General features: G+C 42.6%; 5 protein-coding genes across 6 annotated transcripts in view; 2 read left to right on the top strand and 3 right to left on the bottom strand.

Annotated features, from left to right (window-relative positions):
- RNF212B (ring finger protein 212B) overlaps positions 1-21,627 on the top strand; it is a 75,941-nt gene extending 54,314 nt beyond the window's left edge. The window contains exons 9-13 of the mRNA XM_063457152.1: positions 9,195-9,228; positions 9,808-9,911; positions 11,184-11,233; positions 20,514-20,561; positions 21,572-21,627. Of these exons, the coding sequence (XP_063313222.1) occupies positions 9,195-9,228; positions 9,808-9,911; positions 11,184-11,233; positions 20,514-20,561 (236 nt within the window). The 3' untranslated portion in view covers positions 21,572-21,627. The remainder of the gene's footprint in view (positions 1-9,194; positions 9,229-9,807; positions 9,912-11,183; positions 11,234-20,513; positions 20,562-21,571) is intronic.
- Positions 21,628-30,527: 8,900 nt separating this feature from the next.
- HOMEZ (homeobox and leucine zipper encoding) lies at positions 30,528-41,049 on the bottom strand. Of its 2 annotated transcripts, XM_063457150.1 has the most exons (3): positions 40,782-41,049; positions 38,393-38,458; positions 30,528-32,789 (listed from the first exon to the last, which is right to left on the bottom strand). In XM_063457150.1, exon 3 carries the CDS (start codon positions 32,655-32,657, stop codon positions 30,894-30,896), a length of 1,764 nt encoding a protein of 587 aa, XP_063313220.1. In that variant the 5' UTR covers positions 32,658-32,789; positions 38,393-38,458; positions 40,782-41,049; the 3' UTR covers positions 30,528-30,893. The 2 variants fall into 2 exon arrangements, with proteins under 2 accessions (XP_063313220.1, XP_063313221.1); XM_063457151.1 differs by lacking the exons at positions 38,393-38,458; positions 40,782-41,049 and adding an exon at positions 34,659-34,679.
- Positions 41,050-47,841: 6,792 nt separating this feature from the next.
- Positions 47,842-91,824, bottom strand: LOC134611238 (twisted gastrulation protein homolog 1-A-like). The gene is made up of 5 exons (XM_063454898.1): positions 91,588-91,824; positions 86,836-86,997; positions 53,481-53,580; positions 49,499-49,711; positions 47,842-48,929 (listed from the first exon to the last, which is right to left on the bottom strand). Exons 1-5 carry the CDS (start codon positions 91,594-91,596, stop codon positions 48,718-48,720), a joined length of 696 nt encoding a protein of 231 aa, XP_063310968.1. The 5' UTR covers positions 91,597-91,824; the 3' UTR covers positions 47,842-48,717.
- Positions 91,825-99,268: 7,444 nt separating this feature from the next.
- On the bottom strand, positions 99,269-101,481 carry PPP1R3E (protein phosphatase 1 regulatory subunit 3E). The gene is made up of 2 exons (XM_063457149.1): positions 100,811-101,481; positions 99,269-100,074 (listed from the first exon to the last, which is right to left on the bottom strand). The coding sequence occupies exons 1-2, from the start codon at positions 101,210-101,212 to the stop codon at positions 99,577-99,579; spliced, it is 900 nt and encodes a 299-aa protein (XP_063313219.1). The 5' UTR covers positions 101,213-101,481; the 3' UTR covers positions 99,269-99,576.
- A 29,099-nt stretch (positions 101,482-130,580) lies between these two features.
- Positions 130,581-133,011, top strand: BCL2L2 (BCL2 like 2). The gene is made up of 3 exons (XM_063454897.1): positions 130,581-130,694; positions 131,888-132,315; positions 132,494-133,011. The coding sequence occupies exons 2-3, from the start codon at positions 131,899-131,901 to the stop codon at positions 132,641-132,643; spliced, it is 567 nt and encodes a 188-aa protein (XP_063310967.1). The 5' UTR covers positions 130,581-130,694; positions 131,888-131,898; the 3' UTR covers positions 132,644-133,011.
- The last annotated feature ends 11,168 nt before the right edge of the window (positions 133,012-144,179 follow it).

Raw genomic sequence — 144,179 nt, 5'->3', positions numbered from 1 at the left:
ATGGACACAGGTTTCTTCAGGAAGGAAGAGATTCTTTATTGGATCACCGATCGGGACTCAGAGGGACTAGCGTCACCAAAATACCACAAGTTCTGAGCCCCGGACAATAGTGCAGGCTCCTTATATAGGCATATAACTCCTCCCATATTAAGCTCCACCCGCACATTCTCTTAACCAATCAACACAAATAAGAATTAACTTCCTGTTTGACCGCATGGCTTGTCCAGCACAATGGAGGAGGGGAATACTATATCCTGTATTCTTGCACATGCTCCGTACACTACTGATCGTATCTTGCCTCGTGCAACCAACTGATCGATACGTCAGCATATGCACGTACACATGCCACGTGGTAATCTCGGCCTACTAAATTTATTTTTACCGAGATTCCACCACATTGGTACATTAGCACTACACCGGTGTAGCTGATCTAGCACTGTTTAGCAACAATTATTTTTATTTTATTAACCAAGCCTGTATCGTTATGTTTACATGTCTTTTTGAAAAAATAACAAAAAATATGGCAGTCTTTCTTAAGAGTGTATTGCACACCATCTTGCTATCATTAACTTGTGTTACCCCGCAATGCCTCTTCTTTCTATTCTGTACCCCATAACGCATATGCCATAATAAAAGAAAGATTGACAAAAAAAAAAAAAATTATCTAAAACACTAAAAATGTCTCAAAAGAATCATTTAGACCGAAATATGAATTCTGACTAAAGAAGCCCTCCTAAATCAATATCCTGGTTGAGGCCTGTGTTTAGAGTTTTTAATGTATGAATCCAAAAAGCTTCTTTTTTAGCTAAGTCATTAATTTTACTTCCTCCTCTCCAATTTTTAGTGACCTGATCTATTCCAATGGCGATAAACGTCGACCATTGAAACATACTACAAGAGTTACAATGCTGGGGGACACTGTGTTCCACCTTATGTGTCCTGATGTTATTAAAATGTTCACGAAGCTGAGTATGTAGAGTTCTGGTAGTCCGTCCTACATACTGGGCACCACATCCACATTGCAAAAGATAAATTACATATGTGGATGTGCAGTGTACACATTTCTTTATATTATGTTTGATTAGTGTAAGATCCTGTAAAAGATGATGTCCTTCTTTTTTGGTGGGTACATGTGGAACATGCCACACACTTATGAAAACCTGGAGTTTTTTGTGACTGAAGAAAATTTAAAGGAACACTATAGTCACCTAAATTACTTTAGCTAAATAAAGCAGTTTTAGTGTATAGATCATTCCCCTGCAATTTCACTGCTCAATTTTCTGCCATTTAGAAGTTAAATCACTTTGTTTATGTTTATGCAGCCCTAGCCACACCTCCCCTGGCTATGATTGACAGAGCATGCATGAAAAAAAAACTGGTTTCACTTTCAAACAGATGTAATTTACCTTAAATAATTGTATCTCAATCTCTAAATTGAACTTTCATCACATACAGGAGGCTCTTGCAGGGTCTAGCAAGCTATTAACATAGCAGGGGATAAGAAAATCTTAATTAAACAGAACTTGCAATAAAAAAGCCTAAATAGGGTTCTCTTTACAGGAAGTGTTTATGGAAGGCTGTGCAAGTCACATGCAGGGAGGTGTGACTAGGGTTCATAAACAAAGGGATTTAACTCCTAAATGGCAGAGGATTGAGAAGTGAGGCTGCAGGGGCATGTTCTATACACCAAAACTGCTTCATTAAGCTAAAGTTGTTCAGGTGACTATAGTGTCCCTTTAATGTTGGGCTTTTTGGCAATTCTGGTAAAAGGCTAGGTGCCAATTTATTTTTTAGGTTATCTGCTTTTCTGTATATGACTACAGGTTTTTCTGGAATCTTATCTCCCAAGATATCATCTTTTTTCAAAATGGCCCAATGTCTTTTTATGATTTTTTTCTATTTTCTTGGCCTCAGAACTGTACTTTGTGATAAAGGCAAACTCCATATGTCCACCAGTAGTTTGCTTTTTACATCCCATATTTTTATTTTTGTTTTTATTTTTATCTTTATCTTTATCCGTTAGGAATTCTGTACGTTCTCTATTTCTTATTTTTATAATATCTTTTTCTATTTGTTCCGCATTATAACCTTTTATAACCTTGTTTTGTCATTGGGGCCTGGCACATCAGACTGTTGCAGCTGCTGGTCGGATGTTGGTTAGTAAGGTTGGATCGCCATCTTGGGGACTGTAACCCTCGTTTAGCTTGTGGGGGCCGGAGGATCAACTGAGAGGTAGGAGGTTTAGCTTGGTCAGTGTGGCGGGGACCGGGATATCCCCCACCGGTCCAGGGGGGGGGGAGGAGAGTATTGGTTGCATGCCGCTTGGAGTAGCGAGCAGAAAGCGGCCGTCCTCCCGCTTCGCCAACTCCGGTAGGCCCCAACCTGCAGTAGCGGTTCCCGGGTGCTCCGGGTGTCCGTTTTGGTATCCCCAGGTAGGTGCTGGTTTCCCCAGTCTGCCGGGCTCCTTCTAGAAAGCTTTCCGGCTCTCCTACCCGAGTTATCGTCGAGTGTATCGGCCGCGCCACAGGAGCTCCTGCAATGCACGTCCTGCTTAGGTGCTGGTCAGGCTCCACCCCCATATCCTATACTTTTAAGCTATGTCCATGTACCAAGTGTTGTAGGTTTCAATATCATGCACAGTGATTATATTCAGGAGCATTATATGATGAATAATTGCATTGACAGTGATTCTTCTCCGCCCCCCCAATAGATTATGGGACAGAATAGAAAGGATGCTAAATAGGGCCTGCCTTTCTAGATGTAGAAGGTTTGATGTAGGTCTGCTAAGCAAGATCATAAACCTGCTTTCAAGCTTATAAGTCTCAGGATGAAGGCAAAGCACTGGGACGTCCCTAAACTGAACTTTCTGATGAGGTTATTTGTTTACGTGGACTGATTTCTTTTTTTTTTTTTTTTAAATCTGTTTATTTAAGATAGGGAAAGAGAGAGGTTTACAGGAAGGATCGGCTCGCAGGCCATCGAAGAATACAATTACACCACGATGGTGCCGAGGAAGCGTGGTTCAAGATTGGTTGTATCAAGAGTAACATTGCATCTATTAGAGTTGAATTACAGTACAACTTTTCATGTTTACATTTAACTTTAGGTAGAAGCATAGTAAGATTTAAATAGGTTTCTGAATACGCTGATCGAGGGGTGTCAAGCACCTGGACCTACATATTCCTTGGTGGTTACAAAACAACACTGTACATTGTGCCAGTACCAGGCTGGGCGGCAGTTTGGGTATAATGATGAGGCGTTGCACATGTGCCGAAGGGAGTATTAAGTGGGTAGGTAAGTGTGTATGCCTACGTTCTCGGTTGGGACAATATAGCCGGTTATCCCTTGAGCGAGTACCCATGTCTCTCGGCTCAAGGTGTCCGAAGTGATGTTGCTATCCTGTGTTCCCATTACATTATTTTGTTGTCGATTATTTCAGTACGATTATGTATTGTGAGATAGGAAAGTAGAAGGGTAGAGATAGGGTGAGTTAGGGTGGCCATCGTAGTGGGCCCTCCCCCCAGCTCCCCGGAGCGCACCCCGCGCCCATGTCGGCGCCATGGACTCGGTAAAAGTGAGGGACCTTTGAATGGGTATTGTGTTCTAAGCCCCATGGGGTGTGTGCGTGTGGGTCAGGTCGTCGGTACAATGTTGATTCTGCCAGTCCTGGACGGTGCCCCTATTGCTGTGGAGGTCCTGTCACCCATATAGTCAGTGGTGTGGAGTGTTAATTGTCGTTTGGGTCACAGTCTTCCCCCTCTTACAGGAGGTCTATCGCCTAGTAGCTTGGTATGCGAACCACGGCCGCCACCTTTCCGCGTGCCTGGTTCCCCTACCCGCCAGGGACGCCTGTAGTGCCTCCGCCAGTTGTATGTCTCCGATCCTGTGTAGCCATTCCTCAACCGTGGGGACCTCAGTCCGCTTCCAGTACGCAGGTATGAGGGCTTTAGCTGCGTTCAGTAGGTGACGTAGGATGGACTTCTTATAGCCAGAGATAGACCGAGTGGTGATATGTAGGAGGGCCAGTTCCCTGGACCATTCCGTGTCGTCTCCCAGCATCGTTTTGATTTCAGATTTGATACTGGTCCAATATGGGGTGATGAGTCGACAGTCCCACCAGATGTGCACGATCGTGCCCCTCTCCTCTTGACATCTCCAGCATGTGGGGGGTGTCGTCGGGAATATCCTGTGTAATGCTACTGGTGTTCTATACCACATGGATATTAACTTATAGTTGACTTCCTGATAATGGGAGCTGGAGGAACTCTTGTATTGCCAGAGGAGTGCCGTGTCCCACTGTGGTTGCGAGATCGGGCTCTCCAGTTGTTGTTCCCATAGTCTCCTGAACGTGTTATTTGATGTGGTGCTTCCTACCAGCAGGTGTTGATAGAGTAGTGATACTGCCTTGCCAAGCGTGTCTCCCCGGTGACATAGGTCTTCAAACCACGTAAGATCCCTGTGAAGGCGTTCCTTATGCGGGAGAGACCCATAATAGTGTGTCAGTTGTAAATAGCGAAGAGATGCCATAGGCGAATTAGGTCTATCGGCCAGTAATGTGCGGAGGGGCCGGACAGTGCCCCCATGGAGGACCGTTCTAATCGGGACGTAGTCTTGTTCTTCCAGGAATATCCAGGCCTTGGCTGGGATGCCACCAGCTAGGTTTGAGTTGGGAACTATTGGGAGAAGGGGACTAGGGATCGGGGACACGTGCGTAGTTTTGCGCAGCGAGTCCCACGCCTTCAAAGTCTGTGTCGTCGGAGTCTCTATTCCTTCCCCAGTGCGACTACCTGTTCCTCCTTGCCATACTGTTGCTTTAAGTGTGGCAGGTGATTCCCCATTGTTCAGAGTAACCCATTGTTTCGGAGAGTCAGCTACATGCCACTCTAGAATTCGTTGCAGAGTGGCGGCTTGATGATAGCGTTTGAAGTCCGGGAGTGCCAGGCCACCTCTAAGTCTAGGTAGGCAGAGAGTGTCGTAGCGAATTCTAGATCTCTCCCCTCTCCAGACGTACCGGATAACTGTGGATTTTAAGGTGGAAAAGAAATTATTCGGTGGCGTCAGGGGTATTGTCTGGAACAGGTAGAGAAGTCTCGGGAGCACATTCATCTTTAGCACTGCGACTCTTCCGTGCCAGGTGACGTGTGGGTACGCCCATTTGTCCAAATCTGAGATAACCCTTCGCAGGATAGTGGCAAAATTGTGGCGATAAAGCTCCTGGGGGTTCGTGGTGATCCATATGCCAAGATATTTCATCCTCTCCGTGCACCAACGAAATGGGAAGATAGTTCCCAGTTCCTCGTATTCTTCCGGTCGAAAAGTCAGATTAAGCACTTCACATTTGGAAAGGTTAAGTTTGAAACCCGAGATCTTCCCAAATTTTTCGAATTCTAGAAGTAAGCAGGGCAACGTGACTCGTGGACGAGAGACAAAAAAAAGAAGGTCATCCGCATATGCGGCCACCTTATGTTCTGTCCCCATCCAGGTATATCCCGAGATGTCCGGGTGGTGGCGGATCGCGTGCAGCAGTGGTTCCAGGGTCATTGCAAATAGGAGCGGTGACAGGGGGCATCCCTGTCTAGTCCCGTTCCGAATTTCGAAGCTGGAAGTTAGGGCCCCGTTCACTCGGACAGCAGCATGCGGTTTATCGTATATGGCTGTGATCCACGCCATCATATTGTGTCCCAATCCCATGGCCCGTAGGGTTTCCATCATGTACGACCAGTTGACACGGTCGAAAGCCTTTTCGGCGTCCGTGGAAAGAAGTAGGATTTTATCCCGTGTCTCCCGTGCTGGACGGAGAATAGGCGCAGCGTACTATCTCGTGCCTCCCTCCCCGGGATAAATCCCGTCTGGTCTGCGTGGATCAGGTTCGGCAGTACCCGTTGCAATCTAGTGGCCAAGATCTTTGTAAGCAGTTTTGTATCCACATTCAGCAGGGATATAGGTCGATAGCTGCCACATTGCTCTGGGTCTTTTCCCGGTTTGAGGAGGACCGTGATAGTAGCAGCCAGAGATTCCGCTCCAAAGCGTCTCCCATCCGTGACGGTGTTAACAGCAGTAGTCAGCCGAGGCAGGAGTATTGAGGAGAAGAGCTTGTAATACCCTACAGAAAATCCGTCGGGGCCCGGTGCTTTGCCTGTTTTGGTGGTCTTCAGGGCTGCGGCCATTTCTTCGGTGCTAATTGGTTTGTCCAGCATATTCGCCGCTTCTGGAGACACTCGTCTGTCTACGTTGTCGTGTAGGTAGTCTTGAATGAGCGTGGTGGGTTGGCCTCCCAATGTTGTGTTGTCAGGGCCCGGGATGTTGTAGAGGGCGCCATAGTAACGTCGGAATTCGTTGGCTATGTCCTCGGGGAATTGGGACATTTTTCCGGACTGTAAACGGATTTTATGTATCCGTGTGCGAGGGGTGTCTCCTTTCAGGATGCGGGCGAGATATTTGCCGCCTTTGTTGGCGTGGATGTAGAAGAAATTCTTGGAATGTTGTAGCGAGCGGTGGTATCGTTTCGTAAGGAGCTCCTTCAGGCGGCGTCGGGCTTCCGTCAGGTCCTGTCGAATCGAGGCTAGTGGAGTTTGTTTATGTTGAAGTTCTAGCCTCGAGATGGTTTTATATACATCCGTCATTTCCTGCATGGTCGCCTTGCGTCGGCGGGAGGCTATTTTTATAAGGATGCCACGTATGGTACTCTTGTGTGCCTCCCAAAGTGTGATTGAGAGGTATCCGTCACGTCGTTTTCCTGGAAGTAAAGGTCAAGGGCCTGTTTGATCTCAGTTTCCACCGCAGGGTCCTGGAGTAAGGTTTCATTCAAACGCCAGGTCCACTGTGCCGGTTTGAACAGCGGGGAGTCCAGCTCCACCGTAACCAGGCCGTGGTCTGACCATGTGGCGGGGACGATCTCGGCCGACCTCAGTCGTGGCAATCCTTCCTGTTGAAGCAGGATGTAATCGATCCGCGCATAGCGACTGTGGAGCGCAGAGTAGTGGGTGTAGTCCTTGACATCTGGGTTGAGTGCTCTCACGTGGACTGATTTCTAAACACATTTTTTTGTTTAAATACAGATTACTATGATTAATATTGCTGTTGAGCTCAATAATTCTGAGCTTTCTCCAAAAAGGGGCATTAGGATAGAAAAGAGGGACAGGGATTTTAGCTCAAAACTGTCTTTTATAAATAGGAAGACTTGGGAGGTATGTACATAGGTTCTAGTCACAGTATGAAGAGTATCTCTTTTCAGGAAAAATTGCCTTTATTAGGGTGATCAGACACAGGTATACGATTGGGTAGAAGGGAATGGTTCTATACAGATGCAGTTATGTTTTTGGTTCCCTGTAGTCTGTTTGGTAGGCAGGAGTAAATATTTAATATAGAGAGACCACATAATAAAGACAGACACACTTGTTAATCGTTTTAATGGGCTTGGCCGTGATGTTTATTTAAAGTTAAGCTGCATACTAATCATATCGTTTTCAATAACCAGTTCACCAATATAACATTATAACATCGTTGTAATAACGTTAGCTTAATGAAGCAGTTTTTGTGTATAGATTATGCCCCTGAAATTTCACTGCTCAATTCTCTGCCATTTAGGAGTTAAATCACTTTTGTTTCTGTTTATGCAGCCATTTCCGCACCTCGCTTGGCTGTGACTGACACAGCCTGCATGGACACAAATGATTTCATGATTTCTCTTGCGCTGTAAATTGAACTTTCATTACATACAGGATGCTGCTGCAGGGTCTACCAAGCTATAAATAGAGCTGGCGATAAGAAATTCTAAAATCAACAATATTTGCAATAAAGGAAGTGTAAACAGATAACTCTGTTTGAATATATAGGGCGTGATGCCCTGTCATACTAGACTCTTTTGAAGATTTCAGTGTGTTTTGCAAATATTTCCTTTTCTTCTTGAAGATAACAGTATTGTTGCGAGTTAAATTTAAGAGTGTGTGTTTGTGGCGAAACCAACCTCGCCACTGTGCACTGGAGAAGCCTGCTTGCCCGCCTCTTGCCTTCTGACTATGGCCCGGGAAGATGTGGCCCTTTAATTACAAGTTTTGGGCATAATGGATTTTTGGTGTGCTGCTGCTGGCCCTTTAACTCCCAGAGAAAGGGTTTGTACTTTGGAATGCCGTCGAAGTGCCGAAGTAGTCGAAGTGGCCGCCATTCGAAAAACGAATACGTGGCAGCGGCCATCTTGGTTCCTTCCATGCGGTCAGCGGTATGTGTAGCCAAATTCATGGAACTGAAATAGACTACACAGTTCCGCGAACACCGCTAAGCCTTACCTTCTCCCACGGTGATTTTGCAGCCGCAGAGACTAAGTCCCGTTCGAAGATTCGAACGCTCGTTCGAATGGGACTTAGTCATTTTTCAGCCTGAAATAGACCGACCGCACAGCCCAAATCTATGGAACTGTTTTGGGCATGAAAATGTGCTTGCGGTCGGTCCTAAAGGACTTCCATATAACTTTTTAACCCCTGAACCGATTGCCCTGATTTTTGAGTATGTGTTTATTTCCCGAATGCTGATTATGAAAATGTATGTTTTATGTTTGTGACATGTATATTTTAGAAGTTATAAATATTGTGTAAAAACTGTATTCCTCTGCCTGTGATAATGAGATAACCCATTGTGTTCAGTAATCATATCACAGGCAGAGGGGAGGATTTTGTGTGGGAGTGTCTGTGTGTATTGTACGGATTGATTGGTTGTTCTGTAATACCCTGTGGGCTGTACTGTGGTTGTGGATTGGGAATAAAAGAGACTGTATGTGCCAGGACAGTCAGATTCTGCTTAACCCTCAAAACGAAGTGTCGTCTCGTTATTGGGGGAATTGGATTGTATGCTGACTGCCAGGAGTGTAAACCTTTCGTATGGTTTTTCCTGTTCAGCTGTTTCCAGGATTCGTGTAGTTTGCAGTTCGGGAGATTGGTGCTTACAGTAGCTGCCTGTGCATCTGGAAAGGGGAAATGGTTTTTAACCTCTTATGTGGAAAACTAGTCCGTGTTATTCTACCAGAAAATTCTGAACAGTCAGAATACTTTCTGAATGCACTGTATTTATTCATACGTAAATTTGTTTAACACAACAGCACAACACAGAATTAATATAGTATACTTTTAAAAGGCTGGAATGCCATTAGTAAGTTGTACAGTCACATACACTCATTCTTATTTATCACATTTGTTTCATAGAATCTCCAATGTCTGTACAGAGTGTGCACTATTGGTAAGTAAAATGTGATCCAATAGGAAGAAAGTTTTGTGTACATTATTTTGCAGGAATACTCCTAACCCCAAAATCACTACTGCTCACAAGTTGCCAGCAGAACCCAGGTAAGATGTGTTTGACAAAATACTCTAGGACTCTCTGCTTTTAGTAATGGGGGAGTTGAGCAGCATCCAACAGCCCACAGTTCAGAAGTCAAAACCTTCAAAACAGTTTTACTACTTACATTGGGGGATGCCATAGCACTCTTTGCAGCATAACCACTACAGCGAACTGCAGCTATTATGTTCCTTTAAACATTGGGTGAATTTATCAATATAATAATCTAAAAAGTGACCAGCATCAAAAGTTTATAATTTTGGGTAAATAGTTATTTGAGATGTGTATCAATCCAATGATCCAGATCTTGGCCGCTGTTTCATGTATGCTGCTGTCTGACTAACAGCACAGCGGTCACAGTGCCAGGCAACTATTCTAGGCCTGAAGTATCACAGGAGTGCAGTAACATGTTGGCAAGGATTTGGGAAATCCCAATAGCTGTAAAAATATCAGTCTGAAATTTACCTCCTCTTTCCACAGTGCACCTTCTACAGTGAATTATCCTTTCTTGGGAGAAGAGCCAAATGTGTCTAGAGAACAAATGCAAACTTCGTCTAACAGTAATACTCCCCGAATATATTCAGGTAAAATAATATATTCAGGAAATAAATATTGTAACGGATCACCTGGCACCCCGACTGAGTACCTCCGTTAAAGGATGCTCCTAGCGCTTCCTGAGGACTCCAAGCACTCTGGCAGACACCACAATCACCGTATCGGAGAAGCATATGAATCTTCTCAAGCCTCTGAATGCTGTAGACAGTTGAATAGGAACCATACGAATAGGTTTGCACTCCTAGCAGTCAAACTGGAACAGCATACAATAAATCCTCCCCCAATAATGAGACGACACTTCACTTTGAGGGTTAAACAGGAACTTTGGACTGGCTCATCCAGCCTGGCTTTTATTTCCATCTCACACATACAGGCCACACCCAGGGGGAGGCATAAAATGACCAATAGTGTCACGGGTGCAACCCACACATCCCCTCCCCTTAGTGTGACACATAATCCCATTATGCATACAGTTTAAAATATACTTTTTACACAACTTTCATAAATCTAAAACCATACATCACATTCACATAAAAATACATATCCACAATCAATCCATTCAGGGGAACAACATAAAAATGGCATGGATCAGACCAGGGGTTCAAAAGTTAGTAAAGTATCTTTTAAAACCCCTAGCTTTCCAGCTCAGACCGGTTTTTACAGAGCCTTCTCTGTGCTGGAGAAGTAATCCAATTATCTCCAACACAGAGACAGACTCCATTAACCACATGGTTACAGAAAGACATAAAACACTTTAAAATACAGAAAGTTACTTTTTATCCATAACACACAGACATTTCACATATCCCCAGATAGCTGGGATCTGAGCGCACAAAACTACCGAATAGCGCGCAGATCCTATTCACACAGTACAATTGCCATGGAGCTAAAGTCTTTCCCATAGTCTTTCATTATATGAATAGGCTCCATGGTATAGCTATCTGGGTTAACACATTCACATAAAGTCTGGTCCATAGTCCAAAGGCAAGAGGCGGGCAAGCAGCCCCCTCCAAGGACACGTGGCGAGGTCGGTTTCGCCACAAATATAAATATGCCCTTGAATGCATGTGAAAAACATGCCCTTTACATAGCAGATGCAGAGGAAGACTTTACAAACTTCCAAAGGCTTGGCACCAGAAGAAAAAAATAAAAAATCATACTCCTAGTGTAGGCGGGCCATACATGGTTGAAAGCATCTGGTTGTACAAATGAAAAGGAAGTTAATTGACTTGTGTTAAGACTGAATTACCATGCAAAATTGCATTGGGAGCGTCAATGTTACTTAATTTATTGTCTTGCAGAATCCAACAACACTCCAGCTAGCAATGCTGGCCGCCTCAGGTCTCTCCAGGTATGTAGTGCTTACTAGCTGCATAAGTAGGTAGACAGGGCATTAGATTAGATGGCATTGTTACAGGTATTTACAGGTGAGATGTTCCATATTTTAAAGGTGAGGTGGTTGAATACAATTTGATGTGTGCTATCAATCTGCAATAATGACGTTTCTCTTCTGATGTACAATTTTCACGGGTGGCGGTACGGAGACTGGAACCCCTGAGTGCCTGATGATGATGGGAGTCTCAGCGTGGAAACGGACCATCAGGGCCTGGTGCAGGGTAACCACACGCCCCCTGGTGTTGAGCACGAGCGTTTGTGCGACCACATACCAAGGCCCTGATGCAGCTTCTGCGGATCCCAAGAGCCAGGAGCTTGATGATATGCAGACCTCCCAGGAACTGGGTAGGGAGGCTCTGCAGCAGATATGTATCCAGTACAGAAACAAGGCAAGATTAGGACAGGCACCTAACAAGAAAACAAGACAAGACTAGAAGAACCCAGAATCGGAGCAGGTCAGAAAGCAGAACCCAGAACATGCACACAAGACATGAGGGAAACAAGGGCAGGACAGGACTGTACATGAACTGGGAATACAAGACAAAAAAAAAGACCAGAGATGCAAGGCAAAACAAGAGGAGACATAACTAAGTACTATATATGAAAAACATTGGAGATTTAGACATACATAAAAGGCCAAGATGTATGCAGCCCACCATTGCGGCAAAGTACTCCAATTACGGTGGGTTCCTATCTGCCTAGAAATGCATGACTAAATAAACAATAATAAAACACACACAGCACTTACCTACAAGAAAGGGCAGAGGACTTGGAACAACTGCCTGCAGGAACCAACTGAAACAAAAGGGATTAATGGAAAAGGAAAGGATCTGGCAACATAAAACAAACATTGAAAGGAATCCAAGAGACTGGAAATTCCAGGAACGGAATACAGCAATGAACCCAGAAAATCCAGCATAAAGAACACCAGACATAAAATAGAAAACCAGAAAAACCAAGAAAACTAAACAAGATTTGTAAAAAGAGTACTGGATACCAGAAGCCAAAGCCAGACATCTCAGCAGAACAGGATGTGACAAAAATAAGCCACATATTATGCAAAATAGTTGCATTGGGCAGAAATATATCAACTATTTCACTTTGTTTTAATAAGTGTCTTCAAAATGTATTAGCAAAATTTATTTGAGATTGAATATGGAATCACGTACATAAGACATTTCTTATATGTGAATGATAAGCTAGCATTTTTTTTGCTCTGCAAAAAAAATAAACATGCCCAGAATGCCACATATCATATACTGAAGAAAAAATAAATAAAAGTATGCAAAAAATATATTATTGGACAAAAAGCCCCTTTAAGACACTAGGAATAGGCTGACAGGCCCAGACTCCAAGCCCGCTGCTTAGCTACTACCAGGGCTCGAGTCCTGCAGGAACGCGTGGGAGCGGCATTCCTGCACTTTTTCCACAGCAGGAACGCCGTTCCCATTACTAGTCCCAGGGCTGGCACAAGCGGCTGCCAGAGCAGGGGGAGCACAAATCAGAATCCCCTGCCTCTGACTGGGGACTCGGATTTTTAAACTCACCTCTCTCCCTGCAGTCAGTGGAGTCGTCCGGCCTCTCCTGATAATGTCAGTAGGAGGGGGCGTGACTTTCTCTGCTCTTCTCACAGGACCACTGGGGAGCAGAGGAAGTCACGCCCCCTCCTCCTGACATCATCAGGAGAGGCCGGTTTACTCCACTGACTGCAGGCTGCAGGTTCCAGATCCTGTCCCACCCCTCCTGGCCCAAGGTAAGCCTCAGGGAGTGGGGAAGGCACTTTAGTTTTTTTTGTTTGTTTTTTTATCCCTTTCCTGAGTCCCTGTCCCCCTCCTCAGTCCCTGTCCCCCTATTTAAGGCCCTGTCCCCCCTCCTCAGTTCCTGCCCCCCTCCTCAGTCCCTGTCTCCCTCCTTAGTCCCTTCCCCCAGTCCCTGTCCCCCTCCTCAGTACCTGTCTCCCTCCTCAGTCCCTGTCTCCCTCCTCAGTCCCTGTCTCCCTCCTCAGTTCCTGTCTCCCTCCTTAGTCCCTGTCCCTTTCCCCAGTCCCTGTCCCCCTCCTCAAGCCCTGTTTCCTTACTCAGTCCCTGTCCCCCTCCTCAGTCCCTGCCCCCATACTCTCGCAACAGACACAACCCAGTGCCAAATGAGTTAATCAGCTACCTGTGCATACTTTTATTTTATTCCATCACTATATCTCTTTTATACTCCTTCCAGTTAGTAAATAATTGCTTAGTTTTACCCCAGCACGGCTACACATACACTGACATTTTCATTAGACAGAATGTGATTTACTCGACAACCACAAAAATGTATGCACGAAACATCAAAGCCATGCCAGTGATTTAACATGTCTGAAAATGCAATGTTTGCTCCTCTGTCGTGGCGAGGAAAGCCTGTTTGTATAAACTATGCGCAACAAAAATAGAGAATTTAAAAAAAATATATATATATATTATTATTTCCATTTATATAGCGCCAACAGATTCTGTAGCGCTTTACAATATTATCAGAGGGGGGATTTAACTATAAATAGGACAATTACAAGAAAACTTACAGGAACGATAGGTTGAAGAGTCTATAGGAAGTGGGGTAAAAAACACAATAGTACAGGAAATAGCACTCAAATAAGGTGGGAGTGAAGCAGAGCTGGAAGAGAGAGTAAAGTGCTGCCTTTTAGGAGAGAGCAAGGGACAGGTATGTGAGGTAGAGGTTACTCTGGTAGGCCATAAGCTTTCCTAAAGAGATGGGTTTTAAGGCACTTCTTAAATGATTGAAGACTAGGGGAGAGTCTGATGGCGGTAGACAGGCTATTCCATAAGAAGGGAGCCGCCCGCAAGAAGTCCTGCAAGCGTGAGTTGGCCGTCACGGGCAGAGCGTCGAGACCGAGAAGGAGCATACCTATGGATCTGTGAGAAGATATGAGGGGCTAGAATTGTTCAGTGCTTTATAGGTATGGGTTAGCACTTTGAATTGACTCCTATAGGATACAGGACTGAAAGAGGGGTGAGAACTGAAAGAGGGGTGAGAGGACCGACTAGAGCTGAAAATTAGTCTGGTGGCAGCATTCGTTACAGACTGTAGCGGGGCAATACGGCTTTTGGGAAGACCAACTAGGAGAGGGTTGCAATAATCCATGCGGGAAATTACTAGATCATGGACAAGCTCCTTGGTAGCTATGTAATTTGTATAATTTGTAAATGATGAAAGATACAGAGGGTTTTTATAGACAAATTGTAAATGTGCATTTTTAGAAGTAATAAAGTAAATGTGCTTGTAGCAAATTAATGATAAAATTCTGCGCTGCATAACAGCTGTTTCCCCACACTGTAATAACAGTTAATTTTCAGTTTTCCCCTAACCACTGGAAAATGTAACCCTGGTAAGTGTATCATAAAATTGCTGATCTTCTGTGTTGTTTGCAGCAGCTTATTGTAATAGTGGCTGCATGGGTGATGTATGTGACCATCAGGAGTGGAGGTACACAATAAGGTACAACTTAAAGCCTGCAAACAAACTGACATATAGTGAAGGAAGATCACAAGTATGCTTCTTTCTCTGCCTCTTACATAAAGATATGCAGGGACACTTAGGTCAAGGTTGAATGTTGAATTGGTTCATTCGTATTAACTTTTACCTCCTTCCGGACAAATTGTTAGAAAAATCCTATAATTTGTTGACAGTCCTGGCATTTCATCTGACGTAGGGTTTAAATCATGGGCTCTAGGATAACATCTTTGTCTACCCTTTGTGTCAACCAAATCACTTGTAAATATGTGTAACGGCACCCCCAGGCATAAAAGGGGTTAACAGCCGTTCCAGAGACACAGGCACAGCTACTGTAGACACCAATACACCGAACCGGAGAAGCACATGAATGCCATAAACAGCTGAACCGCAACCATTCGAATGCTGTAAACAGTCGAATAGGAAAAACCATATGAATAGGTTTACACTCCTTGCAGTCAAACTGGAACAGCATACAGTAAATACCCCCAACGACGAGACAGAGCTCCGTGTTGAGGGTCAAGCAGTGAACAGACAGAGCTGAGGGTTTATTGTTCTTATATACACATTAGTACCACCCACAGGGTTTTGGAAAACAACCAATAAACACGTACAATACACTCAGACACTCCCACACAAAATCCTCCCCTCTGCCTGTGATACAATTACCTTACACAATGGGTAATGTAATTATCACAGACAGAGAAATACAGTTTTTCCACATTATTCATAACTTTAAAAGTATGCATCACATTCACGTACATTTTCAGAATCAGCATACTCCAAATAAAAACATAGGTCAAAATCATACAAATTGGTCCAGTGGTTCAAAAGATAGATCGTAGTCCTTTGTGACCAAATGAAGCATGGCTTTTCTGCCCAAAACCAGTTCCACAGAGTCTTCTATCCTGGAGATAATTGGGAAGTAATCCAATTATCTCCAAGGACAGAGGCAAAACTCCATTAAGCACATGGCAGTAAAAAAGACAGTAAAATACACAAGGTTACATTTATTACATAAAATACAGACATGCAACATATCCCCAGATAGCTTAGGTCTGAGCACACATTATTACTGAATGGCGCTCAGACCACACACATACAATTCAATGGAGCCAAAGTCTTTCCCATAGTCTTTCATTATATGAATGGGCTCCATGGCATAGCTATCTGGGGTATCACCGCTCAAACAGGGCAAGCACCGAATGACCCGGCTTTTATGTCTTTGCAGGGGAAAATTAAGCGTTTCAACATGGGGCCATAGTCTAAAGGCAGCAGGCGGGCAACCAGGCTCCTCCAATGCACAGTGGCGAGATTGGACTCGTCACATCTCTCCCCTTTTCCAAACAGACTAACAGGGTATCTGACCTCCTGCCGGTCAGTGCCCTGGTAAGTCCAGCACAACATCCAGCCCACCCACAATAACTGGTTACTAAACCTGGGTAGAGGAGAAACTTGTCCATGTCCAGGTGCCTCACCATGGCTGTGCTGGGTACTGGTAAGCTGCCTTGGTGGGTTGCTGAGTGGGCAGAGACCAGCGGTACTCTGCCCTGGTGCCAGCGCTACCACGGAAGTAGCCTGGTCGGAGCCTGGTTGTTGGAGGGGGAGACCGACTGTCTCCCCTTTGGATACACAGCTCTGCTGCTGGAGGGGGAGACCAACTGTCTCCCCTTTAGATACACAGCTCTGCTGCTGGAGGGGGAGACCAACTCTCTCCCCCTTGGATACACTGCTCTGCTGCTGAAGGGGGAGACCGACTGTCTCCCCTTTGGCTAAACAGCCCTGTTGCTGGAGGACAGGACCGACAGTCTCTGCCCCTGGTAGCTCAGCCTGCCGCTGTGGAATGGAGACTGGGCTCCCAATTCCCTGCATATCACACTGCTGCTAGGGAATGGAGACTGGGCTCCCATTTCCCTGCATATCACACTGCCACTGGGGAATGGAGACTGGGCTCCCAATTCCCTGCATATCACACTGCCGCTGGGGATCTGAGCCGACCGCCCAGCATCCCTGTAGCTCACCCTGCCGCTGGGAAGGGAGGACCCTGCTCTCCTCTCCCTGCACTTCACACTGCCGCTGGGGAAAGGAGACTGCCTACCTCTCTATTCCCTGCAAATCAATCTGCCGCTGGGGATCTGGGCTGACCGCCCAGCATCCCTGTAGGGCCGGTGGAGAGACCTCAGTCCCATCTCCACCTGCCGCCTGGAGTTCCTCCCAGTAAAGCTCTACGATATCTTCCCAGCTGAAGGGGTCTGGATCTGGGTCTGTCACCTTGCTGTCCTGCTGAGCCTTCCCAATGGAGTGGAAGAGATCTTAGTAGTCCTGCTCCAGTTCCCACTCCAGGGTTGCTAGGTGAGCCAGGTCTTGCTCTACCTCATGGTGGTCATCCCAGTCATGCCTAGCCTCCCTCTCGTAGAAAATGTCCTGAAGTCTGGTCTGCGCAGGGCTCCCGAAGTCAGGCTCTGCAAAGGACTCCCATAACAAGCCAGGACCATCAAACTCCTCTCCTTCTGGCTTGTCATGCTCGGCTGTCCAGGGTATATACTGTGCCATATACCACCAGATTGCCTGGTAGGCATCCTCCAGCCATAGCTCCTGCCATACCCGGTGCTCTAGTTCCTTCACCCATTCCTCCAGGGGCTGCTCTCCCAGGAAGGGCATCCGCAGGGCCACTTGCTTCTGCAACCGCTGCTCTTCACTGGGGAGACTCTCACCCTGCTGGTATTGTACATTATCCAGGGCCTGGTACCAGATGCCTTTCCTTAATGCATCCCGGCCATCCAGGTCCTCCTCATATAACACTGCTGGTTCCATTCTGTTGCTTTTAGGGTCGCTGTACTGGGACATGCGTTGCCCCAAACTTGTAAATCCACGGAATGGTGTCTCCTGTAGCTATCCTTCTGGCTGTGGGAACGATCCCACCGCTGCCACCAATTGTAACGGCACCCCCAGGCATAAAAGGGGTTAACAGCCGTTTAGTAGATCTTCCTTTCCAGAGACACAGGCACAGCTACTGTAGACACCAATACACCGAACCGGAGAAGCACATGAATGCCATAAACAGCTGAACCGCAACCATTCGAATGCTGTAAACAGTCGAATAGGAAAAACCATATGAATAGGTTTACACTCCTAGCAGTCAAACTTGAACAGCATACAGTAAATCCCCCAAAGACGAGACAGAGCTCCGTGTTGAGGGTCAAGCAATGAACAGACAGAGCTGTGGGTTTACTGTTCTTATATACACATTAGTACCACCCACAGGGTTTTGGAAAACAGCCAATTAACACGTACAATACACTCAGACACTCCCACACAAAATCCTCCCCTCACAGACACAGAAATACAGTTTTTCCACATTATTCATAACTTTAAAAGTATGCATCACATAGTACGCTCAAACAGGGCAAGCACCGAATGACCCGGCTTTCATGTCTTTGCAGGGGAAAATTAAGCCCAAGTTTCAACATGGGGCCATAGTCTAAAGGCAGCAGGCGGGCAACCAGGCTCCTCCAATGCACAGTGGCGAGATTGGTCTCGTCACATCGTGTAACTGAAAAGCTATTCCGATTTTGATTATTTTGTTCTTCTGATTTAAAGGGCCACTATAGTCACCCAGACCACTTCATCTCATTGATGTGGACTGGGTGCAGTGTCCCAACCCCACTTAGTCGTGCAATGTAAATCATTGCTGTTTTCGAGAAACACTATAACTGCCTTAATGGCTGTCAGTCAGACAGCCAATAGAGTCACTCTCTGGTAGCTAAACGACTTTTGGTAGCCTGACTGACGCTGGATGTCCCCATTCTCTGCATTAGGACATCCAGCGTCAATAAAATCCCAAAAGGAAATCATTGAGGCAATACTTTCCTATGGGTAGGGCCTAAAGCGCTGAAGTAGAAGGAGGTGGAGCGTTGACCCAGCACCAAGGGACATTGGTGCTCGAATCAGGTGTGTGACTAAAGTTTTTTTTTAACCCTTTATGAGCAGGGGGGAGGGGTGTGCGGAAGGGGGGACCAGAGGGCTGTATAGTGTAAGGTATACAACTTTGTATTCCTTACACTATAGAATCTCTTTAATATCCTTTGCTGCTATGTCACAGCCGTAGCAGTACAGACTACAAAATTAAGTCCACAGTGTGTTGACAAGGTATGCTGCATTGTCTAACACTCACATGCTTGGAATTATTGGAGGCTGCATATATAATTTAGAGACATGGTGGCTGCACGTGTTGCCACCTTGTCCGTTTCTAAAGTACCATAGTAGAAGGCAATTTAAAGTATTGAGTAAATTTGAGGCATGACTAGTGGTATAGGACATGAAACAAGATCAAAGCAGATGTATTCAGCAATGCAGGGCTTTCAGGAGGAGATAATAGAGTCAAGCCCCGAAACCAACAAAGTCTTTTCAAGTCAAAACTTCTTATAGCTTGCGATTTTGCACCAATAAAACACTAAAACATATTGCACTGTTTTTTGTTTTTTTTAAACTTTTGGTTGCACTTTTGCTGTTATCCTTAATTCTGCATAGTAATTTTTTTTAAAAAATAAGCTGATAAATTTGAATTGTAGTGATTTAGATATTTATCTGCCATATCAAATCAGACTTTGCTAAGCAATGTAAATTCATGGACCGAATCAGTGATTTCAGTTTGTCATCCTTTTAAGTATTACACTAAATGCTAGACTATGAAAATGCATCAGTATATCATGCACATAGTGGAGACACTACATAGATTAAGAAAAATAAAAAAGGAGAGATTCCAACTCTATACCAAAGCTAGGACGCCAGGAATAATAAAAACAAAAGTGCCTCAAAAAAGCCCTTTTGCTCAGGTAAATGTTATGTTAAGTGAAACAGGCATAAGATCTCACTATGTGAACTACAGGAGTACAACTAATCCATTCAGTGCCGCAGCATAGAGCAACGCAACGGTCTGTTCTCCTGTGGCAGTGAATGTTAATGGAGTTCTGCATGCTCTGCATGTAGTTTACATGCTCAGCATTTCATAAAAGAGTACTAATGGGGCCTCTTACTGATAAGATATAATTTATTTTAAAGTGTGGCCCCCCCCACACCCAAAAGAAGAGTCCAGCGAGTGGCCTCACCTCTTTCTCCACTCCATGGTTGGCAGGGTAGAGAATAATATAAAAGGAATTCCGGACAGATCCTAACTGTCAGAGAATTAAGCAGTGAGGCCGCATTAAAACGGTTTCATTACATTGTTTTGCTGCCTATAGTACTCCTTTTAATCCAGGAGACTGGAAATTTGTGGGCTCTTCACAAGACCATTTAATAAAGGCTTTGCAGCTATAACCAACATATTTACACTTGCTATTTCCCCAACATTGTGCTTTTTTAGCACTTACTTAGGGAAATAAATCCACTGGCTGATCTTATTTACACCCTGAAGCCAGCCTGCGACACTTGTAGTAAATATGGTTCTTTAAACTGACTTACAAACGTAACTGAATTCAGGAACAGTTCAGCTTTTAGTAATTCCGGCAGAAGGAATTTTGGAAGAACCATAAAAGAGTTATGAAATTATGACTTGAATACTTTTTGTTCCAGGGAGGTAGAGACAAACAAGGTTGCACAAAGAGAAGTTTTTTGTAAAATATTTGGACAATTGGTACAATGTCATCTTACCCAAAAGAGTCTTTTGTTGCTTATTTTAAAAAATATGTGATGTTGTCACTGTATTTAGAAAAGTGTACTTATTCGTTTTACAGCTCGTATTCACCCCAAGGACTCCACGCACTTATCAATCCGCAGTGTAAGTATGTATAATTCCTTGATTTTGTTTTTATCCTTTCTAAAAGATTTATTGATAGATATAAGCACCACAAACATGAAATAAAGCAGCTTAAGCATTGGTAATACAATGGGACACAAAAAGGCAGAACAAAGAACCGGTGACCTCTGCAAAAATTACTGTTAAAGGAATATTTGCAAACAGTTTGACAACTTACCTTGGGTCTGCTGGGCACTGCCAACTTCCTCCATTAAGAGCTGGAAGCTCCTGAACTGAGCTTCTGTCAGCTCCTCTAAGCTAAGTCCCACCATGCTCCACTGGGCTAGCTAAAAATCAGAATGCTTCTGGCTGTCAATGGAAAGGTGTCTGGACTCCAGGTAAGTTGTTGCAGATGGTTTGACTACTTACATTGAGAGCTACCTAACATCATAACCACTAGGGAGTGTGCAAGTGCATGTGTATATCAGGTGAAAAAACATCATATTGTCTTTTAGGACTATAATGGATTCTCGGCCATGCAAACTTTGAATAATATCCCAACCCATAGTTTGAAAGGTTCTTATCACCGTAATTATGGCAAGAATTTACCTCCATACCCACACAAATAAACCTACAGGAATGTTTTTCGATTATTTTATCAATGTCATCCTAAAAAAGGTTAAATAGATGACATGGTTGCTACTTTATTTTTTGATTTGACTAATGCCAAAATACTTAAAGGGATACACCAAGCACCATAACAACTTCATTGGAATGGAGTTGATAAGGTGTCAGGAAGTCCCTGGCGCTAGGCTACCTTCAAAGGTTAAAATGTTAGCAAATGAATTAACCCTAAAGTCTTCAGTCCAGCGCTGATCAGCTCTGCACCTGAACCTCTGTTTGAGTCTGAGGCTTCAATCATGAAGTAACAGACAGGGTGCCGCAGATAGGCTGAAAGTCTCAGCTGATAATCTCTGCCTATTAGCAAATCAGAATAAAAGGTGGGGTTCAAAGGAATGGAACATTTCTAATTGATCATTTATTTATTTTGGACAGGTGATGAAATAACAGTGTTTTTACATGTTTTGAAGACACTTCAATCAAATACATCAAAATGTGGTGACAATATATGAAAACTAAAAAATGTAAATAGCTTCACATTTTCAAAATATTCTGATTTTTCCTGTATGAAAGTTAGTGATTGTATCTCAATTAAAAAAGCGTTTTAGATACAGTTTCTAACTCTGAACACACACACATATATATATATATATATATATATAGGTTTATAAACGATTGTAATATTAAATTTTATAGAGTCGAAATGTCTGTTGTCTGTTCACTCAATTGGGCAATGCAGTTGCTTTTCTCAGCCAGTCTCATTATGTGAAATGCAGTTAGACGGTTTACTCCTTTATTTTTAGTGGATTAAAATATATGCAAAAAGTAGTACACAAAAAATAATATAACCTATAGATCGTCACATTAGAAGTTTCTGCATGTTATAATTGCAACTTTCAGTTGTATTATTGAAGCAAACAAATTCAGCATAAAAAAATTATTTTAAAAAGTCCAGTATAACTAACTGTAAACTAACCCAATTTAGTCTTCAAGGCATACCAACTGTACAGGATGTAGGCATTTCCTAATTCTGTTCTAGTCAAGTTACTGAAAAAACCTGGCCCACTGGTATATCCCGAGGACTGGATGAGGAACCTCTGTAAATTCTTCCAAAACCTGTAAAATTTATGTATGGTATACATTGTGAAAAAATTATAAATTTAATGTAAAATTTGGCAGAAATTGGTAAAGAAACGGCCTGGTAAAAAGACTAAAAATGCCCCACATTAAAGTGAACCTGAAATCACTCCCGTATACATTGAATACACCGTAGATTACAAATGTACATGGTGTATTCAATGTAAAATATAGATTTACTCACTTTTCCTCTTTTCCAATGCCACCATATTCATGCTTCATGTGTATTACTCTGCATGTAACACCTACCTCCGGACCGTCCTCCACTCCGCCTGCGCTCCTCCCGAAGTCTTCTTTGTTTTGAATATTTTTTATTGTTTTCACAATATAAACGCATATATCAAACTGATTTGTGGTAAAGCAAGTAGTTGCCCGCGCAGGGGCATAAGCATCGGTAAATAAAGGTGCAAACATTTTGTCGCTTACGCAGAAGCGGATTTGTCATAGCCTGTATAACATAACATATTGGTTCGTATTGTCAACTGATCTATGCAATTAAATTGGATTACGGCTATATGTTTTAATAACTTAATCGTCTTTTCAGTATCTAGTGCCCATCACTCAGTGTTTTCTTGTATGAACTCTGCAAGGAAGCATGCAAGACATGTAACTGAATATGTGTACAGGCAAATGTTCTTCCAGAACAAAATAGTCCTCTCATAATGCGCGGTCTGATGTAGGCTGATGCTAACGATGCGGTCCTGGTAAAAGTGTATGCATACTACCACATTGTTTAACAGGCTGCGCTCAGTATAGTTAACTGTGTAAAGCGTAAGACTGTGAAGTGAGAACTTTAAAGCTTTTGTGGCTGAAGCGGTGCATTTGTCTGGCATTGTAGTAGTAGGCATTGCTGTAGTGCATCATAGCTATTAGCATTATGTCAATGTCATTAATTGCACGATAGGCATGCTATGGATTAGGTGTACAAATAGTAAAAATAATGACTTTTAAACTTTTAGCACATGGAGTACATTTGGTGTTAAGCTGCTGTGCAAGAATATATAATGGAGCTATCTGGTTATCCCATTGGGGAAATGTGACCGAACAACATGGCCGTTTTTATACTGAAGTAATAAACGTAAATACATCAATTTCGGCATGGGCTATGGTTCGCCATTCTCAACAGCTATATATCTATTCCGTGTGTGCATGCTGCGTTAAAGCCTTATATTTCTATAATGCGTTAAGTAAAGAAAAGCATATTCATGTCACTATAAACCATAAATACATCAACTTCCACCTGGGCAATGGCAGGCTATGCTCAACTTCTGGGTAACTATTCTGTGTGTGCTTGCTGCAAAAGTTAGGACCGTATAATTATATGTAAATGCTAAGGAAGCGGCTACATTAAAAGCTTAATGTGCGGGCAATTGATAGGGTACTGCGGTCCCTTCAGGTGCCTTTTAGCCTTTCAAATAGTTAGTAGACATATATGCAGATTTGTGCTTTGAGCGACTTCGCCTACTGACAAAGAGTGATCTTGAGATGTGCATAACCTAAAAGCATAGTAATATCTGAGTTAAAATGTATGCATGTTAACAGTCCCCCTTTAATGCAGCAGTTCGGCTATTAAGTAAGCAATAGAGACTAACACAGAGCTTCTGCCCGTGGGGGCACTGTGGCACAAATAGCCTATCAACTTTTAAATCTGATATAATTAATCTATTGCATTGTTATATGGTCCAGTATTAAGTTAATAAGCAGATATAATACTTGAATAATTTCAGCAGACCATTTGTGTTGTGTCATCTCAGGGCTTGGACCCTAGAACATAAAAAAGGTGAGTCCCTTCTCTGGAGGTGGTTTATCAGCTCCGCTGCGGGGGAAGGATCCCTCCTCCCACGGTATGTGGCTTCTCGGGTGGGCTTTTGCGCTTCGAGCTGGTTGCTCACTGCTTGGGCCCCCCCAGCGTCCCACAAGTAGCAAACCCCTCAGTTCCCCCCAGGGCTTGCCCCTGCTGTGCATCAGAGAGTCTCTTAGCATTGTGGGCACTCAGGGTCGGGAGCAGTCCGGCGGCCTCCCACCCCTGAAAAGTCCGCGGGTCCACCCGTCCCCTGCACATCCCCAACTCCTGCTGACCTCTGCTGGAGCTCCAGTCCTTGGACGCCTCACCCTTCTCCGGCCACATGCTCGGCGTCGGTGCGTGCCTCCCCAGCCACCAGTCCGCCGGGTGTCAGCACACCCCGGTACCGCAGGGCTCGCAGAGTTGGGGGCGTCTGCCCCTGGACCACCACCAAATCCTGGGGCCTAGACCAGCTCCTTGCCTGGCAGTTCTCCGCCCCGAGTGGTCCTTCTATGAGATCCGGTATCCTGGGGGTCCAGGTGACCCAGCATGGCTCTCAGCTGCGTGCGTGTGTCTGCCATCTTGGTTCCCCGTGGGAAGGGGCCCCGCGTCGCGCGGGCCTTCGCCCCCAGCCTCTGAAGGTCTGACTCATGGGCCGGGATCACCCCCACCGGCCGGGGGGGAAAGCGGGACCGGGCCGGCGTCCACCTCTCTCCCTCCATTGCCTTACAAGCTCCGCCGCCTCCACATGTGTGTAGGCCTTGTGCCGGACATTCGGGCTTCGCGGTTGCAGCGTGGGGAGCAGCTGCTTGTTCGGCGCTTGGGTTCTCCTTACATGCTGCCCCAGCTTCCTGTGCTCTTAAAGGGTAGTATTTCCTGGGCCTTTTTTTGGCTTTTTCCAGGCTGTTATGCCGTTCAGGGTCGGAGCTAGCACGGATGGCTGCCGCTCCGCGGCCTGGCCCCGCCCCCCCGAAGTCTTCTTTGAAAATTACACAAAATAACATTAAATAAAATTTAAATATAACCAGTAGTTTTGGCTGAATTGGTAATAAAATGTTTTAATGAAAACGGTCAAAATGCTTATAGTTAAGTACATTGAAGGATTTACTTTCTACAAATATATACTTTTGTGCAGTGATTATGGAGTCTGCAACTGGTATGAAAGTCATAGTCTGCTTCCCAGATTACATAGCTGAAAACAGACTTGCGTCCATCAAGTTCAGCCTTCCTCACATTTGTTTTTTGCTGTTGATCCAAAAGAAGGAAAAAAAAACCCAGTCTGAAGCACAAATCATCCTTTACTATATTTGTCTTATTGCTTCCAAAAATTAATGAGGCCTTTTCAAAATCAGGACTAATAAGTGGATTTAAATTGAATTTACTAGTTATGTAGAAGTTATTATGAGCAAAATTATGAAATAGCAGTTTTTCTTCATTTTTTCACCATTTTTTATAGATTTTATTTCATGATTAGCATTGTGGTAAGAATACATGGGGTTTCAGAAGAAACTAACAGGGCTAGTTCCTGAAAACTGGATTTTGTCTGTATGGACAAATCTGGTGAAGATGGTCAATTTCCATATTTACTACATCTAATTCTGGACAGAATTCGGCCAGTCCAATCAAACCTACAAAAATCAGCAGGATGCAATTGGTCTGGGGTTAATCCATCTCAAGAGATCCAGCATACCTTGCTTGACCGTTTTTAAAATTCCCAACTTTTTTTTTGAGTCATTATCTCTATCTATTGGTATTACAAAACTACCAGTTTTTTTGTTTTATTTCAATTGGTTTAACCACAGAGGCCATCTTTGTGTCATAGTGCATTACAAATTTTGGTTACACGGATGTTTACAGAAACCTCAATATCTCAGCTCAATATGGTCCTAGGTCCGTGGACCAAACACTGATCTCTAGAGCACATTACAATATAGCAGTACATATAAACATTTTGCACATTCGTGTTCCTTAGGGTTAGAAATTAAGTCTTAATGTAATACTCAAGATTGTTTCACATTTTGGTCAATTTATAATAAGAAGGGTTCAAGCTCAGTTCTAAATGTTTTTTGTTTTGTTTTTTAGATTAAGTTTACTGTGCATGCAGAACATTTCAGGTTGACGACTTCTCCAATTTATTTTCTATGGTTACGATAACGTGTAACTTTATTAAAATTTCTCCTCAGTTTTGAGTTGAAAATCTCTTGTAGGGGACCGGATCGGAACCAGATATTTTCACAGGTGTTTTTAATTTTTGTAATAATTAATATGGTGGCTGCCTAGCAGCATGATTAATCAACATACTGCTGAGGTTTTTATTTACGATGTGCCCACTGGCTGCTTGTGCTGCCAGCTGGCATTTAGTTCAGGCTAAAGATTTTAGCAGTCTGATATCTTCTGATCTGGTCAAATCCAGGTTAATTTTGAGTCTGCACCGACCATTCAAGATTGTTACATATTGTGACAAAAGTCTGGATTTTGCAGACAATGGCACCATCCTGTAGCAAATACTTTTGCCCCATTTACAATGGGGCTATTTGAACTTTAGTAAATAACCCTGCAAGTATTCAGCTGCGCAATACAGTATGTTACTTCCCCAGTTCTTTCAGTATGTTACTTCCCCAATGTAATATTGGAAAAGAAATATGTTGGTGATATAGTGACCTCTAGAGGAGTATAAAAAAAGCAGTCTGACAAAAGATGGTTTTATTAAAAATATATTATAAAAATAAAATAGGTTCCTTTTGACAAGAAATATATAATACACTAAATTTCCTGAATACACTGGTGCAGTATCAGTTTACACAACTGAAAATAATGTAAGTTGAATGTAATAGATACAGATGCCTTTGTTGTGTATACTTTATGTTGATGGCTACTTACCAGGGATGTGGAATTTTTATCGCCTGACACCTGGGACATGCAGCCATGTTTGGAAATGAAACTGGATTGCTTTGGTCTGATGCAAAGAGCATGTGGTCTGCATCTCGGTGTGAAGGGGGGGGGGGGGGGAGATAACAGTAAAAGCTCCATTGCAGTCTGGTACTAAAGAGTCAGAGAGCAGCCTGGGAAGTGGGTGGCTGTACTCTTACTGAATACTGGACCACAAGGGAGTGATTACTGTGATCTGCACCTATCGTAAGGGAAGACCAAATGCTCCCAACACTTGACCATCAGGAACTTTAACTCCCAATTGACTACCAGGGACCGTAGCACACAATGTGTGTGGATGTGAGCGCTCTGTTTTGCACCCTCCTGCTAAGCTTTCAACATGGAGGAAGGGGGGCAGCATGCACACACACACACACACACACCACATCAACACACAGCTAACAAACACCACACCTACACCCATGACAGACAGACAAACAATTTTAGAATGCTAGGAAATATTCATTATGAGACATCAATGAGAGTATCTGCATATTTGATGATCTCGGGAGTTTGTAGTTACTGTCCTGCAATGTAAGTCTAGATTAGTGATGGTGAAACTTTATGAGTCCACATACCCAAACTGCAAATCAAATCCACATTTATTTTTTTTAATTAAAAACTTAGTAGATATACCCAAATTGAATGCAGTCAAATTTTGCTGCATTTTTCACACCTTCTTTCCCAACCCAGTCTTTCTATGGCTGTCCAATCACAGACTTTCCAATTCAGCTCAAAGAACAGCAAGGCAGGCGCTTTGTGCAATTACCTGCCTTTTGAGTTGAGCTACATCAAGCTAAAAAAACATGAAGTAACAGGACCGGTTATCGGATTGACAATCAGGAGGTGTAACAAGGTTAAATTATAAATGTGACAATTTCTATTAAAATCGGCACTTTTTCTAACATGGGAAAAAAAGAGGACACACTTTGCACATAAAGCATTTCAGCAAGCTACAGCTTTAAACATGAAAACAGAAGTAAAGCAATTTGTGATATATGAGCGGAATGGTTATTTTAATTTAACTGCATTAATACAATTTTTAAAATAGAAACAAGAGACTATTTTCCAAAATGGTTTAATGGGGATTAATAATAAATACCTGGTTGTTCCAGTGGGAGGTAATGACTCCCTTGTGGTCCATTGGGGTTTAGTGGTAAATCTTTGGTTGACCAGCATGTTCTGCCACTCCGTCTGGTGTAGACAATATCAATCTCTCATTTCAGTCCAGTGCTCAGTTAGAGTACATGTTGGGAGTCCCAGTGGCAGCACTCTGGTTCCCTCTTACTGAGCATTGAAACCGCAAGGTAGCAATTAATACGGTCTGCGCCAAGCGGATGGAGCGCCAGCCCTGAGTACATGAGACATCGCAAACCTTTGGTGTGCCAGCAGAGAGACCTCAATGTGGCATAGATTCGCTATCAGTGACTACATGATAAATAGCTTGTCTCTAAAATACCTTTTTGGCTCATTGGTCCACAAAGGACTGGCAACACACAAAACATCCGTACACAGTGTGGGCACACACATTCTACATACACAGAGCCAACACACATTACACTATCGGAAGGACAACATAGGAAGAGCCTACAGGAGGGCACTGGGTGAGTCATTCAGGGTTATTCACAAAAGTCCAAATGGGAGGTGGTGGCAGGACTTGAGACTATACAATTTTTTTTTCAGATAAGGAATTTCTCCTTAATTTTTCCATTAGGATTTCATTCATGAGAATTCTTCGTTTAGTGAAGCAACAGCCACAATCTGAAATTGTTTTTTGCATCAGGACAGGTAGACTGGTATGATAGACAAATAGCTTGGACTACCACTTAAGTCCCTTGTACAAGTAGAAAAAAAAAAATCCACACCCCTGCGTGCACGGTTTTATACACAAATACATAGCTTTTGTACTGTATGAAGTTGTGGCCATTTAAAATAGTGACAGCAAAGTGTTCTTTTATAAAAAGTGGTTATATTCCACTGTCTAAGACAATGCTGCAAAATAAGCTTTCACATACAAATCCAAAACAAATAAATTGAACTTTAGTATAATCTGTACATAAGGAACCCAATTTACATTTCCATAAACTTTCATTTACTAATCTAATATAAATTAAACATAAAAACAGTCTGAATGACAAATAGGAAGTAATATTACAAAAGCAACATACAAGGAAGTTGGATCAGATAATGTTTGCTAGTGTATGCTATGACTCTGTTTTATAGATCGATAAGATTTTGGTTGAAATGGACAATGAAGTCCACTGTTGCTCATCTGCCCAAGATTGCCCATCCATAGGTTTAAGAATATCACGAGCAGTCTGAGTCGTTTAGACATCTGTGTGTATAAGCCCTGCCATGGGTTGGAAAATAATCATGCTGCTAACAAAAAAAAACAAACAAACATTTTTTAAATGCAATGATATGGAAGATAGAAGTCACCTGGAGTTTTGTGGCAAGAAATTATAGCTGTAGCTTCAGTCCTCAAAAAAAGTCAAATAATATAGGTCAATAAAAGATATATTGAAACGTGAAATTCTTATGAATGTACCAGATGTAAAACACATTCAATCCAGAATGGAGAAAGAGGAATTCATGTACTATACAGATCTGGGTTTTTTTTTTTTAATTGTTGTAGCATCATTTTTCAAATAAACAAATATCCCAGTTGGTTCACAACTGAAACTAAGTTCCTTTTAATATAGGTCATTTACTAATTTAGAGGTAATTGGGACCCTCCTACTATGTTGCCGTGCATGTGTTACAGAACAGGATCTTCGGTCCTATTTAGGCCTTGTGGTTTTTGAAACTGCAATGAAAAATCATTGGTACTAAGCAATTCTAAAGTCCTTCCAAAATATTTAAAGGATAAATCTATGCACCATAATCACTACAGCCAGCAGGCTGTAGTGGTCAGGCTGCTCAGAATGCTACTTTAACCTGCAAAATTACAGGTTACACGGTTTTTAAAATACACACTTTTGATAGTACTATTTTATCAACCTCAAAAGGAAGAGTGCCTGAGCGGCCTTGCTAGAAATAATTTGTTAATTTAAGGTTCTGCAGTGCATCTACATGTATTTTACAGCATTAATTTGCTTGTATGAATTAATTAGTACTCGCATTTCACAGATGCCATCAATAAACCATGTCTAAACAAATTTAAAACCGTAACCAGTAATTGTCTAGGATACAGCAGATTAATGGGGGGGAGGGGAGAGGGTGTAATAATATCAGCAGCTTTAACCGTGGCAACATTGCTTTTTTAACATTTGTGTGACATCACTGCAAATGTTTATCACACCTGCATGTAAAATTATTTCTGCAGAAAGGGATGCAATCTTCTTGGCGGTTTACTTTACTGATAAAATAAGCATTTACCTTAATTTGCTAATTTCAATGTGCATTTCACGTGAAATGATGAACAGCCTCTGTGAGAATTTCAGTTATATCAGATGCATGACTTAACCCCTTAAGGACCAAACTTCTGGAATAAAAGGGAATCTTGACATGTCACACACGTCATGTGTCCTTAAGGGGTTAAACTGTAATTTAGGTACAAATAGAGCAGGATCTTATTATTATCACAAGTAGTAAACACTACATTTAAGGCATATTTCCTTTTGCCTTTCTTTTTTATGGTTTTACTAAAAAATATCCTATGCATAGGAAGTAATTATTTGCACTTACCAAACAACTTCTACTGTGGCACTGTATATATAAAAATAAAAAAATATTGAGATAAGTAAAAGGCACACTCTGAGCACCTTAACCACAACAGGATATTGTCGTGGGAAAGGTGCTAGGAGTCTTTCCCCTGTTTTCTGTTAAACCATTTTGGTCTCCTAGCACCATAACCAATACAATGAGCTGTGGTGGTTATGGTGCTTAAGGTGCATCTGTAAAGATGAACTAATCCTGGATAACTACATCATACTCATCTTCCTCCTCTACCTCTAGTTTATCATAATCCTCTATCATGTCTTCATCTTCTTCTTCTTCTTCCTCCCCCTCCTCCCCCTCCTCGTCCTCCTCTTCTTCTTCTTCCCCTTCCTCTTCCAGGCAAAGCTCTACTTCAGCTGGTTCACTTTTACGACAAAACCAATCTAGCACTTGCTCACGACTTAACCCAGATTCTGCAGCCAATGACTGGCAATCATCTTCCTTGATGTGGTGGTGAACTGACCAGTATCTTTCCAAAACACCATAGTCCACCTGAGAGAAAGTAGCAAGCATGGGAGATGGGGTAGGAGGACATGTCTTTGCTGTTGTCTGCAGATCAGGTGGAATAATTTGCCCTTCTGTCCTTGAACCGTCTGTAAAAGGAGGAATTGTGCCTGGCATGTCTTGTCCAGGCTGCATGACTGTGTGCACTGTCCCTGAAGAAGATATCAATGTAATAACCATGTTATCAGGAGCCTTTTCTGTGATTGAATCTGAAGATTTATTGGAGATATATCCACCCTGAACTTCCGGTGCCTGTATTGGTACAGCTCCTGTGGGCTGAATGGACAGTTTTATGTCTTTGAAATCAGCCACTGGTGTTACATTTCCCGAAACCGGGCTTCCTGAAAGTTTTGGGTCAAATGGTTTTCCATTTGTAACTAGATGCTGAGGTTCATCCAGCCAGCTGGGCCGCCCCTGAGCATTGTCCCGGAACCACTTGAGCTGTCCATGTTTGAGTGCATAACGGGTATCTCCAAACCACTGGATAATATCTGACCTTGGAAGGCCAGTGATCTCCTCAAGCATTTTGTAGTCTTCACGGCATGCCCACTGGCACTTTAAGAAAAATGATTTGAGAACTGCTAGCTGTTCTTTGGTCTTTCGCTGACGTTTTGAGCCTCCACTGTTTTGCTCTTGGTATCCATAACCTTGAGCTGACATGAGACCATCTGTAGTGCAAGATGGTTTCTCCATTCTCTTGCAGTGTTCCTCATCAGATAGGTAGCTTGCTGTAGCTGGGCTAGCTTGTGTCTCATTAACTCCAAAAATGTGACCAGCAACAGGAATTCTTGATGTGTTCCTCAGTTCCGACTGAGAGTCTGCACCAATAGATAAATCTGGTACATGCTGTCCATAAGTGTCTGAATGATCATTGATCCTAGATAGGCTAGGAATTTTACGTTCTGTGTTAAACATATTAGCCCTAGATTTCTCTGCCTCTAATGTAGGATAGTACATTCTCATCTTCTTGGCCTCTGGCGTAGCATCACATGTGATTTGTGAACGTAAAGCAGAGTTGACTTGTTCCCTTGATTCAGCTGTTGAAACACATGCTGCTGGTTTCTCTGGGCTCTGAAAAATATATTTTTTTGCCATGGCAACAAGAGGTTTGAAGTGTAGCTGGTCCTGACTGTACATGAGACGTGAGCGTGTCTCTTCAATCTCTTCTGATGACCAGCTAATACCACAGCGGATCCTCTGTACCATAAACCAAGTCTTTACCTTTTCCATCTGTAGCCCACAACGCAAGCAAAGTAAAGCAATTTCTGGCATGGTGGGATAAGGGAAGTAACTAAAGGTGTGCAGTAGCTCTGGGTGATCATCTAATTCATTGGTCAACTCTGCCTGAGTCCATATCAGCTGTATGTTATCAGAAATAGGTGGAAGGCAGACAAGGAGCGAAGTGCCTCCAGGGCACATGCCTGAATCCTTGGTGGTTGTTGGAGACATTTTCAACTTTTGGAAATGATTCACTTTAATCCGTATACTTTTACAGAGAAAGCAATCCACGGTACCAAGAGAACTTGAGACCACAGTTTTCAAGGAGGGGAAACTTGTCCCTTTCCAGAATCACTGGATCATCTGCAGAGACAAAAAAAAAAAAAAAAAGTTTGTGATTTATATTCAAAATATTTTATATAGACTAGATAATGTTCTGATTGTGACAGACAGAACTCATCAGCCGATTTATTTGTGCAAATTAATCTTTTATCCAAACAATTAAATGTTTAATACATTTTTGCCTCATATTCATGCTGTATTTTTCTCCACATTAACATCTTTTGTACAAGTCTCCCCTTAGCCATGCCTCCAATTTTCACAATACATCTTTCTTAAATAATACAGTTTCAAAAAGAAAGTAAAGTGAAACAGCTTTTCAAATCAGATTACATTCCCTTTAAGATATGTTAGCCTGACAGCATGCTTTTCAGATATGTTTTGCCCTTTTCTTGGCTGTGCCGTAACGTGCAGGAAAAACAGAACAGTTTAACTTGGGGATGGTGTGGGAGTTTCTGTTATTATAGATCCCTCCCTCACTCTCCATGTTATTCTATTTTTTTGGTAAATCATATTTTATTGAGTTTTTCCACAGAAAACATTTCCTGTACATGATACAATTATACAATTTTCAATGTTTTCAATTCATAGTACTGTTCACACATTTATGTCAGTTTAAAACATTTTAATTAAAGAAGCACCGTCATACCGAACTTACCTTGTCCCAATCGCTTCCTCTCTCAGGATCTGTTCTTCTTTTCTTTCTAACTTATCTAGTTTTCTTTAAAACTTAAGACAAAATAGGGACTACTTTGTCATATGTATTTTTCCCTATGCTTGATCCGCTCTGACCCACTTCCTGTGGGTCAAAGAAATTTTCTCACAATACTCACCCTTTACTCTCTGATCTTGTGATGCCTCCCTTCAGTATTGCCGAACGTCGTCACATAGACAGGAAGCTGGTGATACTACCAAATTTCGTCCTAACAGAATGAGAACAGTTTGTCCTTTCGTGTTAGGATGCAATTCGGTACCTTTCGTTCGGATCAGAATTTCATTCAAATGAAATTCAGATCCTATTCGTGCCGCGGCTGCATATTTTAGCCGCTTAGTAAATAGCTCCCTAATTCTCCCTAGTAGGAAACTACACTGAACAAAATTATAAAACGCAACACTTTTGTTTTTGCCCCCATTTTTCAAAATTCTCGGGCAACAGCTCTGGATGACATTCCTGCAGTCAACATGCCAATTGCACGCGCCCTCAAAACTTGTGACCATCTGTGGCATTGTGCGGTGTGATAAACCTGCACATGTTAGAGTGTCCAGCCTAAGGCACACCTTTGCAATAATCATGCTGTCTAATCAGAATCTTGATATGCCACACCTGTGAGGTGGATGGATTATCTCAGCAAAGGAGAAGTGCTCACTAACACTGATTCAGAAAGATATGTGAACAATATTTGAGAGAAATCTTTGAGTTCACCTCATGAAAAATGGGGGCAAAAACAAAAGTGTTGCATTTATTATTTTGTTCAGTGTAGTTTCCTAATTCTCCCTGGTCGTTCAGCCTAATTTACTAACACCAAGTAAAGATTACTTAGTATTAGTAATTAAGGGAGATTAAAATCTCCCTTCTGCCCCTACTCGTTATGCCACAAGTAGGGGCATGTCTACTAAACAGTAAGCGGTTGCATAAAAAAAGCTCCCCCTTTAACAATAAAAAGTGGTACATGGTGGGGCACCTATTAAAATAACTAGCGGAGGGACACTGTGTCCTATTCAACTAAATAGGGGACACAGGATCCCCCCTCCTCCCAACCCATGAGCGGCGGGTGAGGGGCCCTAAATGACAATAAAGGGGGAGGATGGGGGACCTATTAAAGACCTACCCTAAATATACTGAGGGGGAGCAATAAAACGAAATACCTGTAAATAAAATAAAATCATACTTACCATTTGATGGTTAGCGGATTTTCATTCCTCCCCTCCCCCCCCATGACTCCTCTCCTGCAACTGTCAAAAATAAGTTCTCAGTGAATACTTTTCTGGCAACTTATTTTATTACTCCTACTTATACTCTATGTGTAGCGAATATACCCCACTCCCTCTAGCATGTAAGCTCATTGAGCAGGGCCCTCAACCCCTCTGTTGCGACACCTCTGTTCCTGTGCGTCCATTTGACTGGTTACAATTACGTGTCTGTTAGTCCACCCATTGTACAGCGCTACGGAATTTGCTGACGCTATATAAATAATAAAACAATCATAATAATTAGCCTGTGCATAGGACAATGATACATAGGTTTAAGTTTGTGTTCAAATATATTATCATTATTATACCACTAGTGGGCAAAATAAACACAAAATATTATTGGTCTTTAAAATGTAATATGTGCTTGATGGAGTGGTGTCTTTCTGATAGGAAATACTAAGCCACAAGTAAACAACACTGTAGAATATCCACATGTTGTACACTACCGATCACCTAATGCATGTGTCATTTTAATGAAATTATCCCCAGTACTGTATGTGCTGCTCTAGCACAGTAAACAAAGTTCAGCAATAGTGGCTCTTAGTTACAATACACATGCATAAAAATGTTTTTTTTATATTGTCGTTTGTCCCTCTTATATTTTTATTTTCTTAGTTTATATGAATTCTTACTCGCTTTTGCTAACAGAGCCCTAGTTTCACATTAAGCAACATTTTCTGTTAGGAAAAAAAAAAAGCAAGTTCCCCTGCATGTTCTGTTTGGGGGAAGGGAGTCACAGAGCAGGCAAAGGAAAACACACCACAGGGAGTGTTGCCCTTGTATATCCTCCCCCATCTCTTTAATGGGAGAACAAAAGGTTAACTCCACCTCTATTATGTCCACCCAGTCAAGACTGTCAGGGTCCTTTTGTCTTTTTACCCATTATGTTAGATGAACAGGACTTTAGGATTTGACCTCCTCTGGGAGACTAACACAGCCTCATCTCTCCACCCCAACCCCTACTCATCTTCTGACTATTGGTTTCACACAGATCAATACTTTTTGCAAAGACAGGATAAACACACAGATGGGATATATGTCCACATGCATAGACAGATGGAGGAAGGAGTCTCAAAATGTGTCATTTATGTCTACCAACTATGCCCACATAGCCTTTAGATCTCTAACTCTGACATCCACCCATTTAGTGGATGAATTGCACTGAAACGTGCAATCCTGTAACTTTAGCCTTTTTAAAATGTGAAAAGAAAAATGAACACAAATAGGCTAAAGGTTGACTTTACAAGCAACATACACAGGAATGAAACAGTTAGATATCAAATAGCAGCTACTGCTACACTTTGTAGAAGAATATAATAAATCTCAAACCTGGTTGTCACTCTAGGCTTTATTTACTAAGCAGAGAGTTTGAACAAGATGCAAAGGTTAGCCAAATATTGTACAGCTCTGCAGTACCTACCAGAGCACTGTAATCTTGTTATAGAAAAACAAACAAACAAACAAAAAAAATCTGCATCTGCTTCTGGTCCAAATGAAGGCATAAACTCCAACTTGAAGTGTCTCAATTATGTTTAAAACAAAAACAAATAAGATTGTGTAAGCAATATTGGCCTCAATGTTGTATATTGTCAATTCATCACAACTCACTGTTCATTGAATAACCCCACACACTTTTTTATCTTGTATCATCATACTTATCCATCATTGAAGCCAACCAGTGGGATAAAACGGAAGTGCTTGAGGGAGTTAAGTAGGGATCAATCACCAATTCAAGAAGTTACATTATCATATTTATAGAGGCAAACAGATTCTCTACTACTTTTACAATAGACAAATAGACTTAAAGGTACACTCCAGACCCCTAAAGCACGTTAGCTTGCTGCAAATCCTTGTGTGAAGAGTGTGTTCTATTTTTTTCCATTTTGCAAACAGAGCAGATTTTAATAGAAAATTACACTTTTATAAATTATACTGGTTACACCCTCTTGGCTTTTAAAGCTGACAACAGGTTCTGTTACTTCCTTGTTTGGTTAGCTTATTTGCACTGAACTCAAGAGGCAGCAATTGCCCAGAGCACCTGCCTTACAAAGACTTCTCATTGAGCTGCACTGGGAAGTCTGTGATTCGACAGTCACAGAAAATCTAGGTGGGTTTAGAAGAGGAGGGCTTGCACAGGCAGCAGACAAGACATCTGCACGTTTAGAAAGCTGTTTTTCAGAGGAGATGGTACTTGCCATTAGGAGTTTTATTTCTTATCTTCAGCCCCAAAAAACACTTGATTAGCAAAAAAAAAAAAACAAGCACCACAATATAAACGTAGATCCATGTTCACCCTGCAATGGCTCTGCGAATAATGAGCACTCCAACAGGTAAGTCTTACTTCTCTCGAGACTTTTTGTGGTAATATGTTATAATAGATAGTAACATATTATAATTAACCCCTTAAGGACGCAGGAAATTGTCCAAGTTTAGAATAAAACAAAACAAAAAAAAAACTTTGATTTTAAGCTATATTTTTATTCCATCATAATGTAAGGGTTTCTCTTCAAGTGCCAGGTATATATTATATAGTTTTTTTTTGTTTTGTTTTTTTATAAAGGACAGAAAGGGCGTACATTTAATATCCTATACGTATACCCAACATGTCAATAAAATTGTAAAAATTTCGAAAATGGTTTTGCTTATAATTTTTACACATCCAGTGCAACTAATTAAAAATAACTCAAAATAGAATCATATATCAGTCCTGGTTATTAAATGCCCAATATGTTTATATCTAAATTAATTTTTGATAGTTAATGCTAACCTTATACCAACCTCCACACAGACACTATACCAAACATACCCTTACCCAATGCCTATCCTAAACGCACCCTTAACTTTAACCCTACAACAGCATTAAGCCATACCCGGCATTAACCCTTAACTGAACCCTATCCCAATACTAAGTGTAACCCTACCCTACTCCTAACCTCAAGGTAACCCTTTGCCAATATCAATTCTGTTATTAGAAATTGATTTGACTATTAAACACAGTATATAATGGTATGTTGCCACAATGTACTGGCAGTTTTCAGAATTACACTTGTAGTGTAATTCTGAATGAGCCTGGTTCCCAGACGAATATAAAGGTGGAAAGCTGGCAAATCGATCCAAAGGCTTATCAGGAGCCGATAAAACTTATTAGCTTGAGGCAAACGTTTTCTAAAATTTTACTAAAAAAGGGGCAATCAGTATGCACATTCCATTGTTGACTCCTCCCATTTTCCAACATTTTTTAGGACAGAACACTTTGATAAATTTCCCCCACCATGTCATGTTTATAGCGCAAGCAAAAATTGTACTCCAGGCACTCAAGGGTTAATCTTGCAGCAGATTTATTGGAGAAAAGGACAAAAAGTGCATGTTTATAGCGCAATCCTGGAGCAAGTCACTGCGTGGGACAAATCAGCTTTCTAACTGCCAATGGAAGGGATGCAGCTATTTTTAACCTTACCTGGTATCTACATACGGTTTTAAAGGGGGTGTTGATTTTATTTATTTATTTTTTACAGTGATGGCCATTATCACTACATTCCTCGAGGACAACTTCAGGAGGCATTTTTGGATAGATTTCTGTATAACAATATTAATAAAGGGTGGCAAAACAAATTACATTATAAATGATATGCAGTGTAATAGGAATACAGTCTTACCTTGAAATGTAAAACAATTTGCATTTCTTCATTTATCTTTGTTACAGATAATTTTCAGATTTCGAGCTGTTAAAAAAAAAAAAAACAAGAGAGAGAGAGAAAAAAATATATATTTTTGACTGTAATAGAAATTTGTAATGCATGCTTATTTTTAAGGAAGTCCAGAAAGGCCAGGTATTTGTAATAGTTTTTCAGTATTGTTATCAACAAGTCAGAAAAGAATCTTAAAAATACATGACCTCTTTGAGCATTCATATGTTTTAGCATATGTTTTCTTATAAATAGTCTCATCTCAAATTAGCTGGCATGGATGTCAAGTGAGGAAAAATACAAATGCAGCTTAAAGAGATACAATAGGCATCATAACAACTTGAGCTTAATAAAAAGGACCACAATAGTGCCAGGAAAACAAACTCGTTTTCCTGGCACTATAGGCTCTATGGGTCCCCCCCACTCTCAGGGGCCCCTTCCTGAAGGGGGAGGAAGGGGTTAAACTCTTACCTTTCTCCAGCGCCGAGCTCCCTCGGCGCTGGGGAACTCTCCTCCCGCTGCCGACGTCATCCACCGAATGGCATGCGCGGCAAGAGCCGCGCGCGCATTTAATCAGTCCATAGGAAAGCATTTCTTAATGCTTTCCTATGGACGGCAGCGTCTTCTCACCGTGAAAATCACAGTGAGAAGCGCGGAGACAGCCACTAGAGGCTGGATTAACCCTCACTGTAAACATAGCAGTTTTTCTGAAACTGCTATGTTTACAGCTGCAGGCTTAACCCTAGATGGACCTGGCACCCAGACCACTTCATTGAGCTGAAGTGGTCCTTTAAGCAGATTTTGTGCATAGATCATGTACATGCAGTCTCGCTACTCAATAATCTGCCATTTTGGAGTTAAATCACTTTTGTTTCTGTTTATGCAACCCTAGCCACACCTTTACTAGCTGTGACTCACACAGCCTGTATGAAAAAAAAAAGGTTTCATTTCCAATCAGATGTAACTTACTTTAAAGTTTTTATCTCCTGCTCTGTAAACTGAACTTTAAACACACTCAGAAGGCTCATGCAGGGTCTAGAATGTATTAACAGAGCAGGAGAGAATTCTAAATTAAACAGAATGTGCAGTAAAGTTAGTTAAACCATTAGAGCTATCTTTACAGGAAATGTTTAAGAAGGCTGTGCAAGTCACTTTCAGGGAAATGTGACTAGGGCTGCATAAGCAAAGTGATTGAACTCCTAAGTGGCAAAGAATTGAGCAGTGAAACTGCATGGGTATGATTTATGCTATGCACCATAACTGCTTCATTGAGCTAAAGGTGTTTTGATGCCTACAGGGTTTTGTTGTTTTTTTTCTTGTTTAAATAAATAAATAAAGCAAGGTATTTTCTTTACGCAGGCTAATTTACTGCTCTACTGTTTTGAAACTTTGTTAAATGCTCAAACACAAATTGTCAACTGTCTGCTCTTTTATTATGAAATAAAAAGAAGAAAGATTTGAGTTAAAAAAAAACATGGGAAATTGGGATGTGCAGATAGAGAAGATGAAAAACAATTAATGCACAAAAACTACTACATTTGTGGTTTTGGTGCTTAGTGGCCTTTTAATATAAACATCCACACCAATCAATCAAAACTTATATGCATCAAACTGCACTACTAGTTTACTGTGTATTATTGGCATTATTTACCTTTGTTTTAAATAAAATCAATTACTTTTCCAAATCAGAATGTAGTTGGGACTAGAATTTACTTTTGAAAATAGAATCTGCACTTCTAGTGATCTAGAATGAGAACGAGATGAATTATTGTTTAACTTTTACTTTTGTAACCAGAGAATTTTCCTGGTACCCAAGAAGATAATAAGGTTTGCAGTAGTATATAGTGAAACCATGTATTTAGCTGTGTTGGCCAAACATGTCGTTGCATAGATCATGTCTGCCTTTGGTATAAACAGAGTAATGTGTGGCCTTCCAATAACTGGCATTTAGACACAAGGCAGGAGCATGCAGGTAGAGAAACAAGTTTCAGGACAAAGTTTGGGATTAAAAACATGTAGGAACAAATCTGTAGGCAGGCCAGCAGCATGTAGTAAGACAAATATGACAACGATCTAATTGAAGAAATGACATAGGATGGGTGGGACATAAATACATATGAGAAGGGGCTGGGGTTAGAGAAGAGAGAAAAAATAAGAGGGAGGGGCAGGAATAAATCAGAAATCAACACTGACTGGATGGAGGGAAGATTGAGAGGCTCTGGAGGATGAACAGCCCATGTGGGTAAACAGTGTAGCTTTCTATTCAGGAAGGCCAGGGTTACCCAGTGTTTGGGACAGAGGAAGTGGGGGGATACAGATGTCAGAGATCACAGGGTTACACAATCAGCTCACATCTTACCACGAATGCCAACGTTCTATAGTATGCATCCCGTCACTGGAAGAGTCTACACATTACAGATCGGGCAGCAGTCCATGGGCGTCTCTTAGAGGGGTCTCGGTATTCAGGAAAAGGCACTCTAGTCAGGGCTCCGTGTGACACTCTCTGCTGAGTAGAGCGCCGGGAGATCTGACTATACTGTAGTCTTCTTTCCAGACGTTCTCACAATGTCCCCAGCTGGTATGGTTTCTTTTAGAACAGTCTCTTAGGCCTCGCCGTTGCCTGGCACTCTCTCTAGCATGGAGAGCTCGCTCATTGGTAGCACTTACAGGAAGGGAGGGCCGTCTGAGTGCAGTGTGATTGGGTCCATGGGATGTGACCCTGACTTACTGGGAGGAGTGAGCGTTGCCACTCAATGAAATCATAATACACACTGGGACCGACACATGGCTGCACATTGAGCATGAGAGCTGTGACAGTGGATACATTGAAGACGGACATTGTAGAAGCCCTTACCACCAGGGTGCATTTATAGTCGAAAAACAGAGATGCCACGAGTTCCCTGCACCAACGCTGGTTTAAATTTGAGTGCTGTATACTGCGTGGAAATCCCACACGATTTATCATTTTATAAGGACTTCCATCATTTATTGCACTCAACTTTAATGCTCACAAAGGGACACTCTAATCAGTATGTGTACTGCTCAGTATCGTGTGAAACCGTATGCACATGGTTTATAAAGAACAGGGCTCAATTACAGTAGGGCAACATTACAGACCTGAGTACACCCATCCACCACCACCCCACTCTTTAGAGCATAAAAGGATGTGAAGTAAACCTGCTAACTGTGGAAGACACTAGAAATGCATTTTTTCTTTATGAAATTTGAAGAAATGTATGCATTTAGTTTTTGTTTTTTCAATAGTTCTTAGTTGCTAAGACCATGCCTTACAATATCTGAAGAATCTGCCTTTGCAGATATTGCTGATCTACCTCCTTTTCTGCCCAGCACAAATTTCCTTATTTATGACTCTTCATGTGGCGCCCAGGGCACTTCCACCCACTGCTGCCCTTAGTTTTGCCACAGTTTGTGTGGTGGAAGTGACTGTGTGTGTTTTGGGGGAGTAAGGAGATGGTGTCCTTCTATATGGGTGAGTTGAGGGGGTTACTCTGTGTGGGGTGGAGATTGACAGGTGGCTGTGTGTGAGTAAGAGTGTGTCTGTGCTCTCTTGGGTCTTTGATCAGGAGTGAGCATCTGAACTCAGCTGGAGGTGCAGACCCATACTAAGAGAAGTGCAGGCCAGGGCAGAGAGATCTATAGATTTTCCCACTGACCCGTGCCGCTGCTATGATTGCAGCAGAGCCGACGCTATAGTGGTAGCTCAAACTCTGATGTATAGGCTGCAATTGCAAACAAAATTAAATTAAAATACAATATTTCCTTTGCAATTGTTAAAACCATGTTTACACAATACCGGGGATTGTGTTTGCACAAGTACCAGCGTGAAGGGTAATAAACACACCTACCTCCAAGCCTGTGAATTTGATGAACTTGCAGGCCTGCCCCAGAAAAGATGACTGCACAACAAATATTTAGTATCAGGCTTGTTCACTAATCCTTCGTATCCATACTATTAGCTGCGACAATGTTCTCAAGACATAACCGCAGGGCTGAATTAACATAGGGGCTGATGGAGCTGCAGCTCCAGGCCCACGCCTATGGAAAAGGCATGATTTAAAAAGGAAAAAAAAAGTTACCTGCGCTCTCTCCTTAATACCGCCCAGGAGTGATGGGAGTGAGTGCAAGACTTATCTTTCATGATTTAAGTCAAAATAATAAAATGTTGTACTCTTCACATGCTCTTGCTTAAAGGACCACTCTAGGCACCCAGACCATTTCAGCTTAATGAAGTGGTCTGGGTGCCAGGTCCTTCTAGGGTTAACCAATTTTTTTCATAAACATAGCAGTTTCAGAGAAACTGCTATGTTTATGAATGGGTTAAGCCTTCCCCCTATGTCCTCTAGTGGCTGTCTCATTGACAGCCGCTAGAGGCGCTTGCGTGATTCTCACTGTGATTTTCACAGTGAGAGCACGCCAGCGTCCATAGGAAAGCATTATGAATGCTTTCCTATGTGACCGGCTGAATGCGCGCGCAGCTCTTGCCGCGCGTGCGCATTCAGCCGACGGGGAGAAGAAGAGGAGGAGAGCAGGAGGAGATCTCTCCGCCCAGCGCTGGAAAAAGGTAAGATTTAACCCCTTTCCAGAGCCGGGCGGGAGGGGGTCCCTGAGGGTGGGGGCACCCTCAGGGCACTCTAGTGCCAGGAAAACGAGTATGTTTTCCTGGCACTAGAGTGGTCCTTTAAGTCTGGAAACTTAAGAGGGATATAGGTGAACAAAACTTGTGTGGACTGGCTGACAATGAAAAAAGTTAATGTAAAGCTGACTTTGCGCACTATGCAAATGCTATTGCTGCTTCAGTCTCTCTAAAACTGTGGCATGTTCCCTTTCTTCTACACTCATTACCTACACTTTTTCTCTGTCCCAGACTGAATCACAGGAGCTTCTGCCTGCTAGCAAGACGGTTAGGAGAGGAGTGGACCAGCGAGTGCTAGGGGACAGTCCTTAGAAGAACTAGCACATCATTAGATGCATTTATGCCAAGTTCATGCTGCAGTCTGCACAGTATCCCCTTGGTTGGTCATCCTGCATGATTGGCAGGCTGCCTGACGTGCATTCATGCCAGGCTGACCATGTAATTCTTCGTGCAGACATTCTCTATTTTTGAGCATGTTCGCCCCTTTGGGCAACTCTGGTTACGTGATTCGCGTTAGTGGCCCACCCTTTTACCCCTCCCACCGACATCCTGCTTCACCTGACCTGCTGTTGGGGGGTATGGATTTACTTGAAAGATGAAAGCGAGAGATTAGCATAGGGTATGTGTTTTCTAATAGCTATATCCTGTGAGCTTCCCTCCAACACCACTTCCACCAGATACATAATGCCTGGGAGGTATAACTTTTTAAGTGTAAGGTGTAAGATTCTGTAATTAGACCCATGATAATTGTCAGCACCAGGACCAACGAGCTCTTAATCCGGTCTTGCATAGCACACTTGGTATATAGCAATGATCAAACTTTATATTTTTACATTTTGGGGTGGTTTTGAGTCCTTTTTCTCTGACTGAATGCTCAATGAATTATCAGCAGAATAGTAATAACTGCAGAATCTTAGAGAGGTAACGATTACTAAACAACACCACAACTATTATTCACTACATTTTCAATTTTAAAAACTTTAAAATCTGATTTGCATAATTTAAAGGACCACTGCACACCTATAAAGCACTTCAGCTTGCGGAAGTGCTTTATAATCTATGGAGTATCCGACTTTATAGCTAGTTTCTCTCTAATTTCTCTCATAAATCAACACTTTTATCATTAGAATTAGAAATGCCTTCCTAGGTATCAGTCAGACAGCCAGCGAGGTTTTCTTCCTCCTTCAATATATCTGCCATCTCTCCCATACTTGTTCTCCGACCTCAGACTAGGGTCCAGAAAGGTCCTTCAGCTCCAGTTGAGTTAGCTATTTTGTTTTGCCCAAAGTGAAGAAGTGACAGTTTCTCTTTTAAGGGCCACCATAGACACACCAGACAGCTACTGGGGGCACTTCCTACAAAATAGCACAGTAAAATTATATTTCAATCAGATTTTGCACTTTTTGCCTTGAAAGTGCACTAGCCTCCCAATGCTTTCTTATGGGAAAGCATTGGATCGGCTGAGACTATCGATCTAAATGATCTCGACCAAGGATGCGGGAGAGCAGCACAGAGACCGATGCTGTGAAGGAAAAAAGTTAAGTAAAATAACTTTTTTTTTTTTTTAATTTCCCCCGATACGTGGTAGCCAGTCCCTAAGCTCAAATAGCAACGCTGTGACTATAGCTGAGACGTGCAATTATTCACCTACATCTGATGCTCCAGGGACACTTTTGTTTTACGTTAGAATGCCATAATCCCATGCTTACTCATGTATTCCTTCATGATGCTGTGCACAGACTAGCTCCCTCTGAATAATGAGGTTAACCTAATGTATAGTCCCATAAGCTGACAGCTTGGGATAGGATGTAGATGGAAAAATTACAAAATATTTTAAAAAAATAGCAGCAGCCAATACATTACTAGTTCGAAAGTGGTGTTTCACAACAATTGCCACTGAAAAGATGTAATTGCACAAATTGGAGGCACTTCCTGTATCTAAATGGACATTTGGTACGATAACTAATGCTGGACGTTTTCACGCTCTGCATGATGACATCCAGAGTCAGAATTTTTCCCATAGGAAAGCATTGATTCAATTCTTTCCTATGGGGAGATCTAATGCGTGCGGGAATTTGCCATGCATGCGCATTAGCGCCCACTCGTTGCAGGATGTCCAAGGATGCAGAGCCACAACCCAACGCAAGGGTTTTATTCTATACACAATTAGAATATACAGCTTAAAAAAAAAAAAAAAGGATTTTTGATAAGCAGAGAATTGCCATTAATTAACCAGGGAATTTCAAATCTTAGGCTGAAATAGCTGAAAACCTCAAAGTCAACAATTTTTTCATCTTGACTATTACTGCATTTAATATGTATTTACTGATAATTCCTGGTTTACTGAATAAACCTTTTGTTATGTCAGTCACAAGAGTTGGCCAGAGTTTTGGCAGTTGTGGCCTACATTCTGCAAATCTGTAATAAATACTAAACAACTCCCTGTTCAATTAACCCATGTGTGTATAAAGAAGAGTTAAAATAAACCTTTTCGGGGGGGCGGGGCCAAGCAGCCGAGCTGAATGGTCGCACATTCTTTGAGCTCCTACAACGGAACCCACAAATAACCAACAAAAGACCCTAAAATCGAATTATCCGCAACTGGGGAACCCCCCACGAGACATAAAACTTAATATGGGTCGCAAATCTAAAAAGATTAAGCCTGATAAGCCTCGGATGGGCTTGGATATCGGAGACATGCTGCGGCAGGCGAGCGGAACGACAAGGCCAAAGATGGCCGACCACCCGGTACTGTACTCTGACCTCTCAGATGATCTGTCCCCTGATGAGGAGAACGAGTATCCCCCTACGAACCCAAGGGCAGTACACAGGCACAGCGAACAAGACGGGACGCCAGTGACAGCGGCAGTGCTGAAGGCACTCCTGGCGGATGTCCAGAAGAGCATCCAAGCAGACGTCGCCTTGCTCCGCACGGACCTGCAAGGCCTTACGGGCAGGCTAGCAGTAGTGGAGGCCTCGTCCGACAGCCAAGCCCAACAGATAACCGCACTACAGGAGGCGGTCAGGGGACTCCAGCGACACAGCGAGCAGTCGGAGCGCCGCTTCTCTGCTTTCGAAGACTGGAGGAGGAAAAACAATATTAAAATAAGGGGCATCTTGGACGAAGTGCCGACGGCGGAACTACCGCACCTCCTAAGGCGCCTATTGGGCACTATCCTCAACCCACGACAAAGCAAACTAGTGGGTATAGAAGGATTCTTCCGGGTGCCAAAATCCCCACGAGCACCAGAAAAAGTGCCAAGAGACCTGGTCCTCCAACTGATGAGCGGGAAAGACAAAGCAGCGTTGATGGCGGCTGTTAGAAACCACACGCCATACAAATTCGAAGACATGTCTCTTACCTTCTTCCCGGACCTGTCGGGGAGCACGTTGGCTTGGAGAAGATCACTCCGACCGTTTACGACACTCCTCCAGCAGAAGCAGATTCTATACCAGTGGCGGCAATTCCGTACCCTACAGTTCCAACATGGTGGAATCATGTTCCAGATAAGGGACCTCGAGGAGGCAAAGGCCGCACTGCCCACTCTTAACCTGCCCCCTGATGCTCTGACACCGGCTGGAGCAGGAGCGGCGACCCGCACTCCACACCAGTGGAATCTGGAAACGGTGATCCCCTTCTCTCCCAGACGCCTAAACAAGGGAGGATACACAGCAGCCACCACCTGAAGACACAGCTGTCCGATGCCAGGTCCACAAACACTGCCTAGGGCAGCAGCGAACTTTCCAGACCCCTCTGAACTTTACTGACTCCTTTGTTCATCCGTTATATTTAACCTTTTACAAGTTTTGGTTTTGGCATAGATAGAGCATACACATATGGGAGCTCACTCACATATACATATATAGCGTACCCAAAGCTCGACAGGCCACCTTGAGCCGCACACATCCCCCCCCCCACAAGCCTCTGGCACCCGGTAAACGCAAAATTCCTCCTTGATTAGCGCTGGAGGCACACAACAGCGAACCATGCAACATCTCTGCCCCCGAGTTAGAACCAGGGCACAGCACTACAGTGACAAACACTAGGGTAAGGAGATCGACAGCCAGCAAGGAATCATTACACATAGCCTGCTACACATAATTCTGTATCACAGCGATATTACCAAAAAAAATTTAAAATGTGCTATGAAAATGCAATTTATGCCAATGTTGTTCTTTGAATGTTTCTCACACGTTTGGTATAGCTATTGTGGCATACCGAATCTATCTGTTAATATGTGCACAACATAAATAAAGAATTAAAATAAATAAATAAATAAATAAACCTTTTCGGGTTATTCACTATTTTGAAACTGTGACAATTCACTGTGTAGTGCAGTGGTTCCCAGACCAGTCCTCATGGCTCAGCAACAGCCAGGATTTATTTATTTGCCATTTCTTTATCAATGGAAATCCTGACAAATCCTGAACTGTTGTTGGGTGACAAAGACTGTGTTGGGAATCACTGGTTTATTGAATATCCCTGAATAATCCCTGTAGAGGTTCGGTTAGTCCAAATGAGGGGTTCCCAACCCAGTCCTCAAGTAGCCCCTACCAGTCCAGGATTTAGAGATTACCTTGTTGTGTCTAAAGTGTTTTTCTTTCTTTCTAAAAACACCTTAGACACAACAGGGTAATTCCTAAATCCTGGACTGTTGGGAGGTACTTGAGGACTGGGTTGGGAACCGTTGGTCCAAATGAAAGCTATACATTAGTGACCTGAAAATATATGCAACCCTCTTGTGCAACATCAGTAGGGAACATCAGTCCTTGAGCTATCATATAGTTACAACGAAACAACCAAGAAAAAGTAATTGGGCCCTTTAATATTTCTCTGCTGTCTATAAATAATACTCACATCTAAAAGGGTTATTGAGTAAGGTGAATTGAAAGAAATTCACACATTAGTGAATAATCCTCCACGTATTTGGGGTTTACCTGCGGCCAGGGTACATTAGTGTAACAAAACCTTTGTAATTGTCAGTCTTGGCTACTAGGTAATAGAGTGAATTAAATCATTATTTAGTCATTTCATAAGTTAATAATAAGGCATTTCTAATGTTCATATGATGTAACTACAGTTTATTCCTCTTTTAATGTAGATGAAAATTGTGATTTCTTGTATACAGACTTGTTGGGGAAAAACAAGACACACTGACCTAGACTATTATATCATAGAATATGGAATGCATCTTGGATAGAGATCAAATGTAGCCAATGGATAGGTCTCCTGTGTATGTGTAAGTAGATTGCAAAGCGAATGTAGGAAATCTCACACTGGGTTTGTGTCTTCTGGGCATGGAGTTCGAGATGTGGTTAAATTATGTGTGAAGAATACATAAGCAGATTATCATAAGGAAAACACTTCTTATATCCCAATTAATCATACTGGCATGGTTCGAAATACCATCGTCCAGGCATCATGGAGACATGGTAAGAAAATGTGTCAGTTAGGGCTTTGATGATTCCTTTTTTAAAGTCTCCTATTAAGTGCATTATGAGATGAAACCATACACAACATGATGAAAAGCTCTGCCCTGCCCATTACTGCCAGGATTCCTGCTCTGGAATTGATTCCATCCTCTTCTATACAGTGTCTTCCTTTCTCATTATATGTGAACATTCATTCTCACAGTAGGCCTTAAGGATGGCACTGGAGGCACAATGGTTCTTTGCTTCCATATCCATAACAGTCAGGTCCAATGCACTGACAGCAACCATTATGGAACCAGCGATATCTGGAGGATCCAACGGATTCGCAGGACTGATGGCAGTGTCTCATGGACATACAAGTGTTAAAGTACAGCGCCGTGCAGAGTCCAGACATGTTCACCAATGGAGGAGAAGGCACAACTGAGAAGAAGAATTAAAATTAGTGTTACTGGTGATACAGAACCACCACTTACAGACTATTACATTGTGTATGCTCTACCCGACTTTTGGCCCTGCCGATGTTGTGGACTACATCTCCCAGAATGCTCTTACATCCATAATGCTGGCAAAACGGAAGATGTAGTGTACAACATCTGCAGTGCCGAAGGTTGCTTAACCTGTATTGGGAGCTCTTTAATCTGTGTATTGCTCTATGTCATATTAGTAGCTATGACACCTGCACATTTACTTACCGTATTTTAACACATAGGTAACAAGTACCTATGATGTATCAAATACATAAAAACAGGGTTTAATTTGTGGTGAAGAGTCATTGTCACCAATACCTCTTTAAAATTTACAGATAGTGTAGTATAGTACTATGACCATTATTACCCAAATAAAGCTCTGCTTATGACACAGTATGACACAGTAAATATATTTATATAAATCCAAGATTGGATCTTCAGGTTCATGGGCCATTTAAGAAAACAACTGGACGTACGAGCCTGGCATCCCAGCCCTAGAGCCAGGATTATCTCTTCACTCACCTGAATCATCCCCAAGCAGAATGTGGTCCATGTGAGATTTCTGCGTAAACTCTTCAGAAACTGTCAATGAGTGAGCACTCCACCCAAGGCTTGGATCCCCTTCCTGTACTCCACTCAAAGCTCGGAAAAGAGAGGGAACAGGCACAGGGAGCTCCTCTAGAGAACTCCTTCGAGCGGAATGCCTCCGGGCTTTCTTATCCTCACTGCACAAACCTGAGATACCATAAAAATGGAGGAAGACCAATACAAAACTGTGTTATCTTATCCTGTGATGTTACATACACGCTGTTTGTTAGCAATCTCAATGTATTTATATACAGCCGTATTAACTATTCACACCATTATACAGGAACCGCTGGAATACACTGATCCTCAGATGTTGCCTTGTCATAGGTGTGAATAAAACCACCTACTTTGGTTCCCATTCATTATTTTTTTTGGTTCAGTAGATAAATCAACCGAACAACCGACCACCACCCTGGCTCATTAAGTTCAAGAAAACCGCAGGAATTAGTGCTCTCCCTGTGCAACCGAACAACACGTGCTGGATAAAACTATGGCCATCTTGTCACACAAAAACAGGCAGCGGTACCTGGTCGTCGAGTGTATGGAACTTCAAGTCGGACACTTGACTCCACGAACACCGGTCAATTTCGCTGCTTCTTTTCCCAGGCAAGCAAGGAGAGCGCTGTTCGGTAGGTTTGTTTGCACAAACCCGGTGAACAAACGCTACCAATGAGCCAAGGGAACCATTTGTGGTTTTGTTCGGTTTGGGACTCCCGAAATTGGCCAACCAATACCCTTGAAACTATGGAACTATTTGGGGCAAGCATCTCGTGAGCGGTAGGTCAAAACTTTACCCCGGTGGCGATTCGGCTGTATTCGTGGGATCTGAGCGTTATTTGGACAACTTGGGCACTCAGATCCAGGCTATCTGGGGATATGACATTTATGGGGGTCCCTATAATATATGTGTATTATTATGTACTTTTTATACTTTGTATTTTATGTTGAGTCATTGACTCAGTATTTTAGTGGGCGTGCTGTGGAAGTTTCTGTGGGCGTATATACTGTACCCTTGACTTGCATAAAAGCCGGCCATCTAGCCTAAACAAAACATTCCTGTTGTACCCTTCATCTAGTCTAGGCTGATGTTTGGGTATTCGTCTGATTACCTGTTGGATTTACTTGTATGCTGTATTTTTATTCTGGAGAATGTATGAATCAACACCCGAACTGCGAGCTATAATCACCAAATACTTCGCAGTTCGGGAGGAAGTGAACAAATGGGTATCTGAAGCCCTTGTCTATTTTTTCTTCTATATATATATATATATATATATATATATATAAAAATCCTAAATTTCTATGTATGAGTTTTCAATGCTACCTAGGATGAAAACAAGTTGTACAATTAATTAAATACACTTAAATAAAATAAATAAATAAAATGAATATGATATTAATCAGTAGGTGACAAAACATATAGCTTACCACTAATGTTAAATTAAAGACTATAGCTTAGACTTTATTTAATCATCATGGAGATCACTTTAGTTATTTAGGTGTAAGGTATTATATATATCATTTACTATTTTTTTCCTTTTTAACTCACCTTTTTCTGTTTCACCTGTTTAATTTGCTTGCAGATTAGGACCCTGCTCTCACATTTTATTCTGGTACCACCACTAGGTGGCGATACTGGGTCACATAACCAAGCTAACTGAAATATTTTGTAATCCTGTCAGTTTGTGAGTGTTACAATATAGTTCTTGGTGTAGTTGTACATTGTGTAAACATTATTTTATTTACTGGATCAATGGTCTCTGAGGAAGTGCCGGAGTAGGCATGAAACAAATCAGAATGTATTTAGTACTTCCCCCTTGTATGCCTGTACTCTCACGAACTCTTCCAGCTGAGCAGGTATATACTCTAGCAGACCCTACCTGAAATCATAGTAAGCCTGGCTCATAGTACCTCTCCTCTGCTCCTGCGCCCTCCTCTGGCTTCTGTGGGCACTCCTCGCCATGCGCCCAGCTCAGGATCAGAGAATGAGAAGCCTCTGGCTGGTTATTTCCCAGAATAGACTGAAAGTCTGAAAAAGTGGAGGGCTTCCAAAGGCTGCAGACAGTCGATCTGCAGCTTTTGCAAGCTGATTCTAAATATAACCTCAATGACAATATTCGTCAACAAATGCATGCATGTTTTCATTGAGGGTATATCTACTAGACAGTCATTTTTTATTTATTTTTTTAAATGGAGTGCTCTTTTACATGACTCATATGTCTAGGATTTAAATTAATGTTGGTAGTTAACTTTAACACATTAGTCTGTAAATACCATCTAGTGGCTGTTTGCAGCATGACAGGTATATTTCCCTGTAATGTTGCTGCCTGACATGCTGTTTCTGATGATCATACTGTGATCGATGCTGGGCAGCTGGCAAAACCCAGCAGTGAACAGAATCGTAAAATAGGCATGCAGTGAGAGAGTGTCAGGACCTTTTAAACTGTGGGGCGTCTCCCACTGAGTGCTGGCAGGCTCAGAATCACAGAAGCTGCGCGAGATTGCACTCCGCCGCATTGATTTAAAAGGATCTAAAAAATTGTACGTGTATGCTCACAAAAGACTTAAAAACTGGGGATTTAAATCCTCATTTGAAGAGCTGCATGCAGCGCTCACTTTCAGCACTGCATACAGCACATCTGTTAGCCTGGATCCCCCAATAAGAACAAGACATTAGAACATTCCATGCCATCCTAAAAGCATTGTGGGAATGTGTTAAGGGCAGTGCCACCAAGCGTGTGCACCTTAGTCACTGCAACCTCTCCAACTCCAGGATATATCTTGGAAAGGTAAGAACAAAATATGTCTACTAATAATTTTTGTATAATTTTTCCAATTATTTTCACATGGCACATAAACATATGCCATTTTCAAATTAAACGCAATTTGTTAGGAAGAGTAAATTGCATCCTCTTTTAGTCACAAAAAATAGAAAGAGTTTCTTAGGGTAGTTGGGGTGGGAGAGAAATTTTACCTTTGGGAGTTTCCCAGGGAGGTACCTTCAGTATTTAAGGGACACTATGTAGTCACCAGAACAACTACAGCTTATTGCTCTGGTGACTAGAATTCCCTTTAAGCTTTTTTGCAGTAAACATTGTCTCAGAGAAAATTCAGTGTTTACATTACAGCCATACCTCAACTGGCCACTTCTCAGAGAGCTACTAGGGGTGCTTCCTATCTCAGTGCTGCACAGTGAGCAGCACTGCCATTCAGTGTCTCCACCATCTGCGTGAAGACACTGAACTTTCCTCATAGAGATGCATTGATTCAATGCATCTCTAAGGGGAGATGCTGATTGGCCAGGGCTATGTTTGGCTTGTGCTTTGTCTGCCTCCTTGACAGTCTTAGCCAATCCAGTGCTTTCCTATGGAAAAGCATTTTGACTGGCTGAGATAATCACTTCTGATAATGTCAGTGAAGCAAGCAGATCAGGGGCAGAGCCAACAGGAGCAGACTGGAATAAATGTAAGATTTTACTGTATTTAGTGGTGGTGGGGGCAGGGGGGGCTAGATAGTGTTTTTAACACTAAAGGTCAGGAATACATGTCTGTGTTCCTGACCCTATAGTGTTCCTTTAATGTTAATTTATGCAGTAGAAGAATTGGATGATCCCATCATGTATATCATAAATCATTGTCACTGTCCACATATTCTGTACCCTTAGGCAATATACTTGTTCCATGGGCTGGCTGTGTCCAAACCTAGTGAAAAGTGATCATTGTGCTGCAATCAGTAGGCTGTTTTTGCCTTCAGAGGCAACCTTGGCCTCATATTGATATGAGATGTCCTGGTGGAGCCTTGATGTGCAATGCATTTTGGAGCCTCTTCCTCATGAATCTGTGACTCCATTTTCTGAAGACCAACCTGTATGTTGGTTCCTGTGAGGATTCCATTTCATCCAACCAAGCCTACTTACCCACACAGTCACAGCACTGATCCCACACACTGCCCAGACACAGCGAGCACTCCTGACAGCAAGGACATCTCCCTTCCTTCATCTGACACTGACACAGCTCCTGTATGAATAAATAACGTGCAAAAAAGATAAGAGTAGAACATCATCCGGGAGATTAAACAGCTACTTTGTAGACCTGAACAGAACTGGAATTTACAAAGAAACAATAGAACAATGATCAATGCATCACACAGGAAGGTCATTAACCCTTTCACATTTTTTTTATTTTATGTGGGTGGAGAGAAGGATTCATAAGTAGCACAGAAACCTTGAACAAAACAATGTTTGTCCCTAGTGGATATCAGCTAAACCTCTCTGGTCAGGCCCAAAGCAGGCCAAAACGACTAAAAGGGCTTTTATTAATTTTGATCTTTCAGCTGTTTAGTAGATAACTTCCTATTTTTTTTTTATCCTTATGTACTATTGACATGTTTAAGGATACCATTAGAAAGTTACCTACTAACTAACTCAAAGAAAAAAATAAGAAAAGGTTCTTTTATAATTTGATCTCTCAGCTGTTTATTAGATAGCTCTATAATTTGCTATCCTTATGTAAGATTGCCAATTTGCCATAATTATGGAGCTATCTACTAAACAACTAAAAGAAAAAAATTAAGAAAACGGATTTTATTAATTTTGATCTTTTAGCAGTTTAGTATAAAACTCCCTAAATAAAATTTGTACCCTTACGAGGGACGGCCATATTTAAGGATACCAAATTAAAGGGACACTATAGTCACCCAGACCACTTCATCTCATTAAAAAAGTCTGGGTGCAATGTCCCTGTTCCACTTAGTCCTGCAGTGTAAATCATTGCAGTTTTTGAGACGCTGCAATAATTAATTTGCAGGACTAACACTGCCTCCAGTGGCTGTCTATCAGGGGACACGTGGACATCCAGCATCAGTGAGATCTGTATACTAAAGCATTGAGGCAATGTAGAGAGTTAGGAATACAGAGGTGCTGTTTAGCAGAGAGCTCCCTTATTTGGTATCTAATATATGGTAATCCCATGTACGGATAGCAAATTGGGGAGTTATCTATTAAACAGCTGAAAGATCAAAATTAAGAAAAGGGATTTAGCAGTTCTGCAAATAACTCCCTAACTTGGTTCCCAAGGGAATAATGAGGATCCACATATTGGAAATTAATGCTTTTCCCTGATCTTAGGCCTTACTTATTTACTCTAGCTCTGTGTCACTTTGTAACCCTCATACTAAATACCTGCATAAGCATTAGAATACCTTAAGTCCACTTCTAACCTTATATCCCACTCTAATCCTAAACACATCATTACCACTATCCCTCCTTATAATAAAAAACACAATGAATTAAAACTCCTTCTAACCTTAAAGAAATACTCCATTCCCCTAAAGTACTCCAGCTTTATTATGTGCTTTTTTTTTTTTTTTTTGAATTCTTTATTTTTCTTGTGCATAGTTTAACAACGAGCGTGTAGAGCCACAACAGCGTCTACAAGCCTTTCCATAGCATTACAAAGCGTGGCAGGTTAGACGGCACATTTTTTTTTTTTTTGTTACTACATGAAAATATCATACGATTAGACATCATGTTTGTAGTATAACTTGCTAGGCTAAACATGCATATAACAGAACTAATTGCTCTTTAGGTGATGCGTGTGTGTCTTGGCTGTAGTGTGTCATATATGCTTTAGGAGCCCAGTGAGTAAGTTAACTAGATTTGAAGTTAGCAGAAAGAACATATAATGAGAAAGATTAAGAGAAACATGCATAACTTTGTGTAGGTAAAACAGTGTGATGCTGTCACTGCCTGTGGATGCAACGTTGATGTGTTATACTGCTAAACAGAATGCAGGCTGGGATTAAACATAATAATATTAGCTGACTTATGCGGTATGCCTTTCTCTTGACTGCCTGAGCTATACATGAGTAGTTGCCTTTTTGTGCTATACTTTAGCTGGGTTATGGTTAACTTTAAAAGTAAGCTAAACATATTTGACTAATGCTAAAACAGCCTTATGAATTAGATGTCGCTAGGAGGCGATTTCAATACAGATTCTGGAGGTCGAGATGCATCCCGTGCCGCCCCGGCTGGGAGTCCACAGCATAGCGGTCCTGTGGCCTCATGCATCTGGGGAGTCCCGTTACTAACCAATACCTGCTCTGTCCTTTCTATGCTGTAGCGTGTGAGCATCCACCAGAGCAGGCATCAGGTTACAGTCCGGCCATACCACCCAGAGAGCTTCATGCTCAGGGAGTGCAGCCGAGGTCCGGAGTGCTTGTCCCATGTGGTCCTCCGGGGGCTGGTGTGAGTCGCGATGGTATGCCTGGTGTCAGCCGCACGTGGTCGTCGTTGCAGGGGTTGTGCGGTTACAGGCTGAGTGGAAGGTGAGTCCGAGGTCTGATTCCCTGCTGAACTTGGTGAGTGGCCTGTGTGGCAGGGCCTGGAGGCGGGAGCCGCGTTGTCGACCGCAGGCTCGGGTAGCTTTTTGCGGCAGCCGCCGCGTGTCGCGCACAGGATGGGTGCTGGTCGGCCATCTTGGGATCCTATGTGCGGACCTCAATGCTTGGTGTGGCCGGAGTGAAAGCGGCACGGTTCGCGGCGGCCGCTGTCCATGGATACCGGGATGACCCCCCCGGTCCAGAGGGGGGGGGGGAGCAGCAGACCGCCGGCCAGAGAACCGGGAGAGCGGCCGTCTCTCTCGGCTCAAGCTCGTAGGCCTCAGGCCTCGGCCGGGTTACTTTGGACGATCCTGTTGGGTATCCCCTTGGGCACAACCGTCTTGGTGGTGCAGTGAGCCCGGTTTCAGGTCGTTTTTTGTTTGTGGCCCGCAGTTGGCTCCGGTATTTCAGCTCAGAGGCCGGAGCTCAGACAAAGCGTGTCTGATCCGACCGGCGGTCAGGCCCCGCCCCCCTATTATGTGCTTTATATGTGAAGAGTGTGTCTTAAAAAAAAAAAAAAAAAAAGAAAAGTGTAATTTTTTTCATTTTTCAAAATGTGCTGATTTCAATAGAAATTGGAACTTTTATAAATTCAATTTGTTACACCCCCTGGCTGTCAATCAGGCAACAAGTCTTGTTACTTCCTGGTTGTTTAGCTCATTGGAGCAAAATTGAACAGGTAGGCACAGAGCACTGGTTTATAAAGACTTCTTGTGACAGAAGTTCCCATGCCATAGCCTTTTGGAGAGGTTTGAAGATCAACTTCTTGCCCATAGACTACGGTCCTGGTCCCAAGAGCCTCTGATAGGAGCTTGTGATGGTAGCAAATAAAAAACAATCAATGCCAGGCTTCCTCAAACTCCGGCCCTCCAGATGTTGCTGAACTGCAACTCCCATGATTCTATGAATGAAATAGATAGGCTGAGAATCATGGGAGTTGTAGTTCAACATCTGGAGGGCCGGAGTTTGGGGAAGCCTGAACTATGCATTGCCAATTGAGAACTCTGCAGCACACTCTACCTACTGAATAGAAATGTGTGCATTTACATACACTGTGTGCAGAATTATTACGCAAATGAGTATTTTGACCACATCATCCTCTTTATGCATGTTGTCTTACTCCAAGCTGTATAGGCTCGAAAGCCTACTACCAATTAAGCATATTAGGTGATGTGCATCTCTGTATTGAGAAGGGGTGTGGTCTAATGACATCAACACCCTATATCAGGTGTGCATAATTATTAGGCAGCTTCCTTTCCTTTGGCAAAATGGGTCAAAAGAAGGACTTGACAGGCTCAGAAAAGTCAAAAATAGTGAGATATCTTGCAGAGGGATGCAGCACTCTTAAAATTGCAAAGCTTCTGAAGCGTGATCATCAAACAATCAAGCGTTTCATTCAAAATAGTCAACAGGGTCGCAAGAAGCGTGTGGAGAAACCAAGGCGCAAAATAACTGCCCATGAACTGAGAAAAGTCAAACGTGCAGCTGCCAAGATGCCACTTGCCACCAGTTTGGCCATATTTCAGAGCTGCAACATCACTGGAGTGCCCAAAAGCACAAGGTGTGCAATACTCAGAGACATGGCCAAGGTAAGAAAGGCTGAAAGACGACCACCACTGAACAAGACACACAAGCTGAAACGTCAAGACTGGGCCAAGAAATATCTCAAGACTGATTTTTTTAAGGTTTTATGGACTGATGACATGAGAGTGAGTCTTGATGGGCCAGATGGATGGATTGGTAAAGGGCAGAGAGCTCCAGTCCGACTCAGACGCCAGCAAGGTGGAGGTGGAGTACTGGTTTGGGCTGGTATAATCAAAGATGAGCTTGTGGGGCCTTTTCGGGTTGAGGATGGAGTCAAGCTCAACTCCCAGTTTCTGGAAGACACCTTCTTCAAGCAGTGGTACAGGAAGAAGTCTGCATCCTTCAAGAAAAACATGATTTTCATGCTTGACAATGCCCCATCACACACGTCCAAGTACTCCACAGCGTGGCTGGCAAGAAAGGGTATAAAAGAAGAAAATCTAATGACATGGCCTCCTTGTTCACCTGATCTGAACCCCATTGAGAACCTGTGGTCCATCATCAAATGTGAGATTTACAAGGAGGGGAAACAGTACACCTCTCTGAACAGTGTCTGGGAGGCTGTGGTTGCTGCAGCACGCAATGTTGATGGTGAACAGATCAAAACACTGACAGAATCCATGGATGGCAGGCTTTTAAGTGTCCTTGCAAAGAAAGGTGGCTATATTGGTCACTGATTTGTTTTTGTTATGTTTTTGAATGTCAGAAATGTATATTTGTGAATGTTGAGATGTTATATTGGTTTCACTGGTAAAAATAAATAATTGAAATGGGTATATATTTGTTTTTTGTTAAGTTGCCTAATAATTATGCACAGTAATAGTCACCTGCACACACAGATATCCCCCTAAAATAGCTATAACTAAAAACAAACTAAAAACTACTTCCAAAAATATTCAGCTTTGATATTAATGAGTTTTTTGGGTTCTTTGAGAACATGGTTGTTGTTCAATAATACAATTAATCCTCAAAAATACAACTTGCCTAATAATTCTGCACTCCCTGTAATGTTGGTATGCTAACGAGGGCAACCAAATACATAGTTAAATGTATATATTGTTGCTTTTTAGTGTGTTCGAAAATATTACTTGCATTATATAGTACATGTATTAATTAAAATTGCTCGTTCTCCAATGTTCTATATATTTGTATTTTAAATGTTTGTCACCATATGTTTAAGGCCTAGTCCCAAAAGGCGAGTCTTTGTCCAAAATTACTTGTATGTTAGTTTCTTTTAGAACTGTGTGTCATGTGTGGGTTTGTTCAGATATCCCAGTAACAGAGTCTTTAGACTTGTTGGTTGGCTGCTCAAGACAGGTCAAAAAGAAAATTAGGCCTGAGAGCCATAAGTGCCTTTGTAAAGGCAGGAGCTAATCACATTACAGGCAGAGGTGTGCATACCTGCCTGGGAAAGAAGCTGAAGAGGGAGAGGGGACGAGACTTGCCTGGAAGAAGAGAACTGCGGGCTGGTCGGGTGGAAGAGTTCCTGAGAAACTGATACCGGAGAAACTGACGGAAGCAAAGCACAGAGAGATGGACACAGGTTTCTTCAGGAAGGAAGAGATTCTTTATTGGATCACCGATCGGGACTCAGAGGGACTAGCGTCACCAAAATACAGCAAATTCTGAGCCCCGGACAATAGTGCAGGCTCCTTATATAGGCACATAACTCCTCCCATATTAAGCTCCACCCGCACATTCTCTTAACCAATCAACACAAATAAGAATTAACTTCCTGTTTGACCGCATGGCTTGTCCAGCACAATGGAGGAGGGGGAATACCACATCCTGTATTCTTGCACATGCTCCGTACACTACTGATCGTATCTTGCCTCGTGCAACCAACTGATCGATACGTCAGCATATGCACGTACACATGCCACGTGGTAATCTCGGCCTACTAAATTTATTTTTTACCGAGATTCCACCACATTCCCCCCTTTGATGCCTCTTGATATTTTACAATTACTTGAGGCATCACTTAACCTTGGTTTGCATACACCGCAAGTTACCATGAACCAGACCAGACTTATCTTATGATGTGAATCTTCAACATTCGTCTTCCTGCATTGGTTCTCCCTGATCTAGAGCCTTATATTTATATATTGCCATTATCTGTGCAGCAGCCTTCCTCTCTGCTATATTTTCTATCAGGCTTTGCACAGACCTAACTACTAAGGGTATAAGACACGGTAGGAGTAGACACAACATTAAAATCAGTAGGACTCCACCTACCACTGCCTTAAGCCCTCCAAACCACTCATACCAGCTACCAAACCAACTACTTGGATTGTACCCTTTCCATACCTGAGTAGGCACATGCGCTAGTTTAACCATATGGCTAGTAAGCTCAGCTATTGCTTGCCCTTCGTCATCTATTTGAAGACAGCAATTGCTCAGGTTAAACTTCCCACATACACCTCCCTCTACTGCCAAAAGGTAATCCAAGGCTAATCTATTTTGGTAGACTGCTGTCCTCATCCTGGTGTTATGCTTCGCTAGAAGATTGAGCGCTTGTGATGTCTCGTTAGTGATAATCTCAACCACCGCCTGTAATCTTATAATACGGTTGAGCATATAAATAGGGGTTCTGTAACCAAAGGTACCATCCTCAGCCCACGTGGCTGGCCCATAATAATCTATGATACGCTGGGGAGGCCATTCATCATCTTCCCAGGCGCCTATCTCTATGGGTCCCCTTTTCTTCCTATGATTCACATCATACACTTTAACACCTAAAGTCTCACCTGTTTCAATAGGTAACAAGAAGAAGGATGGTTTGAGCATACCCAACACACATGCCCCTTCCCAGTCCTGTGGCAACTCCGAATAGGCTTTCTTACCACAGATCCAGTACAAATTTGCTGGGGCTCTCCAGTTAGATATGATAGATAGGTCAAACCACACATCCTTTAAATTGGCGTATCTAGCAAACGGGTTAGATGGTTCTGAGACATTTGAAGCCGACCACCAAGTTGTATTTTTAGTATCATCATCATAAGCTTTTTGCCCTAGACAAGTTAATTCTCCTACAGAAGTATTATACATTATTCCTTTCCTTGCTATGCAAACATAACCTATGATGGAGGTCTTTAATCTCCACTCAGATTTACCTCTAACACTCATATGATAATCGGCTTGTGTAGATATTAGTTGGTCAACTGCCTCAGAACCGGACATTACCTCCTTTGCTTCCCAAGGCCATTGGTCTCCCATGTTAGTACCTCCACACACATAGCAGTTGGTAACATTAAGACTACCGGCAATACTTTCAGCTAAATCGATGAACAGGTTTTTAGCATTATGGGGGATCTTATTATCTATACTCATCTCTTCATAAAAGGAATGGTATACTTGATGAGTTTGGGAGGATACCGTATCAGTCTCTATCCCTATAAACAATAATGTCCCAGGATCTAAACCCGTCCCGTATATTTGAAACCCAAATAAATTGCCATATTTGTCTAAGAACTTGTCGGGGTTATTTATAAGTATATGGACTGGGTTGCATTCCATAGACTTACAATATGGGCTAGTCGGCAACTTAGTCACTATCATGTCCTTGTCTACTGTCTGTCCCCAAGTTGCCCACCCCACACAAGACCAATATGGGCAAAAGTTATACTCTCTATTTGGGCATCTAGGACTCACATATTTATTTTTACTACTGGGACAAATATATTTATAATTAGACCCATACGTCCTCTCCCATCTAAGATCCCCACATACATTCCACGGCTTTCTACCACTTGATATCGCCTTACATGCATCAAATAGCAGAACACCCGAAGAATGTACGGATTCTAACACCGTCTTGTTAATTAGGGTCCCCTGAGGATCTCCATTCCTGAGAGTCAACCAAATTGTACGAGGTTGATACTCCGGACTGAAGCACTTAGGTTCTCCTACTCCTAAATGGCACACACTATAGTCTATATTTAGGTATCTACATCTCGATACATCTCCTTTACACTCGTATTGTGAATGCCAAATTAGGGTTTGGGAAATATGGTTACCTGTTCTCGTAGTCTTAATGCATACCTCACAGCTAGGAGTGTCGGTACCTCTACCTTCCTGAATATAAAAACACATATAAATAAACATTATCAAAGACACATCTTTCGCCGTCATCCTCAGTCTTCGTCCGTGCGAAGGCGCCTCAGCTTCCAGGATGTGAGGGCTGCAGGGAATGGAGTCCTGCTCGTCTTCACAGGTGTCCCTTCGAGACTTTCCTGGCTTATATACTATGTGCTGGTAAGCGGACAGGCTTTATTATGGCCGTCTAAAACACTCACTTCACCAAATCCCTGTAACAATAAAATTTGTAATCCACACGATTCCTCGTTACTCCGACTGAGTAGTGCGTTTTAACCGGATCTTGCAGGGATTCTCTGGATCTGCTGTAACTTGCCAAGAATCGACTGCTGCTGGTTTAACCCTGGAGTGATGTATCCACGGAGTCACTTCGGCTACTTTTATTGCTGTAGGGGTAGACAAAAGAACAACATAAGGACCTCTCCACTTGGGCCCTAACGGTACATTATTCCACTCTTTAATCCACACTTGGTCTCCTGGATGGTAACTATGAACAGGGGGATAAATATTCACAGGTAATCTATCTTGTACCCATTTCTGTACCTCCTCCATAGTCTTACCCAACTCTACAACCTGCTGCCGGGTAATTCCTTCTCCCAACTGACTCAAGTCCCCCCTTAAGTTACCAAGTACGGGAGGTGGTCGCCCATACATGATTTCAAAAGGAGAGAGGCCCATCCTTCTGGTAGGGGTACTGCGGATTCGCAATAGAGCTATGGGTAAGAGAACGTTCCATTTAAGTTGGGTTTCCTGACACATTTTAGCCAACTGATTCTTAATAGTTCTATTCATTCTCTCTACCTTACCAGAACTCTGGGGTCTATATGCCGTATGAAGCCTCCACTTTATACCAAGCATATGAGTCAGTTGTTGTAGGCACTGATGAACAAAAGCTGGACCATTGTCCGATCCTATAGAACAGGGTAGTCCATATCGGGGTATTATTTCTCGTAGCAGGAATCTCACAACTTCTCCTGCTTTCTCTGTACGAGTAGGACATGCTTCTACCCAGCCTGAATAGGTGCACACAATTACCAACAGGTAACGATGTCCACCCGATTTAGGCATCACTGTAAAGTCTATTTGTAGATCGGACATGGGGAGTCCCCCCATAAACTGGACTCCTGGTGGCTTTACTGGCCTTGTCTTGCATTATTTTTAGCACACGTTACACATCTTCGTACAATGGCCTGAGTCAAGTTGGACAATCTTGGTATGTAGAAATGTTTCCTGAGAGATTCTTCTGTACTGTCTCTCCCAGAATGTGTCCCGTTATGATAGTTTTGGACAATTTCTACCGCTAGTGATGCTGGTATGACTATTCTTCCATCTTCTAGCTGATACCACTTGTTCTCCAAATACTTTCCTGGTTCAGTCTTTAACCACTCCTCTTCTTGAGCTGTATAAACTGGAGTCCATTGGGACAGTGGAGTTGGTATAAGAGCAGCTATATGCCCCACATACTCCTGTCTTCCTGATTCAGCAGCACGCTTAGCTGCACTATCTGCCATCCGATTTCCCTTGGTTACATCACCATCTCCTCTCAGATGCGCTCGACAATGTATGATACCGACTTCTTTCGGCTCCCACACTGCTTCCAATAGTTGTAGGATTTCAGCTGCGTACTTGATTTCTTTGCCTTCTGAATTCAGTAGTCCTCTTTCTTTATACAAAGCTCCGTGGGCATGAGTGGTTAAAAACGCATACTTAGAGTCCGTATAGATATTTACTCTTAAACCTTCAGCCAATTGTAACGCTCGTGTCAGTGCTATCAATTCTGCCTTTTGTGCTGATGTTCCTTTCGCCAGTGGCCGAGCTTCTATCACCTTGTCTATTGTTGTCACTGCATATCCTGCATAGCGGATCCCTTCTTTCACATAACTACTGCCGTCGGTATAATATTGAACATCGGGGTTCTGGATGGGAAAATCACGAAGATCTGGTCTACTTGAGAATACTTCATCCATTACTTCCAAACAATCATGTTGACTTTCAGTAGGTTGTGGCAAAAGGGTAGCTGGATTTAAGGTGTTTACAGTCTCTAAATGCACTCTTGGGTTTTCACACAACATTGCTTGATACTTGGTCATACGGCTGTTACTAAACCAATGATTTCCTTTGTAATCCAACAACGTCTGTACTGCATGTGGGACTCGTACATAAAGTTCTTGACCCAGAGTGAGTTTATCGGCTTCAGCTACTAGCAGGGCGGCTGCAGCTACGGCTCTTAGACAAGGTGGAAGTCCGCTGGCCACTGCATCCAATTGCTTAGACATGTAGGCAACAGGTCTTTGCCATGATCCCAAGTACTGTGTCAATACTCCCACAGCCATTCTTCTTTGCTCATGTACATACAGGTAGAATGGTCGTGTGTGATCAGGTAGACCTAATGCTGGGGCACTCATCAAAGCCTTCTTCACATCTTCAAATGCCGTTTGCTGTTCTTGAGTCCATAAGAAGGGGTCGTGCTCTGTACCTTTGATAGCTGCATACAGAGGTTTTGCCAGTATCGCGTAGCTGGGAATCCATATCCTACAGAAGCCTGCTGCCCCCAAGAATTCTCGCACTTGTCTTCTATTCTTGGGTATTGGTATTTGGCAGACAGCTTCTTTTCTCTCTGGCCCCATAATTCTTTGACCTTCAGAGATATGGAATCCCAGATATTTGACAGTTGGCAAACACAACTGAGCCTTCTTTCTAGACACCTTGTATCCTGCCTTCCAGAGAATGTGTAGTAGATCGTGCGTTGCTTGCTGACAGATTTCTTTTGTAACTGCTGCTATCAACAAGTCATCTACATATTGTAACAATACACACTCTCCTGGGATGGACTCGAAATCCAATAGATCTTGACTTAGGGCTGAACCAAATAGGGTAGGTGAATTTTTAAACCCTTGGGGCAGTCTTGTCCAAGTCATTTGGCGTTTTGAGCCCGTTACAGCGTTCTCCCATTGGAAAGCGAAAATACATTGACTTTCTGCGGCAATTCGGAGGCAAAAGAAGGCATCTTTGAGGTCTAAGACTGTAAAGTAGGTAGCCCCGCCCGGAATTAAAGCAAGCAGGTTATATGGATTGGGTACAACTGGATGTATACTAACAACCGCATCATTGACTGCTCTCAAGTCCTGCACAGGTCGATACTCATCTGTACCGGGCTTTTGAACAGGCAGCAATGGGGTGTTCCAGGGGGAAGTACAGAATTTTAGGATACCATACCGTATGAACTTATCCAGATAGGATTGGATGTTCTTCTTAGCCTTCTGCGGGATGTGGTATTGTCTTAGGCTCACTGGATAAACCCCGAGTTTTAGTTCAATTTTTATAGGTGGAATATTGCGGGCCAGTCCTGGTGGGTTGTTCTCTGCCCAAACTCCTGGTATGTTAAATAATGTCTCATCACTCCTAGGGTTTTGGCTAGTCAACGCTGTATAAAGTCGCCACTCTTCTTCCTTTGGTACGGATAATGTCATGATACCTGAAGGTCCATTAAACTTTAAAGATGTTGTTCCATTTGGTAGGAACGTAATCTGCGCTTGTAACTTAGATAGCATATCACGTCCCAGCAATTGGACTGGACATTCAGGCATATAAAGGAATTGATGTTTTACTACGTGGCCTCCCAATGTACAGAGTCGACTTTTAAGAACCGGTTTTTCAGCACTTCTTCCAGTTGCTCCTATCACAGTAATAGTCCTTCCAGATGGAGGAGCAACTAGATTAGTCACCACTGAATGTTCAGCACCAGTGTCGATCATGAACGCACTCCTTTTTCCCCCTATTGATACATCGACCATAGGCTCCGCTCGACCAAGGGGGATGGAGCCCGGTCGGTATCAATAGTCCTCCATGACCGTGTCAGCCAATCCTACAAAGTCCCTACCTTCTCTATCGCGGGACCTTTGCGCTGCTGGAATATACCTGTCTTCCCTAACACTTCCTCTGTTCCCATTACTCCCTCTATTACCATTACTCCCTCCGGGGCCTCCTCTACCTCTCGCTCTGCCTCTAAAGTTTCCATAACCTGTCCTAGGTCTGTCTCTCTCACACTGTTCTCTTCGAGGACACTCATTTCTCCAATGCCCTTCTTCCCTACAGTATGCGCACTGATTTCTACTTAGAGGTTCCTCATTCCATCTACTATCGCCTCTATCTGGGCCCCGTCTATCTACGCCTGCGATCGCTACCGCTAGCATGTCTGCCTTTCTACGCATCTTGCGCTCTTCCTCTTTCTTACTTTCTGTTTCCCTATTCATATAAACCTTATTCGCTACCTCCATTAGTTGGGTGATGGACATACCTGCAAACCCTTCTAACTTTTGTAGCTTGCGCTTAATATCTCCGTAAGCTTGGCTGACAAAGGCGGAGTTCACCATTCGGGAATTATCTGCGTCTTCCGGATTAAAGGGGGTATACAAGCGGTATGCCTCCAATAATCGGTCATAAAAGACACTGGGCGCTTCATCGCTTTTCTGAATCACCTCAACTGTCTTCGACATGTTAATAGCTTTCTTTCCTCCTGCTTTCATGCCAGCAATTATAGCGTCTCTATAGGCTCTGAGTTGGACCATATCAGCACCATTTACGTTCCAATCGGGATCGGTGTTGGGATAATGTGTTGCGGCCCATGCTGCTGGATTAGCTTGGTTCAAAGCACGGGCTCTATCCTCTAGTGCTTTAATGGCTGCTTGGTTAATTCTTGTCCTTTCCTCATTGTTGAATAAAGTCATTAATAACTGCTGGCAATCAGCCCATGTCGGGTTATGTGTCTGTACTATTGAGGTGAACAGATCAGTCATAGCTTGTGGTTTCTCAGTATACGAGGAATTGTGGGTCTTCCAATTTAAGAGATCGGTTGTCGTGAATGGGACATATACAAAGACTGGGTCAGCATGTGCCATTTGGCCTGCGGCATCGATATAAGCTGACCCAGGATTCAGACGAAGAGGCATCTGATAGTGTTTTAATTGTTGGGCACCGGTCAACTGTCGGGTCTGTATGGGGCTACGTGGAGGGGCGTCAGTCATAGGTTCCAGTCGGGGAGAAATAGGGTATGGGGATGTGGGAGCTTGGTTTTGGGAAAAGGTTGTAAATAAAACACTTCGAGCCGAGCTAGATGAAGCTTGACCGGAAGTCTGAAGTGGCGCCAAATCAGGATATTCGTTTTTAATGGGGGTTGGTTCTGATTCCGGAAGGGGAGATTTAGTACGAGGGGGGGTGGATCCTGTACTGGAGGAGGAAGCGGAAGTGGATGGGGGTAATGAGGGGAGGGTTGCAGGACTTCCTGCATTTACGTCACTTCCTCTTAACGGAAAGTAAGGGGGCGGCAAAGGGATCTCGGACTCAGGGGGCGTGTCCAAAATGGGCCTAACACCAGTCCTAGTGGACAAACAAGTCCTAGCTACCATGAGGCGACACTGCTCCTCGTGGCATGTCTGAAGCCATTTTGGCGAGTCATTTACGGCCTGTCTCCAACAATCAATATAAGGAAACTGGCCGTAAAGTTCAGGCCTACCTGATACAGCCACGTGTAAGCGCTGTACCAGAGTTGGATCCAAACTGCCACGTGGCGGCCATGCCGCAACCAAAGTAGGCCACTCCCTAGTACACAAAGTGACCAAACGTACAGGAGACATTTTAACCCCAAAATCACAAGTTTTGAATCCCTTTTTAAAATTCTTCACCATACAACCTAAGGGATCCGGAATCGTTGACTGCGACGCACCCATACTTAACAATGGAACGCCGTCGACAACGAATACTATACACGCGTACTATTCAACAGTCACACCCGTTTCCTCTGGCAACAGCACCACGTGGTACAGTTACCAAGTGAAACGTACACAATAATACAATAAACACTCAGGGAATTCCCGTACACACACAGCTGTTACACCAGTCACTAGATAATCAATATTATGCCCTTTGGCGTAACTATACAGTCACCCACGCTATAATTCTCTATATATGAATTACCCGTCTATAACACACCCCAGTAACATCGTCTTTTACAAATAGCGGTTACAGTACGGTTAGCATAGGTCAAAGCACAAGTTAAGGTCACAATACAATTATTAGTGGTTATGGTGTTAAACATGCAATAGACGACAATGATTAGTACTTATATACAGTGTCAGTAAATATACAGGGTTATGGTACCGTGCACTATAATACAGCAACACACTATTAACACTCTCGCTAGACGGCTGAGCTCGCGCTATCTAACAAGATATACACTTTACTAAACAATCGTTAACACATTTACAATTCCCAACTAAACTATTGGCCAGTACCTTGAATGGACTACCTAAAAACAATCTACATACGTTTTGGTTAGCCACACTGCCCAATCACCACATATATAGCGAGCTAGAGGACCGAATTTACACAGACGCCTCTTAGTCGCACTATCAAAAGTCTAGTGGGTTCCAAATTTACACGCCTTCCCACTTAGCCCAGATAGGTTGAGAGCTAGCGAACCGAATTTACACAGACGCCGCTTAGTCTCCCGGTCCCTCCGACCTAGCGAACAAAATATACACCCTAGAACGCTAGTCTAGACAAGACACCGGTGTCCGGCTAGGGCTATTTACACCAGAGCCCCGCCTGACTAACAAAATCAAACGGTCTGACTAAAGAGCGTTCGATCGAGCGGTGCGCCTTCGCTCCTTCCCTCCGACAGAGGGGGCAGATACACAGATTCAAACCCCTTTGGGCCTACCGCACAATCGGTATACCCCTAGTGGGTCCTGCCGTCTAAAACAGCAGTTGTCTTACCTCCTCGTTCCTGAACCTGAGTTCACACTCATCGACGGGGACACCCCAGCACTTCTCACGTAGAGGCCGATGATCTCCTGGACAACAGACCAGTGGCGCCGAGACGAAGGGAGGTCCACGCAGAAGTTCAGGGGCAAAGATAGACCGTCTCACGCCTCTGCCTCTCAGCTACCGTTGAACGATGAGCTTCCCGGCCAATGCACCAAATGATACCGGAGAAACTGACGGAAGCAAAGCACAGAGAGATGGACACAGGTTTCTTCAGGAAGGAAGAGATTCTTTATTGGATCACCGATCGGGACTCAGAGGGACTAGCGTCACCAAAATACAGCAAATTCTGAGCCCCGGACAATAGTGCAGGCTCCTTATATAGGCACATAACTCCTCCCATATTAAGCTCCACCCGCACATTCTCTTAACCAATCAACACAAATAAGAATTAACTTCCTGTTTGACCGCATGGCTTGTCCAGCACAATGGAGGAGGGGGAATACCACATCCTGTATTCTTGCACATGCTCCGTACACTACTGATCGTATCTTGCCTCGTGCAACCAACTGATCGATACGTCAGCATATGCACGTACACATGCCACGTGGTAATCTCGGCCTACTAAATTTATTTTTTACCGAGATTCCACCACAAAACCCCAGTCAAGCTTCGACTACTGAACCTGAAGTGCTTCAGAGTCGCCTGTGGCAGCGAGAAAGTGAACTTGGCAGATGTACTCGGTAGGAGTACGGGAGCTCCGTCACACTTCTCATTGAGCTGCATGGTGAAGTCTGTAAATGGACCGTCACAGAATGTCTGGGCTGGATTACAAGGTAAGGTTTGCAAAGGCTGCAGACATGAGAACTGCAGGTTTTACAAGCCGTTTTAGACATACCCCCAATTAACCCCTTAAGGACCAAACTTCTGGAATAAAAGGGAATCACATGTCACACATGTCATGTGTCCTTAAGGGGTTAAAGAAATGCATAATTAAATGTTTTCATTGGGGATATTTCTACTAAATAGTGATTTTTACATTTCTATATATTTGGACAGTGGAGTGTCCCTTAAAACCTAAACACTGTAAAAGTTAGGCCTTTCAGCAGTGTGATTCCTGGGACACTGCTACCATTACAAATATAGTAAGGGAATGGGGTGTCCATACATTTCAAGCACTTTTCTTGTTAGAAGGATTTGTTACACATTTTTGCATAAATGATCAGCACATCTATTTCAGATTGGTCTATCATCATACATTTTTTATGCACTATCGTACAGCACTGTAAAAAATGTCAACACTATCCATTGATAATTTTGAAATCAGTTTAGCAGTTCTGTTTTTATAACGCTGAATAAAAGCTTCCTAGCTAAATATTTGTTTTCTTTAGAAATTATGGGCAAACAGCATCATTATTAAAGTTCAAATAAACTTTTCATTTTTCTGACGCAGTGGTAAGCAGGGTATAACAAAAATATGTAAATAGCAGATTATGATTGCTTGCTGTCATCACATCCTCTCTGCAGCCTTGTTTTTTGTCTTTGCTTTTATCAGTAAGATAACTGTAATGAAATCAACAAAGATGGCTACCTACACATTAAAACACTGTCAATAATTAAATGATAATTATATCCAAATTTACTATAGTTTGGTTAAATGAATATAATAGTATTACTTAAGGATTACTTTGAACCACCTCAGATTCCAGGATTTTTTAAAACAAGTCTGTTTCTACAGTTACATTTCTAAAGTTATTTCATTTACTCATATTCATGGATTAGTGTATTTTTTTTTTTTATTGGGGGCTCTTTATTGCTATTATTGGTAGTTTTTGTATGTATTTGTTGACATTCCTGCAGTTAACATGCCTATTGCACGCTCCTTGATAAAACTGCACATGTTAGAGTGGCCTTTTATAGTGGCCAGCCTAAGGCACACCTTTGCAATAATCATGCTGTCTAATCAGAATCTTGATATGCCACACCTGTGAGGTGGATGGATTATCTCAGCAAAGGATAAGTGCGCACTAACACAGATTTAGACAGATTTGTGAACAGTATTTGAGAGAAATAGGCCTTTTGTGTTCGTAGAAAAAGTCTTAGATCTTTGAGTTCAGCTCATGAAAAATGGGGGGGGGGGGGAAGGGTTGCGTATATAATTTTGTTCAGTGTAGATCACAAGTTGTTCGAGGTACAAGATCTGTAACGCCCCCTCCTCCATGCACAACAATGAATCTGGTGCCGACAGAACAAACAGAAACATGAGATTATAAACAGGGCTCTATATTTTACAACTACGTGTTACTTAAGACAGTTAACTCTATTTTTATTAGTTATGGTTGTGGACATTTTTAGTTTCCTAAGGGACTCTAGCATTCACATGTAAATTACAGATCCAAGTTTGATTAGGTACCTGCATATTTTATAAATAATGTTGCCAATATTTTTAATGCCGCCTGCAAGATTGCCATTGGATAAATAAGTGAACGGCTCTGTGCTTAGTTGCTCCCTGAGTGTGAAGAACAGACAATGCATTATTTGCACTCTGTTTCAGGGGGCAGTTACTCGTATCCATGTTGGCCATATTTGTAGTTTTTACTGGTCCGGAATAGATTGGAACAATTGAGACAGGAAGTGTACTGAGGAATCCACAATGTCAATAAGCTTACATGTACTAGCCATTTGCCATTCTGCATTTATGCAACCCTTGCTTGTGGAGTAGAGGCCAGATGCTGCTAAGAATGATAAAAAGGTCGAGAGGGATAATAAGATATATTATTGGTCCTTAGAAAGTCAGGCTTAGCAAAACCTCAGAAGATGTAAAACACAGGGTGCCTAAAAGCAGGATACAATAATTAAAAGAGGTCTATGTCTGAATTATAGAAGTCAGCTTACACATATAACTAGCTAAAGTCTGAATTCCAGAGTTCAGCATTAACAGAATGATAGCCTAGTGTGGGGTTACAGACATCTGTGCAAGTGTAGTACAAGCCAAAGATAACAAGAAACAAGAGAATAATAAGTGGGATAGATCAGAAACACAAGAATGCATTCAGGAATTTACTCTAATAGTGACCACATAAGGGCTAATAATTGAAGTTATGTTACACTGACAGCTTAGTGCCGGCAGCACTGGCAGGGCTGGCAGCAACCTTGGCAGTTTCCATGCTGTGTTGCTGGGATGACAGGACGAGTCCGTAAGGTACCCAATAGAAGAGCTTTAGGCCTAGGTGGACGAGTTGGGCAGAGAGAGATGATGTGCCCTCTTTCTTCACAATAGAAACACAGGCCATGGACTCTTCTACGATTTCTTTCCTCAGGAGGCAATCTGGTGCCGATGAATCTGATTTCCTTGGGTTCCACCCTGTCCACTGGAGTTTCACAGCTTACTTGGGTACATTTAGGGTGACAAGGCCAGTCACTGAAGGTGGGCTCGTACTGAAACAGGAGGCAGTCATTTTTTTCTCTGGGTACCTAAGATCTGTGGAAACCTGAAACAGGCTTCAGAGTAGCTTTCTTGGAGGTAAGGCACTGAGAGTCCATAGCGGTTATAAATGACTCCCAGTTGTTCAAGATAGCACTTTTCTCCTGCAACTTCTGGTATGCCCACGTCTTCATCCGTCCGGAAAGCAGATTAACAGCCAAACGAACCTTGACAAAGTCGCTGTAATAGGTCCTGGGCTTAAGGGCAAACAGAAGCTCACAATCCATCCTGAACGTTGTGAATGAGGAACGGGAACCGTTGAACCTGTCAGGCATTATTGCAAAGGGTTCTGTATAGGCAGGTTCCAGGGTTGGGTGTACTGTTCCTTTAAATGCCAATACATCCTTTTGCACTTCCTGAACAGTCTGGAACAGGTTGGTCACTTGCTGAGCAAGGCAGGTGAGCAGCTTGTATATGTCTGTGGTCAGTTCATAATGTCAGGAATCTTACCTGATGTGGAGTACGGTATGCAGAGATATACCGGACTCCACCGGACCCTTGCAAATAAACACAGACCAAGCTTACCAGATAAGAAGCCACCTAGCCTGTGAGTCTGTGCATGGTGGCTGTGTAGGATCTAGCTCCAAGTTGCAGTACAGGCAAGGACAAAAGCAGGAGGATTGTCGAGGAGAAGCCAAAGTCAGAGGATGCCTGAGGTCAGGATAAACAAGGGTAAGCCAAGGTCAGAGGATGCCAAAGGTCAGGATAAACCGAGATAAACCAAGGTCAGGAGCCGTCTGGAGAACACTGGATCAAGAACATAATAACAGGAACCACACAGCAGAACCTGAGTCAATGAACTGACACTGCCCTCAGCCTTATCTGCCGGGAGTCCACGTTAGTGCTTTTTGTGATGTTTTGTCAAGCAGAGGAAAAATACATACAGTAAGTCAAAGTAGACACTATTTTGCTTTATGTATTTTAAGGGAAGAAGGAAAAAAAAAGAATAGTTTAAGAGTAAGGAAGAGAAGAGGAACAGTTTGAAGCAAGGTAAGTATAAGGCGTCAGAACTGATTTAAAAGACTCCTGATTGGTCAAGCCTCTCGATGGCCAGGAAGGAGTCTTCCAGCTGTTGATACTCGAAATGCAATTTAAAGGTAATTATTAATATTTGTTTTGTCTTTTTGCATATTTGAATGCATCATCTATTTAATACATTAAGTAAGTATGGGTTAGTTCCTGCATACTTGGCCCTTTTTCTTTTTGCTAACATCACTGAAGCTTGAAAGCAAACCATGCACTCCTACTGAGTTAAACTGTTGCCTCTAAATAACTGGATAGTCACATGGAGATTCTGTGGAGGTGATTCTAGTTATGTTAAAAAATGAAGACCCCTAATACTGAATAAAGACATTCAATCCAGGCTAATGTATTATTGTGGGTAAGTGTTTGTGGAACTAATGGAAGATCTCAACATCATACACCACTCTTCCAAATCAATATTTCCATTGGACCATTAGACTTGGCATCGGCTGTAGTTGAGAGAAGCAAGGTTGCTACTAGATAAATTAAGTTTGTATAACTTCCAAGATTGAAGTTATGTAACCACTTAACATTGGCGAGAGCACAATCCCCACCTGGGAATTAACAAAAACCTGTATAATCTATGGAGGAGATTTCTCAGCAATTTCTGCCCGCAGCCTGGAAAATGCAGGATGTATTTTATGGTTCAATTAAAGGGACATTCCAACAGTCAAATGTTTGTTTTTTTTTAAACAATTTAGTAGCAATACCCCAATTAAATCTTACACTAACTCATTGCTGATTTTTTTTTTATTGTAAACAGTTTTGTAGATATACCCACAACACCTGCAGATTTGTTGTCTGCATCCGAGCCATACCCTTTTCGGTGTAAAATGCCCTATTGAACACTATGGAGGAGTCCTATTTTGAATGGAAATACCGGTAGTCACTGTTCGTTTTGTTGAAAACATTTCTGGTTTGTATAATACACGGATACAAAGACCAATAAATGTCTTTATTTTTCATTCATACAAGTAAATAAACAAGTAGATTGAGACATCAACAACAAAAAAAAGAGGAAAACATCTAGTAAAATTGACAATTCCAGTTAAGTAATGATTACTTTCTCACTATCACATAAAAGGAAGCCTGTGTATAATGTAGAAGAACAAGGGGATAATAGGCGCTCGCTGTAGCAGATAGTGAACAGGCAGCAGTGTACAAAACAAGGATTCCCAAAACCTTGTATGTGGATAGAAATAGGAAAAACAGAGTGTATACCGCGCCTAGAGGTATTTATATAAAAAAGTATACATACATATATTTGATGGATATTTCCAACAGTGGATGGTAACCTCAAAATATATAATAAAAAATAAATAGTAATGTACTTACAATTGCTAGAGCATAAAACCTGCTCTAGTGTAAACAGCCTAGGTGGTATAATCCCCACCAAGGATATGCAGGATCCAGGGAGTAGATAAAAGTAATTGAAATATAAAAAGTAATCTATAAAAAGTACTTTAATATATATAACAAACAAGTATAATAACAAGTATAAAAGTCCACTTTACGCGTTTCGCCTAATAAGGCTTCTTCAGAAGTGTGGATCATCTCCCTCAGGGATCCGTTTATATATGGCTGTAGATTGGAAAATTCGTTGGTGGTGTGGTGGTTCCTATTTCCGGGTTGTCTGTGTGGAACGCAAGTGTCGCCTGACTGGTGACGCGGCACTCGCGTCGCACCGGAAATGACGTGGTGTACGCGTCATTCCGGAACTGTACCTTGGCGTGATCGATGATGTTACGCTCAGATGGAACGCACGCAACGCTAGGAAAACAGCGTGCGTTGCGTTCCAGAGCGTGTGTACTAACTTATTTCGGCAAAAAAAAAATAAATGTAAGCGTGGTTATTTGTGTGTATAACCGCCATATTTGTTATGGGCACCAGATATAGGTTGCATAGGGTTATATTAGTGGCACTTCAACATAGATTAAATATTTAGCAGACTCTACTTAGAGAAAATATATATATTCCATAGAAGTATATAACATTCAGACATATTATTATTGAGCTTAGTATGGTGAATTTTTAAAAATATACACATGACAATGTATGGATAAATTAAATAAATGTGTATCATATACATTATTTCCTTCAATAAATATAGTGGATAAAGTTACAAGGAGATCAAGGGTATATAATAGTACATTGGTCCAGGTGTAAAAAGGCAGAAAGCAGTATATAAAACCAATAAAAACATTCAGAGCAAATGAATGCAGCAAAAAACACAAGCATAAAAGAAATAAAAACGAGGGGTTCAGATAAATGTAAAAAGACCGAGAGAAATGAAAAATTGAAAAAATTGATTAAAAATCTTTGACCTTCAGAAAAACCTCTTACCAAGTAATAAAAAATAAAAAAGGTGGATTATGATATAATAAACTATAAAATTATTGATAAAAAAATATAATTTGTAAAAAAGGTTATAAAAAATTAAATAATAAAATGTGTATAATGTAGATCAGAGCAGTTTTTGCTCAGAGCAAAAACTGGTAGAGGGGAGTCCCCCTCTCCCCCCGCCCCAACCCTATGTGAAAGTTGTGGAGTAAGAGTAGTGGGTCTGATTTGACTATGATCCTGAGAGTTAGCTATCACGTTCTCTATGGTTCCACTGTGCCTGTTTTGAAGAAGGAGGGGGGTTATGAGTATTGTCCAGGGAGGTGTGGAGATGACTATGGGGGGGAAAGGGGAATGAGAACTATTTACAAACCCCATACGCATCAGTCTTGTTATGTTTCTATCCTTAAATCTGTGTTCAGGTATAAATCCATGTGGGAACAATTTGTTCCACAAAATGGTTGTGAGGGGTGATAGGAAGGTTAAAAATTCATATTTGTCTTTGACCCAATCCCACAAATCTAATGAGTTGATGATCATGTAGAGGAAACCGAGAGTCGATGTTGTCTGGGAAACCACATGTACACAGAAGGAAAATCATGGCCAGAAATTAAATGTTCTACTTCAACCCATCTTTTCCAGTCAGGTGGCAAGTGCCATTGTTGGGTATGTGCCAGTTGGGCTGCTTGATAATATTGATAATATTGAATGAAGTTAGGTAAACCCATGCCCATTTGTTTCAAGATAAATATTGTTGTTCTACAAACTCTAAGTCTTCTGAACCTCCAGATGAACCCATCCACGGCAAACTGCAAAGTTTTGAAATCTGTGTAGTTAATAGGGAAAGGTAGAGTCTGAAATAGTATAGAAAACTAGGGAGAAGATTCAGTTTAATGGAGGCGACACGGCACACCCAGGAAATCCCCAAGTTTCTCCAACGTGTCAAATCAGCTAATGCCTATCTTAGGACAGGTGTATGATATGTGCCATATAGGGTATTCAGATTTGTCGGGATCTGAACCCCTAGGAATGTGGTGTCCGAGGTATTTATTCGGAAGGGAAATTTCTCATTTAGGTGAGAGAGCTGGGAACTAATAATTTTAACTGGGAGAAATTCAGATTTACTTAAGTTTGTACCCAGAGACAAAGGAGTACTGTTGAATTAGATTGAGTACTGCTGCTATGGGCAACTCTGGATCAGTTTGAGTAAGTAGAATGTCATCAGTGTATGCTGTCACTTTAAAATCCTCCCATTTTTAACCCCAGCAATTGTATGGCTGGACTGTATTGCCTGTAGAATGGGTTCAAGACTTTTTGCGAAAAGGAGAGGCGATAATGGACACCTCTGGCATGTTCCATTCGTTACCAGAAATGATGGTGAGGGAATGTTTGGTAAGAGTAAGGCACCCATGGGAGAGTCATATTGTGCTGTAAGGAATGTTAAGATGTAAGTGTGAAAACCAAAGCACCGGTAACAAGAACGGCCACAGGAGCCAATCAAACACATCAAGAGAGATTAGCATTAGTGAAATATATTTTCTATGGGCATATCAAATTAGGTCTATGCATCTCCACATGTTATCAGCTCCCTGTCATGGCTACCCGTTCTTCTGCCAGCGTGGCCGCACATAAACTAAGCGGCCACGCCGACAGATATATTGTATACATACCTTGGTCGCAGCAAACAGCTGCCCGACTTCCTTCCGTTCCGGTCCCCAGCGAGTACGGTGTTCCTAGAGATGCCAACCGCTGCGGTTCCGGTTTTAATAGGAGACTCACCCTCGCCCATATCAAAGATGGCGCCAACGTGCGTGCGATGTCACGTCTTAGACGCGCGCGCACGCACGTTTTGGGGTCAGAGACAACTAATTACAGCCTCAAGAGGGTTACTTAAACCCAAATTACCTTTTGGTCAGTGCCCTGTCATGGTTTCCACTAGCTGGTTATCCCAGAGTGTGTTCCTGATCGTGTTTTTCTGGTTTGTGACTTTGGCTTCGTTTTGACTTCCCTGGTTTCTGGTATCCTTGACTTTTTGCTTTTCCTTATCTCTATGCCTTGTTCTGCGTCCCTGACCTCGGCTAGTTTTCTGACTATTCTCGGGTACGTTAAGTCCTGCCATTCTAAGATCCGGTAAGACGTTACCCTTAGTTCTAGGGTGTGATACTATTCTGCGTGCTGGATCAATATAATCCTGACACTCCCTTGCGATTTGGGATGAATCCTACTTGGTCCAGGTGGCTCAATCTCACAATATGTATCTTTAGGTAAAGGCAACAAATTAAAGTTAAACATCAAAAGAAAACATAAAAAAAAGTAAAGAACGATCCTGGTAATTAGCAGGTGAGTGTGGCTGCAGATGTAGGCAAGGGCACCGGAATCTGGCTATCAGGAAGAGGGCCCTGTCACACCCATGCCAAGCTTGCCAAAATTCATGAATACAAGCTCCTGTGCTACAAAGCTCAAAGACACCAACCACTGCCTACCCCATACATCCTTGCTCTGTCCTCTGGGGGAATACTGCATTGGGTGATGCACTAACCGTCTCGCAAAGCCAGAGGGGCAAAAGCTCGGGGCCATGATTAAGGTTGCAACTAAATTGCATATACAGTCTAACAGGTATACTCCTAACACTATAAATATTAGAGATTATTGGTAAATTAGAAATGCATGGGCCTGTAAACCTCATGTGACAATTATCAGTTAACTAGTAAGCTGTTTTTTGTTGAGGTATGGTTCACAGTAAAACCTGTTAAAGTGTGAGATAGCAACATTTCAGTCGCCTTGAGAACAATCTCCCTCTGTTACACGGCAGTCAACACAGCTGCACGCGATCGGCAGAGGAGGAAAAAAAGGCACTGGTACACAAGGAGCTGATGGCAGTCAGACAGGTATTTGTGGGCATTTCTGTGCTCTGTCTGCCTTGGGATACTCAGACCACAAACGGGTCAGCAGACCTCAGCGATGGGTCTGCTGAGGTGGATATATATAAAGCTTTAATTTAATATTTCTGGATAAGCTTTACAAATGATTTCATAATTTTGGTTAAACTTTTAAAATGGCTTAGTATTATGATAAATATTAAAATGTGTTGGTATTTAAAAGTAAATAAATATATATATTGATATATTTTTATGTATTTTGATAATTTAATATGTTGAAATAGAGAAAATTTATGCCAAACTTACCGTAATTTTCTTTTCCTGGCTATTTCTCATGGCAGCATCACTTATGGGTAGCTCCTCCCTTAGCAGTCACAGGACAGGAATTAATTAGATTAATTAATTAGACTGATAGGTATAAAGAGTCCCTCCTCCCCTTACACCACAGTCCAATTATAAAGCTGAAAATAAAAAATGGGCGGGAACCCTGATGCTGCCATGAGAAATAGCCAGGAAAAGAAAATTACGGTAAGTTTGGCATAAATTTTCTCTATTCCTGGCTAATCATGGCAGCATCACTTATGGGTAATACCCAAGCTCACAAAATTAGGGTGGGAATAAAATTATGATAAAACACACAGAACAAATTATTATGCTATGACTGAATTTAATATCAACGGGACAAAGAAACCGTAGACAAGACACTCTTCCCAAATGAGGTGGAAGGAGCATCCACATCAAGTTTGTAGTGTTTCATGAACGTCATCGGGGAAGACCAGGTGGCTGCCTTGCAAATGTCATCGTATGGAACCTCTGCCCAATTAGCCCAGGAAGTTGACAATGCTCTGGTTGAATGAGCCTTTATCTTCAGTGGAGGAGAGCGATCTTTATTGAGATAAGCCTTTCTGATTACAAGAGCAATCCAACGCTTCAATGTAGATAGAGAGGCTGCCTCACCTCTCCTGGCCCCTGAAGGCAAAACGAAAAGCTGGTGAGTTTTCCTGTAAGGAGCAGAACGTTCAAGGTACACAGACAGGCAGTCCATAACTGTCAGGGACCAGGAACCAGACAGAGACAGAAGTAGATGCAAACACACCTTTATTAATAAATAACAAATAATAAACAAAAGCAAAGTCCAGGAATCAAGCAGGGGTCAGTCACCAGAGCGGGTAGTCAGACAAGCCAGGATCAGGAGCACGGAGAGCAGCGGAGTCAGGAACAAGGCCGGAGTCAGGAACCAGGATCAAACAGGAAACACAGGAACAAGGAGACTTCTGGGAAACAGGAAACCACGCAAGGGCAAGGAGGTTCTGGGCTTAGCTGCTTAAATAGGCAGAACTGATTAGCAGCAGGGTGATTACTACTCACAGGTGAGTAACCGTGGCAACAAGCAGAAGCAGCTCATAGTAATTGCAGCTGCAAACTCAATCACTGAAACAGAAAGGTTTGCTGTTAGAAACAGCAAAGAAACCCTGACAATAACATCCAAACGATGCCACTTGATCTCCTCTGGTGAAGAAGGATTGGGGTAGAAGGATGGCAGGACCACCTCTTGAGATAGATGGAAACGAGAGACCACTTTAGGCAGAAATGCTGGATTAGGTTTCAGGCACACCCTATTGTGGTAGAATTGGAGACAAGAAGGCAGGGTGGAGAAGGCCTTGATCTCTGAAATTCTCCTAGCGGAAGTAATTGCTACTAAGAACAATGTTTTGTAAGTTAGGAGGACAGCATCCAAATTCTCAAGAGGAACGAATAGATCCTCAGACAGGTAGTCGAGAACAAGCGGAAGGTCCCAAGGAGGGGTAGTGGATCTCGAAGGCGGTCTCAACTTGAAAGCTGCCTTGAAGAATCTGGAGATCAATGGGTCTGATGACCAAGAGGTGTTGCACAAAGCTGACAGGGCCGAAGACTGAACTTTAAGAGTGCTGATGCTAAGACCCTTATCCAGACCTTCTTGCAGGAACTCCAAGATTTCAGTGTTGCGAGGGCGTATGAAGTCAACTCGCTTGGCCGAAGCCCATTCCTGAAACACATCCCAGATTCTATGGTAGCATGAGGACGTAGAAGCCTTCCTTGAGTGTAAGAGGATATTGACCACAGCTTCTGAGAGGCCTAACTGTTGAAGTCTTACTTTTTCAAGATCCACACCCCCAATTTGAGGCGTTCCGGATGAGGATGGAATATTGGACCCTGCGTTAGCAGATCCTTCAGAACAGGCAGGGGCCGAGGCTGTTCCTGGCTCAACATTGACAGTAGGGGAAACCACGGCCTTTGAGGCCAAATTGGGATCACGGCAATAACCTTCTTCCCTTCTGACCAAACTTTTCTCAGGAACCTGGGTATCATGGGTAGGGGAGGGAACGCATACCCCAGATCGAACGACCAAGGAAGAGATAGAGCATCCTGGCCCAGTGCCTGACTCTCTGGGTGGAGGGAGTAGTAATTCTCCACCTGGCGATTCCTGAACGAGGCCATCAGGTCGATCTGGGGCATGCCCCACCGATGGGTGATCCAAGCAAAAACTGACTGGTGAAGTTTCCATTCTCCCGGGAGAATTTCTGTTCTGCCGAGCCTGGGAGATAGATAGCCTTCAGTCCCTGGAGATAGGTCATGGCCATTACCATTAGAGGAGCTAGCTCTTTTAAGAGCTGCTTGCTCCTTGTGCCTCCCTGGTTGTTTACATATGAGGCCACCGCTCGGTTGTCCGTCTTGATCAACACCCAGGAATTCCTGATCTTCGGAAGGAACACCCGAATGGCCTTGGAAATAGCTCGTAGTTCTCTTAGGTTCGAGTGGAGCCGACTTTCTTCTCGAGTCCACCACCCCTGAGTCCACGAGGAATCCAGGTGGGCACCCCAACCAGAAGAACTGGCATCTGTCGTAATAACGGTCCACGGAGGCTCTTCCAAGGGAAAGCCCTTTGCTAGGTTCTTCCCGTTCTTCCACCAGTTCAACTCTCTTCTTACTGGCAGTGGCAGAGATATTTTCTGATCCCAATCCGTTTTTTCTCTGTCGAACTGGAGAAGGAAGCAACTCTGTACAGGCCGAAACTTCCATTGGGCCCACTTCACCAAACCTATCGTAGATGTTAAAGAACCCAGGAGACTCATGACTTCCCTTGCCGAGGCCCTTTCGAGAACCTGGAGCTTCTTGACTTTGTCTTGTATCTTCATGACCCTCTCTGGAGACAAAAACACACGGGCAGAAATGGTATTTATCACCGCTCCGAGGAACACGATGGTCTGAGATGGAATCAGGGAGCTTTTTTCTATGTTGAGAAGCCACCCGTGATCTTGCAGGATGTTCATTGCTATTAATGTATGATGCTCCACTATTCTTTGTGAAGGCCCTATGATGATTTTCTGAAATGGGCAGCATGTGGACGAGAGGAAAATTCTATCCTGTAGCCTTCTTTTATAATTGAGGTGACCCACTCGTCTGTGACATTTGCGGCCCACACCGGGTAAAAGAACTGCAGTCTTCCACCCACCGTACCCGGATGGGCCCGAGGACCTTCAGAAGGTCTTCCCAGAGGTCCTGGCACCTCTACCTCTGGAAGCCTTATTGGAAGAGGAGTGAGAGAAGGACTTCCACGAAGAGTTCCTGGAATACTCCCTTCCGGGCTTGTAGCTTCTACTGTCCCGAAAGGACCGATCCTTAAATCGCCTGGTTTTCCAGGAGGAGGAAAAACCCTTTCTGCTGACTTGTGGGAGAAACGCTTTTTTCCCATCAGCCGCTTTCTGAATGGCATCCTCCAGGATCTTACCAAACAGGAGGTCCCCTTGGAACGGTAGACCACACAAGGACGCTTTGGAGGCATAGTCCGCCCCCCAGGAATGAAGCCATAAAGCCCTTCTGGAGGCCACCGATAGGGCCATACCTTTGGCAATCATGCGAGTGATGTCCAGGGAGGCTTCAGAGCAAAATTCAGTAGCAAGGCTCAAATCCTTGAGACTTCCCAGGAGATGTTCTCTACGGACACCTTGATCAATATCTTCCTCCAAATTAGCGAGCCAAACTCGTAAGGCCCTGGAGAGAGTGGTCAGCGCCACTGCCGGATGAAGGGCGGAGCCTAGCGCCAGATAGGCTTTAATTAGGTCACCATCCATACGCTTTTCCATAGGTTCTCTTAAGTATGCCATGGAGTCTATAGGAAGCGTGGTCTTTTTAGCCATACGGATCACTGCGGCATCAACCTTGGGAACCGAATTCCAAAGGCAGCAGTCCACGGTAGAATAAGGATAAGTCCTTGTGAATTTGTTTTTCAAGGTGGACTTCCTCTCCGGCTTATTCCACTCCTGAAGGATCATGTCCTTTATAGAGGAATGCACTGGGAACGTTGGTCTATTAGGTTTCAAGTCCTCAAAAAACCTGTCAGCCTCTCTCAATTCAGACTTTTCTTCCGTGAGGCTAAGAGTGTCTCTGAGGAGGGTAATAAGCCGATCTACAGATTTAGAGTCCAGAGACCTGGAGGCATAGTCAGCCTCCTCCTCCCCCTCATGAGAGACCTCCCACAGGTCCGGATCCTCCTCAGAGCTGGAAGACTGAGGTTCCGCTCTGCGTCTCTTAGGAGGGCCACCACATCCCGTGGTAGACTTAAAGCCCTCAGCAATTGCACGGGAAATCCAGAGCTTAAGGTCATCCTGCGGTGAAGTCTTACTGGGGACATTAGCCGCCTCCGACAAGCATTCCCTGCAGAGGTTCCTTCCAGGTGGAGCAGGTGATGAGCAATTAATGCATTTATTGGACTTTTCCCTTGATTTCCTCGCTGGGGAATCCAGATGCTTGCTGGGGCTGAAATAAAGCCATATATGACATATATTACAGGCTTAGTTTGGCACTCTTTTTAACAACCCCCCCAATAGAAAAATTGAATGGCTCACCTATGTTTTCTAGAGAGGGATCTTGCAGAGGCAGAGGGGGAATCCATACTACAAGGGAGAACCAAAGGGAAATTCAACACACAATACCTAACCAAAAGGTCAGAGCAGACTGACCAGCAGAGAGAGAAAATAAAATAAACCTTAAACAAGAATTATCAGGAATCCTACCTTATAATGACACAAAAGTCCTCCAGGCAGCCAAGAAACAGCAAAGGGCGAACTGCAGGGGAGCCAGGAACGAGATCGCTCGAACAGCTGATGCAGCGCACAATCAGACTGTCAGAAACTGCCTGTTTAAATAGAGCCGGGGAAACCATCCGGTCCGCGCATGCGCAGACCGCTGGAACGCACGCCGTGCGTTCCAAACGCTCGCGGCCAAGGAAAATCACTTCCGGGTTCGCCGGATCCGGCCGCGAGCACCAGCCTGTCTGCTGGAACGCAAACTGTGTCCCAGCCTGCGACGCCCGAACCCCCAGGAAGCCCCAGGCAGTCGGGGAATAGCCCCATGGGCCAGAAGGCATAGCCACCAATCCAGGAGACCCCACAGGGAACCGGACAACACACCAAACCACAGGTAGGACCACTCCAGGGCCCCATAGTATGGATTCAAAGAACTGCCAGAAATAGGTGCGGGGGGGGGGGGATTTTGGACCCCAATTAAGAGGGACAAGCTGATAACAAGGGGAATTTTTAAGGAAGACCAACCCCATCAGACAAATAGAAAACCAGTGTCTCCCTCAGAACACCTAAATCCCACGCAGCGGTTCAGTACTTACACAGAACCTGACCCAGTTAGTCCTGCTCATGCAGGCCGTTTACTGGGGCCTTCAAATGAAGAGAGGCTGAACTTCATTTGGAACGAACCCACGACAAACGCAGGAAGGTGGCCATAAAAGAAAAAGTTAAAAGTCCTGTAGAACTTGCTAAGGACAGGAAAAAAGACTGTGGTGTAAGGGGAGGAGGGACTCTTTATACCTATCAGTCTAATTAATTAATCTAATTAATTCCTGTCCTGTGACTGCTAAGGGAGGAGCTACCCATAAGTGATGCTGCCATGATTAGCCAGGAAAAGTAATTTGAAATGTTTATTTAGAAATATTAAATTATTTGGAAAGCTTACTTAACAGTATAAAATTAAGGCCAAAGGAAGGGCACACCTCAGAGCAGTGATTTCCAGCAGTCAGTGGAGTTTGTTGGGCACTGCCATTTACCCACAGCCCACCAAGAGGTGATGATTTGTTCAGCACCATAAAAAAAAATTTCTACCAATACTTATCCGATCCTCTGCATTTTAGTGTTATATCTCATGACACTTCTAGATACACATATTTAGGGAAACAAAAACCACATTAACCCTTTAAGGACACATGACGTGTCTGACACGTCATGATTCCCTTTTATCCCAGAAGTTTGGTCCTTAAGGGGTTAAAGATGTCCAACTCTACCCTATGATGCTCTTACCCAATAACAGCCTTAGTGAGCAGGACAATACACAACACCCCATTAGGGTGGCCCAATGCAGATTCAGTTAGTGATGTCAGAAATCCTGTTACAGCAGACTGAGCATGTCTACCCAGAAAATAGGGCATAACAAAAAAAAAACTCTGAAAATTCCGAAATATTTACGATTAGTTAATTGGCCTCTAAGCCATTATTGACCAGCCTTCACTGAATGCAGAATGTCTTGCCTCTTAGGAATGAATAATACAGCAGAGCTAATACATCAAACAGTCAGTGAGGTTTGTTTAAAGATGTCAAACATAATAAGAATTGGACAAGGTAAAAGCAGCTAAAAAAAATAAGACTGGCGCTAGAACAAAGTAATCAGTTTGTATAAATAGTGCTACCCGAGGACAAACTCTTACTCTATGTAGATGGTTTAACCACAGTTTTAATAAATTAACGTATCATCTATATTATGTTATCTGTTACACAGTGTATTCCTTGGTCCCAAGACAAATAAATAAAATATGCAACAAACTCAGTGCTTCTGTATATTGCTGTTAAGCTTAAAGGGACCATAACAAATATTGGAAACTAGCCACTAAACACATTTACGTGCAATGAATACTTAATATACACTATTTTAAAGCTAAAATAAACATCCCTGGTTTTTACTTAATATTTTGAAATGTATGATTTATGAAACTAGGGAAATGAAGGTAGTCAATTTATTCTGAGCTAGTGTGCTCTTTAAAAACTGCTGCATAGCAAAACCTGTCTAAAGAGTAATAGCTTCCATATACACAAGAGTATGCTTGGTTCTGTAACCGTGATGGGGAATGTTTTTGAGCTCTGAAGCTGGCCTTACGTTATTCATACATTTTCTGTATGACAGAACCACTTTAAGAGAAAATTACCATATTTCGCCTATATCAGTTGTTGCTAACAGTGCATGATAACAGAAAAATCACAGCATTAGGCTTGTGTTAGTTGAAGAGGATTCAATCTATACACCAACTAGCAATTTACAAGGCCAACAAGTATATATATATTCTAGATTTATGCCCAAATATCCCAATCCAAAATATTTGTATGAGTAAATATGTTAGCAATGACAGTCTCCATTTCTGTGCAGAAAAAATTGGCTTATGTGCAATAATTGCCAGGAATGTACCAATCAAGGACTCACTTCCACGTGAAAGATTGTCGAATTGGAGTGAACCAAGAAGCCGTCCTAGATATCAGCTTGACAACATGTGGGCATCCTAAATTCATTCATAATTTCATAATTTCCCTTAAAATAGTTAAATTTATGAATTGGTAAAAAGGGGACATGCAGTTAACCCTAAGGCAAGCTGAGGTGCACCTGCCGCAGTGGTTATGATCCTAAGGGTATCCTGTCACCTTTTCCATTTGTAACAATAGTTTGCCTTCCTACCTGGGTCCCACTGGGCGCTGACGTTCCTCCAGGGGCTAGTGATGTGCTGTATCCAACTTATGCAGAGCTGAGGAAGCAGAACCCGCCGGCCATTCATTCAATGAGAGCATCAGCTGACCACTCTCACTAAATGAATGAAATTCTGTGCATGGGATTTGCAACTCCTGTTCCGGGTGACTAATGATGACCCATTGACACTGGTGAAGATGGAATTACACCATACAGACTTCATATGAAGTGATCATGGTGTTTGAAGTAACTTTTTAACCCCTTAAGGACCAAACTTCTGGAATAAAAGGGAATCGTGACATGTCACACATGTCATGTGTCCTTAAGGGGTCAAAGGACCACTCCACACCAAGCTTGCTGAAGTGTTTTATGGGTGAGGAGTATCCCATTAAAAGGCACTTTATAAAGGTCCAGATTTTTGTGAGAAATCCACACTTTTGTTATTAATTAATAAAGCCCCCAGCTGTCAATCTAACTCTCTACTTGAGTGCGTCTTCCTTCCCTGAGCACACCTTCTTCTCAGACCTCAGGTCAGACCAGCGTTCTTTGTGAACACTGTGCGATGTATGTGTGCGTGCATGAGTCATAGATTCAATGGCTTCTCAATTAGAAGCCTCTCATAAACTATTTCCCAGTGTTTCGGGGGAAACGGGGGAAGGCTTGCATTGGCTGCAGTTCATAAGATCTGCAGCTTTTGCAAGCTCATCTAAGATATACCCAAAATGAATACATGCTTGAAAAATGTGTTTACTGGGGGTATATCTACTAGTGATTTTTATTTTATTCAAGAGTTTCCTTTAAGGTGATCTAGATACTTAAATATGTGAAAGCAGGCCTATTAAACAGTTTGTTTAAGGACCACAATAGGAAATATATTGTCTACTTTGTTGCTCTGGTAAAAGACACATGTATGTATATACAACAAGTAATTGTATTTCTCAGTTTCTCACCTGCAGCAGACATTTGCTGACATCACTTGCACAGAGAGCTTTATTACATCCAATCACAGAGGGTATCACTGAGCAGCACACAACAACAAATACGAGAAGCACAGGGTTCCACATCCTGCTTTGCTGCATTTGGGAGACACCATGCGTGCCATTCCCATATTCCTGTGAAAGATAGGAAGAGCTGTGTACATTTACAACAGAATACTGTATACTGTCCAACATTTTAAAAAGTTCATGTGTAACTCATGTTTTAGGATAGGGTATGGTGTGTGGAGTACTTTAAAGGCAAATGTATCACTTGACAATTGTTTTTTTTTTTAAACCAGCAAGCAAACACTTTTAGACAAATCCACAAACCAAAATAAAGCAAGGGAGTATATAATGAACGTATTGTGAACTTGGTCAGATTGCATTACGGGGCACGTCTCTCAATTAGGGAAGTTTCTTTTGCCCCCCTTTCCTTTACCAACCCATCTCCGTTTCAGATCAGTCTACTAATGACATAAACAGGGCAACCAGCTGTAGAGAGAAAGTCTACATTGTATAATTACACTCAGTGCCAGGCATTTTGAATTCATAGAAACATAGAATGTGATGGCAGATAAGAACCATTCGGCCCATCTAGTCTGCCCGATTTTCTAAATACTTTCATTAGTCCCTGGCATTATCTTATAGTTAGGATAGCCTTATGCCTATCCCACGCGTGCTTAAACTCCCTCATTGTGTTAACCTCTACCACTTCAGCTGGAAGGCTATTCCATGCATCCACTACCCTCTCAGTAAAGTAATACTTCCTGATATTATTTTTAAAAAGGTAGATCTCCATCTGTCTTACAACGATGCTATGGAAGCAGTATGCCCATCCTTGCAGGGTTGTATTTGTGAGCAATGTTTGTGTGTTTGAATGTAAGCATTTTTTTTTCGCATACAGTATTTGTGTGAGGAACTGACTCTGCTGAGTTTTGAACCCTGGATTTCATGCTGCTAAACCTCTTCCTTACCAGTACACCAGCCTGCCTTTTTTAAAGGTGTATGAATATTAAATCTTAGATTTGAAAGGTGAGATCAGAAGCACCAGGCAATATATATATATAATCAAGTTGGCATGCCATCATCTTCTCTTAGGAGCACTTGAAGGGTTTTGCTATAAATGATTTTTGCTGACTAAATTAAACACAGTTCGAAGCAAAGTGTTTCACCAAAGAAACAGCAAAGAACATGCAAACGCTTGGGCTCGTCCAGGATTTGAACCCAGGACCCTAAGCGAGAATCATACCCCTAGACCAACGAGCCATTATATTCACAGTAGCCCAGGGAAGAGATGTTTGGAGTTGTTTTACTATCACCAATGACAAGCATGGCCCCTCTCAGTATGACCATGTTAGTTCAATGCTCCTCCAGGGCAGACCTTGTGCAGAGCCCTGTGTTTGTTCTGTGCAGCGCAAGCAAATTTAATGACACACTTTCTCTGAGTCTTATGACTTGTCTCTGGTGTCTCCATAAGTAGGAAAGCTGAAGATAAAAGAGCCAGGAAAGCATAATGTGCATGTGTTTGTAGGCTGCTTGCAGGATTGCCTGTGTGTAGAGTGAGATGATTGTGATGTAGGGTTTTGAGTAAATGGTTTGGTTTCAGATGTGTTGAGTTTGTGATGTAGTATGTATGGCTAGAGGCCGAAGACACTGATAAAGTGGGTGTTTATAGGAGCCATAGTGTGAATTAGGCCTGTAGTGCAGGGCTTGGCAAATTTAATCTAGAAACCAGCTAGAAAAGTTAGGAGCCAGGTTTTTATTTTAAAACCAACAAAGCTTTATTTTCAATGACAAAAATACAATTTTTAAAGTGACACTATAGTCACTAGAACCACTACAACTTAATCTAATGGCTCTGGTGTGTATAGCCTTTCCCTGCATGTTTTTTTAGAGAAAAAGCAGTGTTTACATTGCTGACTAATAACACCTCTAGTGGCTGTCACTCAAACAGCACAGTGCACAGTGTGCAGCACCGACGTCTAGTGTCTCCACGCTATGTATGAACGCGCTGAATGTTCCCCATAGAGAAGTATTAGGATAACCTGCATGGGTAGATCAGTGTCCCCTCTGCAGTGAATGTAGAAAGCTTAAGAAAGAAGAAGCAGGTAAATCATAGTTGCATGCTTTTTTTTATCCTGCCAAATGAGGCAACTGTCTTATTGAAAGCTAAAGTGATACATGTCCCTTCAAAGCACACTTCTCATTTATGGGCTATTTCTCTCTCTCTTTTTTTTTTTTTTATTTTTTTTTTTATTTACAAAGCTCATCAGATAGCTAGTCCTCTTTATGGTAACGTATCTTCTGAAGGTGGTTCATGACGGGAGAAAAAAAAAAAGGAGATATACTTACATCAAGTTCTTCCTCCTAGCGGCCAAGCTCTGTCATCTGTTACTGTGTGAATTTTTCCATATCAGATATTTTAACCTATATGTTGCAATTGTATTTTATGCACTTCTTTCCTGCACCAGTAAAATCCTAGAAAGCTTTGCACGTGTTTTAAAACTTTAACCCTCTGGATATGGCATTAAACAGCAGTCAACAGTGAACATAAAATAATTACACAGCCTGCATGATGACTTGTTTATTTAGTTTGGAAATGCCTAAACTCTTCACAACACATTATGTTTTACTTCTTTCCTTTTCATCCCTGACGCATAAATACAGTCTGACTAGTTAGCTACATATTGCATCTAATTTTAGGAACCCAGACTATACAAACAGCTATTAGACAACACTATCGCATTATCTCAGCCGCTGTACATCAGTACTGAAGTGCCCCAATATGGCAAAGTGCGGCTAATTTTCCATACTCATATTAAATACATGACGTCTTTCCTTCTCCATACTGTTAAGGTGTGACAGTCACTGAGAACAAACATAGAACTATTCAAATTGTGTTATTGTTTGCTTAATTAAAGAGTAAGAAAAATATTGCCTTTACTCTGAGGAGCAATTTTAGAAGTAATTGCCCTGTTTTGCTATGCATAGGGCATGTGTGTGAAACAAAGTACTGATGGTCAACGACAATTGTCTCCAAGCCCCCTCCTACTCTGTATTAATTACACCCCTGCCTTCAAGTTTTTACCCATGCCCTTCCCAACAAATAATCAACATCGCAAGTGGAGACTTATCTATTGGTGTTGCCAGGATTAATTATAAGTTTGGAATAAAAATTTACATTCTCTCTGCCATGAAATGTTTAGCAGCAAGGAGGCTGAGCAACTAATCGTATTGAGATTTGGGGTATTTTTAAACAGTTGCCCCATATTCTGTGTATATACCCTTCAGACATGCTTAGTCTGCTCTAGAGGGATTTTATATAGCATCCTGTTCACTTTGCATGGTCAATCAGGTCATGTGCACCCTAAAAGATCCCCCTGGATATTGTTCTGTCTTCTAGGGATGCCATGGTGTAACACCATCAGTGAGTGAAGTCAGATGTTGGTTTCCCATATATGTATAGGCTCAGTACATGCCTACCTGAGAGACGTCAATGTATACATTGTGGGCTTACTTCATGCCATGGGGCTCAGCAGTAATTGGTAGTGTCAGCTACTAGGCCATCATCAAATATTTTTCCAGGTGCTATCCAGTGAATCTCTCAGTACCTTTTCCCCTGGCATTGATTGATCCTAGAATGGTATCTCAGACACCATATTTGTTGCCTTCTTCCCCAGGAATCTTTGAAAGTAACTGCTTCTTGTCTTTGATTTCAATTCACTGATCGATAGCTCATTTATCCTCAACTTTTCACCACCTGATCTCATTCTGTATTCTAGAATTAAGTGAATTACCTGCTTTTTCACTTCTTTCAGAGCTTTACCTTACAGCTAATATCTGACTCCATCATGTAAGAAACCTATTTTTCAGACCTTTGCCTCTTATATTTACTTTCCACTACTTTTGCCTTTGGGTTGTTTATACTGTTACTGAGCTTGGCTTGCCTTGAACTCTGTCTCTGTTCTATTCTTCTAAAGCAAGAATCCTGGAAAATCGTTGAAGGACTCTACTAATGACAAAACAAATGTTGGAGTGCAACCTCATCAAGAAAACCTTGTGATCATACTGTGTTTATAAGGCAGCTAGAATTAGCCAAGTACTTGCACATGTTTTCTTCATAAATCACATAAACCACTTTTAGATAAAAAGCATAAATTGAAAAATAAATAATAAACAAACAAATGTGGGCATGGATACATCTGTTACATGATATTCTCCACAATACTAAGGGCCAAAATCTGTAAGAGAGTGACGGATCAGAGTGTAACCACATTTGCAGTAAGAAGTGTGCTCATCTCTGCATTCCCATCCTTTCTGAACCCCCAGCTGTGCCCTATAATATGCTGAACTGAGCTCAGAATGCATAAATGTGCATATTTAAGCACAGCGATAAAATGTACTTTGCTCACTGATGCATTTGTGTTTGAACAGATTTATCCTTAAGACTGGACTGGCCTCATCTCTCAAGGATTGTGTTCTAGACTTATATCACTATGAAATGAAACACCGACAACATTAAATACATCAAACAATTTTACACTTCTGGCTGCATGCAGCCTAGTCTGTGTAAGAAAAAGACAGCTTTTGGCTTCTTCCCATCCTTCATGGCTCAAGCCTACAAAAGCTTGGAAAAGACAGAACTAGCAAAGCTTAGGAAGAGGTGTATGTGGCCTTGATCATTCCCAGTGTGGCCCTAGAAAAGTGAATCCTGCAATCCCTTACCTTGTTCATCTTGAAACTGCAGAGTTCAGAGCTCAGAGGCCTGGTCTTGTCCTGCAGAGAACTGTGCTGTGTCCACGCAGAGCGTAGTCTGTGTCTTGAAGGAGTGAGAGTACTGTGTGTGGCAGAACAAAAAAGAGGCTGTGGGTGGATAGAGGGAGGTAAGGAAACTGTGATCCTTTACAGGGAGTGAAAGAAGGAAAAATAAGGAACATGTGGGAAAGATTACAGGCTGGACGGGAGCCAGGAAAAATGGAGAGCTGTGGCTCATGAAAGGGGAGGGTAGAAAATATATGAAAGAGATTTTTAACAAAATGTAAAACACAGGCGTTATAAAACCACATAGATATTTTCCTGTTTTGTGGTTTCCCAGATGCAGCTGGTGCAGAAGTTTAGGGCTGTTACTATTTTATGGCACGAAGTGTGATGTAAACATTATAATATTACACAAAGAATACATAAAGCCGTTTAATTTGCAGTTGATGCATATTTTATTAGTATTACATTCCTGGATTATACATGGCTCGTACAAGAGGTAATTATATGGGTAATAAGGCAATAGAAAGGCTTTTAGGAGAACACACAGTGGCAGCTTTACCAGAGACAGGAAGGTACATCACTCTCATGGTTTCTCAATAAATAACCCCCAAAAATATCTAGCCTTCCAAGGCATGGGAGATTACATTACATCCAGCATTTTCATACGAAGCATTCATTTTACCAAGCTCGGATATACTAAGCACATTTTCTGTCCTGCTTTTTTTTTACATTTATTGCATCCCACCTGGGTTATTTGAAGGTTTATTGCATCCTACCAACCCATGCAGCAGGTTGTATATTTCATTCACATTTCCAAGAGTACATTACACATATTATTTCCTACCTTTGTGTACAGCAAATATATAGTACATTGCACTCTACATTCATACTACCCACCCCAATCATTGTGTAGTCTCTTCCAGTTCTTATTCTAACCGCGTATTCTTTATAACTCTTATATACATTTTACTTTGCCTATGCATAAATATTGAGCTCTGGACCGCTGCACATATCCCACTGCGCCTTCTTACATTAATTCTTCAAACTACTTCCTGGGATAATATTCATACAATGCATCCAGTGCCATAATATTTCATTTTGCCTACTCTTTAAATACCATGAGAAAACATTCTACAATCCTATTAAAATGAGAACACATTCTACACAGACCTTGTACAGAAAATACATTACACACCGTCAGCATACATTTAACAAACATTCTACCTAGACTGGTACATTACAAATAGTCGTTATATAATGAGCATATTATTCCCTCTCTCTATATACCAGGCTTGTTTTATACACCCATCTGTCAATCCTACAACTAAATTCACAGTTTACACACAGTCTAAGAACATTATTATTCAAAAGCAATGTGTACATTATGTCCATTTTTATTAATTTTATTAAACATTGTAAAATATCCTGACTTTTCATAAAGGAGGACATGTAAAGTAAACAAATAATACATTATACTGTATATATATTGTGATTTTGTAAAGCATATACTGGCTATATTCACATATATTCAAATTGCAATGCCCCCTCCACTCATATTGCACATAATATCCCATATGCTATTTCACAGTCCCTTCCCAATCTCCATTCTGCTTCTGTTACAATGTAGTGGTTATGGTGAAAGAGCCATTTTACTCCATTTTCTGTAAAATTGCTTTCAGTGGTTTATAAGAACTGTGGCTTCTGCATTACCCAATCAAGCCTATGATTGCCACTAAAAATTAGATGATCTAACATAGAATTTTTCTTCCACTTTTAGCTGTGGAATATTAGGGTCGGTCATACGGTCGTGTAGACGCTGTTACAGCCCTGGTTCTGTTAATATTACAAATCTGGTGGTAGATTCAATCTTACCTAGATTATATAAATAACATTTGCTCAGGAAATATTTCCTGTATGTCACATTGAATGTCTGATCTTCCTTCTTTCATTTGACAGGGTTATTTAATAAAGTGAACATTTTGGGGAATTTAAAGTAAATTTCAAATTGAAGGCAAAAAAGTGGAACTTAAAGGAGCACTTTAGGGCCAGGAACACAAACATGTATTCCTGACCCTATAGGGTTAAAACCACCATCTAGCCCGCTGCCCCCCTCATGCCTCCATAAATATAGTAAAAATCTTACTTGTGTTCAAGCCTGCAGCTGCTTCTTTGTCCCGGTTTCCTTTAGACCTGCCCACTGCCTGCTGACATCAGCAGAAGTGGTAGCCTCATCTAATCACAATGCTTCCCCATTTGGGGATTGGCTGAGACTGACAAAGAGGCAGATCAGGGGCAGAGCCAGCATGATTCAAACACAGCCCTGGCCAATCAGCATCTCCTCATAGAGGTGAATTGAATCAATGAATCTCTATGAGGAAAGTTCAGTGTCTGCATACAGTTCAGTGTTTGAATGCATTTTAGGCAGCCATGACCCAGGAAGGATCTCTAACAGCCATCTGAGGAATGGCCAGTGACGTTATCACTGGGCTGTAATGTAAACACTGCATTTTCTCTGAAAATACAGTGTTTACAGCAAAAAGCCTGAAGGTAATAATTCTACTCACCAGAACAAATTCAATAAGCTGTAGTTGTTCTGGTGACTATAGTGTCCTTTTAAAGCTCAGCTGAATTAGAGAATTTTTCCTGTTTAGCTTTTATGGTCTTACATTTGAAATTCACACTGAATTCACATTGAATAACTGTGAGTGTTTAGTGAAAATCCATTGTGAAATATACAATATACTCTCTTTCTATTCTTTCCTTAGTCCACTGCAATATTTGCCTTCAGAAGGAAAAGACATTGGGAAGACAATCGCACTATTAGACTTTTAATCTCTCACTCTCATGTAATATTATTTTACAACACTCCCCCCTCCCCCTTTCTCTTTGCATTACAAGCCTGTCTTGGCTTTTTGCAGCATCCAGTATAAACATTTCAAACAAATGTAAACCTATCTTCTGTTTCTTCTCATGTTCCTGTCTGGGTGTCTTTACATTCTTTAAATAAAAATAACCCACACGGATGTTTAGACTTGATATATTCATATTTGGCTATGTAAGGGATGCTCTATATTAAAGCCCTTATAACAAATGTAAATAAAAGTGTTAGCATCATTAAAGCAACCCTCCAAGGACCTCTAACACCAATGATCTTGGAACAGATTATAGTGAATGGAGCTCCTCTGCCTATATCTCCTGTAATTCTGTTACTTATAGCTTGTACAAACAATGGCTGCAGACAGCCCACACCCATGCTTGATGACATCACAGGAAGGATATATGCTTTATCCTGCATGTACAAGCTCTTGTACAGTATAGACACACACAGTCTGCATTCAGACAAATCGCCATGGACAGGCCTTTTCATATCTTTCTGTGTTCGATTCTGTGCCCCACACACGAGTAAACACCTACAGCTTAATTCTTAAAATAAAAAATAAATGACAAAATAATAAATATATATCAAACTGTCTGTACCCGGACATAAACCACACTGCAACTTCTATTACTCACTTTGCACTGTCGTTCATTAATATATTTTCCAGAATGAAAGTATTGAGGAGTGCTAAACTGATATACCATAAACTCCAGCTCAGCATACCCCTAGAAAACAATCCGAGCATGTTTCCAAATGTTGTTGTACTCACTTTTATATATGACAGGTTGGTAAAATGTTTCAATAAACACAGTACAATGACCGCAGCAGATTTGTGCAGATGGTTTCATTTTTAGAGTACATTATCATGCCAGGATACTGGGGCTACAGTGGGCACAGGTGCACCAAAACCAGACAGTAGAAGATTGGAAGATGTTTCCTCGTCCAAAGAATCTCAGTTTCTCCTACAACAGAATTTGGTATATACACTATGAATCCATGGATTCATCCTGCCTTGTGTCAGCGATTCACAATGGTTATGGTGTAATGGTGTGGGGGAAATTCATTGGCACATTTAGGCACCTTAATATCAATTGAGTATTGCTGAGATTCCACAGCCTACCTGAGTAATATTTCTGACAATGAGCGTCTTTTTAAGGCCACAACCTACTCACGTTTAATGACTACTTCCAACACAGAAGACAAAATGTCACAAAGTACATGTCCTCTCTATCTAGTCGTACAAGTAACAAAGATTTCAGTGGATCTCAGTGCCCTTGATGCCTTTGGAAAATCTTTAGCAGCTGAGTGATGCTATCTTGTCATCCTGGACTAGGATCTCTAAGGAATATTATGAGTGATGTGTTGAATCAATGCCACCACAAAACATCAGGCTGTTCAGAGGCAAAGGGAGAATCTATCCAGCAATATAAAGTTATTACCAATAAAATTGCAACTAATTGTGTATTTTTTTTTATAGACAGACTTTTTAAATATATACATATATGTACACATACATATTCTCTCACCGTCTAATAGTGTCTGTGTACATTGTAAAAATAAATATAATGTAACATAATCAGTTAATCAGCAACAAGCAATTTTCATTGCAGATAACAGTCACAATGCTTATCTCACCACTTCTGCAGCCAGAGGATAAAACATTTCTTCCTGAATCAGTTTAGGCGATCATTCCACATCATCGCATTTTGGTGAAATCTGACTAATGCAATAGAGGCTTGAAAAGTCGGTACATATCAGCTGTTGTAAAAGCAGAGCATCAGTAAAAAACAAAAAACAAAATGCCGTGCTTTAAAAAAATGCACTGCTTACAAATAACATAAATTATATAAACATAAAAACAATAGTTTCTTTCATAAAAACAAAACAAACTAAACTTATTTTACAGTATAGTGTCATCCACTGCTTCATTATTGGGTTAATGAAATTCTAAACTTATTTCTCGAACTATAGCACCTGTCCAAAGAAGAGGAGACAGTCCTTTTATAGGTAAAACATCAATGCAGGGATTACTTACAAAATGCAGAACCCATGAATATTTGATATATTCAATGCTGAATGATGGGCATTAGTTCTTCTTTAAGAGATGCCATTTAAAATATGTGCTGCATAATTTGTTCAGAAATAAGCGCCTACAACGTGTTTTTTGTTGTTGTTGTTTTAAGCATCATACGATAAAGGAGACATAAGTTGACTAGAAATGAAGGCAGATGGTACAAAAAGTGAGCCGATACAAAGTATATATTGTATTTTTGTACATGACAGCCCACACAAGCAGCAAGTTTGATTTTTCGCTCCTCAAAACAAATTAATCTCAATGAAGCTGGAGTCCTTGGGTGAAGCCTGACATTCTCCTATCTCTTCTCTGCATGGCTACTGTATTGAGCAGAAAACTTAAAGGACCACTCAACTCCCCAAAAAACACACAGTTTAGTAGATATACCCCAATTAATACATACATGCATATTTTTATGCATGTGTTTATTGGGAGTATAGTCTAAAATAGATTACAAAAGCTGCAGTTATTGTGACTGCAGACTTTGTAAGCTCCCCCCCTTTTCCCCCGGAAGAGCCTTTTTAGTCTCTTCACAGGGAAATAACCAATCAGAGGCTTCTCATTGAGAACCCTCTGACTTGATCCACACGTGCACGCACGAACTAACTCGCACGGGCACACTCATGTGCACGTGTTCATGCACGCGCGCCCGCCACTTGTGCACTACTAAAGTCTGCTAGGGAGGGAGGGGGAGGCAGGCACGCTCAAGTAGGGGAGCTAACGGAAGTAGGAAGAAATCCTTACTGGCTGTTCCCCAGTTTATAAAAGTGCTGATTTCTCATAGAAATCAGCACTTTTATAAACTGGGGTTAAATGAGGGTACTCCTAACCCATAAAGCACTTCAGCAAGTTGAAGTGCTTTCGGTGTGTGGAGTGGTCCTTTAATCATTGAGAAGCATTGGGAGCAGGTGATTGGCTGAGAGTGTCAGCTGATGCTCTCAGCCTATCACTGGCGGCCCATTAAGAATATAGCATAGACATAGAACACATAGACGCCGCACGTCTATGGAATTATGTGCTGAGCGGCGAGGAATGCGGCAGCCATCTTGGACCGGACGCCGTTCTACTGAAGCTATTGAAGAACACTTAGAAAGTCCATCTCACAAAAGGTAAGTGAAGGACTTGGGGCACTTATAGTCCTTAATACCCCTACCCCTACTCCTTAATACCCCTACCCCTACAGTGTTAATACCCCTACCCCAGCACACATAGTCCTTAATACCCCTACCCCAGCACACATAGTCCTTAATACCCCTACACACACAGTGTTAATACCCCTACCCCAGCACACTAGGTGTATTAACACTGTGTGTGCTGGGGTAGGGGTATTAAGGACTATGTGTGCTGGGGTAGGGGTATTAAGGGGTAGGACTAGGGATAGGGGTATTAAAATTAGGACTAGAGGTAAGGGTATTAAGGGGTAGGACTAGGGTAGGGGTATTAAGGGATTGGACTAGGGGTATTAATGACATGGGGTAGGGGTATTAAGGACTAGGACTAGGGGTATTAAGGGGTAGGGGTATTAAGTGGTAGGGGTACTAAGGGGTAGGGGTATTAAGTGCCCCAAGTCCTTCACTTACCTTTTGTGAGATGGACTTTCCAAGGGTTCTTCAATAGCTTCAGTAGAGCGGCGACCGGTCCAAGATGGCTGCCGCATTCCTCGCCGCTCAGCACATAATGCGGCGTCTATGTGTTTTATGTCTATGGAATATAGTCCATGCTCTTTCTTGCTATTGGCGGCCAGTGATAGACTGAGAGTGTCAGCTGATGCTCACAGTCAATCACTGATTCTCAATGCTATTCATTGTGTCCCTTCTCTGCTCAGTATGGTGGCTGTACAGATGTCTGGGGAGCCCCTTCGGTGTTCATCTTTTCAAACCTTCGACCTCATAACAATGTGGAGAACAGAAGGATAGCCTGTGAGAGATTTTTTTCTGCTCTCCCTTGTCAGTCAACTCTTTGCCATAGAGTCTATTAAGATCTACTTTTGCATAGTTTTTCCTCCCAAATTATACAATTGCTAGGAAATCTGCTAGCACAGCGTAGAGATAGGATTTTATGAATTATAAAATAAGAATGAATACAACCTAGCATGACAGGTAACCTTTAAATTTACACCGCTGTACTAATCTGTGACCTTAGCCCTTGGCTCATGTGCTCTGCTCAACAGTTTATTAACCCCTTAAGGACCAAACTTCTGAAATAAAATGGAATCATGACATGTCACACATGTCATGTGTCCTTAAGGGGTTAAGGCAGTATATTAAGCATGACAACTTTGTTCACTGATACATCTGCTAATAAGGAAAAATACATCTATTTGTTACATTAAAAAAACTGTACGTTTCCCAGTTGCCAAGAATATTTTCAGACTAGAAATCAGATGACAATATTTGATCTTTGTGGCATACACCTTGATAGCCCTTGTTGTGCCTTACAATACAACTAAGGGGGCCCTATTCTCTGTTATAACAAACACATTAAGGAATATTATAAATAATAAACTCATGTCATGCTCACAGCATTGGAAATATGACCTGTTTTACAACCGAATATAACTGCAAAGGAATCAAACTCCAGCATGTTCTACCACCGTAATATGACCACATGATAAATGTCACTAAGTCTCATGCTCTCCTCCCCCCATTACTCTACCAGATCTGTCTTCGTGTCCTGTCCTCCCCCCCCCTCCCCCCCCCCCCCAATTATACCATTTGGTCCCTATCCTGTGTTCATCTATCCTAGGAGTAGGCATCCATCGGCACTACATCTTCCCTGATGGCTTGCCAGCATTATGGCTGTAAAAGCATTATGGGGGATGTAGTCCACAACATCTGAAGTGCCGAAGATTGCCTACCTCTGATCTGCCCCATTGTCTTTTGCATGGATTTCCCTCCCACCACCCTTTTAGTGTACGTTCATTGTATATTTGACCTGTGTTCTTTGGTGTTGTTTTGGAATAGAGAATTGATATTGAAGATGTGTTAGCCTCTCCATTCTACTATATAAAATGTATCCATCCATTCTCTGCATCCTGTGTCACGGCAGGGGGATCAGCTTCTGGGGGGATTAACCTATAATTTTTACCCCCATTGTTGTCCCAGAATTCTTCCTCACCCACATGATAACGGATGGCAAATTGCAATGATGAGGAGTGTGTATGGTCCCTGGGTGGTAGAGGAAGACGGAAAGTGAATAGATCTGTGCCAGGGTGCCCAGATCCACCATGGCAGAGTCGTGAAGCATACAAAGCATGTGTATCTCGATAAGATTGCCATCCATCCAGAGAATAGCGCACAGTGACTTGTTTCTCATATGCCAAGTCAAGCACTCGCACAGAGCCCCAGAGGAAGCAGCTCTCGTAGCGCATACTCTGCAGGCACACTCGCTGATCCCATGTCTTTTCGTCCCATGCACCGCGATCCCATGACTGCTTTTCCCATGTTCCTTGCTCAGACAGCCATGAAGGGGATAAGACATGGCGAGCCTCACACCAGCTCTGAAACGTAAGAACCATGGAAATTATATAACATTTCACAATCAATTGTAAAGAAAGAAAATCTGACAGGGTTATTAATTGAACCCCAATTTGGAGGTTAGTGGATAACCATGACACTGAAAAATATTTAACACAACACAAAACCGACATTAACATATGGATAGTCAATAGTAGTAAACATTATGAAAATATTTCCCTCTCAAATATAGACTCTACATGACTGCAATGCATCAGTGTCTATTAAAGTGCCTCTGTCACGTCTGTGTATTTCTGAAATATGGAGTACAATGGTGTTACTGTAGGAGGTTAGATGTTTGCTGTATGGAGTACAGGGATGTTTCTGGAGGAGGTTATAGGCTTGCTGTATGGAGTACAGGGGAGTTACTGTAGGAGGTTATAGGTGTGCTGTATGGAGTACAGGGGAGTTACTGTAGGAGGTTATAGGTTTTTTTTGTATGGAGTACAGGGGGTGTTACTGTAGGAGGTTATAGGTTTGCTGTATGGAGTACAGGGGAGTTACTGTAGGAGGTTATAGGTTTGCTGTATGGAGTACAGGGGGTGTTACTGTAGGAGGTTATAGGTTTGCTGTATGGAGTACAGGGGAGTTACTGTAGGAGGTTATAGGTTTGCTGTATGGAGTACAGGGGAGTTACTGTAGGAGGTTATAGGTTTTTTGTATGTAGTGCAGGGGTGTTGCATGCTATGGTAATGGGGGCCCTAGAATCCCAATACATACCGGCTCCTCCCGGGAAATGCAGGAACTCAGGACCCGTCTAGTTGCCTCTCTCTGCAGCCGATGGGTGACAGCTAGGGGTATACAGGGCATGTCCTCGCGTCTGAAGTGCCGGACAGACTCCAATTCTAGTCCCAGCGAGTCCGCGAAGCGCACCCTCTTCCTGGTCTCTGGGCTGCGCTGCCTCTGTTCTCGGGGCACTCGCAGGGCAGGAGCCGAGCGGGAGCGCCAGCGGCGGGGAGCCTTGGGAGCTTGCTGGGTGCTGGAAGGGCAATCTTCAACTTCCTCCACCTCCTCCTCCAAACTGGGTCTGGCTGTGCGGTAATAGGCACGCTCATACAGGCCGGCGATGTAGCTCAGGTTTCTGGGGATATCCCCTGAGGGGGGGCGGCTGGGGCGAGACATGACCCCTTGCAATATATAACATCCCCAGAAAGCACTATCGCCGTATCACAGCCTCACCATGCTATCTCACTGTACGGATCACACAGACACTATCTGCAGCACAGCATTCTAAATAGAACACGGCAATGAGTCTCCATTTACACCAGCCACTCACAGCACCCTTTACATGCCAAGCTCCTCTGCTCCCCGTCACCTCCTGTGCGGCAGTCTACCTCCCATCAGTTATCCATCTATCTCCCCCTCCTCCCACACTGCATCTCATTCATTCTGCATCCAAGGGCTCCATGGACCACTACCGTAATCACCATAATAGTCTCATCTTATTGTCTGTAGTATTTGTACCTGGGTGTCCCACCTCCTTAGAACTCACACCAATCACGGGCATGGATAGCAGAAATGTGTTGAAGGTCAGTCAATCAGCACAACTCATTGTGTGCAGAGATTATTAGGAGCAGCTGGTAACCCCCGCGAAGGTGATGACTGGAAAAAAGGCAAACTGAGCGAGGAACTCGGTGGTAATTAAAAGGATATACAAAATATCCGGCACCTTATGCCATAATGCTCAGCCAGAGAAAGCTGTGGATTGCGTTGCCTGCTTTATATGCCAAACAGCACAGTCATTCCAGTCAGAGACTGGCTGGGATTGGTGGGCACAGAAGTATTATTTTACATTTAATGAACGCCAAATAGGTAAAATTGTCACAGAATGGCCCATATTATCTAGTGCCCGTACAAACCAATGGGCTCAAGCATTAAAGCTCCTATAGCTATACTCTATGTGCAGTGGGATGTTGGTAGACTGCTCTCCCACTCTTACTCTAGTATCTTGTGATGTGCAATAGTAACCATTAAAGGGACACTCCAGGCACCCAGACCACTTCTGCCCATTGGAGTGGTCTGGGTGCCAACTCCCACTACCCTTAACCCTGCAGCTGTAAATATTGCAGTTTTCATAAACTGCAATAATTACCTTGCAGGGTTAACTCCTCCTCTAGTGGCTGTCTACTAGACAGCCACTAGAGGACACTTCCTGGTTTTCTGTGCTAGAGCGTCGCTGGACGTCCTCACGCTATGTGAGGACCTCCAGTGTCGCTGAAATCCCCATAGGAAAGCATTGAAAGCATTTTCAATGCTTTCCCATGGAGAGGTCTAATGCGCAAACGGTCTCCCCTGCCGGCGGCCGCACATGCGCAAACGGTCTCCCCCGCTGGATGACGTCGGCGGGGGAGGAGCGTGGGCGGACCCAAAACCACCGACGACGACCTCGGCGGGGGTCTCAGGTAAGTCACTGAAGGGGTTTTCACCCCTTCAGCAACATGGGATGGGTGGTGGGAGGGAGAGGGTACCTGCAGTCCCAGGAAAACGGTTTGTTTTCCTGGCACTGGAGAGTCCCTTTAAATATATCTCACTGTCAAAATAAAGGACTTCTTTTCTAGTGACTTAAAAGTATAAATGTACGGAGAGTGGAAAACATAAATCAAATTGAAAATATTACCGATTCCATATCCAAAAATAATTTCAAATGTATGCAAATTTGGGAACCATGGATTGCCTTCATTCAGGCTACAAGAACCGTAACCTAAACTCTGAATCCCGTGACCCATCTTGGGCCCATAAGGTAACAGATAAATCTTAGTGAAATCACATAGATAAATCTTTAATCGAGATGGAACATTCCTTTCATATTTCTTTGAAACTAATCCTACTTTCATTTAAACCTAGTTATGCACTTAGGGTTACGATCTATATGTTGACCTTTACATGTCTACGCTGCTAAATGTTTACCTAAATCATGTAACTTACACTATTATATATCTCAATTTGACAATACACGACAATGTCACCATCCACGGATAGCAAACCATTGTTTTACCGACCACAACTTACAAACTCTGCAATGTAGCAAATACTGCACTCTGATGTGTTGTATCATTACCTGTGACTATGATTGAACATACTTTTTTTTTAATGTAAAAACAAAAGTGTAATAGTCGTGCACTATACAAAAAGTAATGCAGGAGAAAAAAAGAAGGAAATGTTGCAAAACTGGTAACAGTGGAAAAATGCTATCTTCTACTCTTGGAACTCAAATGTTTGTTTGCTTTATTCCACATACATGTCGGACACAAAGTGAGGGGGAAAGACAGAGACAATCTTGGTTCCCACTTGTTTAATATGAGGTGTTTTGTTTTTTTACCCCTTCAGCAGGAGTTTGCAAAATGTATGACAAAAGCAAGCAGTCAAAAATCAGTCCACATTTCCAAAAACAGTGTTAGTCTAGACATGTACCACTTGTAAAGAGCAGAAACACTTCAGAGGGTGTCTTGGGAGTGCACAATGCCCGTGTTTCACTGCAGTTTTTTGTAGTGCTACCCTATAAGTGGTTTGGCCCACCCATTCATCAGTGTGTTACATTGTATTTCCTTTCCAAACCTTATATCCCCATTTCCAACACAATTTCCCTAATCATCTGTGGTTAGCTCAGCTTACACACTACAAAAATGCTCAGCCACCTACACACTGTTACCCAACACTAAACAGAACAAAACAAAACCCATCCCCACTACCCACCTACTTGCTGATTCATATTTTAAATCAGGTGCAACCCCACTCCTTAAAAAAAATCTTGATCATTGAGTTGCATGAATAGGTTTGAGATTCAGTATTTCTTGCATTTTATTGTCACATTCAATTTATTCAAGTTATAACTATAACTAAAATCGCATTTTTGGTCCAAAAAAAGGCCAGAACTCTAATACACCACCTTCTATGGAAGCAAATTAATGATCATGAATGTGTGAATTCCAATATATTGTGTGGATTTTTTTGTTTTTTGGTCTACGTTTTAGTAGACACCAAAATGAACATAATGAACAAACTCAGGGCAAACCTCCAAAAAAAATTAATAAAACCTACAAGAAGTAAATACTAAAATAGCTGCCCCACTCTTGACCCCCCAAAATAAGCCGGAAAAGCACAAATTGGCCACATTTCCAGCCACCAGTGTGACAGATTCCGCAGGGGGAACCAATCAGCTTCACACTGAAACTAGCGAGGAGCGAAAGACCTCAGTCATGCGGACACGCAAGCAGTTTGGGACTACTCACAGGTTTACACATTGTCAGGATCGGGACAGGGATCCAACACGCAGAGTACAAACAGGTGGTAGGTACGTATACCGGACCTTAGAATGGCCGGACTTAACGTAAGGAGTAAGTAGAGAATGGTCTAGGAACAAGCCGAGGTCGAGGGAACGAGAGGACAGGTAAGCGAGAGACAAGCCGAGTCAAAGGGTAACAGAGATAAACAGGGTAGTACAGACAAGCCGGGTCAGAACCAAAGAGACAACTAGAATACAAGAACACTGAGTGACTAGACAGGCTAGAACCACGACAGGGCAATGAGCAGATGCCGAAAGCCTTACTTTATACCTTGATTCTAGAGGGTAATCACGCCCCCGACGAGTCCTGATTAGTGCTCGGGACTTGACTGACAGGTCGACCCGGGTTGGCGTCATGACGTCGACTACTGAGCGTTGCGTCATATAAGGAAGTGGATCCCTCGCAGTCGGCTTGAAATGGCCGAGAGAACCGCGAGGAACGGAAGAAACAACCCCTCTGGGAGGATAAACGTCTAAGTCTCTCACCTCCTCTGAGGTAGAGACTACAGGTACCCTGACAGTACCCCCCCTCTCAGAAACGCCCACCGGGCGGAAGGAACCGGGACGAGATGGAAAACGGGAGTGAAAAGCCCTGCGGAGGCGAGAAGCATGTACATCCTCCTGAGGTACCCAAGTCCTCTCCTCAGGACCATATCCCTTCCAGTCAATAAGATATTGTAACTTCCCCCGGGAGATTCGAGAATCGATGATGGAGTTGATTTCATACTCCTCCTGACCCTCAACCTGAACAGAGCGAGGAGAGGATATAGTGGAGGAAAATCTGTTACAGACTAGCGGTTTCAGTAAAGAAACATGAAAGGAGTTAGGAATGCGTAAGGCAGCTGGAAGAGCTAGGCGATACGCAACTGGGTTAATTCGAGTCAGAACCCTGTAAGGACCAATGTAACGAGGAGCGAATTTCATAGAAGGAACCTTCAAACGAATGTTTCTAGTACTCAACCATACCCTATCACCTGAAACAAAAACCGGAGCCGCCCTTCTGTGCTTATCAGCGTGTTTCTTGAACAACATGGAATTATGTAGGAGAATTTGTCGAGTCTGATCCCACAACTTCCTCAAATTGGCAACATGAACATCAACCGACGGTACCCCTTGGGAAGGAGAAACCGAGGGAAGAATGGAAGGATGAAAGCCATAATTCATGAAGAAGGGACTGGAACGAGTAGAATCACAAACGAGATTATTGTGTGCAAACTCCGCCCAAGGAATCAAACCGACCCAATCGTCCTGGTGTTCAGAAACAAAACAACGCAAATATTGTTCAATCTTTTGATTGGTACGTTCAGCAGCTCCGTTAGACTGAGGGTGATAGGCAGAAGAAAAATTCAATTTGAAGCCTAGTTGAGAACAGAAGGATCTCCAAAAACGTGAAACAAATTGGGAACCTCTATCGGAAACAATTTCGGAAGGTATCCCATGTAAGCGAAAAATCTCTCTCGCGAATATCTCCGCCAATTCAGGAGAAGTCGGGAGTTTAGTTAAGGGCACGAAATGAGCCATCTTAGTAAACCTATCAACCACCGTGAGGATCACAGTCTGTTTTTTAGAAACAGGCAAATCTACAATGAAGTCCATAGCCAAACAGGACCATGGTCTCTCTGGAATGTTCAAGGGATGTAACAACCCACATGGAAGCGTATGAGGTTGCTTAGTCTTCATACAGACCTCACATGCTCCGATGAAATCTTTAGAGATCAAGGAACATGTCTTGCGAATACCCGGATGCCCAGCCGCCTTACTGTTGTGAAAACACTGTAAGAGTTCCAGTTGGAGTTCAGGAGGAACGAAATGCCTTGCCCCAGGAGTCTGTCTAGGCGCCAGATGCTGCAACTTCATGATCTGACCAAGCAACGGAGAGTGAATCTTAAGACTCGTGTTGGCGATAATATTGCACCTGGGTACTATAGAAGACAAAACCGGCTACGATATCGCAGAAGGTTCATATTGTCGAGACAAAGCATCGGCTTTAGAATTCTTAGAACCAGGTCTATAAGTGAGCACGTAATTGATATGCGTGAGGAATAAAGACCAACGAGCTTGCCTGGAGGACAAGCGCTTGGCCTCCCCAATATAGGACAGGTTCTTGTGGTCTGTCAAAATAGTAACAGGATGTAAGGTGCCCTCCAATAAATGTCTCCACTCCTTTAAAGCCATGATAACTGCTAGTAGTTCCCTGTCACCAATGTCATATCTGCTCTCAGGGCCTGATAGTTTCTTGGAAAAAAAAACACATGGATGTAAGGGCTTATCCACACCTAACCTTTGGGACAGGATAGCACCTATACCTGTCTCTGAGGCGTCTACCTCGAGTAGGAAAGGCAGAGTCGTATCAGGGTGAACTAAAATTGGTGCAGAAGCAAACAGTTCCTTGAGTGTTTTGAAGGCAAGAAGGGCTTCAGTAGACCAGTTCTTAGTGTCAGCCCCCTGTCTGGTCATATTGGTAATAGGAGCTATAATTGAAGAGTAACCCTTAATGAAGCGCCTATAATAGTTGGAGAATCCAATAAACCTCTGAATGGCCTTGAGGCCCCTGGGTAAAGGCCAATCCAAAATGGACTGGAGCTTATCCGGGTCCATCTTAAACCCTTCCCCAGAAATCACATAACCAAGAAAGTTTATCTGGGATTGGTCAAAGCTGCATTTCTCCAATTTGCAGTACAGGCCATGTTGAAGAAGCTTGCGCAATACCCTTCTGACTTGTCTGTGGTGAGTCTCAATCTCTCTAGAGTGTATAAGTATATCATCCAGATATACAATAACGCAGTCATGTTGAAATTCCCTAAGAACTTCATTGATCAGGTCCTGAAATACTGCCGGTGCATTACAGAGGCCAAAAGGCATTACTGTGTATTCATAGTGCCCATAACGGGTATTGAACGCCGTCATCCACTCGTGTCCCTGCTGAATTCTCACCAAGTTATACGCCCCTCTGAGATCTAACTTGGTGAAAATCTTGGAGCCTTTTAGACGATCAAAGAGCTCGGTAATCAAAGGAATTGGGTAGGCATTTCTAATGGTTATTTTGTTCAAACCTCGATAATCAATGCAAGGTCTTAGTGTACCATCCTTCTTTTTAACAAAAAAAAACCCAGCCCCGGCAGGAGAGGAGGATTTCCTAATGAATCCTTTTTCAAGGTTCTCACGAATATACTCCTCTAAGACTAAGTTCTCTTTAGTGGACAAAGGATATACATTACCCCTGGGGGGCATAGTACCAGGTAGTAGATTAATCTTACAATCAAAAGACCTTTGTGGAGGTAAAGTATCAGCATTCTTTTTGTCAAATACTGCCTTTAAATCCAGGTACAGGGGCGGTATTTGTACCTCTGTAGAGTAGGTAGAATTAATCGGTGTGTTAACTGCGCAAAGCGGTGACACTGTCCGTAAGCACCTGTCCTGACAACCCTGACCCCATGAGATTATCTCCCCTAATTCCCAATCAATAATAGGGTTATGTTTTTTTAACCAAGGGTACCCCAGGACTATGGGAACAGAAGGAGAAGAAATAAGCAATAAAGATATGTCTTCCTCGTGTAAGATACCAACAGTTAATTTAACGGGTATGGTTTCACGGAAAATCACAGGCTCAACTAAAGGTCTACCATCTATGGCCTCAACGGCCAAGGGTGTCTCCCTTAACTGGGATGGGATAGCGTGTTTGGTAACAAAAACTTGGTCGATAAAGCTCTCTGCAGCTCCGGAATCTATCAATGCCATAGTTTCTAGTACTCCCTTCTCCCAAGTTAAAGAAACGGGTAGCAGAAGCCTGTGATCTTTATAATTAAGATTAGAGGACAAAATAGAAACACCCAAGGCCTGTCCTCTAGAGAAACTTAGGTGCGAGCGCTTCCCGAGCGATTAGGACAATTTAGGCGTAAATGACCTCTGACTCCACAGTACATACACAACCCCTCCCTTCTCCTGTACTGTCTCTCCTCTTCTGAGAGGCGAGTATTGCCTATCTGCATAGGTTCTGGAAAAAGTGAGGTTGTGGATTCAGAACTTAGAAATGAAGGAGCTAGTTTAAAGGAAGGTCTACGGTTTCTCTCTCGAGTGTTCTGCCTCTCTCTTAAACGTTCGTCAATGCGAGAAATAAAAGAAATTAAATCCTCCAAATTTTCAGGAAGGTCTCTAGTAGCAACCTCGTCAAGGATTATGTCTGATAACCCATTTAAAAATACATCTATATAAGCCTGTTCATTCCACTTAACCTCTGCCGCCAAGGACCTGAACTCTAGTGCATAATCCACAAGTGTTCGGTTTTCTTGTCTAAGGCGCAACAGTAATCTAGCTGCATTGACCTTTCTACCTGGAGGGTCAAAAGTTCTTCTGAAAGCAGCTACAAAGGCATTATAATTATATACTAACGGATTATCATTTTCCCACAATGGATTGGCCCATCTCAAAGCTTTCTCAACAAGTAATGTGATAATAAATCCAACCTTCGCCCTATCTGTAGGATAGGAGCGGGGTTGTAATTCGAAATGGATACCTATTTGGTTTAAGAAACCACGACACTTCTCTGGAGAACCACCATAACGTACAGGTGGAGTGATACGGGAAGAAGCACCTACAGTGGCTACCTCTAGACCTGAACTCACAGGAGAGATAGAAGTATTACGCATCTCCTCTGGTTGATTACCAGAACGAGATAGTAACGCCTGTAGTGCTAGAGCCATCTGGTCCATTCTGTGATCCATGGCGTCGAACCTAGAGTCAGAAGGACCAACCTGAGTGTTTGTACCTGCAGGATCCATTGGCCCTGTCGTAATGTCAGGATCGGGACAGGGATCCAACACGCAGAGTACAAACAGGTGGTAGGTACGTATACCGGACCTTAGAATGGCCGGACTTAACGTAAGGAGTAAGTAGAGAATAGTCTAGGAACAAGCCGAGGTCGAGGGAACGAGAGGACAGGTAAGCGAGAGACAAGCCGAGTCAAAGGGTAACAGAGATAAACAGGGTAGTACAGACAAGCCGGGTCAGAACCAAAGAGACAACTAGAATACAAGAGCACTGAGTGACTAGACAGGCTAGAACCACGACAGGGCAATGAGCAGATGCCGAAAGCCTTACTTTATACCTTGATTCTAGAGGGTAATCACGCCCCCGACGAGTCCTGATTAGTGCTCGGGACTTGACTGACAGGTCGACCCGGGTTGGCGTCATGACGTCGACTACTGAGCGTCGCGTCATATAAGGAAGTGGATCCCTCGCGGTCGGCTTGTAAATGGCCGAGAGAACCGCGAGGAACGGAAGAAACAACCCCTCTGGGAGGATAAACGTCTAAGTCTCTCACCTCCTCTGAGGTAGAGACTACAGGTACCCTGACACACATGTATCACGACCCTGTTGACATGGCCAGTTGGAGCCTGCTGGTGTGGTGGCGACTCCTAGCTGGTCCGATCGGCTGACTACACAGGCGAACGAAGGGGGGTACGATGTGCCCCCCGACCCCACCTTCCCTGCTGACAATGGTGGGCCCAGATTGGTTGCCAATGCTTATAGCGACTATTCGCAATTACATCCCCAGTGCACATGAAGTGAAGAGACTTAAAGGAGCACTTTAGGGTCAGGAACACATTCCTGACCCTGTAGGGTTAAAACCACCATCTAGCCACTCTGTCCCCCTCATGCCCCCCTAAAAATTGTAAAATATTACTTGTATTCAAGCCTGAAGCTGTAACTCTGCATGCTGTTTGCCTCAGAAAAACAAGCTGTCTGCTGACATCATCAGAAGTGGTGGCCTGATCCAATCACCATGCTTCCCCATAGGATTGGCTGAGACTGACAAGGAGGCAGATTAGGGGCAGCGCCAGCACAATTAAAACACAGCCCTGGCCAATCAGCATCTCCTTACAGAGATTAATTGAATCAATGTATCTCTATGAGGAAAGTTCAGTGTCTGCATGCAGAGGGAGGAGACACTGAATGTTTGGATGCATTTTTAGGCAGTCATGACCCAGGAAGGATCTCTAACAGCTATCTGAGGAGTGGCCAGTGAAGTTATTACTAGGCTGTAATGTAAACACTGCGTTTTCTCTAAAAAGACAGTGTTTATAGCAAAAAGCCTGAAGGTAATGATTCTACTCACCAGAACAAATCCAATAAGCTGTAGTTGTTCTGGTGACTATAGTGTCCCTTTAAGTTTACACTACCTAAGGCCTGACCTTCTGCTTCTAATGCGGCCCCAGGGGTGAGTGGCTACTGTTGTGCTTCCCGCATGCCGAAACACCGGATCCTCAGCTTCCGGGTTAAGCAGGAGACCAGGAGAGAGTTGTCCCCACCACTGTGGGCCCTGTATGGTGGGACTGTGCTGGCCTCCTGCAGACCAGTGGCTGCGAGGTGGAGTGTCCATCTCCCTCACTATGTGGCCGGTGTTGGGAGAGGCATGCAGAGGCATCCAGCTGAACCTGACAGGGCCTTGCTGTTGCAGGGGAGGTGCAGGAGGCATTGGATCTGTGGACTCTTGGTTGGGGGTATCAAGTGGACTCCCGGTGCTTCTGTGTGCCCACTGTGCCACAGGACCTGAAGGGGGAAGACATGTGTAGGCCTGGGGGGCCAGGAAACATTGGGAGCCAACCATTAATATTCTGCAATTGCCTTAATGCTTATAACAGATTTCCAGGATGTATTCCACTTGGTGCCAGAAAGAGGACCCTCATGTGATAGGCCCTACCTCCATTTTACAAGTCCCTCTTTGGTGGGGGTTTGACACAGTATATATGTGTCAATGTGTGTCTTTATTTTATAACTTTTACAAACATTTTTTTAAAAAATGTATTACATAAAACTGCTGCAGATGGACCTCTTTTATTGCATAGTTTTATTTTTAGCCATGTTAAGGCTTTACAGTTTGGATGTTTTCTCATGCTAACCACACATGCATGCACACAATATGCCGCAGAATTGTATGATGCACCTTTTAACACATAAGGCAGTCTCATTGCAATTATTATTATTACTGGTTTTCCACAACCTCGCCACCTGAATATACTATTGTAGCTTACTAGACTGGGTTACGCAGATATTAGCTCTCGCTCTTTGCTATGCCTAATTTCTGCTCAGGGAGCTTCCCACTATCACATCCGGAACGAATTTAGCATGATTTTGTACTACCTGTAGAAAGTCAAACATTTTTCTATTCTGCTCCTGTTTTCAACCAAGCATTTAGTTATCTTGCCAATGAGATACATTACGAGTTTAGGAATAATTGCCTCTTCGGTTTAAATATTATTTTTTTTCTTTAAAATTTTAACAGCACCATAACCAGCCACTTTATAATTACTAGAAGTACTGTGTGAACCTTATTACCGCTGCTGTGGCAGAGTTGATCTGATCATATATTGCATCTGACAGCTCACTATTATGCCATGTTTTGGGACATACTAAAAGGAATGACAGATTGGAATGCCCATAGACTTTAACAAGGCAGTGGAATGCCCATAGAGAATAATGGACATAAAAGGAATGCCCATAGAGAATAATGGAAACAAAAGATTTCAATTAGAGACAAAACTATTACACATATGAAATAAATCTTTTGCCACAATACTCTCCAGATTCAGTGTAAATTTTTGAAATTGAGATTAAGTGGGATTATCATTGTTTTCTATGGAATGACAATGGTGAATGACTAAAGAGAATGCCCATAGACTATAATGGGAGGCAACACATAAACTCATTTGCAGGTAAATCTGTGTAATGTAGCAAATTCATCTTTAGCACAGGTGTTCCCCAAGTACAGCAGTAGATTGTAAAATGAAAAGTAACTGGGATTATAGCTCTTTTCTATGGAATGACAGGTAAATGATACAATGGAATGCCCATAGACCATAATGGGAAGCAATATGTGACTTGGAATCTGAACCGTGAAACATATCAAGTAAATATTTTGCAGGCATACTCTGCGAGTTCAGTGGCAATTTTTGAAATTGAGATTAAGTGGGATTATCATTGTTTTCTATGGAATGACAATGGTGAATGACTAAAGAGAATGCCCATAGACTATAATGGGAGGCAACACATCAACTCATTTGCAGGTAAATCTGTGTAATGTAGCAAATTCATCTTTTAAACTGGGATTATAGCTCTTTTCTATGGAATGACAGGTAAATGATACAATGGAATGCCCATAGAGTATAATAGGAAGCAATATGTGACTTGGAATCTGAACCGTGAAAAATATCAAGTAAATCTTTTGCAGGCATACTCTGCGAGTTCAGTGGCAATTTTTGAAATTGAGATTAAGTGGGATTATCATTGTTTTCTATAGAATGACAATGGTGAATGACTAAAGAGAATGCCCATAGACTATAATGGGAGGCAACACATAAACTCATTTGCAGGTAAATCTGTGTAATGTAGCAAATTCATCTTTACCACAGGTGTTCCCCAAGTACAGCAGTAGATTGTAAAATGAAAAGTAACTGGGATTATAGTTTTTTTCTATGGAATGACAGGTAAATGTTGCAATGGAATGCCCATAGAGTATAATGGGAAGTAATATGTGACTTAGAATCTGAACTGTGAAACATATCAAGTAAATCTTTTGCAGGCATGCTCTGCGAGTTCAGTGGCAATTTTTGAAATTGAGATTAAGTGGGATTATCATTGTTTTCTATGGAATGACAATGGTGAATGACTAAAGAGAATGCCCATAGAGTATAATGGGAGGCAACATATAAACTCATTTGCAGGTAAATCTGTGTTATGTAGCAAATTCATCTTTACCACAGGTGTTCCCCAAGTACATTAGTAGATTGTAAAATGAAAAGTAACTGGGATTATAGCTCTTTTCTATGGAATGACAGGTAAATGATACAATGGAATGCCCATAGAGTATAATGAGAAGCAATATGTGACTTGGACTCTGAACCGTGAAGGTTCAGTGTAAATTCTTGAAATTGCCCAAGCCACACGTGTAGCGTCGGAACTGCCGCCGGTGCAGTTGTACCGGGGCCCGCACGCTAATGGGGTCCATTGGGTGGCCCATGCACTTAGTGCCACCCGATGGGCCCTATATCTTCAGGGGCACTGTCAGCACTGTGACCGTGTAATAGCGCGACAGGGCCCCTTGAAGAAAAAATAAATGCAGCCGCAACGCAAGTGCTGCTCGGAGGAAGTGACGGACGGTCACTTCCTCCCAGCTCACTCTGCGCAGGAGGAGAGGAAGCTTTGGAGGCCTTGGAGAGGGAGAGCCACGCTGACTCCCATCAGCCCCAGTCACCCTCCTGCAAAGAAACGGTAAGAAACAGGAGGGTGGCTGACAAATGAGCTGTCTGTGTCAGTGTGTAGGTCTATCAGTATGTATGTACGTCTGTCAGTATGTGTATATATGTAGGTCTGTCAGTATGTATATATGTATGTATGAGTATCAATGTATGTCTGTATGAATATATGTTTGTGTGTATGTATGGATGTCAGTGTCTGTATGCATGCATGTCAGTATGTATATATGTATGTATACCAGTACCAATGTATGTCATTATGAATGTATGTCTGTGTGTGTGTGTATGGATATCAGTGTCTGTATGCATGTATGTCAGTATGCATGTATCTATGTCTGTCAGTATGTATGCATGCCAGTGTCAATGTATGCCAGTATGAATGTATGTATGTCAGTGTCTGTATGTCCTTATGCGTGTGTGTGTCTGTATGTGTCACGATTCGGGGAACCTAACACGCTAACACACACACAGAAAGGGTGCCGTACCGGACCTTAGAGTGGCTAAGCACACACAGAATAGTCAGGAGCAGGGGCGTACCTAGAGCATTTGGCACCCGGGGCGGACCCTGAGTGTGGCACCCCCCCCCCCCCCATAATAAAAATTTAAGAAAACACCCACAATTTTTTGCTTTCCTATGGACTGTTTGAATGTGCGCGCAGCTCTTGCCGCGCATGTGTATTCGGCTCCACTCGGGAGCTGACGTCGGCGGGGGAGAAGAGGTCACCCCTTAAAACCCATTCAGCCACTTACCTTTCTCCAACGTCGGGCTCCCTCGGCGCTGGTGACCTCTCCTCCCCCTGCCGACGTTAGATCCGAATGCGCATGCGCGGCAAGAGCCGCATGTGCATTCAAACTGCCCATAGGAAAGCATTACTCAATGCTTTCCTATGGACGTCCAGCGTCTTCTCACGGTGAGTTTTACAGTGAGAATTGCGGAAGCGCCTCTAGCGGCTGTCAGTGAGACAGCCACTAGAGGCTGGATTAACCCTCAGTGAAACATATGTTTTCAGCTGCAGGGTTAAAACTAGAGGGACCTGGCACCCATACCACTTTATTGAGCGGATCCTTAGAAATAGCATAGGAAAGGGATTTGAGTTCAAAAGATGTAGCGGCTAGGGCAGAGGTTTTGTAGAAGGGGGCCAGGGCAGGGGTTTTGTATAAATGCGCCATTTTTGTAGAAGGGGGAAGACCAGTGCTTTTGTAGAAAGGGGCTGGTGAGAAACTTCTAGAAAACTCCTCCCCTGCCCCTTTCTACAAAGCCCCTGGTCTCGCCCCTTCTAGAAAACCCCTGCCCTTCGCCTTTCATATAAAAACCCTGCACACTGATCACATAAATTTCATACACTCGCTACACATAAAAACCCTGCACCCCGATCACATACATTTCATACACTCCCTACACATAAAAAACCCTGCACATCCCCCTTAATTAAAAAAAAAAGCTGCACACCCCCTTAAAAAAACCAAAAACCTGCACAACCCCGCTTAATTAAAAAAAATCCTGCAAACCCTTAATAAAAACCCTGCACACCCCCTTAATAAAAAACAAAAACTTTCACAACCCCCCTAACAAAAAACATGCACACACCCCTTAATAAAAACCCTGCACACCACCTTAATAAAAAACCAAAATCTGCAGTGCACATCCTCCCTTAATAAATAAAATACTGCAACCCCCTTAATAAAAAAAAACCTGCACCCCCCCTTTAATTAAACATACCCCCTCTAAATAAACTTCCCCCGTGCTGCACCCCCTTTAATTAATCCACATCCCCTTTAATTAATCCACCCCCTCTTTAATTAATCCACCCCCTCTTTAATTAATCCACAACCCCTCTTTAATGAATCCACAACCCCTCTTTAATTAATCCACCCCCTCTAATTAATCCACCCCCTCTAATTAATCCACCCCCTCTAATTAATCCACCTCCCTCTAATTAATCCACCCCCTCTAATTAATCCACCCGCCCTCTAATTAATCCACCCCCCCAATTAATCCACCCTCCCTTTAATTCACCCCCCTCTAATTAATCCACCCCCTCTAATTAATCCACCCCCTCTAATTAATCCACCTCCCTCTAATTAATCCACCCCCTCTAATTAATCCACCCGCCCTCTAATTAATCCAACCCCCCAATTAATCCACCCTCCCTTTAATTCACCCCCCTCTAATTAATCCACCCCCTCTAATTAATCCACCCCCTCTAATTAATCCACCCCCTCTAATTAATCCACCCTCCCTTTAATTAATCCACCCCCCTCTAATTAATCCACCCCCTCTAATTAATCCACCCCCCCTCTAATTAATCCACCCCCCCTCTAATTAATCCACCCACTCTAATTAATACACCCCCCTCTAATTAATCCACCCCCCCTCTAATTAATCCACCCCCCTCTAATTAATACACCCCCCCCCCTTTAATTAATTCAGCCCCAGACATAAAATAACTACTTTATACTTACATTTTGATAATGCCTTGCTTGCCCGCCGAGTCCGACCACTGGGTGCCTCACCGCCCGGAAATGGATCCTTCCGCTGAAGATCCGTGAAGGCGGACTGACGGCGCTGCGCTCCTCCCCCTCCTCCTCATAAAGAAGGAAGTCCCGCCAGTGTTTGGCCGCAAAGGTGCTGCGGCTGTGCGCAGCGTAATGATGGGGGGTGACACATGACACTGGAAGTCATGGCACCCCCCTAGTCAGTGGCACCCGGGGCGGGCCGCCCCCCCCCCCCGCCCCCCCTTAGTACGCCACTGGTCAGGAGACAAGCCGAGTAAGGGGAACCAGAAGACAGGATAACGAGAAACAAGCCGAGGTCAAAGGGTAGGAGAAAGTTACAAAGTCAGTTTAACAAGCCAGAGAGTACGTAACCAGAAACACAAGTTCAGTAGCAATAGTAGTAAGCAAAGACCACAACAGGAAAGGTAAGTATTTAAACCCTGTGGTTAATTCTGATTGGATAACTTCCAATCAGAATTAACAATCACATGTGGGAGATATCTATGTCTTCCACTGTGATTGTCGTACTGTGTCTTTAACGCCGGGTCAGGTGGCTGACCGCGGTGTGTACAAGAGTGGGCGGTCCCCCAGCGTTCAGCGTCATGCATGCTGCCGCTGGGGGACAGAGAGGAGGATGCGGGCGGCATCCGAGGCTGGGAGGATGCCGCCCAGCGAGCGTATGCCGGGAAAGGACCCGCGGACGGCTGGAGGGTGAGTGCCGCGGGCGGACTGCAGCCTCCCCTCGCAGCCGCCCGCGGGATCCTGACAGTATGTATGTTATTATGTGTCTGTCTGTCAATATGTATGCCTGTGTGTCTGTATATGTGTGTCAGTATGTATGCCTATATGCGTGTATGTCTATTTCAGTATGCGTGTCTGTTAGTATGTATCTTTGTGTGTATCTGTGTCCTTTTGTATCAGTGCGTGTGTTTGTGTCTGTGTGTGTGTGTATTCCTGTGGGCGGGCTTGGATGCGGGCTCCCAGGGGCCCAGACACGCAGCTAATTTAGGGGCCTTAAAATGTCTGATGGCGGCCCTGTATACAACCTAGAAATTTTGACTTGGGGTGCCCTGGGAAAATACTGAAATATTAAGGGCACCTTTAACCTAAAATGTTTGGGAACAACTGGATTAGCCAATGGAAACAAAACACAGCTCACATAGCTAAACAGCAATGTAACCAAACCACTTATTATTGGTATTTATATAGCTCCAACTTATTTCACAGCGCTTTACAATATTAGAAAAGAAGGAAATTTAATGAAATGAGACAATTATAAAGTCTTACATGAACAATTGGTTGATGAGGATCCTGCTCAGACAAGCTTACAATATAGAGACACTTAAAACAGATGAAGTGATCTGGTTGTCTATAGCAGGCCCGGACTGGCCATCGGGCACACCGGGCAAATGCCCGGTGGGCCACGATGGCCGTGGGGCCGAGGCCGGCAGGGGAAATCTCCCCTGCCAGCCCCTGCAGGGCCAGCGCTATCCAAGCGCCAACCCTGCTGTGTGTCTCCATGGACCGGTGGGGAGATCAAAGATCTCCCTCACCGGCCCAGAGACACTGAGATGCGGCCGCGGGCTGGGGAGGGAAGCAGGAGAGAGTACCGGCGGAGCTCTAGCCAGCAGCTCCGCCGGGTCCTATCGCGAGGTCTGAGCGTTGCCGCGGTTACCGCAGCAACGCTCAGATCTCGCGAGAGTGAACTCTAGCCTGCAGGTTCGAGTTCACTCTCACCACTGGACCACCAGGGAAGGAAGCATGGCTCCCCACCCCCAGGAAGAACTGATCCCCATCTCCCTCCCAGGCAGACCGGATCCCCACCCCCTCCCAGGCTAAGGTAAGAAGGGAGTGGGGGGGGGATATAATTTTTTTTTTATTATTAATAAAAAATATATATATTTTAATTTAAATTAAAAATACATTCACACACAGCACCCAGACACACACAGGACCCCCAGACACACACAGGACCCCCAGACACACACAGCACCCTCAGACACACACAGGACCCCCAGACACACACAGGACCCCCAGACACACACAGCACCCCCAGACACACACAGCCCCCAGACACACACAGGACCCCCAGACACACACAGCACCCAAAACACACAGCACACCCAGACACACACAGCACACCCAGACGCACACAGCGCCCCCAGACGCACACAGCGCCCCCAGACACACACAGCACCCAGACGCACACAGCGCCCCCAGACGCACACAGCGCCCCCAGACACACACAGGACCCCCAGACACACACAGCATCCTCAGACACACACAGCACCCCCAGACACACACAGGACCCCCAGACACACACAGCACCCCCAGACACACACAGCCCCCAGACACACACAGGACCCCCAGACACACACAGCACCCAAACACACACAGCACACCCAGACACACACAGCACCCTCAGACACACACAGCACACCCAGACGCACACAGCGCCCCCAGACGCACACAGCGCCCCCAGACACACACAGCCCCCAGACACACACAGCACCCAAACACACACAGCACACCCAGACGCACACAGCGCCCCCAGACACACACAGCGCACCCTCGCTCACACACACAGCACACTCCCACACATATATATATATATATAAAATAACCCTCAGTGAGTTAACAAAGAAAATTAGAAACCTAGAATGTGACAGCAGATAAAAACACCCTCACACATACAATACGTCCAAATCTATCTATCTATATATATATATATATATATATATATATATATATATATATACAAAAAGAGAAGTCCTGCGCTTAAGCAGCAAGGACTACAACACACATCAGCCCCAATATATAGTAAAAACCATATATATATATATACACACACACACTACACCACTACACACATTACGCTCCAGATATACACGCTAGATCCCTTACCCCATATGCACTCTTAATCCTCTACACACACACACACACACACACAATCTCCTATACACACTCTGGGTCCTTTACACACTACAACTCCTACACACACACACACACACACACACACTGCATTCCTTGTCAGCAAACACATACAACATTCTCTAAACACACCCTCTCTACAACCCCTACACACACTACGTCACCTATACACACACACACTACAGCCCGTATACACACTCTCGCTACATCCCCTATAACACTATGCCCCCTATACACACACTCTCTACAGCCCCTAGCCACACATATTACACCACAAACACAAATGAAATTGACCTATTTACACAATACCACACCACACCATATAAAAAAGGTAACAATTTTTCCAAATCTTGCAGTTTCATTTGGGCACCCAGACATGTTAAGTAAAGCTCGGAAACTTATTTCTATATCAAATCAAGATGCTTCATTGCCACAACTGTTATCCTATGATACCACAATTAATGTTGGTGACTTTTATCTCTCAACATTTGTGATGAGAAATATAACTTTAATTGGTAACCCCATTTTTCCTGTTGCTTTTCTTCTACATGAAAGAAAATTTAAAGCTTGCCATAGAGAATTTTTATGTGACATTCTAAACCGTTTGGATGGGTGCAAGATTACATGCATTCCCTTTGTTACTGACAGAGAAAGGGGTATTGCAGAACCTCTCCAGACATATTTTCCAAACATACCTCATTTATACTGCACAAACCATATTTTGAGAGATATAGATGCCTGGATAAGAAAGCATGGGGGAAAAAAGATGATTTAAAAGTGTTAAAGGACAACATAACACAGATGATTGATGAAGAATCCCTTTCAATGTTTGACAGTCTTTACAATTTGTGTAGACTAAAATGGAGCAAAGAATTTATAGATTATTTTGAAAGACAACTAAAGATTGCATCTCAAAATATTCTGCTAAATTCCTAACATCCAAATTAGCTGCTTTTGTCAATGATAAGAATGCAACGAACAATATCAGTGAAAGTTTCAACAAAGTTATAAAGAACCAAAATGAATGGAAAGAACTGCCTGTTGATGCGCTCGTTCTTGCAATGTTTTATATGCAGTGTTATTACCTGCATGAATTTGAACGAGCACTCTGTGGACTTGGAAACTATGAAGTAAAAAAAGAGTTTTCCCATCTGAGAAGAAGAGTGACAGATATAGTATTCCCTGCTTTTTATCCACTTGAAACCATAATTGAGAACATCAAAAGTTCAGGTCCTGAGCCAGTGAAAGGAATAGAAAAGGGAAAACATTATCGAATGAGCCAAAGGTCTTTAGCTAAATACTGCATAGAATCTGGTGGTATTACCCTCTGTCCACAGTCTTCAACATTTGTTGTACATGGCATTTATGGTAGACTACATGCAGTAAAACTTCTTCCCGGACCAGATGTTTGTTCTTGTCCCAGCACAGGGCTGTGCTATCATATAGCAGCTCAAATGTCGGTTGGGTGGAAGGAGGCAGTGGACAAGCAAACTTACTCATTGTCAATACTTTGTAAAAAAAAATCGAGGTCGATCAATAAGATCAGGAAGGAAGAAACCAAGGAAAGGGGATTATGATTATGATGTTGAGCCAGCACCTGATTCAGTTCTTTATTGTTCACCTGAGAGAGAACATTTACAACAAAGAAGTTCTGGAGATCAGATATCTCAATCCAAATTAAAGCCAAAGTTTGAGATCTCAGACATAAGCATTGAAAACCAACCAAAACACTCTACACCAATAAAAGAAATGGCTCAAGGAAACGAAACTGATGTATACAACGCATTGTCCCCATGGGATGTTCCAGCAGCAGATCTGGATTACAAACTGTTAGATACAGTGGAAAAAGAAATTCTGAAAACATTGGATCCTGGAGAATGGCTTTGTGATGAAGTTATAGAAGAAGCCATAAGCAATTGTATCTGTCAGAGAAATCTCACAGAAAAGGTTTTGCTGTGTCCCACCTTCATTTACCAGAGTATGGTAAGAGGCGCAACAGACATATTTTACAGCTTTCTGGGGAGACATGTTGCTTTAAATAAAGACATTCTCTTTCTTCCTTTCAATACAGATGACTGGGGGCCTGGACAACACTGGTGCCTTTCTGTCATCATTTTCAACACCAAAGAAGTATTTTTTTTAGATTCTATGAAAGAAAAAGGAAAAACAAAAGAACACGCTAATATTGTTTTATCAATTGCCGCTGCATGTTATCAGTTAGCAAACATATCTTTTGCCAAAGAGGAATGGACAGTATACCTTTGTGAAGATGCAGTGCAACAAGACAATAGTTTTGACTGTGGTGTCTACACTATATTAAATGCTTATTCTATAATCTCTGGAGATCAGTATCGTAATATTGTTAGTCAACTTGTTCGTAAATGGATTGCATTTAATGTAGCACAACACAAACAGTGTAACTGCAAACGACAAAACAGAAAAAATTTAACAAAGGTTCATACAGTAAAAAACACAAAGCACTTCTACAAATGAACATGAATGCCAATGTCATCGTGAAGCCACTAGCTAACTACATATTAACTCTTGTACATAAGGACAGCAGCGGATGGTCTACGTGTGCCCAGAATACTTGCCCTGGAACATTTACCACAACTGAGTGCATGTTTTTTTGTTGCAATTGTCGCCAATGGTATCATGCATCTTGTCTGTTAGAAAAAGCATCAAAGCTCCCAATATATTACCTATGTCAACAGTGCTCAGGATAAGGGGTTCTGCTGCTGCTCCCCAGTGCACTTTCCCTCTCTTCCATATTTACCTTGTCATTTCCAAGAAAGCAGCTGTGGTCACAGGTTATTTCAAATGTACAATCTGATAATTAATTTTACCTGTAATAAACTTGAAAGCGACATGCATCAATAGAATTTTCTCAAACACTTTTATACAAGTATGTATATATATACACCAAACAATAAGGTATACAGGTATTGAAAAAAAACAATAATACATTGTCAAAATGAATATCCAATTACACTTATACTAGTAACAATTACAATGATATGGGATGTTGCGTCAAGAGTGCCTCCACAGATGGTGTTGGTGGGTTGGTACCTCCTCTCCCTTTATTGATGTCTCTCTGTCAGAACCAGGATGCAACAGGAACCAGACGCCCAACACCATCTGTGGAGGCACTCTTGACGCGACATTAATTCCATATCATTGTGAGTGTTACCAGTATAAGTGTAATTGGTAACACTGATTATCCCACTTAATCTCAATTTTAAAAATTGCCACTGAACTCGCAGAGTATGCCTGCAAAAGATTTACTTGATATGTTTTACGGTTCAGATTCCAAGTCTCATATTGCTTCCCATTTGTCAGGGTACCTGAAGTCTCTACCTCTGAGAGAGGTAGAGACTTAGAAGTTTATCCGTCCAGAAGGGCTGTTTCCTCCGTCCCTCGCGGTCCTTCCGGTCATTTACACGCCGGCCGCGAGGGATCCACTTCCTTTTGTAACACGACGCTCAGCAGTCGACGTCATGACGCCAACCCGGACCGACCTGTCACTCAGTTGTCTGGAAACTAATCAGGACTCGTCGGAGGCGTGTCTACTCTCCTGAGCCAGGGTATTTAACAGTGCTTCTTCCACTTGCTCATTGCCCTGTCGTGGTTCTAGCCTGTCTAGTCACTCAGTGCTCTTGTATTCCAGTTATCCTTTTGGTTCCGACCCGGCTTGTTTGTATTACTCTGCTTATCTCTGTTACCCTTTGACTCGGCTTGTTCCTCGCTTACCTGTCTTCTCGTTCCCTCGACCTCGGCTTGCCTTTGACCATTCTTTCTATCTCCGTACGTTAGTCCGGCCATTCTAAGGTCCGGTATACGTACCTCTCTACTGTCTGTACTCTGCGTGTTGGATCCCTGTCCCGATCCTGACATTACGACAGGGCCAATGGATCCTGCAAGTACAAACAGTCAGCTTGGTCCTTCCGATCCTAGGTTTGAAGCCATGGAACACAGAATGGATCAGATGGCCCTAGCACTACAGGCGTTATTATCTCGTGCTAATAACCCACCAGAGGAGACGCGTACTACTTCTATTTCCCCTGTGAGTCCAGGCCTAGAGGTAGCCACTGTAGGTGCCTCTTCCCGTATTACCCCACCAGTACGCTATGGTGGTTCACCTGAGAAGTGTCGTGGTTTTTTAAACCAGATCAGTATCCACTTTGAATTACAACCTCGCTCCTATCCTACAGATAGGGCAAAGGTTGGATTTATTATCACCTTACTCATTGAGAGAGCTCTGAGATGGGCCAACCCATTATGGGAGAATGATAACCCGTTAGTATATAATTATAATGCCTTTGTAGCTGCCTTTAGAAGAACTTTCGACCCTCCTGGTAGAAGGGTCAATGCAGCTAGATTACTTTTGCGCCTGAGACAAGAGAACCGAACACTTGTGGATTATGCACTAGAGTTCAGGTCTTTGGCGGCAGAAGTTAAATGGAATGAGCAGGCTTATATAGATGTCTTTTTGAACGGGCTATCAGATGTAATCCTTGACGAGGTTGCTACTAGAGAGCTTCCTGAAAGTTTGGAGGATTTAATTTCATTCATTTCTCATATTGATGAGCGTCTAAGAGAGAGACAGAACACTCGAGAGAGGAACTTTAGACCTTCCTTTAAATTAGCTCCCGCATTTCAAAGTCCTGATTCCACTACCTCACTGTTTCCTGAACCTATGCAGATAGGCAATACTCGCCTCTCAGAAGAGGAAAGACAGTACAGGAGAAGGGAGGGATTGTGTATGTATTGTGGAGTCAGAGGTCACTTACGCCTGAATTGTCCTAATCGCTCGGGAAACGCCCGCACCTAAGTTTCTTTAGAGGACAGGCCTTGGGTGTTTCTATTTTGTCCTCTACTCATAATTATAAAGATCACAGGCTTCTGCTACCAGTTTCTTTAACTTGGGAGAAGGGAGTACTAAAGACCATGGCTTTGATAGATTCCGGAGCTGCTGAGAATTTTATCGACCAGGCCTTTGCTACTAAACACACTATCCCATCCCAGTTAAGGGATACACCCTTGGCCGTTGAGGCCATAGATGGTAGACCTTTACTTGAGCCTGTTATCTTTTGTGAAACCATACCCGTTAACTTAACTGTTGGTATCTTACACGAGGAAAACTTATCGCTTTTGCTTATTTCGTCCCCTTCTGTTCCCATAGTCCTGGGTTACCCATGGTTAAAGAGACATAACCCTAATATTGATTGGGAGTTAGGGGAGATACTCTCATGGGGCCAGGGTTGCCAGGAGAAGTGTTTACGGAGGGTTTCTCCATTGGGTGTAATTAACACACCAGGTAGTTCTACCCAGTCTACAGATATACGGATACCGCCTCTGTACCTGGATTTAAAAGCAGTATTCGACAAAAGGAATGCTGATACTCTACCTCCACACAGGACTTTTGATTGTAAAATTAATCTACTACCTGGTACCATGCCTCCGAGGGGCAATGTATATCCTCTATCCACCAAGGAGAATTCAGTTCTAGAGGAATATATTCGGGAGAATCTAGACAAAGGATTCATTAGGAGATCTTCTTCTCCTGCCGGGGCTGGTTTTTTTTTTGTTAAAAAGAAGGATGGTTCCCTAAGACCTTGCATTGATTACCGAGGTTTGAATAAAATAACCATCAGAAATGCCTATCCTATCCCCTTGATTACCGAGCTGTTTGATCGCCTAAAGGGCTCTAAAATTTTCACCAAGTTGGATCTCAGAGGGGCATATAACTTGGTGAGAATCCAGCAAGGACACGAGTGGATGACAGCGTTCAATACCCGTTATGGGCATTATGAATACACGGTCATGCCTTTTGGTCTTTGTAACGCACCGGCAGTATTTCAGGATTTGATTAATGAAGTTCTTAGGGAATTTCAACATGATTGTGTTATTGTGTACCTAGACGACATACTTATACACTCTAGAGAGATTGAGACCCACCACAGACAAGTCAGAAAGGTATTACACAAACTTCTTCAACATGGCTTATACTGCAAATTGGAGAAATGTAGTTTTGACCAGTCTCAGATAGACTTTCTTGGTTACGTGATTTCTGGGGAAGGCTTTAAGATGGACCCCGACAAACTCCAGTCTATTTTAGATTGGCCATTGCCTAAGGGACTCAAGGCTATTCAGAGGTTTATTGGTTTCTCCAATTATTATAGGCGCTTCATTAAGGGATACTCTTCTATTATTGCGCCTATTACCAATATGACCAGACAGGGGGCTGACACTAAGACTTGGTCTACTGAAGCTCTCCTTGCTTTCAAGACTCTCAAGGAACTTTTTGCTTCTGCTCCAATTTTAGTCCATCCTGATACGACTCTGCCGTTCCTACTCGAGGTCGATGCCTCTGAGACAGGCGTAGGTGCTATTCTGTCACAAAGGTTAGGGGTGGACAAACCACTACACCCTTGTGTTTTTTTTTTCCAAGAAACTGTCTGGGCCTGAGAGCAGATATGACATCGGTGACAGGGAATTATTAGCGGTCATTATGGCTTTAAAAGAGTGGAGACATTTATTGGAGGGGACCTTACATCCTGTTACCATTTTAACGGATCACAAGAACTTGTCCTATATTGGGGAGGCTAAGCGACTGTCCGCCAGACAAGCTCGTTGGTCCTTGTTCCTGACCCACTTCAATTATGTGCTTACTTATAGACCTGGTTCTAAGAACTCTAAAGCCAATGCTTTGTCTCGCCAATATGAACCTTCTACTATATCTGAACCTGTTCTTTCCTCTATAGTTCCGAAAGGCAATATTATCGCTAACACGAATCTCAGGATTCACTCTCCGTTACTTGCTGAGATCTTGCAACATCTAGCCCCTAAACAGACTCCCGGGGGTCGACATTTCGTTCCTCCTGCCCTTCAACTGGAACTGTTACGATGTTTCCACAACAGCAAGGTGGCTGGACATCCTGGCATTCGCAAGACGTGCGCTTTGATCTCTAAAGACTTCTGGTGGCCTGCTTTACGTAGGGATATTAAAGATTTCATCGGTGCGTGTGAGGTTTGTACTAAGACCAAGCAACCTCATACGCTTCCATGTGGATTTCTGCATCCCTTAGAGGTTCCAGAAAAGCCATGGTCCTGTTTGGCTATGGACTTTATTGTCGATTTGCCTATATCTAAGAAACAAACTGTTATCCTCACCGTGGTTGACAGATTCACCAAGATGGCTCACTTCGTTCCCCTGCCTAAACTTCCGTCTTCTCCCGAGTTGGCAGAGATATTCGCAAGGGAGATTTTTCGTTTACATGGGATACCCTCCCAAATTGTATCTGACAGAGGTTCCCAATTTGTTTCTCATTTTTGGAGATCCTTCTGTTCTCAACTGGGCATCAAATTGAATTTCTCTTCCGCCTATCATCCTCAGTCTAACGGAGCTGCTGAACGCACCAACCAAAAGATTGAACAATATTTACGTTGTTTTGTTTCCGAACACCAGGACGATTGGGTCGGTTTGATTCCTTGGGCGGAGTTCGCGCACAACAATCTCGTTTGTGATTCTACTCATTCAAGCCCCTTCTTCATGAATTATGGCTTTCATCCATCCATTCTTCCCTCGGTTTCTCCTTCCCAAGGGGTACCGTCGGTTGATGTTCATGTTGCCAATTTGAGGAAGTTGTGGGATCAGACTCGACAAATTCTTCTGCACAATTCTATGCTGGTTAAGAAACACGCTGATAAACGTAGAAGGTCGGCTCCGGTTTTTGTTCCAGGCGATAGAGTATGGTTGAGTACTAGAAACATTCGTTTAAAAGTGCCTTCCATGAAGTTCGCTCCTCGTTATATTGGACCTTACAGGGTTCTGACTCGAATTAACCCAGTTGCGTATCGTCTAGCTCTTCCTTCTGCCTTACGCATCCCTAACTCCTTTCATGTTTCATTGCTGAAACCGCTAGTCTGCAACAGATTTTCCTCCACGGTATCCTCTCCCCGCTCTGTTCAGGTGGAGGGTCAGGAGGAGTATGAGGTCAACTCTATCATCGATTCTCGAATCTCCCGGGGGAGAGTACAATATCTGGTCGACTGGAAAGGATATGGTCCTGAAGAGAGGAGTTGGGTACCTCAAGAGGATGTTCATGCTCCTCGCCTCCGCAGGGCGTTTCACTCCCGCTTCCCATCTCGCCCCGGTTCCTTCCGCCCGGTGGGCGTATCTGAGAGGGGGGGTACTGTCAGGGTACCTGAAGTCTCTACCTCTGAGAGAGGTAGAGACTTAGAAGTTTATCCGTCCAGAAGGGCTGTTTCCTCCGTCCCTCGCGGTCCTTCCGGTCATTTACACGCCGGCCGCGAGGGATCCACTTCCTTTTGTAACACGACGCTCAGCAGTCGACGTCATGACGCCAACCCGGACCGACCTGTCACTCAGTTGTCTGGAAACTAATCAGGACTCGTCGGAGGCGTGTCTACTCTCCTGAGCCAGGGTATTTAACAGTGCGTCTTCCACTTGCTCATTGCCCTGTCGTGGTTCTAGCCTGTCTAGTCACTCAGTGCTCTTGTATTCCAGTTATCCTTTTGGTTCCGACCCGGCTTGTTTGTATTACTCTGCTTATCTCTGTTACCCTTTGACTCGGCTTGTTCCTCGCTTACCTGTCTTCTCGTTCCCTCGACCTCGGCTTGCCTTTGACCATTCTTTCTATCTCCGTACGTTAGTCCGGCCATTCTAAGGTCCGGTATACGTACCTCTCTACTGTCTGTACTCTGCGTGTTGGATCCCTGTCCCGATCCTGACACCATTATACTCAATGGGCATTCCATTGCATCATTTACCTGTCATTCCATAGAAAAGAGCTATAATCCCAGTTACTTTTCATTTTACAATCTACTGATGTACTTGGGGAACACCTGTGGTAAAGATGAATTTGCTACATTACACAGATTTACCTGCAAATGAGTTTATGTGTTGTCTCCCATTATAGTCTATGGGCATTCTCTTTAGTCATTCACCATTGTCATCCCATAGAAAACAATGATAATCCCACTTAATCTCAATTTCAAAAATTGACACTGAACTCGCAGAGTATGCCTGCAAAATATTTACTTGATATGTTTCACGGTTCAGATTCCAAGTCACATATTGCTTCCCATTATAGGCTATGGGCATTCCATTGTATCATTTACCTGTCATTCCATAGAAAAGAGCTATAATCCCAGTTACTTTTAATATCTACTGCTGGATTTGGGGAACACCTGTGCTAAAGATGAATTTGCTACATTACACAGATTTACCTGCAAATGAGTTGATGTGTTGCCTCCCATTATAGTCTATGGGCATTCTCTTTAGTCATTCACCATTGTCATTCCATAGAAAACAATGATAATCCCACTTAATCTCAATTTCAAAAATTGCCACTGAACTCGCAGAGTATGCCTGCAAAATATTTACTTGATATGTTTCACGGTTCAGATTCCAAGTCACATATTGCTTCCCATTATAGTCTATGGGCATTCCATTGTATCATTTACCTGTCATTCCATAGAAAAGAGCTATAATCCCAGTTACTTTTAATTTTACAATCTACTGCTGTACTTGGGGAACACCTGTGCTAAAGATGAATTTGCTACATTACACAGATTTACCTGCAAATGAGTTTATGTGTTGCCTCCCATTATAGTCTATGGGCATTCTCTTTAGTCATTCACCATTGTCATTCCATAGAAAACAATGATAATCCCACTTAATCTCAATTTCAAAAATTGACACTGAATCTGGAGAGTATTGTGGCAAAAGATTTATTTCATATGTGTAATAGTTTTGTCTCTAATTGAAATCTTTTGTTTCCATTATTCTCCATGGGCATTCCTTTTATGTCCATTATTCTCTATGGGCATTCCACTGCCTTGTTAAAGTCTATGGGCATTCCAATCTGTCATTCCTTTTAGTATGTCCCCATGTTTTTCTAAAGTTATACTTAGCCTCTGTGTAGGCAAGTTTACTTAAAATGTAATTAATGTAGTCAACTTTAACTTTTTATTATACTCAAAATAAAAAAAACATTTAAAATAAAATAGCAATGTATTTTCAAATTTAGTATTCCCCTTTATTTTCCAATGGCTTATTCACTAATGTTGGATTCATCCATTAAACACCAAGCAATAGTTAAGTGAAAATCTACCTGCACAATTTATGCCAGCGCCAGGATTCTTGGCTACACAGGCGAAGACATGTTTTGGCACCCCTGCCAAGTGCATGTTTGTCTTGCATATTGTATCCTCCTTTTGCCATTCTTATTCCTGCTTTTGAGTCTTCCCAGAAAACCCCATAACTCCATCTCTATCCCTCTCCTTATTTCAAGTTTGGCAGGCCTGCCAAGCTTTAGTTCAAGATTGGATATTTCCACCTAAATGTTGAAATACAGTTTCCTAACATTAACCCCTTAAGGACACAGGACATGTGTGACATGTCATGATCCCCTTTTATTCCAGAAGTTTGGTCTTTAAGGGGTTAAAGGGACACGTTTTTAGAATTTGACGTAACCCTGCAATGTAAACATTAATTTTTTATTTTTTTTTAGAAAATGTAATGTTTACATTGCAGGGTTAAGTCTACCTTAGTATGATTTAAAGTCTCTATAAAATCGTTGTTTAGTCAGTTCATATATTTGGCCATAACATTTGAAATGTACTCACAGAATTTTTGCCCGGATGGACAAAATCGAGTTAAAATTACTGAATTCCAACCACAATTCTCATATTTACTAAAGCCAAGTTTGGTCAACCGAAGTGAATCTTAAGCAATCGCCCAGATGCATTAGTTGTCCAGATTAAAATCATTTTTTTTTGCATAGCCCCACCTGTTATTTCACAGGCCCCATCTGTAAGGGATAGGGCCATTCCTAGAGGCTGGGCAGCAATCACCGCCAGGTAGCTAGTTTTAAAATTTAGCAGACAACCTTTTAAAGCAGGTGGTAGCATAGGCGGTAGTATGGAACCTTTCTTATAGTAATATCATAGGGCTTTATTGATCCTCAGAGGTTTTTTTAAATCTGGTGACTGGATAGCGACTGAGGGTTTTTAACTATTTGCTCACTGGTTGCTAGCACTGCAGCAGGCAGAGATCCAGTTTGTTTTATTTGTAAATCTTGGCTGGGTTTGATACATTCGGTGCGGGTTTCAGTCCGACTCAAATCCAGGCCGCATTCTGGCGCGGTGTTGCCCCACTTAGTACGGGTCATTCGGCCTTTAGTAAATAACCCTGTTAGAATTACCATCAGTTCCTAGGCTGGTAATAAGCATTGCTGTGCTTGGTAATGACCCGGGTGAGCTGCAGCCCTGTCCCCGCCGGGGTACAATGTCTGGAGTGTAACACCGCTTCCCAGGCTATGACGACATCAGACGTCACACCGTTTAAAGAACCTTATCAGAGCCCCGCCCCTTTACGCAGATATTGCATGCATTACAGCCAGAGCGAGCACATCCTGGGCCCCGCCCCGCCCGGCTGACCAATCAGGAGACAGAGAATGCCTTCGTCGTAATGTCGTCGGGCGTCGCCATGACACAACCGGAAGTTGGTGCGAATGAAGGTAGAAGGCAGAGTAATGGCAAGAGGTCCTGGACCGAGAGGAACAGAATGAAACTGGAAGCAGCTGTGTCCGGGGGTGGCCCGAGCAGTACCTGATTGGTGAGGGAACAGCAGGGACTGCCCTCTGTTGTTATAGCAGTGCTTGGCAGGGCAGGGGTTAACCAGTGCTGTGCAGGTCTCTGGGAGGGGAGTAGTTAATCATTGCTCTGCCAGTAATGGAAATGGAGTCTGTCATAGAGCTCTGAAGGGTTTTGGTAGGGGGGTGTGGAAATACTCTGACATGGGAGGGGTTAGTCATTCCTATATGGACCTGGAAAGGGTTAATCAGGGCCATGCAGGGTGCTGGCAGGGATTGGGTTAATCAGGGCCATGCAGGGTGCTGGCAGGGAATGGGTTAAACAGGGCCATGCAGGGTGCTGGCAGGGAATGGGTTAATCAAGGCCATGCAGGGTGCTGGCAGGGCATGGGTTAATCAGGGCTCTGGCAGGGATTGGGTTAATCAGGGCCATGCAGGGTGCTGGCAGGGATTGGGTTAATCAGTGGCATGCAGGGTGCTGGCAGGGATTGGGTTAATCAGTGCCATGCAGGGTGCTGGCAGGGATTGGGTTAATCAGTGCCATGCAGGGTGCTGGCAGGGATTGGGTTAATCAGTGCCATGCAGGGTGCTGGCAGGGATTGGGTTAATCAGTGCCATGCAGGGTGCTGGCAGGGATTGGGTTAATCAGGGCCATGCAGGGTGCTGGCAGGGATTGGGTTAATCAGGGCCATGCAGGGTGCTGGCAGGGAATGGGTTAATCAGGGCCATGCAGGGTGCTGGCAGGGAATGGGTTAATCAGGGCCATGCAGGGTGCTGGCAGGGAATGGGTTAATCAGTGCCATGCAGGGTGCTGGCAGGGCATGGGTTAATCAGTGCTATGCAAAGCTGGCTAGAGGATGTGCAATGTCTGGCAGGGGAGTGGTTAATGCTCTGCAGCTATTTGTTATGGGTGTTGTTAATCAATGCTCTGCAAAGGTCTAACAAGATGGCTAATTATTGTTCTGCAGGATTTTAAAATGAGGGTTATTGGTGTTCTGCAGGTATATGCCAAGGAAGTTGTTTAACTACGGCTCTGCAGAAGCAAAGTGATTTGTTGATTGAAAAGGGGGTAAAACAGTCCTCCGTGTCTTCTGCATTGGGCAGACTAGTTATGCAAATCATTATGTATTCAGGGTTATGTGGGCACTTGAAAGGGTTTTTGTTTTTTTTCTTGTGACAGATACAATGAATAAATATGTTTTTTGTTTTGTTTCAGAGAGAAGCTGGATGGCGCAGTCTGACCTAGGCTCTCGTCCCCTAGTGGAGGATTTTGTACGCTATAAACTTTACCAGCGTGGCCTAGTTTCTGAGCCTGTTGGAGCACCATCCTGTGCTCTACATTCAGCCATGCGTGCTGCTGGTGATGAATTTGAGGAACGTTTCCGTCAGGCCTTCAGCGAAATATCCACACAGATCCATGTTACACCTGGTACCGCATACACACGTTTTGCAGAGGTGGCAGGTGGCCTATTCCAAGGTGGGGTGAACTGGGGTCGAGTGGTGGCATTCTTTGTGTTTGGAGCAGCTCTCTGTGCAGAAAGTGTCAACAAGGAGATGTCACGACTTCTACCACAAATCCAAGAGTGGATGGTGATCTATCTCGAGACACACCTGAGAGACTGGATGCAAAGCAACGGGGGATGGGTGAGGAATTCCCCCTGTTCTGTTCATGCATGCATGCAGTACAAATTCCCAGGGAAGATGATGCACACAAATTGACATCATTCCGTTTATATGCTTCTTTTATCATGATAGAAAATCCCCTTAATATGCATTTCCATCCCAGCTATTTGCCACCTGTGACTGTCTTTTTATCTTTCAGAATGGATTTCTGGCTCTATATGGAGACGGCGCTATAGAGGAGGCTCGAAGACAGCGTGAGGGGAACTGGGCCTCTCTGAAGACCATCTTGACTGGAGCAGTTGCCCTTGGAGCTCTGATGACAGTGGGAGCTCTGTTTGCCAGCAAGTAAAAAGGAAGGAGACCGGACAAGTGGCATACAAGCTTCACATGCAAACCATTTCCTTATCCATTTGCAGCCAGCCCGGTAGTGGTGTGTGAGCCTGAGTGTCAGTGTGTATGTTGTGGCAGATCTCTGTATATTTCTGTGTTTCTCATTATTTGTGTGATGCTTATGGTTCTGTACAATACAGAATTCTATATAGAATGATATGTATTTATCACAGTGTATTTGCATTGTGAGTGAATTTCTGTATTATTCGCCATGTGTGTAGAATGCTGTATATGTCTTCTGTACACGATTTCTGAAGTTCTATGCTGCTCTGCGTGTGCAGTGTCTGTATGCTATGTTTACGAGTACACTCTCATAAGCTGTCTGCATTCCATGTGTTAAGTTTGTTCCTTTTATGTGTTGGTGCATGTCGCATTTGACTGTGTCTTCTGTGCATGTGAGCTACATCACCTTTGCACTGTTTGAGTGTGAGAATGCTGTACTTTTGAGTCGATCCATGATTCTTTGTCTGGTTTGCGTGAGTAGTGCCTGTGTTAACGTTTCGTGAGCAGCGCTCATATTTATTGCTTCTCCTTGTTAATGACGCTGTGCGTGCTATCCAGACCTACTGTAGTGGGAGTTTTGTTGTCTCCTGTAAGACAGTTTTAAAATTTTTAGCAAATTCTATGCATGCAAGGATAGGGAAGAGTATTTGTCAACCCTGTCTTCTGGATATGAATGCATTGTCAAAGGCGGAGCTGTAATTTGGCTATCTTGGTGGGACATTGCTGTGTAACCTGTAGATCTGTCATTCACTGTAGAGTCTCTTCACGCTGACAAGTGTTTTCAATCGTTCTATTTACCATGAGTGATTCAAGAGATGACTTACAATTCTGATGTGCTGTCAAGCTTTAGCCCTCCAACTGTTTATTTCTACCAGTACTATCCCTTTTTATTGGGAGAGCGAGAGTGCCCCAGGTCTAAATATTTCAGTTGCTGGTAAACAAAGTTATTTATTTATGTTTTTATAACAGTGGGACGACATACACTGTATCTGATCTGTTATTTAGCACCCATTGGGATTGCTCAGATGTCCTGTGGCACCTGGTCCTGGTTTCATTGTCTCTTTTCGATGACATTTTGAGTAATAGAGTTGTGAGGCGTACATTGGAGAGCTGATTCTAGTGTGACATTTATTTTAATTTTAAACAATGTGACAGTTTAATAAACTTTCACATTGCATTGAAATCATTTTAATTATATTATCAACTACAGCTGCACCATTTAAAAACATTAGGCAATTCCTTTTTATATCTGGTCCAGTATGTAAGTTTGTGAGGAAATTTAAGATGGAACATGCAACAACATACATCAAGTTGCTGACAAGGAGGGCATCACAAGTTGGCAAGAGCTTAAAGGGACCATTAAGACCCATAAAGCACCTAAGCTTGCTAAATTGCTTTATGTGTCTTTTGTAAATTTAAATAATTTTTTTTTCAAATTTAAAGAGAAATTGTTTTATAAATTAGCCTTGTTACAGCCCCTAACTGTCAATCACACAACTATTCCTGTAAAATTCAAAAAGGAGGCAAATGCCCAAAGCAGTTGTGTCCCTTTTTAAAGAAGAAATTTAATGGAGCTGTTTGTCCTCCCTTAGACTGTTTTGTTTTTTTGGTTTTTTTTTTGTTACCTTAATCCATTAACAATAATTAAATAAATTTGTAATCCTTGTAAATACTTAAGACTTTGTATTTCTGCCGTGAGCTGAGTGATTTATTTATATTCTATTTATTTAAAATTTTATATAGTTTTTATTGTATTTTTTTAATTCTTATTTATTTACTGTAGCTACATAAGAGGACCTTCTTGTACCATAATGCACTTTGCGTGTTTTAAAAGGACACAAAAGTTTTTGGTGCTTGGAATATGACTTGGTTATCTATCTCTATCTATCTCGACACTATAATCACCAGAACTACAGCTTCCATGTAGTATATCTGGTGTCTCTAACCTGTCCCTGCAGGAATGTTAATGTAAACACTGCATGGCAGTCACTCTGACGTTCATTGTCTCCGCGCTCTGCATGGAGGTGCTGAACAGTTCTCACATTTTGTATATATGTCACATTAAATGATTCAATGCATCTCTATGAGTAGATGCTGATTTGTGCAGAGCTGCATTTTGCAGCGCATGCACAATAGTCTCCCAGTAATTTCCTATAGGAAAGCATTGGACTGGCTGAGATCGTCACGTTAAATGAACTCCGACAAAGAGGTAGGCAGAAGAGGGGGGCTGGGAACCTAAATGGCAATTTTAAAACTATAGTGACAGGAATACATGTTTGTATGAGTAGGTTTAGAAATATAACATTTTGTTCCAGCACTAGGTTACCTAATTTAGATACACCACATATTCCGTATTGCTAGCTTTTATCTGTTTTTGTTTTTTTCCCCTATAACCTTAACAAAAAGAATAAATGTTTTTAATTTGGAAATTCATTAAATTATACTTATTTAACTTTATGACTTTGAGCCATATCATGTTTTGGTGGTAAATCACCATAAATTATTCACAACCATATTTCAGTATTGTTTACAACTTTAGTTTAGTTTTGGTAAGTCAATACCTTCTTCTGCAGGTTGTCACGTGATTTTGACCCCTTAAAGGAAAACACATTTTTAAATGATTTATTTATTTGCTTTCCTAGACTTAAATCACAAACATTTTAGAAAATTTAAGCTTGAAAGTACTATTTCTGACTAAATTTGGGAATGTTTGTGAGGTACATTCACTAAATAGTGGAAGGGAATACCAGATTTTATGTTAAAATAGCTGAACTGGAGCAAATAGTTGGAGAATTTGACAGGTTAACAATTTTGGTTTTACACTTGAAACTGGCTTGTGTATTCTCCACCTTTGCTGGTTCTGCTAAGAAACTTAAAATCATTTATAATATTTACCTTTTTTAATATGTTTACACATATAAACATCATATGTGCTATTTAATGTATGTAATAAACCACTTCATCCATTTTCAATTAGAGATGAGTTGTATCTGCCTTGAAAGGTACAGTAAATCCTGCAATAAGGGAACCATACTGTAAATGTATTGCAATAGTGTTTATACTGGTTTAAAGGGACAATACAGTCACCAAATCAACTTTAGCTTAATGAAGCAGTTATGGTGTATAGATCATGCCCATGCTGTCTCGCTGCTCAATTCTCTGCCATTTAGTAATTAAATTATTCTTGTTGTGCAGCCCTAGTCACACCTCCCTGCATGTGACTTGCACAGCCTTTCAGAGAACTGTAATGTTTTTATCGCAGGGTTAAGACTGTGTCTGATGGCTGTCTACCAGAATTTAAAGGAACACCATTGGGTCAGGAACACAAACATGTATTCCTGACCCTATAATGTTAAAACCACCATCTACTTTGCTAAATATAGTTAAATCTTACTTATATTCAAGTCTGCGGCTGCTGCCTCTACCCCTGATCTGTCTGCTGATTACAATGCTTTCCCATAGGATTGGCTGAGACTGTCAATGAGGCAGATCAGAGGCAGAGCCAGCACAAGTCAAACACATCTCTGGCCAATCAGCATCTCCTCATAGAGATGAATTGAATCAATACATCTCTATGATTAAAGTTCAGTGTCTTCATGCAGAGGGTGGAGACACTGAATGCCAGTACTGCACAGTGTGCAGCAGTCTCCCAGGAAGCACCTCTAGTAGTAGTAGCAATCTGAGGATGGCCAGTGGAGTTATTCCCTAGGCTGTAATGTAAACTCTGCATTTTCTCTGAAAAGACCGTGTTTACAGCCAAAAGCATGAAGGTAATGATTCTACTCACCAGAACAAATACAATAAGCTGTAGTTGAGTTGTTCTGGTGACTATAGTGTCCCTTTAATGTAATCTTCAGGATTATAAACGGCTCCATAGAGAATACCACAATTTTAATGTAAACTATAACCCTTTCAATTAATAAATACAATCTGTGGTTCTGAAAATTGGTGCAAAATACTAAAAGTGGGACAATCATTAGACTTGTGCATTAGGTTTAAAAAGACTTGCTATTCACATTTTCGGAACTCTGCAATATTCTAAGAAGTGCCCAACTATATGCTTATGAAATAAAAAACAGGAAATGGAAAATTCGTTTTTTGTTGTTGTTGTGTTTGTAGGAGGTGGGTGCAAAATAGCAGCTTAGTTTGACATGAAGGGCAAAAGGTCTGCCCAGTCATGTGTGCTGTATCTCCTGTCCAGTCAAGTCAAGAGGTGGGGGGGGGGGGGGGGAAAGATGATGATCATGATTAGGGATCGGCCGATATTCGGTATTTCCGGCAATATCGGTATCGGCCAATAGGGATACCGATATTGCCGATAATACCTCCCAGGACCGCCAGGCTCATTACACACACTGCATTATATACCCACACACTATACAAACACACACTATACAAACACACACTGCATTATATACACACACACTATACAAACACACTGAATTATATACACAGTGTGTTTGTGTAGTGTATGTGTATAATAATAGTGTGTGTGTGAGGGGGCATTTTTTATTAAATTTTTTTTTTTTAATTTTTATATTAATTTTTTTTTTTTTTTATATATTTAATTATGATTATTATTTATTTTTTGTTGTCCCCCCCCCTCCCTGCTTGTTGCCTTGCCAGGGAGGGGGGATATGTTAATCCCTGGTGGTCCAGTGGCATTGGCTTAGCTGGGGGAGGGAAGTGGGGTGGCAGCAAGCGTTTACTCACCTCCCTGCAGCTCCTCCAGCTTCCCAGTGTAAATCTCACGAGACCCGCGGCCAGCTCTGACGGCCGCGGGTCTCGCGAGATTTACACTGGGGAGCTGGAGGAGCTGCAGGGAGGTGAGTAAACGCTCGCTGCCACCCCACTTCCCTCCCCCAGCTAAGCCAATGCCACTGGACCACCAGGGATTAACATATCCCCCCTCCCTGGCAAGGCAACAAGCAGGGAGGGGGGGGGACAACAAAAAATAAATAATAATCATAATTAAATATATAAAAAAAAAAAAAAAATAATATAAAAATTAAAAAAAAAAAATTTAATAAAAAATGCCCCCTCACACACACACTATTATTATACACATACACTACACAAACACACTGTGTATATAATTCAGTGTGTTTGTATAGTGTGTGTATATATAATGCACACTACACAAACACACTGTATTATATACACACACACTATACAAACACACACTGCATTATATACACACACACAAACACACTGAATTATACACACACTATACAAACACACACTGCATTATATACACACACACACTATACAAACACACACTGCATTATATACACACACACACTATACAAACACACACTGCATTATATACACACACACTATACAAACACACACTGCATTATATACACACACTGCATTATATACCCACACACTATACAAACACACACTATACAAACACACACTGCATTATATACACACACCCTATACAAACACACACTGCATCCACTACACACACACTGCACAAACACTGCATCCACTACACACACACATACACAGCTCCCCTCTCTAAACACACTGCATCCACTACACGTGGCATGTATATTTTGTGCATTTACCTTTAGAAATTGTTTTTTATTTTCCAAAATGGTAAATGTACAGAATATCGGCAAATTATATCGGCTATCGGCCTGAAAGTTCACAGGATATTGGTATCAGCTCTAAAAAATCAATATCGGTCGATCCCTAATTCATGATGATGATTGGTATCAGACAAACCAAATTTATTATTTTTTAAAAAAAAATCTTTTTGGTCATGCACAACTCTATCATTCACCGTGGAACAAAACGGTACGTTCATTGGTGACTCTTACTTTTTACATCTTTGCACCACTTTCCAGAATAGAACACTTTTTGGTAAATATCCTCATGCTTTCTGAAGGCCAAAACTACTCATAAACAGAGATTTCACATTGGCTTTCTAAATTTGGTGCAAGCAATCTTATTATTAAACTTTTTGTTTAACATATGGCGGTATATACTGCGCCCACATTTACTGGATATAAAACTGAAATGTAACGGTTACCATACATCATTATGCCCTGACACACACAAACAAGGCAGGCAATTGATAGAATCATGCTCCATTTAGCTCACATTGCTTCCTGGTGTTACTGAGGTAATGTTAAGCTGTATTAGTGTAATTACATGGCTGCCTGCTTTGTGTAGTGCATTCTTACTTTTTTTTTTTTTTATATAGTTGTTACAGAACGACAGATCCTACAGTTTTGCAGCAAATGGGGCATTAACTTTTTGTTACCCCTGTTGTACGTAAAGGCAGCTTACCTGAACTGAACATGACTGTAGCCACTCTTTTAATTGGCTGTATGCCCAAAACTGCCAAAGTGAGTCTTGGACAATTAATCATAGCAGCTCTCAATGCATACTTGTATTTATTTCATAAATACTGCCAGGATCCTTGGTGCTGATGGACCATTTTGAATCCAACAATTGCTAATTAACAGATCAATAAATCCTTAAAACTGTAGATGCCAGGTAAAGGTCTCTCTAAAAATATCAGTGCTGTCTGATATAGTAGGCAAGCTTAGGCACTCCACATGTTGTGGACTACATCTTTACCTGATGCTTAGCAAGCATTATGGGAGATGTATGGCACAGCATCTCAATTGCCAAACGTTGCCTACCCCCACAATAAAGAATACCTGCTAGGGTTATTCACTAAAGTGAGAATTGGTGGGAATTTAAAATGAAATAAAAGTAAATTTTAAATTTAATACAAATACACAAACTGGAAAAAATCACTCCCAACTCTGCTATCCTTCCAATTCGGCTACTTTGGCCTTAAAGGATTACTATAGTGTCAGGAAAACAAAGCGGTCTTCCTGACACTATAGTGCCCTGAGGGTGGCGCTGAAGGGGGTTAAAACCCCTTTAGCAGCTTACCTTAATCCAGTGCCGGGCTCCCTCGGCGCTGGTGACCGCTCCTCCCCCTCCGACGTCAGCTCCCCCGTCCGACGTCAGCGGAGCCGAATGCTCATTTCTCAATGCTTTCCTATGGACGCTCTGCACGATGGAGGCGAAATGTGCCTCTAGTGGCTGTCCGGAAGACAGCCACTAGAGGCTGGATTAACCCCAAATGTAAACATAGCAGTTTCTATGAAACTGCTATGTTTGCATCTGAAGGGTTAAAAATGAGGGACCTGCACCCATACCACTTCATTGAGCTGAAGTGGTCTGGGTGACTATAGTGTCCCTTTAAATCTGAAATTAATTTTGAATTCTAGACAGTTCTCTATAGTGAATAACCATATGTAGGTTTTCCGCAGTTACGCTGTAGAGATAATTGACCTTGGTAGGCTATAAAACACCAGCTGTAGTCTTATGTCTATATGCCAGGATTTTATTTATTCTTATTTTGAAATTTGCCCATGGTAGTGCTATGGAGATCAGAGTTCGCTATCTAATGCTATAGTTTGAAAGTGTAGGTTTGTTTGTTTTTTGGGGGTGGGGGTGGGAACCATTGAAACACCTACCAAATTTGAATTGGCTGTCAGTCAAGTCCTTCCTGCCAAGTTCCATTTATGTCGACCTTGTCAATGTACTTTTTATTATTTATTTTGTCTTACAATGTGTTTAACAATTTGATTATTGGTAATGATCACAAAATTTTGCACACCAGCGTCTGAGATCCAGTTGAATTTCTATGTTTAATAATAATAATAATAATAGCCAATGTTTTTAAAGGAACAGTCCAAGCACCATAACTACTACAGCGTTTACCTGGGGTCTGCTAGGAGACGCTTCCTACTTCCACTAATTTAAACAGAGCTCTGTCTGAACTAAGCCCAGCTCTGCAGGGCTTACCTTATTGTTTCAGAGCAATCAGGGCTTAGCTCAGCTAAGCTTACGGAAGTTCCAGTTTAGGAGCATGTGGCTCTTTGACTGAAGTAGTGGAGGCAGAGAGTGGCGCTCAACAATGCGCTTTAATGGTTATGCTGCTTGAAGTGTCCTTTTTAATAATACTCTCAATTGATTCACTTATACAGAGATACCAGATCTCTAAAATAAGTATAAATCCTAAATCTGTTGCCTATCTCTATTTTAAAACTGATCATGACACTACAATTAAGTTGGAGCTACAGCACCTTACAGAGATTTTTGTCTGCAGTTAAAGCTAATGGAATAATGGCCAATGTAATGAAGGCTTTCAAACTGCTTGTATGAACAACACTAAAATGGATTTTGAAAAATTGTGCCTGATTTAAATCCATACATTTGTTGTATAATTTGCAGAACATTGCACCACCAGCATGTGGATCTAAACAAAGCAAAGGGTTATGAAAATTGTGGCACATGTCAATGTTTAATGACTATTGGGAATTTTAAGTGTATACATAATTAAAATCCTATACAAAGACAAAAAAAAATCCTGATTGTACACTGAAATGGGAAAGTCAGCTATAATGTTTTAGCCCTGTCAGGAAAGACTGTTAAAATACCACTTAAACGGACACTCAAGCACAATAACCACCGCATGTAGCACGTGGAGCCCACTACCACTGCAACTAGTCAAACCATTTTAGAACATGGATTTCTTCCCTTGGGTCCACAGGCACTGCTCCCTGCCATGGCTCCCTGCCATCGCTCCTGCTTACGTTAGTCTTTTAACTCTTTTAAATCAAGCCGTGTAAAACTAGCTAACTGGCTAAGAATAACATGGGCTCATCACTCTCAGCTAATGAGCAAAGCCCTGCACTGCCAGGATTATTTCAAAGCTAATAGATTCTGGCTGCTAAGAGACAGGAGTGGCACCTGGCGGACCCCAATCATTCTAATACAGTTTGACTACAATGCAGGGGTACCAGGGCATTCCTGGCTCCATAATCACAACAGTGTGCTGTAGTGATTATAGTGTTTGGAGTGTTCTTTTAACTTGCATGAAATTAGACCCTGCACATTGGGATCCTTACACAGTAATGTTAAAATGATTTTTTTTTAAATTTATTTTTTAATCTTGTAAAGAATGAAAAAAAATAATGTATTTCTTGTTTCCTTTTTTGCCAATATAAAACATACTTTATAAAAGTGTCACTAATATGGGTGCACGGTTCTAAAAGTGCAGCAATCACTATTGAAACCAGAATGTCCCTGTTGATTCTATTGGTCTCAAACTGTAGTTGCTTCATTTTTAGAGCACACACAATTGTATCTGCCACACTTTTTGTTTTATTGGCAGTATTGCCCAACAGGGGTTTATAACTGACCTCCCCATCAAAGTCTGTGTTGTTTGCATTATTTATGGCTTCTTTAACCCTGTACCATCAAGTATACAACTTTATTTTTGTACTATACTTTTAATACAATAAAATATGTATAATGAGCTGCAATATATTTATTTAGCATCTCCTTCATAAAAAAAAATTAAAATGCTTCTATGTGTGTGTTTGTGTGTAGCTTGGATTTCAAATGGAATGATTTACATCTACCTTGGACTGTATCAACATTATTCTGAGCTTTTGCCATTGGTGCTGTATTCATAGTTCAGGCATGTACAGTATTGTGCAAATGTTTTAGGAACATACACCAAACCGCTTTAGCTTAATGAAGCAGTTTTGATGTATTGATCATGCCCCTGCAGTCTCACTGCTCAATTCTCTGATATTTAGGCGTTAAATTACTTTGTGTATGCATCCCTTCTCCCACCTCCCTACATGTGACTAAACACTTCCTGTAAAGAGAGATCTAATGTTTACATTTCCATTGTTGCACAGTCTGTGTAATAGACATGTGCAATTCGGCCGAATTTCAGCCATTCGGATGCTTCTGAAGTGCTTTGGATTTCTGAAAAGTGGCAAAACAGGAGAGGGAAGGAAAATTAAGGGAATGGTGACAGGAACCTAAGCCTATTCCTAACCCTAGCCCTAAACCCACCCCAAACCCTACTAGGGTTAGGTTTAGGGGTAGAGGAAGTTCAGGGACTGTGATTGGGGGGGGGGGGGGGTGGTAGGGGTTAGGAGTAGGGTTGGGGAATTGCAGAAGTCCTATACCGGATTTTTAGCCCATGCACGTCCCTACTGTTTAATTTAGAATGTATCTCCTGCTCTGTTAAGTGTCATAGACTCTGGGAGGCTCCTATGTGTGATTAAAATGTAATTTACAGAACAGTTGATAAAGACTGTAAGAGTAGAAGTTGATAAGGTTTGTCACCAGCAGTGTGCATTGATTGCAGACTTCACTTTAGTGGAAGACTAGTTCACTGAATAAATAGGGATCATGCTTCCAAATACTATGTGAGACACAGTATGCCCAGTCACAGATGAGGTGATTCATACCACAGATGACAATCTGTAAGAAGAAGGAAGAGACTCTGAGGATACGTATGATGAACCTTCTAACATCTCTGCTATTAAGGCTCACCAGACGTGACAGAACCTAAGATTTCTACTAACATCACTAAAGCCTTGTATGATTCCGTATCGCTCGATACCCAAGGCAAGGCTCTATTGAATCCTGATGATTTATGCCACCCATTTTCTGCTGAATGGTTCCCTTCTGGCTATGTCACTAAATATTTTGCCTCCACAGTTGGCATAATAAGGGGCCCATAAATAGATTATGGACTGAGTGCTGATGCCTCATAGTCGCTGATTTCATATAAGTGGACCTGAAAATTGCTCAATTTTGGGAAAGACTAGCTGGAAAGCCAACAAAGGTCTATGTAACTGTCAAGACAAATTTATTAACATGCTTGATCCCATCACCAAAATGTTCGAGATGGCAGACTCACCTCTGGCTGATAATACCACTATTGATTCCCACTCCCTCAGGGGGTTGATTAAATGTACCTTCTGTTTGTCAATCCTAATACTGCTATAACTACTAAGAGGCGTAGAAATAGAGCCATAATTAGTCAATTTGGCCATTATTGATCTGGGAGGGCAGGTGAAAGGTGACCTCTGTGGGGCTTAAAAAAACTGGGCACTTTTGTCAGCACTTCCACAGCCTTAGACATGGCTCAGGTTAGCATAAGGCAAGAGTTTGCACCACAGATTATTGGTGGGGTGGGTAGAGCATGGGTGGATCTGGCTGGTCATTCTTCTAATGATCCTTCTATTGAAACTGAGGCTCCTCTTTATCTATCAACACCTTAGGAGGTTAAAATGTCGCCCTACTTCTTTCACCAATAGGCTATCCATGGCAGGGTGAATGAGCTTCAATGGAATGATGTCTTTAATCCCTTAAGAATGGGAGCAATTGTAAAATTTTTGAACAAAACAAAACCTAACATTTCTATGCCTGTTCATCCATAATTCACCTCTTTTATATTAAAGGAGCACTATAGTCCACATATAAAAGCAAGAAAGACAGGTACTCTATCCTCCTTTCTTGCTTTTATATTGACTTCCCCCTAATAAAAATATTTTTGAGTCCTTATTATAGATAAAACTTCTCCTCTCCTTCTCCTCCTCTATTCCAGCGTCGAGATCCTCGGCAGGCCATGCCCCCTTTTTTGTCAA

Source organism: Pelobates fuscus, chromosome 5 (assembly GCF_036172605.1).
Source record: "Pelobates fuscus isolate aPelFus1 chromosome 5, aPelFus1.pri, whole genome shotgun sequence".
In the NCBI taxonomy this organism is placed as follows: domain Eukaryota; kingdom Metazoa; phylum Chordata; class Amphibia; order Anura; family Pelobatidae; genus Pelobates; species Pelobates fuscus.
The sequence above is the reverse complement of the archived record's forward strand: the minus strand, read 5'-3'. Positions and strand labels throughout refer to the sequence as shown.

Bases quoted from the DNA above. Each gene is read 5' to 3' on its own strand.
- LOC134611238 (XM_063454898.1), bottom strand. The intron at 53,581-86,835 runs GTGAGAAACTGA...TTATTCATACAG, and splicing joins TCAGCAAATGTCTGCTGCAG to GAGCTGTGTCAGTGTCAGAT. The intron at 49,712-53,480 runs GTAAGTAGGCTT...ATGGTATCTCAG, and splicing joins TCAGTGCTGTGACTGTGTGG to GTTTGTGCAGTGAGGATAAG.
- PPP1R3E (XM_063457149.1), bottom strand. From the start codon at position 101,212: ATGTCTCGCCCCAGCCGCCCCCCCTCAGGGGATATCCCCAGAAACCTG. The intron at 100,075-100,810 runs GTATGTATTGGG...CTTACGTTTCAG, and splicing joins GCATTTCCCGGGAGGAGCCG to AGCTGGTGTGAGGCTCGCCA.
- BCL2L2 (XM_063454897.1), top strand. From the start codon at position 131,899: ATGGCGCAGTCTGACCTAGGCTCTCGTCCCCTAGTGGAGGATTTTGTA. The intron at 132,316-132,493 runs GTGAGGAATTCC...TTTATCTTTCAG, and splicing joins TGCAAAGCAACGGGGGATGG to AATGGATTTCTGGCTCTATA.
- HOMEZ (XM_063457150.1), bottom strand. From the start codon at position 32,657: ATGTCTCCAACAACCACCAAGGATTCAGGCATGTGCCCTGGAGGCACT.